The sequence below is a fragment of the Limanda limanda genome, chromosome 2 (genome assembly GCF_963576545.1).
Source record: "Limanda limanda chromosome 2, fLimLim1.1, whole genome shotgun sequence".
Classification (NCBI taxonomy): domain Eukaryota; kingdom Metazoa; phylum Chordata; class Actinopteri; order Pleuronectiformes; family Pleuronectidae; genus Limanda; species Limanda limanda.
This window is the reverse complement of record NC_083637.1, coordinates 9,816,431-9,960,609: the sequence shown is the minus strand read 5'-3', so window position 1 is coordinate 9,960,609 and position 144,179 is coordinate 9,816,431. Positions and strand designations below refer to the sequence as shown.

The 144,179-nt window shown below is 42.9% G+C and overlaps 1 protein-coding gene across 1 annotated transcript; it reads right to left on the bottom strand.

Annotated features, from left to right (window-relative positions):
- Window positions 1–58,526: 58,526 nt before the first annotated feature.
- Window positions 58,527–143,841, bottom strand: fbxw7 (F-box and WD repeat domain containing 7). Its single transcript, XM_061083490.1, has 15 exons — window positions 143,836–143,841; window positions 142,918–142,980; window positions 140,520–140,597; window positions 126,537–126,785; window positions 125,853–126,383; window positions 78,777–78,859; window positions 76,967–77,108; window positions 72,871–73,005; window positions 71,069–71,192; window positions 70,780–70,916; window positions 69,953–70,066; window positions 63,965–64,146; window positions 61,965–62,190; window positions 61,333–61,543; window positions 58,527–59,066 (listed from the first exon to the last, which is right to left on the bottom strand). Exons 1-15 carry the CDS (start codon window positions 143,839–143,841, stop codon window positions 58,798–58,800), a joined length of 2,550 nt encoding a protein of 849 aa, XP_060939473.1. The 3' UTR covers window positions 58,527–58,797.
- Between the last annotated feature and the right edge of the window lie 338 nt (window positions 143,842–144,179).

The window sequence follows — 144,179 nt, the reverse complement described above, 5'->3', positions numbered from 1 at the left end:
AAAGGGGGGATTTGGGTGCTTGTTCTTGAGATAACAACTGGAAGCATTTTTCATTGTAAATCTTGTTTAGTTTAAGCTGCTGTCGCCACAGTTTTATTTCTTTTTCACTCACTTGCTCACTCCCTCTTCGCCTTTGTGTGTTTAGTCTGTGTGTTTACTTGTAAATTATGATATTCATGCATAATGAAATATTTGAGCGTCATAGACCGCTTCCATTTCTCTAACATAAACAAAACTTGCACAAAATTCCTTAAACGCCATATGATGGTGCAGACGCAGAAATGAGCAGGAAACTACAGATTTCTGCTTTAATTGAACAATCAGCCATTAATAGGGACTAGAACTGAATAATCATTACAATCAGATGATAATATCAATTAACTCTTGCTGTCTCCGCACAGCAAGAAGGTTCCCGGTTCGAATCTTGGTTCAGTTGGGGTCTTTCCGTGTGGAGTTTGCAAGTTCTCTCTGTGTCTGCATGGGTTTTCTACATGTGGTCCTATTTCCTCCTACAGTCCAAACACACGCTGACTGGAGTGGGCTTAATTGGAGGTGTGAATTATTTACCATCTGTACTTTGGCCCTGTGATACGGTCGTGACTCGTCCAGGGGGCACGCCACCTCTCAACCACCCGACAAAGACAAGCACTATAGATAATGGATGGATGAATACTTCCGCTTATCTCTTAACCAGGCTTTACCGCAAACGTTAGAGATGTTTGAGAAAACAGTTTGACCCTGTGTCACCCAAGCCTTTTAATGTAAATACTATAAATGTAGAGTATTTGCTGAAAGCAAGCTGAGTGCTGCACACGGTGATGGGAAAGTGAGATGATTTGTCCAGATGATTTGTCAACAGCAGAATTAAAGATCATTACGTTGTTCCTATTTATGCAAAAAGTGAATGTCCCCCTGTTTTAATGCAGACGCTATATTCACATTGACCTTCAGTGTCCTTTAGTCAGACAGGCCGCTCTGTTAGATAACACACACACACACACACACACACACACACACACACACACACACATGCACTCAGCGTGTGTCACTGATCTTCTGCATGAGCGGAGGTGGTTATGCAACGGGCCTCACCCCAGCAGGTGCGACACTCTGACAGCGGCGCCTTGTGAGAGGTGGACAGCTCCGGCTATTTTTGAAAGCAGCTACCGGAGCCCCCGTCGGTGATGTGGGCCTCGGATGCAGCTTTGCTCCGCCGGCCTCAGGAAGGTGAAGCTGGCTCCGCTGCAGTTTGAACAAGAAAAGACGATGAAAATCAAACACATATAGATGAATATTTTGAGGGTAAAAAACACGAGCTTACTGTGATTTAAAGGGACGTGCGGAGCCGGAGCTGTCAGGGATGAGAAGTTTCAATTGGTGCACTGAAGAGCAGGACAAGATTATACTGACTATATTACACTGCTGCTGACTTTTTCATTTTTTTTTTTTGAAGATTCCATATAATAAAAACTCAGGGACTATTTGTTTCAGTCTCTCCACCAGGTTCATTCTGTGTATTAAGCCGCTCAAGCATCTGTACGTGCTGCATCTATCCATCCTGCCTCCGTGTCGCCAACAGCAAATCAAGCATCTCACTGACTTATTAGAATCCAAGTTTTCCTTTTGTGCCACAGAGCAGCTGATTTGCTCCTCTATCTGCCGGAGAGCCGAAAGCGACTCTGAGCTTCCAGCACCGAACACCACGATCAGTTACCCAGCGGGTGCGTCTCTGCATCGTTGTCTCTCCTCTATCTGAGCCCAGCTTTTGGTTAATCTATCCTCGCTCGGCAAACAGGCACCTGTGGCTGAGGACGCTCTACTTTACACCCAGCGCCGAATTCAATTAACCGCCCAACTGGAAAATGAGTGTTTGGGGAAATAAAGCGCAGAACAAAGGAGATGGGGACATTACTGGAGATGATGTGGTCGAGCACATTTGTTATGATGTGCAGGAGCAAAGCCACCGCCTGAGTAAATGTTTTGCAGCATGAAGGGGGGGGGGCATTTTTGATAATAATAAGAAAAAGCCAGAGAACAACATAATAGAGTTCAGTAAGAGAATGAAAGTACCTGCTCCGTATGTGGCTGAAGTCCACACAACAAACTGAGCGAATACAGATTCAAACAAAGGGAGGTTGTGAGGAGTCGAGGCCTCCAGGCAACAATATGTTCAGTTCGATAAGATTGTTGTTTCTCATTAAGATATTATGCATCCAGGAACGTTCCCAAACAAAAGAAAAACACACAAATGAACACAGAACCGCTTCCTGGATATGATGTCGGATATCTAGAGACTAGAGATGTAACACCATGCTATCTGGGATCAAACATAATTTTTATTTGAACAACACTAACAATCAGGTTTATACTGAGTTAAAATACAAAGTGAGGCTGTCAGAGGTACAGATGGAAAAATAAGTTTTAAGAGAGGTAATAAGACTCAGCATACTTCCCTTACATGTAATCCAGCTGCACCAAAGTACACATATAATATTATAAAGTAATTATTCAAATACATCTTTTATTTTATATAGAATATTTCAAATAATCTTAAAATAATAACAGGATTTTTTAAAGATATTTCTTTTAAGCAATATTAATATCAAGTTGGACTAATGTTACTACAATCAAAAAATGATACTAACCGTTAAGGTATGTTAAATAATTTAATAAAATATTAAGCGTGTGGTTGTCGAATGTTTTAGATCAAAATATTACAGTTTTGAATGTTTTATTTAAGAAGAATACGAAATTTTGCTTGCGACAGAAATTTCAAAAAACAGTCTTGGGACATTTTTAATTCAGTGTCAAGTTGTTATTTATCCTTCACCCAATACATCTGTTAAAAACTGATTAAAATTAGAAATGGTGCTTTGACTCTTATCCGCGTTTACCGGAAAAATATCAAGCGTTATCTTTCTATTATCTTTATAATGTATCTGTTTTTCCTTTGAGCCCTGGAGCTGACCATTATTTTTAATCTAATTCTTATTTTCTTGTTAACTCAATTTTTGTGTATTTAATTAAACAGATAAGTGAAACATATCGTACCTTTTACAATTGTCTATAGGTCCAAGCTTGGACTATGTAATATAGCCTTATCAACCACTCAAAGTACAAGTCACATTCACATTCCCGCAGCGCTTCTGTACGCAGCACTTTTTCTATCCCACATCATTCTTACACTGTTGGCACAACCGTCAGGGGCGATCTGCAGTTCAGTTTATCTGACGCAGACTGCAGGAGCTGGTGATCGAACTTGTGATTCTTCAGGTAATCCTCTTTACCTCCTGCGCCACGGCCACACCAGGTGAACTAATCACATCAGAAAACGTCACATATTCAGTTCACTTCCACCTCAGACGAAGGCAGAAGCAAACGACTTGTCGATTTGTGTTTCCCTCCGATCAGCTCATCCATTCATTGACTTCCTGTTTTAGCCGTAACCTGCTCACATCCTCTCTGCAGGGGGGGGGGGAGAGAGTCTCCTCCACTGATCCACTCTTATAAACTCACCCCCCACCGCTGCAGACAGCTGAACACACAGCCCTGGAGCTATTAATTAAATGACACACCTCAGAGACAGTAAACAAGCTCTGTCTTGGCAGTGCAAGTGCAACAACATCAGTGGCTGCAGGTGCTCCGCTCTCTGCTCCTGCATCGTACGGAGGCGCCGGAACGAAACAGGAGCGAAAGCCTTTCACAGAGAGAAGCTGGTGATGACAACACGGAGACTCGATTCCTGGGAGAGCTGAGCGACGCTCGCCACAAGCCGAGGGCGAGCGGCTGCAAGAGATGCTCAGGAAACCTTTCTTACCTATAGTTGATTTTTCTCTCCTCAACCTCCAAGTTTCGGAAAAGCCAACCAACTGTGGGCTTTTCATTGTGACCTCATGGGACGACAATGCCTCTATTTCGTCCAAACACTTTAGAGAAATCTGAAAATCTTCATCCTTCTTTCCCTCTATCTCTCTCTCTCTCTCTCTCTCCCTTTTTCCTCTTATCTGTCTTATTGCTCTCATGGTTGACCAAAGGAAAATCTACTTCTGCCAGAGGAAACCATCGTAGCTTGTCCCAAAGCAATTATAAGCCTGGCTATTTCTTACCCTCAGCTAAACATATTGCAGACTTATATTGCATGACTTCCTTCTCCCGCCTCCTCCTCCACCTAAAGATAACAGTGAAAGTGCAGCTCACACCGCAGTGGAATCCTCGGGGGGAACTTTTCAAAGACTCCGTGCTCTGAAGTTAAGCTTGTGGAAAACCTCGCGCTGATTGCAGTTTCAAATTAAGAGCACTAACTGGGCAATAAGAGGAAAAACCAGACTGCGCTATTAATGGGGGTGGGGGGAGTTAATCTACACTTTATAACATCTCTGTAGCAGCTCAGCAAGTCTGGAGTCAATGTGGTCACATTAGAGCAATTCGATATGTTGATATTGGCAGTGGATCAATATTGGGTAAGTACTCACTCACAGAGAATTACCATCAGCTCCCTGAGGTCTTATTCGTTTTAGCATCTTCCAGCTGATTGTTTTGGTTTTACAGGCCACACATTCTCTATTTACCGACATTATATCAACCAACTGGTGAGACCATAAAAGGCCAAATAACAGTTGAGAGCCAGACGTCCGTCCACAGCTGTTGGTGGAGAGCTTAAAGAGGGAATGTTGGATTTTGGCTTTCATCGCGAAGCCATCGATTTCAGAGCCCATCGGCTATCGGCTGACAAATCAGCCTCTGGGGGCAACAGCCAATATTTTGAGTGGATATCCAGGGCCAAGACACCATCCTCCATTCGATGCATACGGTTTAAGTCTAAGGTTTAAGTTTAAAGTCTGAGTCAAATGTTTCTCCACACAAAAAAAAATAGCAATACCTTTGTACCTGTTTTAGCTCCAGACGACATTTTGGCTAATTAAGAGTTTATTCAATTTAAAAGCTGATAGCTTATGCAAATCGATCAATGCTTTCACCTCTTCTGGACTTTTTACCTGCAGGACACAAAGGTTTTAATAAGTTATTTGAATATATTTACTCAGGCTCTTAATGAATTCAAAATTGCAGCGATATTTAGGATGTTTTCCGCTTCATTTTTCTCCAGCAGGAGGAAGTGGAGAGGTGCTGTCCCTCTTCATATGAGGTCTATGTGCTGCCCAGTAGCGCTCTAGGTAAATGCTGACATCAGCAAATACTGATGCGATGACATTCCAACATGCTGAGGTGTAGCGGCTATAATAAGAAAATCCTGTATTAGTTCCTCAGCACATTTCAACTATTAATGTTAAGCCTGCCAAATTAGCTCCTACAACCAAGAACTAAGGCTCTCTCTCTCTCTCTCTCTCTCTCTCTCTCTCTCTCTCTCTCTCTCTCTCTCTCTCTCTCTCTCTCTCTCTCTCTCTCTCTCTCTCACATCATTTGCTTTTTTCGACGTAGGTGTATATTTGCATATAGATAGAGAGGTGAGATCCAATCACAAGGGGTCGTTCTACTCGCCTCTGGAGATCCTCGCTATGAACTGTCCAACCTGGATCTGTCCACTGGGATCAGATCACCGGAGACAGATGTTAAACCAGGTCTGACCAGAGCCGATGGGTCTCACGGAGACACTTGACTAAAAAAACAAATCATATGAAGTGCTTCAGTCAGCAGACGTCATCCTCTGGAGACAGTGAATGTCTCTGTTATGGCAACAGTTGAGACAGATATCAGTCTGGAACCATCTTCTCCTGTGTACAGACCGATATTACCACTCCTACAGCCAAGCTGTCGGCATGGGGACATTTGTCTTTCCCTCACAGTTCACGGCAGAGGAGCAAAAACAGTTAAATCTGCAGTAATATATCATCAGTCGTCCTAATTCTTCAATACTCATGCACGCTCACACCTGATAACCAGCAGGATGTAAATACAGTTTAAACCCTAATAGCTGTTTGAATGGATAAACCAGGAAGTAGACGAGTGAGCAGCAGGAGTGAGTGTCCCTTGTTTCTACCTGTGACTCTTCCTCCTTCATTTCACTCCATCCTGTGCCAAACATGCGATGAAGCTCTATCTACAATCATCCTGTCACATTTTAATATTGAACTGCTACAGATTATACAAAAACTTCAAAGTCCTCACAGAAACATGAAACCAGAAAAGTTACATATTCCATTTTGTGAAATATTACACAAACAGGCACACGCACTTTTGTCTGCGCTGCTCTTCATCACATACAAATTCACAGGAAGGTCAGCAGACGCAGCGTTTTCCACAGTTTCTCTGCTACTAAACAAAAAGCAATCTTTCACTAGTAGGTGCGGGCTCATTGTTCAGGAAGACAGTTTTCCTCCCAGGGGGGAACTGGGTCAGCTGCAGTGCCGAGCCTGAAAGTATGAAAACGGAGGCGACAGGATGTTGATGAGGAGGCCGGGAGCGTCACCGCCCAACCGCCGTGCCCTGGAGTGCCTCACTTCACCATCCAGTAATGAACCTGTAAGGCTGCGCTCACCTGTCACACAGTCACCCAGTCACTCTTCACTAACCGCACTTCACCCCGACACACACACATACACACACACACACACACACATGGAGTGTTCAGTATTCAGTGATACCAATCAGTCGTGCAGTTAGTTTGCAGGCAAGCGACAACACATTTCTTATTTCATCCACAGTCTCCCCAGCTGATTACATGAAGTACATGAATTTAAAATAACAGGGGGGAAGTTCAGAGTCGGGAAAGAGTAAGAAACACTTGAGTGAGTGAGAAGTGAAGGGAAGTGAAGTGAGAAAGAAGTGGACGGATACTGAGGAAAAGTCGTACACGCGCCAATATGCATCTGCAGGTGTGGGTTAAGTTGCAAAGTAGATGCGGTTTTGTGTGTTTTTGTGTGAGCGTGTGTGTGTGTGTGTGTGTGTGTGTGTGTGTGTGTGTGTGTTTGTGTGTACTCTTCCACGCCCCCCCTCTGAGCTCCTGTGCCCAGCAGACTGGATCTCTCCCTCCTTTTCCTCAATCCCTCAAACCCACTGATGGAGAACACAACCTCGATATGTAAGCTGACAGTGGATTTTCACTCTCACTCCATCCCTCCTCCTCTATATTCTCTCTCTTACTCTCTCTCTCTCTCTCTCTCTCTCTCTCTCTCTCTCTCTCTCTCTCTCTCTCTCTCTCTCTCATTGCACTCTTTGGTGAGCCATGAAAACCTTAAATAATTCCCACAGAGTAGCAGAGAGGGGCGGAGTCATTTTGAGTGCTCAAGGTTCTGGAAGAAAAAGCTCAGTTTATTCCTTTGCATAGATAATGTTTGGTGACTTGTAGTTGGAACTGTTCCAAGAGCTGGACGGACATGAAACTCCAGCGGTTGAATTATCAGCTCTAATAAAACTGCAACTGTCACAGATATACTGGTTCTTGGCTCTATATATAATATCTATATTTAGGTATAAGCCTGTATAGATGTCGCTATGACTTCCAAGCAACATTTCTTTCCCCGTTGAAACGAAACGGCACAATATGTTGGTCATCATTACCTCCATTTTTCGGATCCTGTGCACGAATCGCCAGGACAACACGTTAGCTGGTGCCTTCCAAAAAGAATCCAACTTATATATGAATGGTTCCTGTGACACATGACAAAATCATTTTAACTCAAGGTCCACTTTATTAGCAATTTATAAAACTCTGGTCATAAGGAAATAGACTAAATCTGTGAATATATATCAATTTAAAGACAATCTAAAAATCTTAATATGTGATTTCATATATGCGTATATATATAAATATATATAAATACATATAAAACTAAAATGTTTTTGACTTTAAAATGTCTGCAACTGTAACTGGTTATCTCAAATAAACAAAGGTAATAAATTCCACTGAGCTGCCCTGTGTTGAACTCCTTTCAATAAAACATTAGCTCTAGGTTGAAGAAGAACTACCATTACCATAGTTTAATGCACACGAGCCAACAAACTCTGAGCAAGGTTCCTAGAGGTCAGTCTAGGTGAAACGTAAACATAGTTCAGCAATTATCCACCCTGTTGTGTTTTGTTTGCAATTTTAATGTCAGGACATTGAATATTTCTGCTGCTGCTCCGATCCTCACCTCTGACTTCCTTCCTGCAGCTGAGCCTCGTGGGTATCACAGTGTTTAAAGCCATCTGTCTCACTAAACTGCTGCTAAAAGAGGACTTCATTCATATGGTTGAAATATACTGAGGATCTTTAAAAGAATCTGTCAAGTATAATTTCATTCTCCTTCCGCTCAGCAGCTCTTTTCTTTTCTCACCGTGTCCTTTTAACCTCTCCGCCTGCACACATGCTCCCATCAGGTTTTTCATCCTTTTTCTGTTTTGACACCTCACTCTGATATTTGCTGTTTTAGCATCGAGGTCTGCTTGAAGCCACATTACCTTGTCAGCACGGCTCCTTCTGGCAGCACCTCCACACACCGGGCAGCCATTGATGGAGGGCCGCGCTCGGGAAGCAACTTTTGGCTGCGGTGGAAATGTTTGCCTCTCCATAAAGCATGTTGTTCACGATGAAATGGAAAATAAATTAACAGACGCTCGGAGAGGCCAAATTTGATTTGGAGGTGATTTAGTTTCATCTCAAGAACAGTCCAGTTTCCTGTCTGAGTGATTTACCTCGACACTACATCTGTAATTCATCGAATAGAATAATTGAAACATATTCTAGATGCAAACCTCCCCAGTGTGTTATGTTGGTGTCTCTCACAGAGGTCGCGGGTCGTAAATAACTTTATAATTCCTGAAATGATTTGCCAAAAAAATGAAATTCAAATCAAAGTACACCCTCTCTGCTTCGTCGACATTCACGCGGGCCCCTGACTCAACAACTCAAAGCTGTCGTATTATTTATTGCGATCCTCTTTATTCGCTGCAGCATCTCTATCACTGACCCGGGGGTTTCAGTTCAGGGCCGCGGCGTCTCCCCGTGGCAGCAGCGTATCGAGCGCCGCCGGGCAGAGGGCTCCGTGGAACCAAAGGTCGTTGTCTTTCAATAAATCAGTGGCGGCAGTAGCAGGGATGACCGTAAAGGCCGGCGGACATAGTGGAGCTATTACTTATACCCCCCCCTGTCGGTGTTCTGGGTCCAGTCACGGTGCTTGGGACAGCAGAGGTTCTCACAGTCCAGCAGGAAGAGCTCAGAAACACAGAATATCAAAGCTGTGCGCTCATGTGCAAATCGCATGCTTGTACAATTGGCTATTACCACTGTGGATAATTGCTGGGCTCAGTGTGTGTGTGTGTGTGTGTGTGTGTGTGTGTGTGTGTGTGTGTGTGTGTGTGTGTGTGTGTGTGCGTGTGTGTGTGTGTGTGTGCGTGTGTGTGTGTGTGTGTGTGTGTGTGTGTGTGTGTGTGTGTGTGTGTGTGTGTGTGTGTGTGCAGGAGTCCTGCCAGTTTGCTGCAGCTCCTCCTGACCTTATAAGGCCGCAGCTGATCCGTACACTGTAGTGTCGTTATTCCCGTCGTCCCAGCAGCTCATACCTTCACATATTCATCAATGACAATGGCGCAGATCATTTGCAATCATAATGCAATTACCAGGCTGTACTGGTGTGATTAGAATTCAATGTTTCCCTGCCGGACGAGCCTGCAAGTGGCTGCATCAACAGCGGCGGCAGCAGACAAATCCCGTGGAGGACGTGGTCGCACCTTTCGACTCGAGGGACGGGAAACCGAGATCACGAGAGCCGGGAAGTTAATAGAGGGGCAGATGTAGAGATGAGGGGGGGGAATTAACCTACAAGTAGAGCAGTTGTTGTCAGATATGCCGGCCCCCTGCGAGCCCGCCCTCTACGCGCCCCCCCGTCCTTCACGGGGATCTGCAGCACAAGGCCGCGGAGTCAAGGTCGCTCCGGCTACATCCGAGTGATTCAGGAACCAATAAAACCAAACACCTGAGAGCCCGGGCACTGAGGTGAACTCAGAGGCAGATGATGATTTGTTTTTCACTCTGCGATTTTCAAGACCCTTCAAAGCTCACTGCGCCGTAACGCTACCAACAATATACAGCCCTCGAATCACACAGGATCTATATCTGCAACCCTCCACTCACTTTTCTTTTTGCCGTGTTACTGCTCAGGGATTTGACTGCTGAAGCTCAGGTGCCTTGTGCCGAACATCAACAGCTCATCGGGCTGTTTTTCTTTAAATATTAATTGTGAAGGATTTTTTTTGACAATCGCTCATGTCAACTTTGATGTATTGTTCCACTTTCTGGTCTCCTCCATGCATCAGGTCCACATTAGACTCTTCTGCGGAAGACATCAGCTGCTTCGGGAGTTCTCATTTCACCAGCTTCCAGAAAACCTCCATCATATTGACGACATGAGAAGTTTATATGAATACTGTAGAATCCCATTACTTACATTTCTGTCCAACTAATGTAGATATTTGGGGGTCAATGCCAAAACAGACCTGGAGAGCAACAAAATTGTTAAAACGATGTCTTTATCCACCCAATATAACAAAGAGATATATTTAATGCTTCATTTTTACAATTCAACCATCAAGTTAATAGTAAATCACTATAAGTAAAAAGAAAAAACAAAAACAACTAAATATAAAGAGCTTCAATTAAGGAAATAAACATTTTTATTTAAAATATAAACATCAATTCACATCTTTTCTGCATTATTCACTGATTAATTTGCTTATTCAAAACAAAAAGTTGTCTAATTGGTGCATAACAGCAAATAAACACTGATGCAATTTGTCTGTGAAAGGTTCATATTGGCTGGTTCCTAATTGGCTAACTGATAAATCATGTGTGTTGAAAAGATCAGTCAGACAATCGATTCGTTGTTTGACAGAAAGGCCGGACGGGCGATTGGGGTCGTTTCCATGGTGACAAAATTAATTGACACCGATGATGCTCCTCCCTGAATAATTTATTTGAAAGACAGGAATCTGAGAATCCTAAACTTGGCACAATACTGTTTATAAAATATTTCAGCATGATTAAAGTGCCAGTTTACGTTCGTGGAAACTTCTGTCACTGATACCATATTTGGATTCTGATGCTTAAATCTAAAAATCTTAATATAACAGAGTCAACAAGGCCAAAAGCAATATTTATACTTACAGCTATGTATTTTATATCCATAATCACTATCTACTCTGTATGTATATCTCATATCAGTAAACTATGACTCATCTCATCTGCACATATACTCACGTTGAGTTTGATCTGCTGCAGGCGTCTGGATTTAAAACTTAATGTTTTCAGCCGCAGATTCTCTAACTCGTTTGGAAACTTTTAACATCCATCCATCACCCGGCTCAGTTCAACTCTGTCAGTTTGAGGCACAAGTAAAACACAATAAAACATGTTTTCAGTGTCTTCAGTGGCACCTTTCTGTTTTACGACAACACCTCTTAAAAATAGATGCTGTCATTGCATTTTACCACATCCATCAAAACATAACACCTCTACAATACAGTACATTTCAAACAATTCATTTTCAGATTCAAAACACATTGGGACAAAACTATCTTTGTCTCCGTTTCAATGCACATCTATAAAAAGATATTTACGACCGGTCTGATCATAAAAATCTTCCAGATTGAGGTCAACGTGTTCCGACATTTATTTATTTTGGTTTCGCCGCTTTCGGAAAGAACACCTGTTAACTCGCCCTGAATGTCAAGTGTCTGTCTCTGTTCCTTGTCACCGCTTTATAGTTATTTTACGACAACAGACTAAAATACAATATATCACATGAGAAACACACATTTTTCTTAGTATTGCCAAAGTCGTATTCGTATTTGGTAGAAGTCAAAGTAATATGACGCAATGACAAGCCAGCCGAAATGAAATGTCCCTCTGCCTTGATTAAATTGTGTATTTCTCTGGGTTTGAAAATGTTTACATAATGTAAGTATACAAGTCGACAAAGTATATAATGTAGTCATTTGTTATATAGTTTAATGAAGTTTAAAGGGCTGTTTATAGAGTCGAGGTAGAGGAAGATGCAGACCATGAACAGTTAAAGTCTCTCACTTCCTCTCATCTCTTTCTGTTATGTTGAACTAATATAGTTCTACAGAAAAATGTCCCTGAAGAAATTCAAGGTAATATAAGAGCCTGATGTGTATTGAATGTCTCACAATGAATCTGTACATTCTGGACAAACACAACATAAGAACATAATCATTAGAAATAATATCATGTAATTCCACCATGGACACGTCTACAAATACTATAATAAATCAATCAGTTATGAGTCATAGAGAGTTGGCAGGTGTAATGATGGAAGAGCAAATATACACACAGGATATATAGAGCTACAGTTTCCATTGGCAACAGCATACAGTCATTCACACTAACTCATTGTCCCTGGTAGTTGAGGAAGAATGTCATTTATTTAATTATGACATTAGAAACCAACACTGAACTCTGATCCTGTGCATGCAGCAAACTCCGGCTTGATGAAGTGCCGTTTTTAGAAATTAAAATTCAGCGAGTGTTGAATAGAAATAAAGAACCAGGGACAGAGTGACTTCTGCAGTTTTCAATGACAAACTCACGTCGCCCGGTTTCCTCTGCAGCTATTGGGCCAATCCCTTCTACCTCTGTCAGCGCCCTCAGGGGAGGCCGGATTGAAGTGAGAGGCAGGCAGGCGCTTTTACCTCTGCTGTCGGAGGCTGTTGCAAGATGCAGGCGCTGTGACGTGCGTTGCGTTTCTCCACCGACAAACATACACCTTACTCACCTTGACTTTTACAGGGGACACGACAGCAGCAGCAGCAGTGACAGCAGACGGTCCACAGCCCTCAGGATGACAGATCAATGATGAGGCTAATGGTGCCGTGCGTTCACTGACTCTTTAAATGGGTGGGGGGCCAGTAAAAGTGGATATATAGTGGATATATTCTGTGATCACCCTGGTTTTGCCTGGATTGTGTCGTAAAGCTACAGCATACAATCATATTTCAGAGAAAACACTGTAACTGTGTGCAAACAGGTTCCTTGACTGTTTTCATGCGACAGTGCACAAAGCCCGGATCCACACAGAAATTGTTGCCAGGAAAATAAATTGGCTGACATGCACGGAGCCCTGAGTTCGACCCCATCAAACATTTTTTTGGGTGAGGAACCAGAATCAGGGCCTCATCTTCCAACATCAGCGCCTGACCTGTGTGATGCTCCCGTGGCCGAGTGGGAGAGGATCCCTGCAGCCTGCGGGCGCCACAGTCTGGTGAAAACTGTCCTTTGAGAGGGTCTGGTGGATTGTTACGAGGAGCAAAGGAGGAAGTAAGGTGACGTTGTTGAAGTCTGTGTGGGGAGGAGATCGAGGTGGAAACATGGATCTACAAAATATGAGACTTCAGCCTCGGAGAGAACTCTTCATGTCTCTTCTTAAACCAATCGTGACAGTTGTGTCTTTGTTTAAAATGTACTAACTTGTTCTGGGTGATGCTCCCCTAACCCTTAATGCTCATTCAGGCTCTATGACTTGTTGCCCGGAACATACATGAACATAAGGAACATGTGCAAGAGGAAGAAAGGTAATTTTAAATGTCATAGAAATACAAATTCAGAATGCACACTTATCTGATCTGTTGTTAATATAAAATATTCATTATAGCAGGTTTAAGGAAAAAAGTATGATTAATCTGCTAATAAATCATGAGTTCAGACAGACTGTAATAATATTTTCGGAGGAAAACAAGACCAGACATCTGCTCTTTTAATGAAATAACTCTTGTACTGATGACTTGATATCGCTCCATGCAAGCAGCTCGAGAATGAGGAGGTGAGGACTGACACTTATTTATATAGATGCAGCCACACACACACACACACACACACACACACACACACACACACACAGACACGTACTCATAGACAGACAGGTGAGATCAAAGCCTGAGTAGCTGGTGGTTTCCCTCCTCCAGAGACAGACAGATGGTGCGTCATTAATTAAGCAGAAACCACAGTGGACTCAGCCCACCTGAGATTAACTGTCTCCCTGCCGCCCTTAAATATAGACTTCCATGAGGAAGCTGTCAGGATCACACACACGCACACACACACACTCACACACACACACAGAAACACACACACACACACACACACAAAGTATTTTGGGCATTAAAGACAGTAACCGTCTTATCCAGTGAAAATCACATCACCCACTTTTCAAATATCCGCCAGCATAACTGAAAACACAGCAAAAGATGTTTTAATAGAATTGGATGAAGTGATATCTGAATGAGTGAAAATTATTTTATACCATTCCTCAGTTTAAGTGTGAAATATTGAATATACCTGAATGTTATTGAGGCCTCGAAATACTGATAATTCTTGTCTGCAGAGGAACATTTTAATATTCATCTTTGAAATGATGTGCACTAAAACTTTTATAGTCGTCCACTGCACTGCCTGATCATCTGTTGCAGCCGATGAGTTGTGATGAGTGGTAAATTGCTGCATTGTGTTTGGTGAATTTGTTCCCAGTTGCTTGTGGGAGTAAAATATATCTATACATCTGGTAAATATACAAAAAAATAAACCTTTTTAGCAGAGTCAGCATAAACACAGTGTGAAAGTTTGAAACTGAGCTGGCACCTCAGTTTACTTGGTGATTTATCTTTTATTGTAATAATGGAGAAATTAAAAATTCCATTAGGCAACTGCATGAGAGTATTTGTATTACACTTAAGAATTTTGACTGACATGACAATGTGATATACAGCAAATCAATAGCAACTACGTTGAGGTGAATGATGCCTTTTTACTGTCGCTGCAGCAGTTTGATATTAAGCTTTTTTCAAAAATGCAGATAAAAAAAAAAAAGAAAATCAATCATGAATATCAAGTGAAACCTGTCAGCTACAGAACAAAGTACAGGCACACAACCAGAGGTGCAAGGCTGACTCATACGGTAATATACAACACAACAAGGCTCTGATATACTATTGTATTACTACTCATAAGTTAATAGGCAGTGTTATTACTTGAAAAGGTTTAGATTCTCTAATAGAAAACATATAACTTAACTTAAACGGCTGCAGCTCCTCTTTTCAGCCTCTGTCTGAAACACTTGATTTTAACTCCTGTCTCTTTAAGCCCGCCCCTCCTGAGAAAGCCCAGTCTGCTCTGATTGGCCAGCTGGCCCACTGGGTTGTGATTGGTCAACCACTTCCAGCACGTGAAGGAAATGCCGGCCGCTGCTCTCACTTTACACCAGGGGGCGCTAAAAACTATTCCAGATAATTGGCCAACTATAAGAAAGTTGATGAGACCAAACTTGAACAGAGCATCGGCAAACATATCAAAACAAACACATTCAGGATTCACCTACATGTATGTGTAGCAATTAGGGTTGCAAAGGGGTGGAAAGTTTCTGGAAACTTTCCATGGGAAGTTTAGCTCGGGAATTTTGGGAATTTTGAAAAAAAAAAAAAATACGCAAATTAAACGCTGAGCAATAAAAACATCATTCAAAACTCTATTTTAAAGATGTATGGAATGCAGCACACACTGCACGTTGATTTTCAACCCTCCACTGTGCATTCTTCCATCACATGCACAGATAATTCCCAGCATCCTGCACACTACAGCAGGGCTGTTGAGGCCTGCTGTAGTGTGCAGGACTAGTCAGGTAAGTTTCGATGATATTACTGGAGAAAATATATTAGCATGCTGATTGAGGATTGTTCATCTGCTCATCTAGCCTATTTCCATACGTTTATCCATCAATTGTAAAATATGTTTACAGAAGATTCCAATTGTTTGGCTAACTATTTATATCTCTGGCATTGCATTAGTGTTTTTTTACAAACTTTTTTCTCATCTTATTCTACAGAACAATGCCACGTGCACTATCTCATGTGTGGAGGCATTTCACCTCATCCAATGTAGAAGGAAAGGCTGTGTATATTTGCAAATACTGTGCAAAGACCAATGTTAAGAATGACACAACGATGCAGAAGCATATAGTCAAGTGCCCAAAGTTTCCTCAGGGCTCAAATCAGCCTATGACAAAACAAAATGTTTATATTTATGTCTGTATATGACAAGGTAAATACAGTTAGTATAAATTACCCACAACATTTCCAGTTTATTCCCGTTTATTCCCGTTAATTCCCGTATATTCCCGTTTATTCCCGTTAATTCCCGTTAATTCCCGTATATTCCCGTTAATTCCCATGGAAAGTTTCCCACTTTGAATATTCCCGGAATTTTGCAACCCTAGTAGCATGTACTCGGTCTAAAAAGTTATTTCTCTAATAGACCCACGAAACACTTGGTGAACTTTACTGTGTTCATTTAGTTATTTCATAACAACGCCCAGCAGCCTCATTATTTATTGTCCCATTTCCTGTCTTGTCAAGGTCTTGCATTCACCTGTTGAGGGGGGACATTTATTATTCTCACCGTCCGATCTCTCTCTGTGCTCTACATGAAACAATATCGATATTCCACATGATGTAAATACAGCTACTTTACAAAATATAGGACGTTTCTGGGCGTCGTGGTGCAGTTCACTGTCGTCTCCCAGCTCCAAGCTTCTGGCTGGAGAACCAGTCGGCTGCCGGGAGCCTTTCTGTGGGAGTTTGCATGTTCTCCTAACGTCTGCGTGGGTTTTCTCCAGGTGCTCTGGTTTCCTCCCACGGCCGTAGACATGCAGCTTAGGTTAATTAGAGACTCTAAATGAGGCGTAGGTGTAAATGTGAGTGGTTATTCGTCTCCTGCGATTCGACGGTGACCTGTTCACTTGACTCCAGCCCCTCTACGACCCTCAGAGGAGAAGATGTGTGGAGAGAAACTTTTTTGTTGAGTAAAGATTCATCGTTGAAGCAATTATTCGTATATCTGGGTAGTATTTGTCACTGCTATATTTAGCATCCAGTGACGGGCACCGCTGGCTTGTGTCTTGGCACCGCATGCTACAGTCTATCAGCTGCCCTGCTGGGGGGGGCGCACTGCAGCGAGCCCCCCCATCTGCCCGAGATCTCCCGCTGTAGATTCCCCTCAGACGGAGCCAGTCGACGCCCCCTCGGTTCCCTGCAGCCTGTCTCCTCGCATCAGCTCCGAGCTGAGCAGCCCAGCTGGAAGGCTTCACCCCTGGATCCCCAATAAGAGGACGGTGATGTGTGTGTGTGTGTCTCTGTCTGTGTGTGTGTGTGTGTGTGTGTGTGTGTGTGTGTGTGTGTGTGTGTGTGTGTGTGTGTGTGTGTGTGTGTGTGTGTGTGTGTGTGTGTGTGTGTGTGTGTGTGTGTGTGTGTGTGTGTGTGTGTGTGTGTGCACATCTATCAGGCAGGTACACAGGCTCCTCTCAGGCAGTAAACAATTCATCAGGTGCTGCTGAGTCTGGACGATGATGGAGTTGACGTGAGAGAAAAGACGTTTTTTCACAAATTACACATAAGGATGATTTATATGATGTGAATTTACTCATCAAGCTGGGCAATAATGTCAAGCAATGAAATATGGTAATTAAGATTTGTAGTAATTTAATTAGCACTGTTGTTTGGCTGGGGTCTTTCTCAGTGGATGTTCCCCCCCGTGTCTGTGTAGGTTCTCCAGATTCCTTCCGCAGTCCAAAGACCTGCAGATTAGGTTAAATGGAAACTCTAAATTAATGAATCAGTGTGAATGTGAGTGTGAATGTTTGTTTTGGTTTGTGTTAGAAAAAATTTAAAAAACTTTTTCATGTTAACTGCCATCTCCATCAGTTTTTTGCCCTAAAATCCACATTTGGATCAGTTAAAGGGACAATATATAAATGTTTGCTATTACCACATATAAGCACTAACATCTGTTTACTTACCAATCCAGAAAATACTTTAAGCTGCCAAGTCTTAACAGTTTTTTGCATCTATTTCTATTACTTCTTTGCTTTTAATGAAATCGGTGTCATCACCACAATCTGGACCAACCAAAAAAAAACTACATCTGTTTTCTTACATGTATCCCCTTTCGTGAAACTCTTCAAAATAAAGGCGCCTCCTCAGAAGAAGCAATAAGGGATATAAAGACACAGGAGCAAACCAGGAACACATTAACTTTTAGAATGAACAGTAATTAGCTGGGCTGAACTGGGCTCCCTGTGGCCGTGACGGGTCCAGCCTCACGCGCATCGATTCAGAAGACGTGTGGCGACAGCTCCAACAGGCAGCGTGGCTCCCGACACTGCTGTTCCCGTCATCGCCATCCCATGACAAGTGTTCCCTCAGTCCCAGTTCAATTAGATGCCACCGCGGACCAGAGCCGTGAGCGATGTCGCAGAACGTGTGGCTGGAGAAGGTGGAGGAGAAAGTGTTGGGGTGGAGAACAAGTTTACAATAAGCTGTTTTATAGAGGGAGTGCCCAGAGAGACCGAGCAGCAATAAGGATCCTACAGTAATAATGAATATCGCTTTAATAAACAAATACATGCATATTTAATCTTTGATAAGGAATTCTCAAATTACTTGCTTTGTCCAAAGAACTCTCTTAACTCTAAAGCATTTATTATCAAATAAGACAAAGTAAAAGCTCTTTTTTTGAGAAGCAGAAACAGTTGTTGATTATTGTTCGCTCTTTAATTTCCGCTCAGGTCAGCGTCTGTGCGCCAAAACTCGTTTTTACTTTTATGCCCTATAATTAGTTTCTCAGAGTGAACAATGTAATTTGGCATCAATTGCAGGGGAAAGAGAATTCTCTGATATATGATACCACTATTTGAGTTTCTGACAGTTTCCTGTCTGGGAGAGGAAAAGTACAGTTTATTAATGTTTTTTGGGGAAAGGAACATCTGTCAAACACTTCCTGAAGTGACTGAACAAAACTGAAACGGATCCACTTACACCCAAGTGAATATAATATACGATCTGACTAAACTGGCTACAGAAGGTTATAGTACCATAAAATGTGAAGTACACTAATTTGTCATTGTCTCTATTCCTCTATTATTAGCTCCTAATTACTCAATCCTCTCTAGAAACCTTCTTCTATATAGAATATTACAATCAGACTTCAGATCCTATAGAGGGAATTATTCATGAAACTGCCTCATCTTTTAAAAACAACCCAACACCACAGCAGCTCAAAGGGCAAAAATCAATCACACATTGCAGGTTCGACTTCAAAGTAATCCAGCGGTTGTGGACATTCCGTGCACAAACAGAGGGATGTCAACGTATGTCAAAATCTGCCGTGCAAACTCTGTTGCATGGTGTGACCTTTCATGTTAAAACCCGACCGTTCACATTCCGGTTGCTAAATGTCACCAAATGTCACATCAAGGCCTCGGTAGTCCGGCTCGTCAAAGTCACAGGCGGAGATGTGAAATACGATTAAAAACACAAAGAGGCCCCGGTATGATGTCACTGCACGGTTTCCTCTGCGATCTTCTCTCTCTGCTGTGGACGACATTAAGTGCAAAACTGTCACGTTGCTTGAAACTAAAACGGCGCCTCGGCCAATTAGGCTCCTGCAATGCTGAGATCTGTGGGGGGGTGTTTGGGGAATCAATAGCCGGCTAATTTCATGCAGGGCACCGAGCACTGAAGAAAAGCCTGGTGATTATGTTTGGGAACACTGAGGTAAATAAGAGCGTTTATCCGTGTATTTATACATCTCAAAAAACCAAATTCCTGGCTGGGAACACGGTGCATTATACACTCTAATTGAAAGACTTGACAAATAGGCTGTCCACATTCAAAAGCTTAGCATTAATTCAAGGGAGTGGGAACAGGGGGGGGGTGCAGCTTCCCTGCAAAACAGCGTTTTATAGAGACGATTCTCCAGAAGAAAGTGGTAAGTGGAGAGCGGGTTTCACGGCCTATTTACAGTCGAGTCAGGTTTGCGGTGCAGCCTCTCGATGAGACTCGGCCTCAGATGTTTTCACACTCCAGGACCAGCCGGGAATCTCAAGTGGTCATGAAACACGTTTTGATTGACAGTGTTTTGTCACTCCATCACTTTGCATCTACGCCTCCAAACAAGGAGGAGAAACGCGTCTGAAAGGAACCCGGGTGCTGGAATGTAGGACAAGAGCATTTAGAGGGTACACTTGGTTTTATAGGCCGATGGGAAGAGAAGGTAGGAGGTCATTTCTTCTTTGTCCGCAGTTTAGTTGTATACTCATACTTGTCATGTGCCGTAGTACGTAACACTCATACTCAAAAGTAAAACACTGTTCGTTAAAACAGTTGATTATTCAGAGGTAATAACTTTGCTCCTTGTTGTTATGGTCGAAATAAAAGTCCCTCCGAACGCCGCTCCCCCCAGAAAGTCATCAGGAAAGTTTCCCTGTCTGGAAATCAAGTTTAATATGTTTTTATGTTCCCAAAGAAACTAACACAGCCCCACCGGGACCAAATATGTGCTGTCTGAACTGCCAGAACACACATTTCCACGTCCTTCATCCATCAAGGAACACAGAGTTGCAAAGTTGAAATATAGTTTTTCTGGCAGGAAACGGCTCAGGAGTTTTATACGTCCTCCAGGAGCAGTTTGACGGTGTCTATACTGTGTGTAGTGTCGAGATTTGTCGTTATTTTGTGGCACCAGAACAATACACCTATGAGGGTTTTTTTGACAACACTACAGTATTTCTGACAGGTCATATAACTCAAACACGTGTATTTCTTGGATGATAAAATCTGCCAACTGTTAAAGGTGTAGTACAAAATTTGATTTCTGTGTCTTTTTGAGTATAAAGGTCATGATGTTATATTAACACTCAGAGAATTAAAATATACAAATACTGTTACAGTATCTAAGTTCTTAATCTACATTGAAATTCAGAAAGTGTGTATTTGTATATATATCAAGACCTTGTGATCTTTATAACTTTGTGATGTCACATAGAGCGTGGTTTGTGATTTGGTTTGTTATTGTTTTCTTGCAATCGTCTATATTTTATTCAGTTTCTATTAATGACTATTTAAGGTTTTTTACAGCATCAACAACAAACTTTCAAGCTTCTAATCTTTTCATCTCTTAAAATAAAACCAGACATTATTATGATTGCGAGTATGGATTTGCAAAACAAGAAATCCACCAACTGGAGTCGAAGCCCCTAAAAAGCATAATTTTACCATAGTTTGTATCCATGTATCGTCCCACCTTCTGTGTACATGCCTTAATGTCGCCACCAGTTTTGTTTGCTTTGTTTCCCAGTTGACCCCATTTGAAACCCCTCAAGGTCTGGTGGTGAAAGGTACTCTTCCTTGGAATCCATTTGGCATATCCCTGTTCTTGCTGTCCCAGCTGGCTGATCACCTAGATGGTCTCAGACTCTGCAGCCACGCTCGCTCCCCTGGCGTGCATCGGAAAACACTGGCACTGTATCCGGCTGTCCAGAGGGAGAGGGAGCTGCAGGCAGCGGCAGCCGACTCCAGCATCGGACCTTTCAGTGCTAACCGTCGCCATGAAACCAGATCGATTCCCCTGAGAGGACCGAGATGTCAATAGCTCAGCACATCTAGTCAGTGAGACTCGAAGCTTAGAAACATTAAAAGCTGCCGTAACACTGTTCAGGAAAGTCCTTCCATTAGATTCTGTGGCTTTACAGCAGGGACTTGCCCCCAGTCAACCTACAAGAGTCTTGGTGAATTCAGTAATTACGTTGCTTGGTGAGGCCTGGCCTGCAGACGCCATTTGAGTTAATCCCAGAGATGTTTGACGAGGTTGAGGTTCGGGCTCTGTGAAGACCAGTCAAGTCCATTTGCCATATTTATACTGGAGCTTTTTCAGTCAAATCAACCACTAAAAGTGCTTTAAACCACTAAGTCGCATTCACCCATTCCCACACATTCATACAGCTCTTCTATACACAGCCATTTTTCTACATGCATACACTGGTGGCAGGGGCGATTTGGGGATCAAACCACCAACCCTCTCTACCCCCTGAGCCACAGCCACACTCGAACCTAGTTTTGTGCATGTTTCCACTGTCATGTTAATCAAGATTAAAAAACATGTACAGGTGAATACACTGATCAATTGTATCTTCAATAAAATGATTGTAAAGTTTTGTATGGAGGCATATTAGTGAGTCTGAAAACTTTCCGGCCTCATATCTTAATTCACAGCTTTAAACATGGCTGGCCTCACCATGTTTTGCAGTTGGGAGTCCAATAAGGGTGTTCTAATTTAATAATGTTGTCCATTCTCTCTGGTTCTGCTGCTTCTAATGACGGTCTGTGTGTGTGTCTGTCTCTGTGTGTGTGTGTGTGTGTGTGTGTGTGTGTGTGTGGTGTTTCAAAATGTCAACCAGGAGGCTGCATGAAAATCACATCTGGCTGTAATTATGAAAAATGGCCCCGGTGTTCATCCTGAAGTGAAGCGTCATTACAGGCTCGAGCCGGGGAGACGGAGCGAGGGATGAGAGAATGAGCAGGAAAGAGGGCAGAGAGATAAAGAGCGAGGTGAGAGATGGTGGCAAATGCGCATCCATTATATGAAGAGCGTGGCGTGTGCAGGCCATTATGGGTCCAGCTACTTGGAAAACATTGAGTTTAATTCTGGAGAGCGATAGGAAAATTGTATCAGATGCTACGGTGGTTACCACCCTGAATGAATGAATGAATGAATGACAAAAGGTGTTTTATTCTTAGATCTGGTGATGTCAGGTAGAAAAGAGATGAGAGGTGGGTTTGGTGATGAAAGGAACAGCTACTGTTTCAACATGGCCGTCTGTCATGAGGGGACGATGGGACGGCTCTCTCTGAATTAAGGAAAGCCTTTGGATTTTCCGTTTTTTTTCAAATCTGACTTTGATCACAAGAAGTCTGACTTTGATCCCCTGGGTCGGCTCTCACCCATGAGACAGAGATCTAAATTGTGAATATGACAGCTCATCATTTCGACCAATCACAAGTCACTCATGACGTTGCACCCTGACGTTACAGCTTCAAACAACTAATTCAAACCTTCTAGAACAATTGGCACTTCAGAGAAATAAGACCTACTTAAAATGATGGAAACCATCTTTAAGAACAATATGTTTTAAACGCACACTTTGACTTTTTGTTTGGGCCGATGACTAATCCACTAACATGGAGGAGGCAGGGTTTGTCACCTTAAACTGCAGCCAGCCACCAGGGGGCAATCAAGTCTCTTTGGCTTCATATTTAAGGAGCAGTCACATTGTCCATCTTTATATGCTCTCAAGCTCTTTGTTTAGCCTCTAGAACGCGTGCTGATCAGAATCACACTTGGCTGCAGCGTCCTTAAAGTAAAGGAAGTGTAATGGAAGGTTTCCTCAAAAGCAAGAGGACAGGATCTCGGTTTAAAATGGATTTTAGAAACGATTATCACAAGGTCATTTGCCAGCCGTCAGAGGAAATTGCTTTTTATATTATTAGCACATCATCACTTTCTGTATTTGGAAAATTCTTCATAATGTATTAATGATCATATTTCAAATCGCTCATTATTTTCATAAAACCAAATGAGATTTCATAACATGTCATTAGCTGCGGTGAATAAATTATTCTTGAGAGAAGTGTTCTCATCAAAGAAATTTGTCAGGTTGGGAAACGTTCCAGAAGAAGAAAAAAAGAAAACCCCAAATATTCCTCTGAAACTTTCAGATGAGATTCCATCTGGGCCCTTGTGGATCTGTTTGAATCACAAATAACATCATAAATTTGCCGAGCACCGGGAAGCCAGGGACACACAATGAACCACAGACTGGAGCCGAATTCCCTGAGACAACATTTGCATCTCAATAAAAAAAGCCTGACATGGCAGGTTAGGGCCTCTGTCTATCTCGGCATTCAAAACATCAAAAGATAACAAATGGTTGACAAATAATTTGTTGACTGGGGCAATTATAGAGACACATGCTGGTAGTGAGCAGCACGTGTACGACATCACGGCTTTTATTTATTTTCTATAGACTTGTCTACAGGCTCAGTTTGAACAGACAAGGTCACAATAAATCTGAAGCATGAAGGAAACAGCCAGAGATACTGAATCTTTCCAGGAATATCAACAAGGGTGAATAGAAGATTCCAAATTCTATTCTGAACGTGACCAAAAAATATTTTTGTTTGACTGTTCTGTCTTCTGCTCTTTTCAAGGTCAAGAGGTCAAATAAAGTCTGGCTTAAAGGATATATGTTCTCTTCAGATTAGATCCCATTAAATGTATAAAGGAATTTATCACATATGTAAAATTATGTAGAAGACAATTTCAAATAAAGAAATTTCACTGATAGAGACATTAGTTTGTGATTTAATATTCAATATGAGGTGTTCAATGTTATTATTACATGCTATTTGTTTAAATTTAATTACCCTCAACATTTTACATGTGGAAAACAAGATATCGTACACCATGAATTTCACATTTACTTCAAATACAATGTATCAGGCTACTTATACAAACTTATTATACAGCTTCAAATTGCAAATGAAATAGATGAAAGTAAAGGTAATCTAATCAAAAAATAGATGTTGTCTCAAATTAAACAATAAGTCTATTTATTGGAGGACGATTATGATCCCACTGGAAGAAAAAAAATCCCATTAAATCCCATTAGATGTAAAACAACAGTAAATTGGTCCCTGCTCTATCTCTCACCGCGTCCTATAAGTCAAAGTCAGATTTTATCGATCGTGAGGAAACTGTCCCGGATTTGATCATAATTTTTTACTCATAGCAACAACATTTTCTCTCAGGAATGAGTGAGTGTGTGTGGTAATGATAAAATATTAATGCGTGTGCAGAGGTATGGCCGCCTGCCTCACCTCTCTCCGAGGGAACTGAGCTCCTGCTGCAGGCGCTTCGTCTCCACGCCTGCCACAACGCCATTGATTTAGAGCCCGGTGTCAGCAGAAGCCTCATTTAGGAAAGTCATCTGTCTCGCCTGCCTGGGCCTGCTAAAAGGTTATTTAGCTGCCCAGTGCTTAGGAGCAATAGATAGAGGCTACAGAGAAATACTGCTGTTATGTGTTTGTGTTGACTATTGATCGCTGGGGCTTGTTTATGCAGAGCTGTTTTCCCGATGTAGCCACCTCTTTGTGTCAGAAGGCGGGGGAATGATTGGATGATCGGCAGGAAAAGGTAAACACGGGGATGACGCTGCTTATTTCCAGGGGCTCGGTTCAGTGACGGCAGCGCAGCTTTCGGATCTCATTACCATCGTAATCCACACCTGGGCTTTAGGATGACTTAAAATGCAAGAAAGGCGTCGCTGGCCGCAGAGAGGATCGAGCTAAGTTATGCAGGAAGAAATGCAGAACATCCAGAGCCGCAGCAGGAAGGATTTAATGTGATATCATTCTCGTCCCCCAATAAAGAAATGTATGCCGGTTGTCATAATAGAGCTGATGGATTACAGTTTTAAAAGTATAATTTCTCAGGACATTCACCTCGATCCAGGAGCTTTAACAGTTTACACAGGAAACAGGAACCATGAGAAAATATGAGTTTCAGCCAGAATCTGTGCGACGTCTCCTTTCTTCCCAAGATGAGACGATTCACATCACTCTCATGTCTGTGTGTTACTCTAACTATGGAGCTAGAATCAAAGTGTTTTTTTTCACGTGTCTGCAGATTAAAGATGATAAAATGTCTTAATTAGTGAGCGTCAGAGTTGAGGGAATGTGTTTTTTTTTTAATTTTGCACAGAGACAGTTTCTTCCTTTCATGCAAAAGTGAAATCAAACAAATTCTCAACCCACAGACATGACATTGACATTAATCATTTCGTGGAACAAAAGGAAATGAGTGTATTTCCCCAAATCTGTTCTTTTAAAGGCACGTTTTTTGGGGTTTTATATCAAAATGTAAAAAACCCATCCATCGCCTCACAGCAAGAACATTCTCTGTTCAAATCTTTCTTTGTGAAGTTTGTTCTCCATGAGTCTGCATGTTTGTATTTTTGGCTTCCTCCCACAGTCCAAACACATGCAGATTGGGGTTAATTGACTTTAAACTGATGTCCTGGGTGTCAGCTGGAAAAAAAGAGAGATGCATCAACACTTTCCACTGGGATTGGCTCCAGCTCCCCCCCCCATCCCCGAGGTAAAGCTAATGGGAGGATTGATGGAATTTAAAAATCAGTCCACTAGCCAAGGTAATACGCTTGGATTTATCTGCCTGTGGCTTCACACTGGTACTTTTAGGAGTTTTATTTTGATTTAGTTCAAAGTGAGTGCTGCTCTGGAGGATTATCAGCCCGGGTGTGGATCCGATTCAGACCCACCGACGCTGATCTGAACAGATTATCTAATGGATTCTGCCGTGTGAGGCGTTTACTGACATAATCCTAATGTCACAGACTGAATCAGAATGTCACAGATTTTGATTTGTATATATTTAGGGCCAGCGATGAGCAGAAATAGCCGGGTGTTGTGTACTTGTGTTTAGAAGCAGGCTTTAGTTTCCCTGCCAGGTGGAGCAGAGAAGAAGGAAGAACTGGTGGAAGTGCTTTGATAAACGTGTGCTGTTGTTTTTGCAACCAGCTGAAAACGCTGTCTGCCTCCTGAAGGCACGTGTGTTGTTGCTGTTAGTTCTCTGGAATGGCCACTTAGGAAAATGTTTGTTTGGACCACATCTGTCGTGATGCCTGTAGTCTCCAGCGTTATTTAAAAATCCTCCAGTGTGCAACAGGACAGTCGTTCACATGCATCCAGGTGCTTTGCAAGAATGAAACATTGCTTCTCAGACTGATTGTACTTGAATCATATCTGCCCCTGACATGTTTTTGAAGCCTCCCCCTGTTATTTGATCTTCTGCACAGTAGTAAGAGAACAAGCCGAGCCCCTCAGGAGCTGGAGAGGGTTGAGGTTCAGGCAGCTTGTTGTAATGACCCTCTTTGCTTTGCCCCAACACTCATAGAATCCAATCAAATACTAATCCAGGCCCGACGTCCTGAAGGAGCAGGTGTACATGAATCTGTTAGTGAAATTAAGCCTCTTGTTAAAAGCCCTGCTGTGTTTATCTTTTAATTAAAAGCCGAGAGATGGTTCACCACATTAATATCACTCGTACAGTGCACGCCCGGGCAGCTTCCTGAACCCGTGTGTCCGTGTTCAGCAGGAGGAAGACGTGTCCACACACACTTCCTGTAAAACAAGGATTTAACAAGCATTTCTGATTTCACCGGCTTGTGTCGGCACATGCTCGGTGTTGTGATGAGGCATTTTCTTTGTGTTGCATTTTGGTAAACAAGTCCGTCAGTGTTGCATATACACAATGGTAATATCCTGATGAATAATGTGCCTCTCTGAAGAAGGGAAAACAAGGCTGAATCTCTCTAAGCTCACTTTGCTAATCATCCGGCTCAAATATTCTATTGATAGTTTCATTTCATCTTTGTATTTATAAGGACAACACACAGGCGTCGACCCTCCTGTAAATGGGCCAGTGTCAGCCAGATGTTTGGATGAAACAGGAAGTCCTTCAGCCAGATGTTTTTGAGCCATTTGGGTGATTAAATCTAACAAAGACAAAAACACAGCACGGAACAATACAAAACCACTGGACATTGATACACTGATAAAGCGACAACAAATACCAACACAAACAACTACGCACTCTCCTGGCAACAGTGAGAAGAGATGAGAGGAATTAACAGCAGGTAGAAAATATTACTGTCATGTGTTTGATCATTTTCACACAGACGAAGGATAATTGAGAAACTCCGACGGAGTGTAACTGACTGAGTCTGTCAGAGTGAAACTTTGAGTTTCTGCTGCTTGAATTCTTCTGCCTGATATAAATACTAAGTGGTGGTGGAGCCTTAAAGGATCTTAAAATATTATACAAGTAAATAATTTCACTTGCTTTTCCCATCGGAAGACGTCATATTCACCAAGAGCACTGCAGTGATGTTTGAACACTTTGAATTAAGCTTTCTTTTCAGATTTTTAAATCCATATTTTATTTTCAAATTATTCTACATAGCCTAGTTTGTATTACAATCTTCTAAAATGAGTTATCTTGGAATTGTATTATTATATTTATTATATAGACATTATTGTTTCACAGAAGTCAGTAGGTGTGCGTTAAAAGCTGAAGTTGGGTAAATGGTAATGTAATAAATATAAAGTAAAGGGAAACAGACTTTATCATAACAGCTGCATGTTCTATCTTTGTACAGTTATACTTATTGCTACAAATTACTCCTGACTGCCACTTTCTAAAGACCGTTTCACTCTGGGGTTGACAGCAGAAACTCTGTAGATTGTTGGGAGGACGTTTGCATTCACACATACGGCCCCACGGGATAATTTCAGGAGATTATCTGGAGTTCAGTGCATGTCAGAAAGCAGCTTTAGTTATTGTGGGTGTGTTTGAAAAAAATAAGCTTAAAATACACAATCTGTTGAGGTACAGCAAAGAGTCTGTCAGCAGAACTATTTCGATTTCTGCTCTCGGCTCCAAAACCACAACACTCTTATTTATAAAAACCCTCCATACCTGTCATCGTTTTCTATTTTCTGTCAATCAACTTCTTATTAAAAGCAAAACTGGCCCCGAAATAAGCACAAAATGATGATAACAATCTGTATTCCCCATGATTCATGACCTCAAATGCTCCGTGTGCGAGCTGCCGTTTCCAGAGGATGAACAACTCTTTTTTTTTATCCCAGTTGAAACACAATCGTCGCTTAGATTTCAAAAAACCTCGTCAGTGGCAGAGTTCCGGTCTTGTGGCATCGCTCTTTTATTTTACAGCTCTGCGCTCCACAAAAGAGCTAAATCTTTACTTCCATCCCAGCGAAAACAGAAGTTGCTTTGTATTTACACTCCACCGCCGCTTTCATGTGGACGCCAGCGCTGCAGATAGAGGCTGACTGGCGGCTCTGTTCCAGGGTCGGATGTGGCCTCGTGGTGGACGAGCCCGCGACTTCCACCAGTGCATCATGGGATAATATGTTGAGTGTGGAGCAAAGTGGCAGTTATGGGGTTAGGATGAGAGGAAAGGGGGATGTGACGGCTCTGGGCTGTGATTGGTCGACGGAGGAAAGGTTTGCAGCTTTTGCTCATGTTGTGAAATCTGAATTTCAAATTATGTCGTATCATAAAACACTGAAAGGGATGTTTAGCTCATTGGATTCACAGAGAACGAGACAAACTGACAGAGACATAAGTCAAGTGAAGGCTCATTACTTCATGAGGACTCAGTGTTTTATAGTTCCAGCCTCTTCTTCAGTAGGAAAAAAGTATAAATTGAACAGCTGTACAGTAATTGAGGGTATGGAATAAAGTCCTCACCGAGCAGGAAGTTGGAGAAACTCGACTTGAAGAATCCGAACCAAAACGCTAACGATATTAGATGGTGCAAAATTTACAGTGGATCTGGAAATAGCTCACAATTAAAGTAGCGGGGGAATAAATGAATTGGGCATGAAATTGTTCTGCAGTGTATCAAAAGAATCACTTTGAACTAGTAAGAAAGCCCTGGGAGCCTTTTTTATTTTTTTATTTTTTTAAGATACACTCATAGATATGTGAAGTGGTGGCATTTCTCATTTTCTGCTGCTGCACAGAGGGAAGTACAAAACGAGCGAGGGAGGAGAAGTCGGGAAAGAAAGAAAAAGGAATCGGGGAGAAGACACATATCTGCGTCTGAGGAGGAGGAGGAGGAGGGAGAGGAGGAGGAGGAGGGAGAGGAGAGGGGAGATGCTTTGCTCATTAAAAAATGGATGTAAATCTGTATTAGACACGGCTGCCTCTTATGAATCATGGAGCATTTTGTGTTGCTCAGTCTCTCTGATGGCAAATGTTCAGCTTTGACTATAGCCCCAGTTTGTGGCTCTGGTGTGTTGTGATATTTGAGTGGCAGGAACAGAAATAAAAACCCTGTTAAACACCACTTGCTGCTGTTCTCATGGTATTTCAAGAATCCTAAAAAATATTCATTTTTTCCACCAGAGGAGTAATAAAAAACGAAATTATACATCTGCTTATTTTTCGCTGCACAAAGAATATATTTATAGTTATTCTGTATTAAAATGTTTGATCAATAGTTGCTGGCTGGGTGCAGTAAAGTTCATAAACCTCCATGTTAACAGATGGGACATGGACCAAATTGAAAAGTCAACGTTAAATGCATTTTCCTCAAAGAGGTTTTCGTGTCACTTAAGCTTGTTTTCATCACACTGATGTTTAAGTGTTAATTTTTCCGGTTTGTTTAGTCTGAATTAGTTATTTGATGCGTTAGGAATAAAATAAAACGTCATGATTGGTCAAACGGGTTTGTCATCAGCAGCTCCACCACATGATCACTACTCGGGCTCCTGATGATGTCATTGGTGCCATATGGCATCGTTTGTACCCGCAATATTTTGGCTTCATTTGTGGACGGTGGGAATAAGTGAGGACGCATAATCCATCTTTATTTACAGTCTGTAATTTGTACCGAACACACAGAACCACTGCAGCTCAGGGTGAGGTCACTAGTTTAGCAGGTATTTGGTCATAAATAATAAATAGGTTCAATTTTGACCTGATGATGGCGCCAGGTCAAAGGTCAACAGATCAATGCTTGTATTACAATTTATCATTTGCAGCGTAATGATTTGTAACCTTTATCAGTCCAGCAGTTATTGAAATATGTCAAGAAAACTAAAAATTATAAACCTGGTGCTGGATCAAGAAAGAGAAGTCGGAGATCACCAAAGTAATGATGATGATAAATGATTATTGAAGTCAGAGTATAGAGTCAATTACCTTCAGCTGTAATCCATCCAAAGATGTTCACAGAATAAATGAAAACATTGACCTTCTCGTGGCATTAGAGGAAAGGTCGTGCAAACTTATTCTCTGGGGAACTTGGAAATCCACAGGAAATTGGAATTGCCATCGGTAGCTGTCGAGATGTTTCACTTTCAACACGTCAACCTCACGGTGGTGCAAGATGTGAGCAGCATGAATCCTCAGGGGACAACGCATGTTAAAAAGCGTTTTCATTGTGAATTTTTTTTTGATTCCGCTGTTTGAGGATGTTAAAAGCATTTTGTCAAATTACATTCTTGGTTTTCCCAGAGACCTCCAGGTATTTATTCCAGGTGTTTTCCGTCATAACCCATCCTCCGCCGGGTGACTTGAGTATAACTGCCAAACAAGAGAGACACAAATTCCAGCTAAGCTTCGACCATCTGCTGCCAGGACGCAGAAACACTTTCTCCTCCTGCAGATGTCAGAGCGCTCGTGCAGACACTTTGCACGTTTAATGGAATCCGCCACACCGGACCTCGGCCTCGGGTCTTTCTGCGGCGGCTGTGGAAGCGGGTTCCAGTCAACAGCTGGCCGGAGCAGCGGTTCAGACAGATTCATTTGTTCCCTAAACAGAGTTGTCGCCATCGACTGCCGGACTGCAGACACAAAACCCCCATTAGTGGAGTGTAGTGGTCCGAGCGGGAGCCCGAACGTGAACTGACGCAGCAAAAACAAGCGAAAGCAAGATCCCATCTGTTCGCCCCCCCCCCCACCTCTCTCCCCTTATTCTCCACAGTGAGCGCCTCCATCCATCCTCTCATCCGTCCACCCTGCCCTCCATTATTTATGAGACATTAGCTCTGTATGTAATTAATCGGGGCTGTTAATAGCGAATGCATCAAGTTAATGATTTTTCATTAAGGAGATGTTTTGGTGTTGTTGATTAGCGCACAGGGCGCATATCTGCTGTGGTCTATGTAAACTGTCACAGCCTCTTTTGTCTCCGGGTAATGAGCGAAGTCACAGCTCAGGCCGATCTACAGTCGGTGACGTCTCCTCTGTCGGCAGCGGTTTACTGGACGAGGACAAAGGAGATAATCTGCCGTCATTTGTCCTCGGGATGAGTGGAACAAACCGTGATGTCTTTCTCCGCTCGCCGCCCCACGTGTACGTCTCAATCTCTCTGCTAACCCGAGCTCAGCATGCAACGCCGTGACCTTTAGCAGCAGACAACCAAATAAGAGCCTGCACACTAACACCTTAACGACTGTATTTCTCCATCTTGCACCTCCAGGGGCTGAATCCTCATCCTCATGTCACATATCAAATGCTGCCGTCAAATACAATCCGTTTTTTAACCTTTTGAGGTCTCGTGTTACCTATAAAACACAGATGGGCTTGTAGTGACGTGTCAGTTTTGTCAGGTTACACGAGATGAACGTTTTCTCATGTGCAGGTCGGTTTAATCTAGAGAGCGGCTCTCTTCTGTTTTCCCGGGGACTCAACCAGAGGAGCCAGATCAGAGAATGAGCTGTGGGCTTTTCACTCTGCGCCTCTGAGCTGCAGCTCTGTGCTCGCCTCCTCCGGTGCAGCAGCAGCAGTCGAGGTAGCAGCCTATATGAGGACGGCTGGTGCATATCAATCAGGAGGAGGAGGGCTGCTTCCCGATGAAGACCACGTCCTTATTCCTCCTGCTGTTGTTGATCCATGCAGATGCAGCCAGGGAGAGAGAGAGAGAGAGAGAGAGAGAGAGAGAGAGAGAGTGGAGGCTGGAGCTGCCAGTTGTTTTCACTCATCGAGCGAAGGGAGCGGGACGAGTACTGTAATTTTGAGATGATAATAGCGCTGTCAGCATGTGTGGGAGTAAGTATTAGGGTTGAGCTGGTGCAGGAGTCACCATCTTGTTGGTAAATGACGGCTCTGCATGGCAGCGTGGTTGCGGTCGGGGGGGGGGGGGGGGGGGGGGGACAAGTCAGTCAGCAGTTTCCAGAATGTTCTGTGGTGTTGGTCTGTGGAAGCCTGGACTCCCACCACACCCTCCTGTGTGTCTGCAGGACTCCTCGGCTCCTCAGCATCAATGTTTAACTCTGGGAGAGATTTTTTTATTCTTCATAACCGAGCGAGAGAACATTTCTCTGAGCTGTGCTTTCATGCTTGACTGCTCGATTCTTGAATTATGCACCCAGGAATCTAAAATGAGAGCTTACTTGGATTTTAAGTGAAGGCGCCCGACGTCATACCCGAGGTTGTCGGTGACTCAGCCATGTTGCCGGCACGCTGGCGGCTGTTTATCCCCGAAGTGGCGGCCGCGGTGGGAAACCTTTCCGCCGCTTTTGTGTCTACGTGCGTCATCCGGGGCCGTGCATCATTTACACTGCACCTCAAATGAGAGCCTTCTCTGGCTAAATAAAGGCCACTGGCTCTTATGTAACTGAGGTCCAAGTGTGCAATAACAGTGTGCCAAGAAAAGGGGAAGAGACACCACTTGTCCATGTTGTTCTGAAAATATCCCGGCGGCGTCCCTGTGTCAGGCGCTGTGGCTTCACTCTGATTGGTGGTGACTTCACTTCTACCCCGGGAGGTTCTTCTCAGCGGATGATGCACTGGTTCAGTCTGTGCAGAAGTTTATACAAAGTTTAATGTTCGGTCGACCAGTTTGAGGTAAGTGTGTTACTTTGGTCCCAGATCCTGAAAAGCTGGATTCCTGCACAGAACGGGAAATTGTGTAGAATCATCCAAAAACGTCCGATTCCATTTGTCCCCAGCAACAACACTTATATGATCGGCTGAAGTACAGAAGCCTGCAACAACACTATGGTCATAAATATCCTAACGAGGCCCCAATCCAAAAATAATCGTAATTTTAAAGGTTTGGTTGCAGACTAGATTGTTTAAATCCATGTCTGTGATGAGACTGGGATTCTGTGATGGTGTTGGGGGTTTGAGTCCATTCGGCCGCCCTCCAGCCCAACGTCCCTTGAAACGCACATTAAAAGTTTAAATCCCCGTTTCTCTCTCCCTTCCTTCCTCGCCTTTGTTCCTCTGTGTAACCATTAGTGCCGGGAAGCTAACGCTAAGTGAGCGGCTAATGGTGCTTTGAACAGCGAACGTAGCTGCAGGATGCTTTTCTAATGTGTTAATTCTGTGAAGGGGATGAATGAGGGGTGGCAGCCTGCAGGAACCTGACCGGATCACACAGACAACAATTACAGGCACTTAGCAACACACTTCAGACAGGAAGCTGCAGAGAAGGAGAAACTTCTCATATCATATTATGAATAGAAAAGTTATTAAAGCACAATCACTGCGTAGATGGAAAGTTGAAGTTTAAAGGCAAAACAAGATTGTGTCGGCTTGTTTTTGCAACATTTTTAGTTTTAATGTCTCTTAACAATTAAATTACAGTGAAATGATTATTCCCTTACACTTGTGTTGCAGCCTGTGCCACAAGAAACATTGGACATTGGACTTTTCATCAGAAAATTGCAAATGTCCCGATTGTGGGACCAATAAAAGGATTATTTATCTTGTCTTATATTAATTTTGAATGCAAATATTGAGCAGAAAGAAAGGAAAATATCCCCCAAAAAATCTATAAAATGTCATGTTACGAGGTTCACTTTAATGCAAACAAGCGATATATCGAGGAAACTAATGTGAAACACTGAAAACCGATCGCTCTCTTGCAGAACAAGTGGCCGAGTTGTGTCCATTTTGATGCTTATTTGAAAAAAGCCGGTCAATTTGGCAGCAAAGGCACTAAGTTGGTTTCATTGCCTCTAACATGATCCCTGATGATAGAATAGAAACGGCACCGATTAATTTGAACTATAAGGAAAGTCCAGCACTCGGCCAGCAGCCCGATGGTGTAACTCCATCACTCAGTCAACACTCATGTCAACAGGTCTGGTCCCGTTGTTGTGGTCCGACCCAAAGCCAGATCCTCGGAGTCTCTTTATACCCGTCAGTGTCCAGCTCGCCCACTTTTCACCCCCCCCCCCCTCCCTGTGCTGTTCACTTCACTGTGACTTTTAACGCTCTCACCTCTTCCTCTTGTTTTGCTTTTCGCTCATCTTCTTCACACTTGGTTCTCTCTGTTTTTCCCCCCTAGCCTCGCATTGTGCTCGAATCGGAGCAATTACTCTCCCGTCCACCGGCGTAATAACAGTGGTTAAGACGGGGAAAAAAACAAGCCCTCTCCCCCCCCACGCCGCCCGCCTCTCCGTCACATGGTCACAGACGGCGTCGGAGGATGTGGACGGGAGCAGCACTGACATCACCACACACACACAACCACTCAGCTAACAGCCCTGTGCTGTCACTGCCTGTCGCCGCCTCACAGGGAGAATCCGGCTGGGAGAACTTCAGCAGGTCCAGGAAAACTCTGGGAAAAAAAAAAAACACCTTGATGACCTCTCAACTCTTGGAATAGGCTGCTGTCACCTGGCTGGTAATTACCTGCCACTCAGGGGCCCTGGACAGACCTGCGAGGGGAGGGGGGAAAGAGGGGGTGGGCAGTCACAGGGATAGAGAGGAAGAGGGGGAGAAAATATGAGGAAGAGATAGAGGGTGAGGCGCAGAGGAAAGAGAGAGCCGAGACAGAGTGGCTCGTAATGAGGCCTGTGGAACGCACACAGCTGTCCGGGGCAGCGGAGGGAGACCGAGACCCCCCCCCCCGACCACCCCCCACCCCCCCTTGTTCTCCAGCCTGGAAGCCAATTTAGGGGCTTTCGTCTCGGGACGGCATTCGGCTCCATTTTAGTTCCTCTGATACTGTACACTTGTTTTTGTGCGAGACAGGGACACGGCCGCCGCTGAGCAGATGATGAGACAGGAAAAGCAAAGGGAATACAGAAAGAAGAAGAAGAGGAGAGAACTGGGCGGCGTCTTGAAACAGAGTTTTGCCACCAGACAGATGGAGTTTTAGGGAATGTGAGGGAAACACGTGAAGGGTTAATTGACGACACGGCGTTTTTTCTTATTACCGCGTCGCCAGAGAAGACGTTTCCCTGCGTCGCCGCTCTGGTGATGCAGCCGCTCTGTATCGTCTTCGTCTGTCAGATTCCATTATTTAGCTCCGGACCATCAATATTGCATCAGTCAGTTCCTGGAGGGTTCTGCACATCAACTTTGACTTTCAGGCTCTGTCATTGGCTCAAAGAGGAAAGAGCTGTGCAGTGTGTTTTAGAGGTTGTTTTTTTTTTTTTTTTTATGGCTGCAGGAGGTGAATTTTAATGTCGATATTTTGCTGAACACAACAATGTGAACTTTTGCAAAAACACACACACAAAAAAAAAAATACAAACAGCCTGTTTTACCTCAGAAGCTGCAGGCGGAGATGAAATACAGGAAATACAGGAAATACAGGAAAGCCAGAAATGGATCCATGAATCTGAAGGTTAATCAGCGAGCGTTTCAAACGTCATCAGGGCGCCGACTGACTCGCTGTGAATTTTCCTGCTTTATTCTGACATGAGCTTGTTTGGATATTCTATAAGAGGGATAAGATATGGGAGAGGCGGTGGACTAGTGGCAGAAACTTGGACTATGGGCAGAAAAGGTCTCTGGTTCGACTCCACGGAGAAACAACAAAAAGACGAACCTGGATTGATCTGTCCAAAAATCCAAGAGGATTCTCCCTACCCTGTCTAGTGCCCCTGAGCAAGGCACCTTACTCCCCCAACATCTGCTCCCCGGGCCCACTGCTCTGTGTGTCCTGCACCAGATGGGTTAAAAGCAGAGGTTAAATTTCCCTCCTTGTATTTGGGACAAATAAATGTATCTTAATCTTAGAAAAGTTGTCCAGAGATCCTGACGCAGACATTTCCATTCTCACACACAGCCCCTCTGGGAAAGTTCAGGATTCTTCAGTGCATGTCTAGAAGCAGTTGATCAGCTCTGTTCTGGTTGAACCCGGTTCCTCTTCTTTCCTCGGCAGCCCTCACTGTGTTTTCTGGTTGACTTAAAGAAGTGAGTGGGCTGCAGCCATGCAGGCTCAGGGCTGTCACAGGGTAAAACACACAAGTGGTCGGCTCTTCAGCGCTCTTGACATTTACGGTACACAAACCATTTCTGCTCATCACGGTCCTCGAGGAGCCGCTCTTCATCTCGGGCTCTGGGTCCTTTGAGCCACGCTCTTCACCCACCACTCTGACTTGTATTGATGAGTCGAACCTCTTCTAGAAACATCGAGACTTAAGTGGCACTAAAAAAAAACCATCACTCCGGGCCCCACTTACCACTGAAGGACAGAATCAGATTTTAAAATCTCTGAGGTTTCTTCATTCTTCTGCGTCTGTCCACACAAATATGTTTTGATCTTTTATCGTTAGTTTCACCCAGTTTCTGCTAAATCATTGACTTTGATTTCATCCTCTTATCACATTAATCCACTACTTTTAATTGTTTAGCAGGATTATTGGCAAACTATTGGATGGATTACCACAAAACATAGGGCAGGGATGAGGTGTAGAACTGGGAAGAATGCATTGAACATTTTCTTACTCCTCTTTGAGAGTGTTTTTTTAACATTTTCCTTGTTTCCTTTAGAGAATTATTCATGGATCTTGGAGTCAGACATATTCAGTGGACTGATATTTGTGACTGTGAGCAACTTGGTGCAGATCCAAATAAAAAAATCCAGATTTAGTGACTTGAGATGTGGTTTCATGAGGGGACTGTTGGGCCTTGGCGCAGGTCTGGAGGTTGGTTTATTATTTACTTGAGCTGATTATGCAGGCGGCATTTTAAAAGTCTGCAAAAGTTCAGTCGCTGACACTCGACCTGGACGACACTCTTTGCTCTGGCTGCTTCCTGTTTGTGGAAGCTTGAAGGCCGCCAGACAGGCAGCAGGTGGACGGAGCGAGGAGCGGTGACCTGTGGCGGACGGAGGCTCCACCTGCTGCAGGCGACTCGCTGAGAGGTTCAGAGCGTCTGAGCCCAGGAGAGCAGGCATGAAGAGACAGAGAACCCACTGGAACAGGGAGGCAGCCAGAGAATAGAAGGGAACTGAATAATTCCAGCCCGAGGCAATAACACTCCGGAGAGAATTAACAGCGGCGAGGTTCATTCCACCTCCCAGTTAATCACTCATCGCATCAAACCATCCTCCACCCGCGATCTGAATCGGATAACACGTGAAAACAAGTGTCGGCGATGTTTCTGAACTTCGTCCCATCTCCACCAGTGTGTGGAGAGTGGCCATGTTTAATTCATAGCTCCCTCTAAATCAGGGGTTTTCAACCGGGGGTCCGCGGCCCCCTGGTGGTCCGTGACGGCATTGCAGGGGGTCCGCAAAATTCACTTTGATATTTCAACACATTTCCAGATTACTCTTGAATATCGTGAAAAATATCTAAAATAATAAAAATATGTCTAAAATAATATAAAGGTGCTGGTGATCATGAGGTTAAACTTAAGTAGGCCTCAATTGTTTGTGTGATATTGTATGATATTCATTTGTGACATATTCTGCAATACTTTGTCATCTTCCCTCTTCAGTTGTAGCCCCAGTTTATGTTGATTGTTATTGATCACCGTTACTTTAACGTTCTCTCAACATGTCAGCTACATGTCTGTACATTGAAGTCATGAACGTTATCTATTGATGTGCATATGGTTCAGAGATGCAGTACAACTACAAACTGAAAACTACAAAATTTTAATTTTGTTTTCAATTCTTAAGGACTGAAAATCAACCGTTTTTGTTGCTTTTTCACAGATTTTTCTAGATTTGTTTGAGGTTTTTAAATAAAATCAACATGGAAAACCAAATGTTAAAACTTCCTTAGGCACGCGCGTGCGTAGGCACATCAGTGGGCCGCGGATTACTTTCTAGTCAGAATGGTGGTCCCTGGGACAAAACCAGTTGAAAACCCCTGCTCTAAATGATGTAGAGGGCAGCGTTCAGCATCGCTCCGGACAACGACAGGAAAATACTCGAAAAGATGAGAAACACTCTAATTGTCTATTCCTCCGTTAAACGCTGCCGATTCTCTGGTCACGATCCCGGAGCGTGAGAGAGAAGACGGTTTGTTTCAGGCCGTTTGGATCTCCTCACTCCATCACTGCCATGTCTCCGTCCTCTGCTCCTTATCGTCTCCCTCATTACGACCGCTGTTCTCTCCCTTCCTGGTTCTGCTCGGCTCGCCGGCTGACAAGTGTAATGGAGACGGGTTGGGGAGGCTGCGAGCGTCGAGCAGAGATATGGAAAGACTGAATAGCTGTGAGAATTATGGTAATAGATTCATTTGGACTTATGATGGTTTGAATTTGCTGCTTCCTCTTGCTCGTTTTCTGATTTTTTTTCTTTCCTTTCCGTCCTCTGCAGCCAGACGCCAACCCAATGCTGGAGATGATTTGCTCTGGAAATCATCAGATCTCCACTCTGTCATTTGGAAGATGAGCGAGAATACGGAATGACTTCATTTTGCTTTTGTTCAGGATCTGTGTGTTCGATCCTATTGGGACAAACGGCACTCCAGTACAAAACTGTCACTGTGCATCTAAGTCTGAGTGAGTTTACGTTATGTTGGTTCACACAGAAGAGGAGAGGGATGCTGAGAGTGTTGATCATTGGTTTAACTTTCTCAAGATCAACTAGTGCATCTTATTAGCTTTTAACATTTTGACTTCTGCTATGAGGTCGACTTGTTGTCAACCTCTGTCTCTACACACACACACAAACACACAAACACACACACACACACAAACACACACACACACAAACACACACACACGCACACACACACAAACACACACACACACAAACACTCATCATCTCTCTTCCTGTTTTTTCTCTCCCTCAGCGCTCAGGGGCGATCATTTTTCAACAAGCAATAGTTTTCTCGACTGGAGTGTGCATCTCTCTCTCTCTCACACACACACACACACACACACACACACACACACACACACACACACACACACACACACACACACACACACACACACACACACACAGACACACACACCTGCTGTCTTCGCAGAGTGTTTGCATTATAGATCTACTGAGGGGAAAACAGAAGTGGTTGATACCTGCAGGTGATCATTGGGAAATTAATTTGAGGCGCTACGGGCCGCTGGCGAGGGATCGTCTGTCTCCTGTGTCGCTGTGATGTCACAGGAAGGAGGCCGGCGTTCGTCTCCAGCCCCTCGACAGCGAGAAACATCAAAAATATACATTCTCATTCATACATGCACACATATATGTCTATCTATATATAGCTGTCATATACGTACATATCTTGAAGCCTTAGCTTTTTTATAGAAATATATATATATGCATATCAAAGCCCAGGCTCTCCGACGTGCTGTATGAGGAATACTAACAGATCCCCCCCCCCCCCCCCCCCCCGAGGTGAAAATAAAAGCGTGCGAGCTGATACTACTCATCACATCAGGGATTGAAGAATTCATGCTTCAAATAAGCAGAGGGAAAAGGTGTTAGCTCCACTAGCCTCCTTTTTTCTCCCACCGGCTAATTCATAATTTAACACGTGTTTTGGCTTCGCCTCTTTCTCCACTTTGTAGAAATGCTTTGCGGGAACGCGTTGCTCATTACAAGTGTCCGCAGCTTTGAAGAGAAGCACTGGATTAACATTATGAGCCGTGTTTATGGATCTTTGATTAATGATGCTCCTCCCCGGCCGTCTGCTCCCTAATGCAATATGTATGCATTGTTTTTCCTCCATTTCCTCTGTGACTCCTCTGGACTGCAACTAATTACCCACGCAGCCAAAAATGAAAAGTACAAACTGCTCGCGTGCATTCGATTTGCATCCAATCAGGATGTGATGTCACTACAGCTGAAGTTTGATGTAATATCACAATGATCAGGTTTTTTCCGGGGTTGTGTTTGTGTGAGAATTCAAACGGCCGCGTGTTCGCTTTGTTTTCCGGGAGACGAACCCGACGTGGAGTCGGAGTCGAGCTCGGCTCTTGCTCATTATAACTTTTCAATTAGAGGCTGATTGAAGTCCGGGGCCGACTGCAGAACCAGAAACTCTCCAGCCAATCAGGGCCTTGTTAATCATTCCCTTTGGTTCAAGGGGGAACGATGGATGAGAGAGGGTAATGAACGGCAGCAGTACTGAAAAGTGTCTGGACTTCAAGGTGGGGAAGAGGATTCTGGGGAGTGACTGTTGATATATGAGACCCCCCCCCCACCTTTCACACACAGATGTCTGTCAGGGGACATCGGAGGACATGTTGTGTTTTCATCTGTGTTCGTTTGTTCGTCAGCAGGATTACACAAAAAACATCCAACTAATTTCCAAGAAAAGAAGAAATTGTTTCCCCTTTCGTTAAATTGTGGAATAGGGATTTTTCTTCTTTTTTTTTTTTTTTTTACATTTTCCTTTACATTATATATACGGAATACATCATGAATATGGATGAAAAAACAGGCATGTTTAAGGGGCTGATGTTTATGTGTGTGTACGGTGCCGTGGATGTAAATGTGGTTTCATTAGGGGACTGCTGGGCCCCGGTGGAGGTTTGTGTTCGACTGAGCGTTGGCTTTGCTCCACGGCCAGAGTGTGTGTGTGTGTGTGTGGGGGGGGGGGGGGGGACAGACCCACAACAGCCCTGGTAGAGGTACATGGGGCAAGTTGGCTCGTTAGCAAAAGAACTCAGGTAAGAAGGGTTGGGAAGTGAAACAAGCGTAATAAGATACAAAAACATAAATATGGAGACGGCAAGGATACAAATAACGAAACATTGACTCAGAACAACCACAAAATGCAAAACAGGCACAAAAATACACAATCTTAAAGAGGCACATATCTACCAAGTAAAGCAAAGAATAAACAATGTGTCTGGGTCACTTGTTCCTACAGAGAAGGGACGTTTGCAGAAATGAATCAAATATACCGAACGATAATATCAGTGGATGTGAGCCGTTTACACACATATTGGTGTCTGTGTTTATTTCTATCAATGTGTCAATATGAAAAAACATTTATTTAGCAGCATAAACAAAAGTCTTCATATTCAAGTGCTTTATATTTGTTTTAAATTGTAGTTATGTATAATAAGGTTTATGGTAAAGCTGTACATATCCACTTACAATTACATTTGTTTGTCATAAGCGTTTATACATTTATCAGTGTCATCATCAGCCCCCAAGTATCCATATTGGCTGAGCTCTACTATTCATCTAAGTATATTCCATTTCAAATATTTAAGGAGGTGTATGTGTATTTTATCGTATTTATTTTTTACCCCCTTCTATGAATCTCAGCCTCCATTCTAAAGTTGTTTTTAATCTGCACCTTCCGACTTCCCGCTGACAACAGATTAAAGTTGGGTTTGTCTGTGTTTGAGAAACAGCAGAAACCAGGGCAGGGCTCCGCCTCCTCTCTGATCCCGACAGGATCCAGTTTGTTCAGTGCTGTCGACTCCTCTCCTCTGTTGGCTCGTCCTCTCATCCCACTCACGTCTCCCTGACTGACGCTTCCTGTCTCTTCTGGTGGGAGCCGGGCCTCATGGGGGAATCAGCGTGTTTCTGGAGGCGAAGGTTTTCTTGTCGTGAGACGTGGGTGGGTTTTTTTTTGTCCTTTCTTCCTTTCCCACAATCGCCTGGAAGAGTCGTCCTCCGGTGTCGTTGGCGTACGAGCCCGGCTCAGACGACAGGATCCTGCCAACCGTCTGCTGCAGATTCCTCCAATCCCTCTTCACAGGCGTCTCATCCCAGGCCTCATTATCCCCCGGCCCTGGCAGTCGTCCTCTGAATGGACTCTGACCCGGCCCAGAGCATCTCCCAGTCCAACAGGCCGGTCCCATACAGCTGGGTGGGGGGGGGGGGGCCGTGGGCACGCTTTACTTCAGCTGGGCCTTCGAAGGAGGCTCTATTTCTGTAAAACGCCTGATATACATTCATTTGCTCGTTTACTGTTCCTGTGGTGAAGCCAGACTCGTTTCTCCAGGATGCATCTCTCTCTCTCTCTCTCTCTCTCTCTCTCTCTCTCTCTCTCTCTCTCTCTCTCTCTCTCTCTCTCTCTCTCTCTCTCTCGTTCTCATTTCAAAACACTAATCTTCACGTTTAATATGTTGCTGCTTTGATCACTTGTGCGTGGTGCACATCATCATCATGCAGGTTGTTTCAAACAGCCGGGGGGGGGCCACTGTCATTATTATCAATCAGAGTACAGTGGGGGGGGGCCTGTTGCAAACAGAATGTTGGACAGGTCCGTGTACAGTGTTGATCGCCCAGGTGTTTACGAAGCGACACTGTCTCAGGGTGTTTGTCTCCAGTTTGAATCCCGGTCCTCTCTATTCTGCTCTCTGCTCCGACATGTTTGCCGTCTCTCTCTCTCTCTCTCTGTGTCTCTCTCTCTCTCTCTCTCTCTCTCTCTCTCTCTCTCTCTCTCTCTCTCTCTCTGTGTGTCTCTCTCTCTCTCTCTCTCTCTCTCTCTCTCTCCTCTCTCTCTCTCCTCCTTCGCCTCTTTGAAGTCGGGTTTTCTCGACAGCCTGAGCTCTCCTACACTTGTCATTAAGTGCAGCTCTCCCCTCCCTCTCCCCCCTGCACGTCTCATCTCACCCAAAGGGGGAGGGGAGGGAGGGAGGGGGGCGGGGGGGGGTGGTAAGCCTCACCCAGAGACGGGCTGATCATCTCCCCGGGGGGGGGTTTGAAAAGCAAGTGAAATGATGTGACGTAAGCCTGTAGTATCACTGTGGAGGAATGAAGGCAGCACAGTCTTCTTCATTAGTGTCTAATTACATTTCCTGTTTATAGACTGAGACGGTTTCTTTGAAGTAACAGTAATTAATTTTAGATTGAACAGAAATGAAAGAAAAAAGAAGATTTTTTTTTTTTTTTGCAGTAGCTGTAGAGAAGGATTAGCAGAAGCATTGCGGTTATTACGGTTGTGATTATCTGCTCTCTAAAAGAATATTTCAGCAATTAAGGTGATTAGACAAAACAAGAACAAAGGGAATCAATGATGATTACACCACGTTTCAGGGTGAGTCACTCGTCTGAGGAGCTTCGTGATACAGTCGGGAAAAATCTCTCCTGAAGACTGACAGAAGGCGTTTGATAGGAGGACTGATGCATCAGGTGGCTCCAGGTCACGAGAGGGTCCAGATCGTTTACTGTTCCACTGATTAAATGGACGAGTGTTTAGGCACAATACAAATATCCTTTTGACGTTTGAAATTAAAGTTGAAATGTTAACAATAAAGTTGAAATAAAGGACTTTTTTTTTTTTTTGCATTTCAAAAATAAAGCTGAACTGTTGAGAGTAAAGTTCAGATGTCCAGAATAAAGTCAAAATGTTGAAAACAAAACTTAAAAAGAAGACGTTTTTTTGCATCCCGAGGATAAAGTTTGAATGTTGAGAATTTAGTTTAAATGTCAATAACAAAATGGAAATAAAATCAGAGGAAGATTTTTTTGAGGCATTTTCAGAATGAAGTGTAAATGTTTAGAAACCAGAATTAAAATGTTGATGAAATGAAGTCAAAATGTCGAGAATAAAGTTTAAATGATGAGAAAAGAGGTGAAATGTTGTGAATTGCATTGAAATGCGAATAAATAAGACACGTCAGGATTTAAGTCCAAATGTCGGAGTAAAGTTAAAAGGTCTAGATTGTAAAAAATCTAAAAAAGTCCAAATGTGGAGGATAAAGTTAAAGAGATACTGGAAAGTGGATCTCTGGGAAAAGCAACTCTGTCTTTTTTTTCTCTGCTTTTTTTTAGCTAAGCTTACCCAGCATATATACTCCTGTTGCATCACCTCCATACTGAGACAGAAGTGAGGGATATTCTCTTTAAACTCTCAGCAAGAAAGTTCAATTTCTGTAAAGATCTATTTGTATCATGTTTTCTTTATTAAAACCCATTAAAATCCTCCTGATTCCATCGTCTCCAGTTGCTGCTCCTGGTTTACGAAGCTGGTCCGGCTCCTGATTACATGTCTGTCATGCTTCCAGTTTATCAAGCTGACAGATTTCATAGGTCACAAGACAGATGTCTCCTTCCGATTCCCAGAGCTCCTTCCAAACCCGGCGCTGGAGGAATCCGTGTTTACGCACCCAGAGCCCAGAGCCGCCTGCCTGCTCATTTGAGGTTTGCAGAAACACAATCTTCTTCCACGTTGCCAAATGTGTGAGTTTTTGTGTGTACATGTGTTGTTCGTCTCCACGTTTGAACCTGTTTTATGATTTTATCGCCGTGTAAATCCCTCTTCAATTAGTTTTGCTTTCAATCGTGTTCTTCAGACGACTTGAAACACGTGTACAGAACTAATTCCATGCTGCTGTGACCTCTAACGAGATAACACTCTCACCGTTACACACCCACACCCGCAGACTTGTGTTGGTCCCAGGTTGGACGGAAGCGTTTCCTCCCGAGGAAAAGTGTGATCATGATGAAAGCGTAACAACACGGCCGTCCTGGGAGTTGCCGCTTCGCGATATTTTGCAGATGGTGAGTATAATTAGTGTCCTGGTATTAAAGACCCTTCCAGTAATTGCTGTATTACCTCCTCGCTGTCTCTGGGTAATATTTAACCCAGAAAAGTGAAGCGATTCTTCAATTATTTCACTTACACTAACCATCTTCTTCAATTTTGCTCCATCTTGCTCCATTGTTACCTTTTGACCCCCAATAACACCCAGTTGCATGTTATTTACCAGATAGTTCCTATCAGCATCAACAACAGTGTTCTCTCTATGTTGATGCTGGGATCTGGAAAAGTCAATCAATCAATAAATCAAGTTTTATTTGTATAGCCCACATTCACAAATAACAATTCGTCTCATGGGGCTTTAACATTGTGTGACATCCTCTGTCCTTAACCCTCAACAAGAGTAAGGAAAAACTACTAAAAACCCTTTTCACAGGTAAAAATATGTAGAAACCTCAGAGAGAGCCACATGTGAGGGATCCCTCTCTGTGGCAGCAACACAAGAAAAGGGGAAGAAAGGGAAACACTGGAACTAACTCTTGGATTAGATTGTAAATTCCTGGGTTCGCCCTTTTCTCCAGCTCCAAAATTGAATGGGTTCCTTCTGGGCTCATGTCTCATCCAGTCATCAAGTTTCATGAAGATCCATTCAGTAGGTTTATTGTGTAATCCAATCAAGACCGGAGAACATTCCCTTTAACTTCAATCCAGCTCTTTTCTGTGTGTCTTCATCATTTAACACCTGCACTGTCTATAAATATGTTTTTTAAAGATCTGCTGCTTGGTCCAGATCCTCAGTTTACTTTAATCTGTTATTCCCTGACCCACAATGCATCCTTCCACCAACTTTCAGGGAAATCTATCCAGTAGTTTTTGTGTAATGCTGCTGACAAACCAACCGAGCGAAGAACAAGCGGACAGGGAGAAAACCTTCTCTGAGGATTAGTCAGCAATCTGCAGAAGGCCGGTTCTCCTCCTGATGTGTTGAAGTGTCTGTGTGTAAAACATGCAGGTGTGCGTGTGTGTGTGTGTGTGTGTGTGTGTCTCAGGCCCTGGAAGGAGCTTAACCCTCTTTAGCACAATGACTTTGAATGAATGATGAATCTCCTCCACAGTGTTTGACACATGTGGACTGGTTTCACCATGGGGGGGGGGGGGGGAGTTGACAGGTGGAGTTCTTCCTGTAGACAACTATCACTGAGTCCGAGGATCAATATGTGATTTAAACAGACCCCAGGTTAGTCCGATGTGTTTGTATGAAGGAGGAAAAGGTGAAGAGCAACAGCCTAACCCAGACGGTCAGTTGTAAACATCACAGGGAACAGGAAAGTACTTCTCAGTTCAGTTTCTATAACTGCTCTGTGTTTTCTGATGCACTGAGGGAGGAGCCAGCATCTCGCCTATTGACCATTTGTCTGATTTACCAGCTTCTTCTTGTCTGATCGCTTTTTGACTTAATGTCCAGACATCAGAAGCATCTACTATGGTCATTGGCTTTTCAGGTGTTTAACAGCATGAGCCCCCTTCAAATCCAAATCAAATTTAAAGATTTATTCAGACCATGTGTTTCCTTCACTCAGCCTGTTACTGGTCTAACTGGTCCGGTGGGTTCAGTCGATACCAGCTCTGCACAAAGGGTTGATATCTCTGCAGCTTATGATCATTTCTGTGCCGTTCGCTGTCTTTTAATTTGCTTTTAACGCCAGCGTCAACCAGGGAGGAGCTAAAAGCTGCTGATTTGACCAATGACAACAGATGGTTTGAGGGTTAAGCAGGAGGTCAGGGGTCAGGGATCAAGGCCTCAGGGACTGGAGCTGTTTTTGGATCTGGTGTCATGAGCCGGCTCCGGAGGGCTTCGTCACGACCGCTCTGCTCTGCATGCGGCACTCTGCTGCTCGGGGGGGCTGTCAGCGGCAGCGTCCCCCTGCCAAGCCCCAGTGGGCAGCGGCAGGAACAACCTCCACAAACACAAACACAAGCACACGACCGATTAAACCAGACAAACGAGCAGAAGCAACAGCATCTCCCTCTGACACCAGATGGGTTAAATTGAGATTTCTCCTCCATATTCATGTGAACATAATAAATCTGTCTGGGACACGTTCACACACTCTGTCCTCTGTTGCAGAAAATTGACCGCGTAATTAGCACTTGAGGACAACACCACAGGTGAATGTGCTTACTCATCTCCTCTGCAGATGAATGAGAGCACACGCCGCCGCCCAGCTCGCGCTCATCAGTTACCCGAGTGAGACAGGTGGTGCTGGGGAGTCGGTGTGTGTGTCCTCCTCCCAGCAGCGTGTGCTGGCGTTCCTTCCCCGGCCAGACTCTCGCCGCCCACGCACACCAGGGCTGCAGATGGGCTCCGGTGCTTTACCTTCCTCCTCAGCAGGAAACTCTCTCTCTCACCTTTAAATCCGCAGACCTCAGGTCAGTGGAAAAGGGAGGTCACTGGTTGATGGATTGATCGGCTGATGAACAGGAAATCAACCATCTTTAATTGATTAGTCATTTAGGTCATCTGTAAAATGAAGGTGGAGGTTCCAGCTTCTCACGTGTGAGGATTCACGGCTTCTGGGTTTTAAGGAGAGTCGGTGGACTAGTGGCAGAAACTTGGACTATGGGCAGAAAAGGTCTCTGGTTCGTCTCTGGTTCGTCTCCACGGAGAAACAACAAAAAGACGAACCTGGATTGATCTGTCCAAAAATCCAAGAGGATTCTCCCTACCCTGTCTAGTGCCCCTGAGCAAGGCACCTTACTCCCCCAACATCTGCTCCCCGGGCGCCGTACATGACTGCTCACTGCTCTGTGTGTGCATGTGTGTGGGATAATAAAAATGTATATTAATGTCTCTGTATCTTATCTTAATTTCACCAGATTAACCTTTTATACGTTTGGGTTTTTAAGTGTTGGTCGGATAGAACAAGCAATTTGAAGACGTCACTTTGATTCTTTGAGAAGGACAATTTTTATCTTAAGAGTTTCTCTAAAGATTAATTTGGAGAAATTATCAACAGATTAATTGAAAGTGACGGCAACTTTCAATTTCAGCTCTACTTTGTCCTGACACATCATTTTAAAGTGAATCCACAGTCTCCTTCAATTTAATCAAGCTGCACCAATGTGCACATGCTCATAGAAATCAATCCCCTAAATATACGGAAAAAAATTCACCTTGCAACATTAAACAAAGTTAAAAAAGTGACTGAATCTGCCACTTTATCAAATCCACTTTAAGACTGCATCCACACAGCCGACCCAAGGGGCTAGATGTTTTATGTACTGTCTTTAAAGGTTCAGTGTGTAGAATTTAGTGACGCCTAGTGGTGAAGTGTCATGTTGCAGCTGAATACCCCACAACGCTCAGTGGTCATAAAAACTCCATCAAAACACGTTGTTCTGTATCTCGGACAAATATTGTCCAATCGAGTCCAAACTAGACATGTAAGACTAGAGTCCCGGCCTGATGACATCTACACAGAAATTATGACTTGAAATCACAGCGCCCCCTGGTGGCAACAGGAAGTGAAGCGTTTATCCTTGCCACAAAGAGGAAAACGCAACCAACGCGGAGAAGTGTGCTTGGTCATTGTTCGCTCTCTCCCCCGACCGCAACAGACTTCAACGTGCAGGTGCTCGGGCCCGCTAGTGCTACAACGTACCTAGTTCTAACTTTTACCCATTGAGGCTCTGATTCCTCACACAAGTGTCATGTGACCTGATGACTCACATGACTTTCAGGACCCTCGGTATAGGGGGGGGGGGGGCAAATACTCTTTTTACTTAAATTGAAACAGAAATACCTTCATTTAAAAGTACTCTGTTGTAACCAAAAGCAAATTGTAATTTTTAATTGTAAAGATAGAAAATATAAAAATTAATAATATATAAACAATGCATAAATAAAAAATCCTACCAGTAAACTGTCCTTTAAGTATTTAAAAGTCTATATATATATATATATATGTACTTTATATTCTGGATCTTGCTGAGTGGAGCGAATTTTATTATAATCACCTGATCCTTAATTTTATTATAATCCTGCAAACCTCTGGTCTGTCACTGTGTTTTTTTCCAGTTTTTCCCGTTTGTTATTGTTATTATAATGAACCTGCTGTTTCTTTTATTAGGAGTTTATTTTCAAACACATTATCACAACCTCACTGAGCTGAGAGGTCTAATTACTCAAAACACTTAAAACCCAAACACTTGATTTCACATTGATAAACATTATTTGAACAAAGATGAAGCAGATATCGATGGAGCCCAGTTGGTCCATAGAGTCTTACAGAAGGTTTTAATCACAAGGAAATCATTCACATTACTACACAGACTTTAAATCCCTGCACGTCTTTGCAGAACTGCATCAGCCAAACTGATACTGAGGCTTTTAATCTGTAATGAAGCATCATATCATTCTGTACAATCTTGTTTTTATGTGTATAAGTGGATCAGCATTAAAATGATCATCTGGAAGTGTAGAGAGGGGGGGAAAGTGGGGAACAGCAGCAAAACACTCGGAGCCTTTTCCTCCTGTGAGTAAAACACATTGACTTTGACCTGTGACCTTGGCCCTGTTGAGGAGCTCAGCGAGGTGGAAACGACACTTCACGCGTTCCTCTGACCCTCCGCTGTTAAAGACGTGTTTAATCGTGTGTGTGAGGAGCTTCTTTTAATTCTCAGGCACTCAGGGAGGTGTTTTCGGCACAGTGTCGGAGGGGGACACTCCAGAAGCCTCTTCACCTTTGACCCCCCCCCCCCCCACACACACACACACTAACCAGCAACTACACACTCATCTCCACACGGCCATTTTGAAGTTAACATTTAGAAACGCGGGCGAACATTTAATCGATCAGCATTATTAACTCAGACACACACAGAGAAGTAATGAATCCCATCAGGATACATGTAAAGTGTTGTTACTGCTGCTTTTCATAATGAATATTTTTAATTATAAAATACTTTGACCTGCAGTAACTAATGTTTGAAAGGTCCCATTCAAATCTACATACACAAGCAATTCAGTCAGGACCACTTTAGACTAAATACATTGGATTTCAGTCATTTCAATAAGTTGTATGTGGTGGTGGTGCCTGATAAATGTAATGGTTAATCCCCAAAAAATAACTAGAATATAATCAATAAAGAAAACTGGAATGTGTTGCATTCAATCAAGCTGCACCAAATTGCACACGCTCATAAATCAGTGCAAATGTCTCTGATTAATCTACTGGAAGATTTAGTGGGTTCCGTCTCGGCTCAGGTTCCATCCTGTCACCACATTTTTTAAAAACAGTTCTGTAGTTTTTGCGTAATCCGGCTGTCAAACAAACAAACAAACACACAAACAAACAAACAAACATCAAACAAACAGCGTGTGAAAACATCCATTTCAGAGAAAATTATTGTTAGTTTCTGCCTTATTTTTATCTATAAAGTAATGTCTGTTTATTTAAAAATATATATATTTTCCTCTAAACTAAAGAAGAGTAAAAACAGTAAGTCGCACAAAATAAAGTAAAGTAGAAGATGTTCACATGGAATAGAAACATAAATTCTTCATAATCCAGTCTGACCTGATTATTGAGACACAGAGAACTGACACTTATATAAATGTATATTGTGTATAAAGGTGTGTCGGCTCCTCAGTGATGTGAATGTTTGACCTCTGCAGTTTGACCTCCTGCTGTCAGCGTCCCGACACTGAGGAAGAGACAGTCGACATGAATCCCATCAGAACAATCAGAGCTGCAGCGGACTCCGCCTCACGTTCACCTGGCTGTTATCGACCCGGCCTGATTTAAAAAAGAGAGAATACGTGAATGGATATTTCCGGATTATTGAGCAGCTCGTTCAAAAACACGAGCTGCGATCAAACTCACCGATCTTTCCCGTTTGCCAGACTTTTAGCCGACGACAAACCCTGCCTTTCAATTTGAGGGTTTTTAAGAAGTGGAGATTTTTTTTATTTCTCCGGTGCAAGACGAGTGCAAATGGAGGAGAAGGTCAGACTTGTCAAATTCCCACATTGAGCCACCTGGGAGGAGCAGCATGAACCTGCTGACCTCACAGGCCTGAGCTTATCCGAAGGGCCGAGGGGAAGATTAATGGCCGACATCAACATCAGCTTCCTGAAGGAAACAAAGGCAGTTTGAATCCACCTGTGTGTTTGTTTGTGTGTGTGTGGGTCTGTACCGATCAATGGCGAGGTCCTCTACTGTATCGCCATTCAACGTCAACCACTGACACCAGGCTATGGCGATTAAACTCCTTTATCAGTTCTCCGGCTACAACAAAGCACCAGAATGGGATTAAGCGGAGACGTGAAACGCTAGCACAGCTAACGCCGCGGCCCTTTGAGAATGTGCCGGCGTTGAGCGGAGCCTGGACGCTGCAGGGCAGGATTACCGCACAAAGAGATGGAGGGATATGAAGTGAGGTGTTAGGAGTCCCCCCCCCCCCACTCCATCTTTTCTTTATCTTGACATCCAAACCCCCTTTAAATGCTTCCCATGCCTTCAGAAATGAGCTCGGGCGGAGAAGCATCCTCCACACACACATGACGGAGGCGTGTTGGTTTGTCGCTGGAGGAGTTAGAGCTGAGTTCATCTGATCTGAGGGAGACGTTCATTCATCAAGAGGAAGGAGCACGGTGAGATGACCGGTTAATAACCTGAAGGAATGAGATGATTCATCACCTCCTGGGATTGAGTTCATTAGAAGAAGAGTTGAAGAGATACATCAGTGTTTCCTCATCCTCGTCCCCTTTTTTGTCACGATGTAGGAACTCTCTCCGAGAAAATGAGGATTTATTCATGTTGTTTGTCCTCATATTAAAAAATCTCAATTATAAAAGAGCTGCAGCCAATTATTATTTTCATTATGGATTCTTTGGTGGTTGTATTCTCGCAGTGTTAGAAAGTAGCTAAGCACATTTAGTCATTTACTTCATTCAGGAACAAATTTAAATTATCTTACTTTTCAGATTATAATTGTTCAGATTTAATATATTGTTTTAATTAAACCAGAGCTTCTTCAAGTTTTTGTCTCGTCAACTCTGACTGAATAAAGTTGTGTTTAGTTGTGTGTCCTTTTCACGTCTCAGTTGTTGTTTCAAAGAGACATTTCCTCGCTAATATTCTCACATTATTCTGCTGTGTTATTAGTGGCTCATGTGGCCTCAGGCAGAGATGAGGAGCAGATTACAGTCGTCTGCTAATCTCACTTCTTTCTCACTCTCCACACACACACAGTTTTTTTTGTTTTTGCATATTTTAACTTTTAATCTCCAGCCTCCAGCGACACTGAGTCACATGACCTGGAGGTATCACCCTCCATTAGCTCCACCACTTCTCCTTTGAGGGTCTTTGTGTTGAGTCGAGTACGAACGTGAGAGCCTCCTCCACTGATCCTGAAGTACTGGAAAGAATTCTTATCATGTTTTCCCAGAATTCATGATGAAATATCACTTTTCAAGTGTAGTGTTTTGTAGGAAAACAGAAATACTAAAGTACTCATGATAGAAATCTGATAAAAGTGGCTAATCTTGTATGAAGCTGTAACTAAAGAGTATTTGAAGAGTAATCCACAGCCATGTTAGCAGGTTTGTCCCAAAAGTGAAGCCCTTGCTCATAAATCCCACCTCCTTCATGTTAGTGGATGGGGCATGAATAGGGTTGCAAAATTCCGGGAATATTCAAAGTTGGAAACTTTCCATGGGAATTAACGGGAATTAATGGGAATTAACGGGAATTAACGGGAATAAACTGGAAATGTTGTTGGTAATTTATGCTTACTGTATTTACCTTGTCATATTCAGACATAAATATAAACATTTTGTTTTGTCATAGGCTGATTTGAGCCCTGAGGAAACTTTGAGCACTTGACTATATGCTTCTGCATCTTTGTGTCACTCTTAACATAGGTCTTTGCACAGTATTTGCAAATGTACACAGCCTTTCCTTCTACATTGGATGGGGTGAAATGTCTCCACACATGAGATAGTGCACGTGGCATTGTTCTGTAGAATAAGATGAGAAAAAAGTTTGTAAAAAAACACTAATGCAATGCCAGAGATATAAATAGTTCCAATTCCATATTTTTCAATTGATGGATAAATAAATGGAAATAGGCTAGATGAACAGAGGAACAATCCTCAATCAGCATGCTAATATATTTTCCCCAGTAATATAATCGAAACTTACCTGACGAGTCCTGCACACTACAGCAGGCCTCAATAGCCCTGCTGTAGAGTGAAGGATGCTGGGAATTATCTGTGCATGTGATGGAAGAATGCACAGAATTCCCAAAATTCCCAAGCCTAACTTCCCATGTAAAGTTTCCGGAAAGTTTCCGGAAATTTACCGGAAACTTTCCGCCCCTTTGCAACCCTAGGCATGAACCAAACTAAAAAAACTCAAAGGACAAGGAGATGGTTTCTGATATTTTAGGCCGTTGTCATCGCACTGATGTTTGCTTCAAGTGAGTTGTGTGATGCTATAAAGATTTGGTGAAATGCCATGATTGACAGTTGATAGTGACTTGAAGTTGCTGGAGTGTGTGTATCGGTGGGACCTCGATACTGAAGCTCCACCCTCCAGACTCTGGCTCCAAATATAAATGTAAAGCGCAAGATGACGGCACTGGGACATCCTGGTTTAATTTGTGTACAACAGCGGGAAGTGGAGACGCGTCTTCCATCTTTATTTAGTCCACGGTTCATGCTCTGATGCACAGCTGTGTTTTAATTTCATGGTAATCCATTCGATAGCGATAAAGATATTTGAGTCTGGAGTAAAGTGTTGGAGCACTGACTCCCTGACGGAGCCGTTCACCGAGTCGCACTGATGCTGCAGCGAAGAATAATGAATTCAATTAACAACATACTCGAAGATCAAGTCACACGTTTCCATATCTGAAGTCACATTTCCAAACCCTTTGAGTTGGGAGAGTGGACGCCTGTCGCCCAGGACCAGTCAGTGGTGCAGAACTGCTGCTTACACAACTCATGAGAAGCCTGGGAACAAACAGGCGCACACAGTAACCTTGCCAACCAAAGTGGAAACTCCCCCACGCGTCCATTCATGTGAGGATGTACAGCCCTCACTGCTTCCTCACAATATCGCTCACACTGAGCTCTGAGGCCGGGCCAGAGACGAGCTATCGCTAGGCAACAGGCAGGAGGGAATCCGCAGCACGGACTCTGCTGCTGCTGCTGCTGCTCTGAGCTGTTTGGGCTAATGACAGATAACTGTTAGGATATAATTGACACTGGCTGTAAAAAAAAAAAAAGACGAAACATAACACAAAGGGTCGCATTCAGATTGTTTCCCGGTCGCCTTCGAGCTTTAGATGGAGCTGAGGGCTCCGAGGGAATCAACACGTTCCAGCTTCAGTGAGGCTGAAAGCGCATAAATTATCAAAGTAGGTTGAAAAACAAGAATTAAATTAAGCACTAAATAGAAGGGAAAAAAACAACCCCCACCTCATTATCGTTTTCTACAGGGGAGATTAATCTCGTTTAATAAGATTACACTTAATAATAAACACTGGAATTTAAAATATATGATTCCTAATGGGACCAAATCTCACATCTGCCTCTTCAGGGTACCTATTTAAGATGTGTGTTTTTTGTAGCGTCATGCTGAGCATTAAAAAGCGTTTAGCGGCTCTGAAAACAACACAACAACAAAAGCAGGGAAAGACTGGAGAGAACAAACAGAAGATCTGAGGCGGGCACAGTCTTTTTAAAAACCTGCTATTGAAGAATAAAAAAAACATCTTTATAAATGTTTAATCTGCTGCTGGATGAGAGTCGGAAAGAAATCTGGCTCCTGTTGACCCCCGTAGTGAACACTCTGATGTCGTCTATCACGAGGACCGTTTGTCTGATCGTCTTCACACTCGGCGTGTGTGTTGCTAAGGACCCAGGGTCGTGATTTGCTGTGGCTCAATTACTGCAGGTCACTTCTTTGGTTTCAGGAAGAGAAGCTGCAGCCAGCATCACCCACAGGCCAAGAAATCGGAAATTCCAAACAGGTGGGTTTAAGAAAAAGAGAAATCAGTGATAATAAAATCAAATTTAGATTTTTGGCCCATTACCTAACTCAAGGGTTGAAGCCATTGATTATTTCCCCAATTAGATGATCATGAAAAGTGTCCGAAGACATCAAGACCATCACAAATTCCTTGATTCCAGAATAACATCTTCACCGTCAATAACCTTTTAGTTTGAAATATTTAAGAATTTCTCGGGACGTCCTGACAAGCTGTGCTGCTGTTGAACTTTACACAGGCTTCATTGTTTGATATGTCGAGCTTTTGCAAGAACAGAGCCGCTGAAACTTGTCAACAAATCCCCGCCAAAGAGCTAATTCCTCGGTGCTGTTGAGCTCCTTTGTTCCTTCGTGAACAAGAGCACTGTGGTTTATTTTGGGTCAATTTCATGTAACACACTCTTGCTGCTATAAATACTCACTGGAGAGGAAATCGTCCCCAAAACACGCTCCATTTACTTGTTTTTTGAAAAGGTTTAGGGAAGTTTGTTGGGAAACAATTGAGCCTGAAAATAACTTTAAGCTTTTCAACGTCTTTGGGAAAAAATAGTTGTGGTTCTGAGTGACAAAGGCAAACTTTTGTGATTTGGATTACAAGAATATTGGGAAAAGGAAACGCAAACCGGACCATACCATCTCGAGAGCCTGAAGATAAACAGCAGCTGGCGTCAGGTCCCATCAAACCACCACAGAAGAAGAGACGTGTGAATTAATAGGAGAACTTTCATTTTTGCTGCAGTTTCCAGGTTGAACGACATGTGAGCAGCGAACAGGCGTTTCCTCTGGTTTGGTGGGTGTGTCAGAGGTGTCGGCCAATCAGCAGCGACGTGTGTATGAACTCACCGTATTAAAAAGGAAGTGCAACAGGCTCGTTTACGTTTAAATACACATTTTGCCAGATTACGTCCAGGCTGATCTCAGCTCTGTTGTTTTCCTCTGCTGCCGTCAGTGGAAGTCAAACGATTTAGGGACAATTTATGTCACAAATATATTTTCTTAATTTTTTTTAATCAATTGATCCACTTTTTAAAATAGGTTACGTGTATTGCCTTTGTGTGATATTTCATTTGTGGCTTTTCTGAAAGCACTGAGGCAGAATAACTGTTGTGTTAGTCATTTGTTACTATGAAAAAAAACTTAAGAACAATATTTAGAGCTGCCCTTGTTCATTCTTTCCCATAATCAAGATCTGAGAAAATAACTGAAAGGAAAACAGTCTTTTATATGAGATTAAAAACCTTTTAGTTTCTTTCCTTCATCTGGATCCAGTCGAGCTGCCACAGAAGAAAACTCCCTTGTTTACAAAAGGTTGATCAATTAAACCTGCTCTGATATTTGAATTACTCCCTCGTGGATATAATTAACCAAATAATTTGCTTTATTGAACATATAAGATGCCTTCACACAGGAAACAAAAACAGACCACTGATATGCTTGAAATGAAAAAAGAAAAACCCACATTTTATTGCACTTAAGTTATAAGAAAATAAAATTCTAAGTGAATCAAACAAATACACAATCCCTTTAAGGTTTTTTCTGTCTGTTTTTCTTTTTTGCCAGGCAGTTTACATGAACTGAAAAAATAAAACACCTGCAACAAATCTGATTTCTCAAACCAGATCATAAATTAAAACAGAGGGAGAAAACAACGAGAAGAGATAGAGCAAGATTGTTTTCTTTTTTCTTTTTTAATATACAGTGTTATACCACTTTCACAGTTCAGCTCGAGTCGTGACTCTTAGAGATTGAGACGATTTTTCATTTGGCTACAATGCTTCAGTTCACGTTTGTTGCCTTTTTGTGTGTTTTATTTTTCCCGCTGACGAACCGCGAGGCTGCGGCCGCGGTGGTTGAACGGCGACACGTGTAGCTCCGCCCGTCAGATGATGCTTGTGATGGTCTCCTCTGTTGCTTCGGACATCTTTGAGTGGAACCGACAATCGCACATGGAAACGGACACTTCTTTCATTCACGTGGTAAGGTTGATACGTCTGCTAGTTTTTTTTGTTTTTTTTCTTTGCCAGTCCACACAGCACATTTGTACATTTCTCCAAAGAACAGGCTGAAAGAGCTTTGTCCCAAGGAATGTGTTTACAAGTTGCCCATTAACACGCTGAACACACGTACTCATGCACACGCCGCACACACAGACACACGCACGCCAACAGTGTACATCCGCTTGTTTCCTCTCTGCAGGCGATCCCGTCAGTATCTGTCGGACACGCTCCCTCCTCTCAGCCTCCTAGAGGCACGTTTGGCTCAAGTTTCAGTGGCAAAAACAAACAAAAACAAAAAATGTTGGATGTTCATCTTTTGTCATCGTCTCTTTAAGTCCAAACACACAGAGTTTGTTTTGGAATTTCGCCTGGGACTAAAACGTCACAGCAAGTAAGAGTTCCATCGCTCTCTTCTTTCCCATTCATCTAGCAGCATAAATACAGTTTGGCCACTGGGGAGAACAGTAGAGGGGGAGGGGCCAAGGGGAGGGGGGGGTGTCAGGGGCGTTAAGCCGCGGCGCTCTGAGCAGAGAGACGTTCGCCTCTCGTCACGGCGCCGCCTTCCAGGAACCCACCCCAGCTAGACTGAAAAATTCTGGACAGCACTGATGTTGATGTGGAGACGCAGCTCCGAACCCAGGTATGTAGAAAACAGAAAGGAAGAACAAACAAGTCAAACAACCCCCTCCCCCCCCTCAAAACAAACTTGTGACATAACGACAGCAAACCTAAACCGAGCTGGTTTCTAATACTGGGATTTGTTGCTGTTGGCAACGGCAAGGAAAGAGGGGAAAAAAAACAAAACAACCCACAACAATACAGAAACCCCCTTTCATGTGACAAACCAAAAAGGAACTGAGATTCACAGTTGTGATTGTGTGCGATAATGTAAAAAAACAAAACAAAAAAAAAACACGACAGAAACCGAGTGGAAAACGATAAGAACGGAAACGGAGTGAGAAGAAACAACGAAACCTCTGAATCCTCTCGTTTACATTGAGCAGCTCTTTACATGTAACTGTGGAAATTCACCTTTAAAACATCTCCCACCTTCCTCCAGCTTTTTCCTTTCCGGTTTGAGAGAGTGTGTTTGTGTGTGTGTGTGTGTGTGTGTGTGTGTGTGTGTGTGTGTGTGTGTGTTTTTGAGGGCGCACGCTGATGAGGGGGAAGGGGTGCATGTGCGGGTGGGGCTTTAAAAAATAATATATCTCTATACATCTCAAAATCTGTCAGGCTTGAAGTGAAACCAAGTCTCTGTGCGAAGCTGACCCCGAACCGAAAGGGCGGAGAGTCACTTCAAAAGAAGTTCAGTCGTTGTCAGTCGTTCCTTCTCCTTCTTCTTCTCGTCTTTTCTCCCGGCTCATCCAGGGACAGACCGCTCATGCCCCACCCCCACCCCCCCCCCCCCCCGCCCCCTTCTCCAGCCCAATCCCCTACGACTCCACCTCAGTGTGGCGCTCGGGGTCAGAAGCAGGGGGCGAAACACATGTGAGGGTCTGTGGCTTTGTCAGTAACGTTTACCCAGGAGGCGGACGAGGGAGATAATGGTGGAGGACTGGACAGCCCACTGGTGGTGGTGGTGGTGGTGGTAGAATTGGTTTGGGTGAAGAGTTGTCGGCTTCGGGGCCCTCCGGTCTCCAGGCGCCTCGTCTCCCACTCTATTCGTTTGCGCTCTTCGTCCTTACCCACCACGCCCCCCCTCACTTCATGTCCACGTCAAAGTCCAGCACCAGCAGCTTGGTCTCCTCCGTCCCGTTGCGGCTGCCGACCGCGCACACCAGCTTGGTGTTGGACGCCCGGATGCGCCACACCACGCCGCCGCTGCCGCCGCTCTCCAGCGTCACCAGGTTGCGGATGAACTCGCCCGTCTTCAGGTCCCAGAGTTTAACCGTGCCGTCGTCCGAGCTGGTGATGACAAAGTTCTTGTTGAACTGGAGACACGTCACGGCGCTCTGGTGCTTGTGTGGACCTGAACACACAGAAGGGAACTGAGGATTAGTGGGATGAAGTGTGACACACAGAGACACGCTTTTCTTTTTCACTGCAGAGAGTTTGTGTTCCGCAGCGAAAGGAACCACGATCTAGATCTAGATCCTCATCCATATTTGCCGCCCATCAAAACCTCCTGGGATTAGATGTAGATCCTGAGACGAGAGGCAAACCGCCCGGATTAGTTTAATTTACTAAACCACACATTGTATTTAAAGATGGACGACAAGGCAGCGACACAGAAGTGAAGCCAAATAACCTTGATCACCACCTGGTGGCTGGCTGCAGTATAGCTCATAAGCTCCGCCCCCCTGCATGTTAACAGACGGGACATGGACCCAACTAAAAAAGTCAAAATACGCGTTACGTTTTTCTCAAATATGGTTTCTGTCACTTGAGGCAGTTCTTTGTGGGGTTAGGGTTAAGATTTTGAACAACAGGAGGAAGTGGAGACGCCCCGTCCATCTTTGAGGTATTTTGAGGAAACCCTGACCTGGGGAGCTACATCTCCCTCTGCAGCTCCTCTAGTCATGTCCAATAACTCCAGTAGTGCAGTGAGCGGTACAGTGGCAGACGGGTGACTTTAAAAAACGACAGATTTGTTGCATAAGAACTCAGCTACAGAGAAAAGCACTCAGAAACTCTGGTCTCTTCTTCCTGAGGTGACGGAGCCGGGAGGTCTTCCTGCTGTCGCTGGGCTTCAGGACGCGGGTGCAGTGAGATGTTCAGGACTGTCACGGAGGCTGCACCGCTCGGGCTACAACATCTCCGTCTGCTGTGTGTGTGTTTGTGTGTGTGTGCTGGCAGGAGGCCACGTTCAAAGTGAAGATGGCGGCTGTTAACGCCTTCGTTGAGGTGACTTTATTTGAGACTGTGCGTGTGCGGTGACTTTAAGATTTCCCTCGAGGGGCTTGGAAATGATATCTTAATTAAATCAATTAGGGGCGACACAAAACACAAACACGCTCAGAATCAAACGATGGTAAATGAGCTGATTTTCTCTTCTTTACCGGCGTCGCCATAGCAGCAATTTCACCGAGACGAGTTTAATTTGTTTTTTCCTTTTTTTTCTGCGGCGATAACGTGTTGAAATCTCAACGTCAACAAGCTTTCTTCAAGCATCCTTTTCATCTCTGTCTCGGGTGAGCTCAAAGGATGCGTTTTTTTACCCATGTGTACACCACTGCTCCGCACCAACCCCCCCCCCACAACGTCCCCTTCTCCCCCTCCTCTGCCTCCCTCATCTCCCCATTACCACAACAAAGCCGGCTGCTCCATCACTATACCTTTCCTCCCTCCAGCTGACAGAGGCTGCCTTGTTATTGCCCTTTTGTCTTATCAAAACACACGAATGAATGACACAAATTGTCTACTGACCTAATTATATGACCTACAAAGTTCTCTGACCCTCTTCCGCTCACTGTAGTCACCCCCTCTTCACAAAGCACACACACACCCTCCCCCTGGTCTGATCCCACCCTCTCTTCAGACTCTCACAGGGGCATCCTTTTGTTCAGTCTGTGTGTGTGTGTGTGTGTGTGTGTTGTTTAGAGGACCAGCTCACAGCGATGTGGTTTCTTAATGAGGGCATTTAGGGGTAGGGCACCGGTGGTGGTGGTGGTGGCCGCTGCTTTTCAGCAAAGGATTTCCAGCTCTCTGTGCGGCCCCAGTGCTGCTAATGGAGTTAGGGCCATTCAAGCAGACAAAGGGTGTAAGAGTGTAATCAGGACCAGCAGACCCACAAGGTGTCGGCCCCATGAGAGCCACACACGCACAAACAGGTCATTCAGTCTGGGTTTTAATTGGACTGTCAGTTTGAAGCCCAGACATGTGCTCATTCATTTGGGTGAAGACGACTGTATTACACTCACTGTGGATACCTTGTCGTGAATAACTCAATAAAAAACAAAAGGTGCCGGGCTACAGTTACATTCTACTCCACTGTTCTAGAATCAACAATCGTGTAAAGTACAAGCAGGGATGTGTTTTCTTGGACCAAGGTGACGAGGTGGAGCTGTTACTGACTCAGTGTGAGAAACATCTCGTCTTCACTGCTGGTAGCTAGCGAACATCTCCATTTCTGCCCGTCCACACTACAACGCAGCCGCGGAGTTTTCAAACTAAGACCGGACCGGCAGCGTTTTCAAACTTCTCCATTTTAGTTGCTCGAAAAAACACTGGAGAAGTGGCGTGTCTGTAGTCTAAGCTAGAATGTGCACAGCAGCCTGCTGGGACGTTCATCTCACCTTGCAGTGTTTGTAGGCACTGTCCCGTCTTGATGTCCCAGATCTTGACAGTGGAGTCTGCGTTGCCGGAGACCAGGATGTTGTCTTTGAGCTCCATGCCGCTGGTGAGGGACTGGTGACCCGTGAGCGTGTGGATGCAGTTGCCCGTCTCCACGTCCCAGACCCTGATGGACGTGTCCAACGAGCCGCTCACCACGTGGATCCCGTCAAACTGCAGAAGGGTAAAGATCGATTTAAAGTGGTTGAAAGCCAAGCTGCCAGTTCAGGGTAACTACAGATGTCACCTTAACTTGCAGATGATGGCACGGACGCCTACGCAGCATAATTTGGTCCCATTAACAAACCCCAGATTGGACTCATTGAAATGAATGAATTTTATTGATCGGTGGAGCAGCAACGCTTAAACAGCAGCGTGGTAGAAAAACCAATCTATAAGTGAAGTGAACGGCCTCCTGCTCTGGCAATGATGACACCAGCTTAAGTGCGGTGTCATCACGCAGAGTGGGTGAGAGGACATTTTAGAGGACATGCAGGGATTCACATTTTCAGAACCACAACACATCTGAGGAGGAGACACTTGAAATGTACCGAAATATGAAGCAAATGTAAAATCCATTGACTTGTCTGCTCACCTGTAATGAATACACTCTGTTGGTGTGGCCCTGCAGCGTGTGGAGGCAGGTCTCCGTCTCGGGGTCCCACACCTTCACCATGAAGTCGTAGGCACCGCTGACCACCCGCCGGCCGTCGTACTGGACGCAGCGCACCGCCGCCACGTGGCCCATGAGGACGTGTAAACACTGACCCGTCTCGATGTCCCAGACGCGCAGTGTGGCGTCGCGAGAGCCACTGACCACCCTGAGAGGAAAGAGGACACAGAGAGAGAGAGACACCGAGTCAGAGGACAAATAGCAACAGGATGAATGCTTGCGTCTCTGGGTGCAAAACAAACACTGCAAAACAATTGTGAATTCAACGCAAGTCTTTGTATTGAACCAGATTTTCCCAGAGAATGAATTTATTCCTACACGGCCTTTCTGTGAGATGACTTTCACCGCTCTTCATTCATGCTGCGGCTGCCCACTGACAGGCTAATGAAGCAGGTATTGAACGTTTTCTTTTGCTCCCGTGACAGCGAGTAACCCTCCGAGTCAAATTCATGTTCGTACTTGAATGTACAAAACACCTCGTTGACTCTTAACAGCCGCCTCGTCGCTCCGGATGGAAAAGAAAACACGTGTCATAGGTGATAGGAAGGAAAACTCCCCCGCAGGGAGGAATGCTTGTGAAAGTTTCACTCACGAGTTTGCACCACGGGTGTGATTTACATCTATTAAAAAATTCGAAGTATAATAAAAAATATTGAATTCTTTCACCGATTGACGCCGCTTGATATAACTTCCACTACAGCTTCGAGAGACACTTTGACGTTTCTCCGTATTGTGAACTTCTCTTTTTCTCCTTCTCTCTTTCAAAGGATATTTACATAGAAATAAAAACACACTATAGATACACGCGGCGCATTCTCTTTATAAAAAATGGCTCACGGTGCTACAAAGATGGAAATCACCAACATGTTTTTCACTGTCTGCCGGCAGCTCACAGCGTTTCCACTGGGTGAGTAATCAAATGCTACGCACACACAAAACCTTGCTGGGCCCTCAGGCGAAAAGAGCACTTTGAGTCTGGAGTGTAATACTGAGTGAATAAGTGAGCAGCCGTTCACTTAAGACGCTTTACAGGGTCTATTTAATCTCCATGTGACCCAACGCTCTCTGTGGGTACTGTCCTCTTCCACGGCTGCAGAGCTGCTCTTTTAGCTCGGTGGGAGGGGGGGTATATGATTCATACATTGTGGAAGTTATGCTTATTCACGCTTGATGAGAAGTTGTTGTTTTCACACTAAAGTTTTTATAAATATGGATTCAACACTAGGTTATAGGGTGTTAATTACAGAGCTTGTTAATTACACACCATGTCTTGGTATAACTATTAATTTGTACAATTATATCAAAATATAATTCATTATTAATTTATGATCATCACATATAATACAACAAAATGTACAGGATGCACTATTTAAAGCAATTGCTGACATTTTCTAGAAGTGATAATTAAGTGAAGACAGCTTTTCCACCGAGCAGTTTAAATAAGTGTGTATCATAAACACATGAAATGTAAATTAAGCTAAATCTACACTTAGATCTGTAAAGCTTTTCACTCCTTCAGGTCATGGAGTTGTGTAAATATGCAACTGGACTTGTGAGTTTCTTGAAGACCTTTCACCTCTGATCCAAGACGCTTCTCCAGGACAACTACACTCAACTAGATTAACTGCATTGGGTTCAGGTTAGTTTTCCTTCGGGGTCGGACGAGCTCGGACAGAAAAATGCAGCCACACAATTCACCAACATATTTTCATAACGCTTTGGGTGACGTCTTAAAAATGTCCTATAGAGAATTTCTGTTTAAATCCATACCAAGTTGCTAAAATGGCTAAAATCATCATCTATTAAGAAACCACTTTCCTGACAGGTTTAATCAAGCAACATTTTAATCATGACAGATCTCTTTACTGTTACACAAGGCCTAATAAGGCGTACAGGAGTTTACCCGTGAGATTTCAACATACCTTTTCTCATGTAGGTGCATGCAGCGCACTGTTGAGGTATGCCCATAGAGGGTGTGGATACATTCTCCTGTCTCTGCGTTCCAGACCTTGAGTGTGCGATCAGTGGAGCCGCTGATAATAATGTTGTCTCGCATCTGGGATGACCACACGCCCCCAGTGTGGCCCACCAGCGTCCGCAGACACTGAAAACAGAAGAAGAAGAAGAAGGAAAGTCTTGATGAGTAAAGTTCTTCACTCCTGCTGTAAGTTTCAAAGACACTCATTTCATTCATACATCTTATAAATTAGTTTATTAAAAATCACATTTGGGATTCGTCTTCCTTCAGAGGGAAAAAAGACAAGTTAGATTAAACTGGTGTGACCTTTAATGTGAAGGAAGAGCTCAGTTCCTTCTACCTGCTGCTGCTGCTGCACTGGGACACAAACTCTCCGCTGCCTCTTATAATTGCTTTTACTTATCTGCTGCAGAAGCCGCAGATGTATTCTCTTTGCAGAGGAGGTTGACAACTGTCTTCAATGAAGAAATACGCACATCGGTCTGCATTGGGGATGGTAGATTAGCTATTGATCACAGCAGTTATGGAAATCTTCCAGATCAATTGAATTTGGGCTCCCGCGGTTTGTCTCATTTGTCCCTGGATTTGATAATAATAATAAATGCATTAAATTAAAAGCCCATTGGGGAGGGGAGAGAACTGTGCCGGTGGTTGGCCGGCGGTGAGCGCGGTGTCAGGCTCAGCAGTGAACAACATGTGACCCCCTGACTGCAGCTGATAAGCCGCTGTGCAGGGAATGGCGATGCAGGGCGAGAGGTTTTATTGCAGCGAGGGGAGGAGGAGGAGGAGGAGGAAGATGGCACTGCAGCAGCAGCCACCCCCCACCCCACCCCCTCCTGTGATAAAGAGAATCCCTTCATTAAGTGCGGGTCAATGTGGCATGACCTCACAGTCCACCTCACCACAGTGTTTTAACTCCTCTTGTTTTATCACCACGGCTCTTTCTCTTAGGTGAAGTGGAAAAAACTAGAGCAGGCAACTAGATGACATGACACAGCACATTTCAAACATGGCAGAAACATGTGGGATATTATCCAGATTATCCCATTCAGACCCAGATCCATCCATCCATCGTGACAGATCCTTGCTTCTGCGTTGTAATATTCAACTGCAGGTCAGCAGTTTTTTAATTATTTTTTATAATCACTCGAAAGGATGCAGGATTTTTTTCCTCATAATTCGTCTGCCAGTTATCGAGGTTCCAAGAAAAAAGACTAGCAGTGTGTGATTAGAGCCCACTGAAACAGTGCGTGGGATGAGAGAGAGCCTCTGAAATGAAGGGCTTAGGCATCTTTGTCTGTGTGTGAAACAAACATTAAATAAACCCGTCTGCGACAGTGAAAGAAAAATATTCCTTTTTTATTCTTTTATATACTCTAAATATTTTCCTCTCCATTGAAAGAACAAGGTCAAAACCTAGTGTGTAGCCGAGCCGCGTACGTCAATGTGTGAAATTGACTAAACAATTCATGTGAGACGTCAGTGTGGGATGCTGCGGATGTTCATGGTGTCGATGCAACGCACTTCCACTCTGTGTCGGTTGGCTTCATTTACGTATTTGCACAAAGACTCAGTCTGACGTAACATGGACTTGTTAATGGGAAGCTGGGAAAATATTGTCTGTTGATCAACTGGGGGAAAATCTCCCAAAACTATACTGAGAGACCGACGGTATAACTTCAGTAATAATCAAGAATTCAACTAAACACACCCAGTCACACACATTCATCAATGTAGCACTTGGTTTCCAGGTTTGCAGCATCAGATCATCCAAGTTCTGATATTTTCCCTTTGCGATGAAAAATCCATTTTCCTGCATAAAGGTGAATTGATTAAAAGCTCAGCAAAGGCGAAAATAAACTACCATAGGTTAAGGTGACATTATTATAGATTTACACACGATAGTCAGTGGAAATCTAATGTTTGAGCCTGGTTGGCAGGAGTCGATTAAACAATCAACACTTTCTACGTAGTAAACATTTCACATATCTATCCACTACTTTGGACAAATTTCTGCTTTCCTCTTTTGCTGCCTGGACCATAAAGTATGCAAAACGCTTCCAAGTTGTCCTGATCTGCAACGTAAGGATGTTGGCTGAGGGAGAATCTTTGCTGCTGCCGCCGCCTTCGCTGTTTTCTGCTGGGACACTTTTGGCCAACCGAGCCACCACAGTGATGCGTGATATGAAAGTGCACTAACTTGGCAAGATTATTCCCGAAACAGCAAAAACGGACCATGCTTTCAGCTTGAGCACAAAATCGCAGGATGGAATAAAGGAGAGAAATTAAACTGGCGAGGTCTTAAGGCTTCCTAAGAGTTTTATTGGGATGTCAACACATTCGCTCTTTTCCAGTACTTGTACAACTGGTTTGACGAGATGGGTTTGATTTACCGATTGACTTGACAGGCTGATGACATGTTCCGTACGCACAGATAATTACACTGTGCTTTCCTTCATTCATAAACGCTATGAAAACACAACACCTCCTCTGCTGTGCCAGATTCCCTTCAAAATTCAACAAGATAAATAGTAATCTCCACACGTCTGATGAACTTAATACCCCCCGGGTAGTTTCCCATCTCCAACAGCAACCCCTGACGTGTGTTACTTTAAAAAGGAGGTGAAGGTACACCGGGTGTCCGACACGTCTCCCTGGATACGACAGCGGTCCACGGGTCTGCCATCTTAGATCCGCCTGACAGCTGAGGTTGCTGCTGACAGGCGCCACCAAGGACATGCGCTGCTCTGTTAAGCAGCAGACAGCCAGCTTTGAAGCAATGATATGTGCTGCTGCTGTTGGGCGCTCGGATGGAAGATTGACGCCTCTCACTGAAGATGGAGGACAACCCAAAGACAAAAGGTCTCCTCTGGAGTGTTGTCTCAGCAAAGGAAAACAAGCTTTTTAAAAAAGAATGTCTTGAAGCGCATATTGAAACTTAAAGTCAAATTCTTCTGTGACTTTGAAACTCCAGAGCTTGCTCAATCTCACGCAACCGTTTCACCACAATCAAATCCCCATTGTCTTTACCTGATCACTAAGCAACGACCCACTTCTTTCAGAGGTGTGGGAGTGTTTCCATATGATGTGCTCATAGAATAACTCCCTGATTGCCTCACAGCAAGAGCTAAATACACGGTGTGCTTTTATATAACAGGATATATCAAGGGCAAGACAAAACCTGCTGAACACAAGCAGACATCTGTGTTAATGTTGGTGGAATTACATTGAAATATAGCTAGTTTACATAACTAGAAAAAAATACTGTCTCAATTTCCAGGCTCTCCCAGGTGCGTGGGAGCCGTACATCAATGACCCACGAGTTTGATAACTACACAACTCTCAAACAAATCTTTAAGAGAAAAAAATAAAGATATTGGACAGATTCCATCGTCTGCATCGTATCTGATGCAGTATTTAGAGCTGGGTTGGGGAAACTGAGTGGAAAATAACATTCTGAAGTGATGCAATATTGCTTGACTGGTCCAACACTGTGTGTTGCACAGGGGAATCTTTGTGATCGCTCTAAATTGAACACAAAGTTCCTGAGTAAAAGAAGCACACACACGTATCGGAGAGGAAGTGTGAACACTCTCTTCCTCTGGCACAGTTTGTCCACAGTGTGACCAATTTCTTTTTCCATCCTATCAAGATAAATTCTCTGCCTGCAGCGAACACCGCCAGAACGGCAGCTGCAATGAAATCAATGAAAAAAAGAAAGAAAGAAAGAAAGAAATACATCCATCCATCTTTATCCATCTACCTACCTGTATATATCCATCCATTGATCCATCTATGTATGAATTAATCTAGCTATCCATCCATATATGCATCTGTCCATCAATCATCCATCTATGAATCTATATTCATTCTTCTCTGCATCTATACATCCATCCATCAATCTATCAATATATCTACCCATTCATTCGTCCATCCATCCATTCATCTATCTACGTATCCATCCATTCCAACAGTCAAGCTGTTGTGTATCTATCCATTCAACTCCCATTCACTGATCCATCCTTAAGAAGAAAAGCACAGCGTTAACCACTGATCTCTGAGTGTATGAGCTAGTTTTCTCTTCTAATCTTGAATAATCCACCAAACTCATCGTACTGATTTGCAGCGAGCACTTTTGTCTGTTGAATGAAAAACGACCCAGATTCAAACCCAGGTGATGGTGGAGAGAAAAGAAAAAGCAAGTCTTCACTCTAATGGCGTCAGACTTCAGAAGGAGGATGTTTAAAGACTGAAATAGGAGTTTCTCATCTCGGCTTATCATCGTGTTTCTACCTCGTATCGATCGAGTCCTGAGTAAAGCTTAAGTTCTGGTATTAGCTGCTGAGCTGTGGAAGGCTGGTCTGAGATTTTCTTGAAGTTGGGGGATTTATGTAAGAGGTAAAAAGGCGCAGCAAGGTCAAACAAATCACTCTTTACCTGACAGTTATGGGGGAGAGGCTTTCCTAACATCTCGGTCATTTGCGATATGAAGGAGGAGAAGAAGATATGAAGGATGGATATTGTCGGGTGGACTGGCAGCCACGAGACGCATTCATCACAATCCGTGTAACATTGTGCAATCTCTGATAGCCACTTAACGGCCTGCGTCTTCACAAGGCCGAGCCGACCGCCAGAAAAACTTAGCAATCAAGTCCTCAAATAAGCTGGCAAAGACAATAAAGGATGTTGACAGCAAAGCAGAAAAACAAATGCAGGTTCTGGGAATCCCATTGTATTTTTACTTTACAGTTTTACCGGCATCGACAGCCACTTCATGCGAAATGGTCGACTAGGCTTAATTGGCCATTCCTCTCCAGCGAAGGATTCTCCCTCTGGTGTTAAGAGCTAAATAAGCAAAGAGATGAGATCCACTGAGGGGATGTGCTCTGAATACACCACCCAAACAGAGATGGATTAAGGCTCATCTCCTCCTCATGACTAATGTAAGCAAACAATTCGGAGGCGCATTTGCATTGTAGAAGCCACGGACACAATGAACTGTGCGTGTCTGTGACGTCTGCGCGCACGGTGGTTTCATAAAAAGCCACCGGTAATGTGACTCATCGCACACTTCCACCACCAGTGTGGAGCCGCTGCGGCTGTAACTCAACAACTTGTCATCTGGATCCCTGTTTGGGTGAAGGAGAGCCAATTTGTGCTGCATGCCTATCTGATGACCTTGGTGAAATCTGTTCCGATCAGCAAACGCTGTGACTATTATGCGTGTAATCACCAGTGGGCTGAATGCCAAGTTCACTATCTGTTAGGCCGAGACTTTGCAGGAATGAAAAACAAGCTCTCTGGTTTATTGAACAGAAAGAGAAACCTGCTGCAGTGTGATCTTGCGGGATATCAATTTATTTAACGGCTTTTTTTAATGAAATAGCAAATTCTCAGCCCGACCTTATCTTCTTGATTTAAAAAAGGTCAGAAGGTGAAAGGACCAGGGATGGAAGGAGAAACCGGCAATAATGGTCCGACGGTGCAATGAGGATTTTTTTTGTAAAAAGGCCAGCAAGGAGGCATGAAAGTGTTGTGATTTACAACAACCTGTGAACCTCTCTTCAACACAACAGTGCAACAAACTGCCTTTCTGTTAAACACAGAGCATAAAGTTGAAGCATAGAGCCTGTGGCTGCAACAGCTATGAATACTAACACTGTTCACAGACACGCTGTGTAACAATTCGGCAAAATGGCTCAATGTGAGACGAGAGAATAGAGTCTTGCCCATGTTTTATGAATGGCTGTGTATATATGACGTGCTACATATGCGGCAATCCTTCATTTCTAATCAATAAGTCTGAAAAATTCATGAGGTTTAACTTGAACTTTGTGTCTCAAATCCATTATCGTCGGACAGCGCAGAAGGAAAAGGAAGCCGGTGAGACGAAAGCACGGGAACAGGAAACACGGGAGCAGTTGACTCTTACCTTTCCTGTGATAGCCGACCAGACTTTCAGCGTGTTGTCGTCGGAGCCGCTGACGATGCGGTTGCCACAGAACTGGAGGCAGGTGATCACGTGGTCATCGTGACCTTTCAGCACCTGTGAGAGAAAGAGACGGGATGAGGAGGACAGCAGGAGGAGGCTGGACGTGGACTGACAACGCAAATGGGCGAGAGCTGAGGGCGACAACCGCACAACGCCGTGTCTCTGTTGCTTTATACATCAAAGTGAGGTGGAGATAAAAAAGGAAAATGTCATCAAGTGCTGCAGGTGCACGCCAATCTTTAATCGGAGATGTGTGTTTGTGTGTGTGTGTGTGTGTGTGTGTGTGTGTGTGTGTGTGTGTGTGTGTGTGTGTGTGTGTGTGGTCTCTGTTTGCTACCACTGGGTTACAGGATTGCTCGCTCAGCAAAAGACAGAGCACACTGTACTGTATATGCAAAGGAGTATGAAGAGCACAGTAACCACATTTACATCAGCGCCGTCCTAAAATGACCTGCGGACGTTTCTATAGCAGCAAAGGCCGATTAAGGATCAACTCTCGCATGCTGGTCAGGCTTAATCAAAAACTCCTGAATGGGCAAAAGACAAATGGAGTCTATAGATTGAAGGAGAAAAAGTTCGCCTGCTGCTCTGGTCCACTTATCATTCCACACGAATACCTGACCCATCACTAACTTTCCCTCGGCTCCGCACTTCACACCCGTATTGAACCATCTTTCTGTGACTCAGAGCCATTTGATGTCAGATCTATAAGATCAGCTCAGGTGGAGGCGAGCCTCTGGGGATTTCAGGTTTGAAGGAAAAGCTACCTTGGGTGATTTGAGGTCGCCTCTCCTCCAGTTAGTGTCTATTCTGTGCTGCCTGATGTAGGCACTCTTCCAGGGGCTGTGAGTAAAGCCAGGCTTGACGATTTTCCTCTTCTTGAGGGGCAGAGGCTCATCGATGCCTGTTAGAAGACAGATGGAGACTGATTAGACTTACAAACATATGTTTTTCAGGTTAGAAGTTTATTTTAAAAACCCGGACCACAGCGGTCGCTCAGGACTGCTTCCTATGGGCGACTGCATGTCGTCTCCCTTCCTGAATCTTAAAACTCACCTTCCTCCCTGCATTTCTCCCTCCACAGCAGGTTGTCTTCTGCCAGGATGCGCCAGTAGCGACACGTCTGGGCCGCCTGGAGGAGGTCTTTCGGTTCCAGGAATGACAGGACGTACAAAGCCAGCTGTTGAGAGACATGATTAGGGAATGTCAGGGGTGTGAATAGAACAGGAGACACAAAGAAGGAGCTGTTATTTACCTAGAGCAGGTGTGTACGACACCTCATAGAAGAGAACTTTCAATTTGAAGTAACTAGACCATGATAACAAAAAGGAAAGCGCAAAGTAAAAACTATAAGCTCAACATAAACAGCACGGGTCCAACTGGCAAGGATACGCAATTGTATTTAGCATTTGACTGAATCCACATTTCTATGAAAGCCCAACAAAAAAAACATACAATAGGAGCTTCACAGAGCAGGTAATGATGCCAGCAATACAGGTGGTTAAGCCAGTAAATAAAGACACAAAACCTGCTGCAATGAGCTTAAAACTGGACCCTGGAGCAACAGGAATATAAATACTGTAGTCCGCTGCCTTTCCTGTGTTTTGACAGGTAAACATTCGGACAAATCTCTCAACACAACATCCATTTCAGCTGTTAAACAATGCAGTGAAACCGCAATTATGTCAAGTGACTGCTGTGTATCACCTGTGTATGATTATAGGTTCATTTTACAGATTGATTGAGGTGAAGCCTATTGAGAAACTAATGTTCTTTCATTATGTTCCACTAATCTGAGGTGACACTGACCTGAACAAATTCAAGGACATTGTTTTCCTGATTTATTAGTGTATAAAATAATAGCACGATATTGGGTATTATTTGACAAGATGTTCTTTAGAGGACTGTGATGCTGACAGGAGGGATTAGGTTGGATGTTTATTTATTTTCGCTTGAAAACTTATTTGCAGATTAACTTCCTGTTGACCGTTTCCTCAAGTAACTCACTAATTGTTGAGGCTCCAGTCTAATCCGAGTTTAGACAAAACTCTTGAGCCTGTTTTCAAGTAATAATTTCAGGTGTATTACAAATGGCTTGGCCAAAACTCAACTCTACCCCCCCCATCTATCATTAAAAAATGATATTTTAGCAATTCCAAGACTGGACCTCTAGTCAAGTGATTGCTTATAATGTGCAGCCTTCTGCAGACTTTCGATTCCAGCTTGATGAATAGTGTGACCACAGGGATTGTCCTGTTAAATTTGGCGGCGCCACCTGATGCATTTCCAGCACAAGAGATAGAATTGTGAAAATGATTCAAAGGGGACAAGATTAAATAGAAAAGGTAAGGAGGGACAAAAAGAGTATTAATGTCCTGGTGTAAACACGCATGACGCTGTTTGCATTTGGCTTTGGAGCCTGTGGCCCTGACACCATGAAATCTTGCATCCTATTGCCTTGCTCACTAGGCGACCAACCCCTGCTTCATCCCAACATCTGCCACACAGAGACAGGATGTTAAGTATTTGATCAACTCCGCAAGATACCGTGGATTGAGGCTGTTTTGTAAGAATCCCTCATGTGATCTTATCGTCGCTGTGGCACTTCAGATCGTTTTGGTTGCAGAGCAAAATACAAGATACCCACTATGGGTGCAGTTAGATGATGGGAGGGAAGACGGCGATGGGATTAGAGCTGGAGGGGAAGCCGCATCCCTCCCATTCAGAAATAACGTCTACCACAAAGGATTCCCGTGGGAGTTCGGGTCAGAAGGAATAGGCAGGAAGAGGATAAGCGTTAGAGAGGTAGCAGCAAGTGATAAGAGAGAAGGCGGGCGGGGGGGGATGCAGGAACTCACCTCTTTGGGAAGCAGGGAGATAAAGTCTCGCTGAAACTGCGGCTCGATCACCTGCATCATATGCTTGACTTGTGTGGGCTCACAGCTGTCAATCAACTCATCCAGCGCCAGCAGCTTCTCCGGGCCAGTCCAGCTCTGCAACACGAGAGAGAGGACGGTTTAAACATTTAACATTTGCTGCGTTCAAACTCAATATCAAAGACAAAAACTGTATTTTATTAAAAACTGGAAGTGAATATAAACAATAGTAACATTTAGTATGATTGTTTGGAATCCCGACCCTCCAGATGTTTAGGCGCAGCCTCTTTTTTACTTTATTAATTGGTGAGCTGGCGTGCCACTAACGTGAAGACTGAGGCTTTTTTCCTTAATTTCCCTCGGGATCAGTAATGTATCGAATCACTCTCTGATATCTCTACATGCACACAAAGCCATACTGTTCTTTATAATCCCCACAGCAAATCTTTTTATATATTCTTTCATATACCTCGTGACTCACTGTGAAAATGTGCTACTGAATAAAAGACGAGCACTGCTCAAATCGCTCTGTTTACATTGATTCATTCAGAGCAGTTATGACGTCTGTACAGGGAGACTTACAACAGTCTTTTATTTAAACTTCCCTACTTTTGTCTTAGCCCTGAACAAACTTCTCTACCATCGGAAACTTGTTGGTGTTAAACAAAAGCAGCCCAACGGTTTTTTTGTTATTCCATACATGGTATTTCCATCGCCATGACAACAAGACGTGTAGTGACATGTTTGGGGAGGTGTTAGCCTGCAATAACCTACACATGCTACTACTGTCTGAATGGTGGAGCTCTGTAAAGCAAAAGGTTTCATCTAGTTTGACATGCTTCCATTGTACAAGGCCCTGCCTGCATGTGGAAAGCTTTTCTCCATAACCCTTCATCCTATACGCTTATTTTCCACGAGTATATTTAAAGGAAGCGCATTGTTACTTGCCACAGCTCAATTACTGCAGGTCACTTTTACAGTTTTACAAAGAAATCTGCAGCCATCATCACCACAGGCCGAGCAAACAGACCCATTTAGAATGTGCACCAGTATTTTTAGCATCCCAAACAATTGTGGATGGGATGTGCTGGTGTCAGTGAACGAAAACGTGTAGCCTGTTTGTAAGAGTGCTTCAGACCTTTGTCACAGCTAAATGCAGGGTTATTTATCTCATCACTTCATTTCTAGCTCGGCATTGACATCAACGAGCAGCTACAGAATGTGCGGTTTTGTATTTTACAGGCGAGAACAAATGAAAATAAATATAAATCATTTTCTCTTTTTACTTCAGCGCAGTTTGCACTTGTTTCTCTCTTCTCTCCTCTCCAGAGGTTCTTAAAATAAACTTTGCAAGTTGGCCATCACAGGTGTTAATGCCCGAGCTCGAGCACTGTCAGCACATACCTAGCTGCACGGTGACATCTGGACGGCCACACCCATCACAGCTGTAACCGCCCAGCGTTAACTGAAAACAGCGCTGGGGGGCGTTACAGGCTGATTGTCTTAGTTTCTCACCATCCATCTTAATGCTCCGGTGAGCTTATGCAAGTCCGACACCCTGATTAGAGCTTCATGGAAAGAAGTGGCTTGGTGTAACGTGTCTGTAACTTGTTAATGTTCCCTACGTGTCCTGCACGGCAGCAGGGAGCAGCTCCAGGCGCCTCCCTGGTGCTCGCAGCCGACACGTTAGTGGAACATTTCTACATCAAGAACCAGATCATCAGCAGCATTATTAGAGCTTGGTGGGCTTTTGGTTCTCCTGCGTGAACATTCAGTTTTTAAAATGCCGGCTGCTGAATTGCGCCGCATTGTGTGTTGCACAAAACAGCCACGGTTGTTTGTTCCCTCTGAAATCCAACAATGATTACAGGGTGGGCAGGATGGAGAGCCAGGCACAAGCATACCACCTGTCATTTGGCAGCTAAAAGCTTGAGGCGGAGGTGTTGGTTGCGGAGGTAATCAGGGGGTTTAGAAACGTCCCCCCCGAACACAGGGAGGACCACGTATTAGTTACTCAGGAGTTACACCATTTTCTCCCATAGATTCTGAGACCTTTTGTTCCAACACCACAGTTTCACAGTTCCCAAACCTGAGAGGGGATTATGCGTTTCACCTGCTTTAGCATTGGAAAGTATTTAATGCCGTTATGTTTGTTTTCCAAGCAAACACGCAAAAATGTTTTTTAACAAGCAAGTTCATTTATAGTTCAAGACTGTTCATTAATCCCTATGAGGCTGTAAACACGGCAGGAGAACGTCCCTGAATATTCACTTCAAGAGGTTAATTGCAGTGTGTTGTTGTGGGTAAACACATATTTCCTGTCCACATGTCAGACCCACTTCCTTAAATGTCCCAAAGCTTCTTTCACAAGTCAACATCTGTGATCACAGAGCTGAGATTTGAACAGGCAGGAAAGTCAGAATTGCTCCAGGCTTCAGATTACTCTTTGGATCAAAATATCATCACGATAATTGGCTACTGATAAAATACATTGGATCAGCCATTCAGGGAAACAATGGCGTATCTGCAGAGAAAGTCCTACTAAGTTCAATAAAGATCAAGCACTCAAAAAGACTGCAACCTCAAGGTTTACTGAAGTTTGAGCTCCAAAGACGCTGAGGGGGAAATTATTTCATCTGTTGTGTCAGTCATGGTGACGAGCTCTGCTTTAATGTTTTATTTAAATGTATTCAAGCCATGTGAAGTCAAGCTAGATGTTCCTGTATGTGTGTTCCTTATACGCCATAGTCCAGCATTTTGGGAAACATGCATTTTTGCTGTATTATCAAAAAAAAAGCCCCAAACATTAATCTCCATAAAATCACAACTTGTCTTTGTTATTTAAAAACAGGCTTTGGAAGAGATTAAACTAACTAGATTTAACAGGATAATCAGTGACCTTACAGTGGCTGGCAGGCAGATTATGCTCGTTTTTGTTTATAAGAAAAGACATTTGGCTGCTGGCTGTAGATTCATATTTAATGGACACACTAGGAATGCTTTCAATCTATCTCCCCATCTTCTTCACAAACTAATCCTTTAATGTAAAAATGTGACTTTGCCATGACCGTGTGTGGTTTTTTTTTCTAAGTGCAATGTCGAAAAATACCAGAAGTCTGAGTTTTTGTCCCTGCAGAAAAACACTGTTTTGTACTTGTTCTTTCATATTTAATAGCAGCTACAGGCAAGGACTGGACCGGGGAATGTACAGATTGTAAATAGAGTTTTTAACTGCTGGTTGTCTGACCGGCAGGTCGGAGCTGGGTTGTGTCGATCAAAACCCACGTCTGACCTAATGATGTGGCAGGATTTCTCCCGGTGCTCATAATGGCCGGTCCGATGGGGATGATGCTAAAATAGTTAAAATGATTTTCTCCTTCATGACTCTACACATAATACCTCCAATATCAGAAAGAGAAAATAGTACTTCTGCGAGTTTCTCCCATCTCTTTCGGGGCGAACCCCCTAAATTTTTGTTTTTGCTTTTTGTTTGGCTTTGTCAATATGAGGTGTTGAGTATAGACTAATATTTTTTTTTGTTTTTTACTTTAGCATATAGCTGCAACACTATAAAATATGGAAAAGTAAAAGGGTCTAAATGCTTTCTGAATGTCTCCGTGTGCTCACAGCCTCTACAGACACAAACAATAATTCCCTGAATTGGTTGAAAATAAGATCAAGTTAACAAGCGTCTTTTCACATTTTGCCTATGATGGACAAACTGACTTCATAAGGAACCTGAAGTCTGCCTTTCTGTCCTTGGATGATGCAGTAAAAGACAAATGAAGCTTGGATCCTCCTGCAGTACGACAACATCTGTTCAACTTTTAACACCGACTATAAGTCCACAGAAGACACATTAGTCTTAGAACTCTTTTTACTATGAACAGGTACGGCTAATTCCAATTCCACGCAACAGTGCCTGTGGTAATGTGATGGGCCAGAACAACACGGCGGCAATTATCTCGGGGACTAAGTGAACATTGATTGGGCACATCATCTGCTTTTTGATGAGCTTTTGCTCCAGGGTTCAGATTCACCTGGGAGGGAAGAAGGAGAAGAGGGGAATAAGTCTCACCTGAAATGTTCGGAGCCATTCTTGGAGACCCGTAGGTGGCTGGATTGAGGTGATACGCCGTCTTTGTTGCCCCTGACTGTTGGCTGTTCTGATTTGGCCAAATGTGGTGGGTGTGGATGGACATGGAACAAGTCCCGTCGGGCTGAATTTCACAGGGAAAAAGAAAACTTAGTTGAAGTATTACAAACAAGAGAAGAGATAGTACATACATTGAAGATAAACAACAGACATTAAGGAGTCACCATTAATGAGCTCTATTAAAAAACAAATTATGACTATGGCTTTTTTAATATTTCCACTATGAATTATTTTTGACAACAGCGCCTACACTCAAGATGGCCTGCGGGTAAATGGGACGGCTTACATTGTTAAGTTAAATATTTAAAGATGTTCTTTAAAAGCATTTTTGCCCATTCACTTGTTTGATTTAGCAATAAAAAAAACACACACAAGTGGAAAGCAGCTGTTCTGTCGGTGGAACCACATAAACCTTGTTTTCTTTCTCTGTTTATGGCAATTTCTTTCAATTAACCACCCATTCTTTATTATGTATGAGATATGAGCAAATAATCAGTTGTGTTTTTAAAGTATCTTGAATTTACAAAGCCAAGTCGTCATTTATTGTCTTCAAACAGCAACTAGGATAGTTATAGAGTAATAGTCAAAAGAACTCTGCATTAACGAACGCCAATGAAATACAAACTAAACATCAAAACAGTGTGGCTTCAGAACAATAAAGGTATTTTATGTTCCTATTCACACATTTCTTAGTTTCAAAGAATATTACAACTCTTTATTATTTGCCAAATTACTGTTTAATACTGGCAGGTGTTTCTTCTGTTTTATCCTCTTCATTTGAGGGCAGGTTAAATAACAAAACTACCAATCTGTATACGGCAATAAATAACATACCTAGATATTACCACAAGGTTTGATCAACAAATCTGAACAAAATCTGAAAATCCTGACATAGGTAGATCTCGATTCTAATTATTAAATTATAAATAACACAAACTTAACCCCCGAAAAATAGGAAAAGTTAAGAAAAGTATCTTTTTTAATGAAAAACGCAAACATAAATCATTCTTCCACATAAAGGCTGATATGGATATGTCTGTGAATTACGATATTTATCAGCCAACTTATGAATTAGTCAGGCTATACAATAAGTGAGGGTATGTTGCAGAACTACATTACTTTTAGCCTAGTATACATACTTAACTGGCAGCTGTATAAGTGTATAATTCTAATTCAGAGACTTGAAAAGAGTGAACAACAGAACCGAGATGTGAAAACCAGCGTGCATCTTCAAAGGGCAGCCGTGCTCCATTGTAATGCAAGGGGCAGCAGGAGAGACCGGCCAGTGGACTCCCGCAATACTTCAGATTGTGCTTGCTGACAGCAAAATGGGAATCTGGGGGTCTATTTCATTACTGATTCATTTTTAATGGGAGAGGAAGCTGAGCCGGAGCCAGTTACATGGCATTTACAGTTAAGTGGCTGTGTTCAGTCTGAATTTTAATGTGGCTACATGTGAACACGTGCATTAAATATTCAGGGTTAGAGAAACATGTGGGACTGCATGCTGGAGATACAGCGAGATGTGAAGCATCCCTCTGTTTCAAAACAAAAGGCCCCTTTGTTCGTACCTTGTGATATATACTTATCATTAATTTTCCAGCTAGGCTCATTTTGTATGTATATAGCATGAAAATAAGGAGATAACATTTAATTATTTTCATTCTAGGAGGGGAAACAAAAGCAGTATGTTGCAGTACAGGTCTAATTTGTGAAATGCAGGTTTCTTTACCTGGGATACTCTGGGCCTTTGCAGGGCTTTTTTCCTGAAGGGAAAGATCGGACCTCGGGGCCATGGTCCAACTTCCTTTTCATCTAAAAGAGAAAATATAGAAGAAAGACATTAGAAAGCAGCACAAAAGCACAGGAGGAGACCGTGTTGAAACACAAATAGAATCATTACACTGCATCCTTCTAAGAGATAAATAAACACAAGGGTACTTCTGAAATGGTCTGAATATAAGTTTTTTCTTCCTCTCCGATAACTTTCCAAGTCACTTTACTTTTAAAAGAGAGAGGCCAGCTCTTGAAAAAGAAAAAATGTAAGAACAGACCCAGTTCATGGGATATTTAAAAACAGTGGTGGAAGCAGAAAATTGCTTTTGCAAGTTACAGACTTTGTTAACATTGTGTCTGAAATTCAGCATAATAAAATACAGACACCAGAGTCTTGCAACAGCTTTATGCAAATGGGAAATTAATCTTTAATGGACGGGCGAGAGATTCGGTTTATTAACATGGCCCGTAACAAAGCAGAGAGGTGCTGGAGCCACCAATAGATGAAGCTGCTCAACCTGAGATGAGGCGGCAGGAGACAAAGCAGGTGCTTGTTTTACACTGCTCTGCTTCACTTTGATTATTCTCCATGTTGGGAGGCACATTACTAGTGAACAGTGACCCTTGGGCAACAGAAGACACCCTGTAACGTCCAGAGGAAACCACACAGTACACAGAACTCCACGGGAACAGTGTGTTCATGTACACACCTTCTTCAGGGAGGGTAAAATGTGCGTTCTTTGGCACTGACATTCTTTGCATACTGATACGAGAAAGAACAAAAACAGAGCAACCGTGCTCTTCGTCATTCTCCATCACCTGCATGAACACACACACACACACACACACAAGCACAGACACACACCACCCAGTCCCTGTTCTACCACCTACCCTACAGCACAAACAAAGGAGTCTGTGTAAAAGGACTGGGCAAGCCAATTTACTTCATCCCATGCCTGCCACTCTCTCTGGCACCGCTTCTCACCACACATGCAAGTGATCACCATCGCATCGCAGAGTCTCTCATGAATAAACAAGCAAACAGAGGAACCCAGCGCGGATTTTTAAGTGTCTCGCCAAAAGAAGATATACAATGTGACAGACCGCCCTTGTTCTGTGATTAATTAGATGTGTTTCATGTTTAGGTCGATGACTTGACCGCTGTCCTGTTGTTTCAGCCTCACATAGAGACGCAGATTGAACAAAGTGCCAAAAACGTCTTTTAAATTAAAAAAAGGATGTCTCTCTGGGTTTCAGTACAAAACTGCAATATTGTAAAAATAAAACAGCCACAGCTACAAGGGTCTATTTTGACCATCAAAACATTTCATCATGTACAAGGGTGATTTATCCCTGAACTGCAGCATGTGGGTTTTGTATTCCACAATATTTTTTTTTCCTTGTGGCACCACAATTTGTACTTTCTTTTAGGATGAAAATATTTGGCGACAGTTTCTCTACAATTACACTTCAGCCTGTGCAGCAGGATGCAACCTGTACCGAATCTGTGACAGAATCCCCATCTGTTCCCCTGCTATTGCTGCAAGAAACCACATTTAAAATGCAACTTTATTTTTGTCTCCAAGGCAAACAATGCTCTCACGATGTGTTTATGCGATTGCACAGTTGCAGGAAAAGCCTCGGGCATTTGACTCCACACTGTATGAATTCACAGTGGGATGATTATCATCTCTCCTCAAGCTGCATTTTTGTTCATCACTATAATTTGGTAAGTGTGTGTTTGCTCTCCCTGTGTTTTCAGTCTCCGGGGCAAGTTGTCGAGAGCAGCACGCAATGTATCGAAGGAACGCGGAAAATAATGTTTAGAATCTCTGACGTGCTCATGGGTAATTAGATTAGCAGCAACTGTATCCATGCATTGGGTGTAAATGCAGCTTGGAGTCAATGCACCAAAGCAACTGATAAGACCTTCCTGACTTTACAGAGGAATGTGTACATGACCAACGCACTCAAACATGCTCAGCAGGTTTGTCGCCCTTTGGACATTAGACGGATCTGACCAATGATGATCTCCTCACATGTCAGCTCATGTGTGGCCCGAGGGAGGAGCCGTGGAAAGAAGGCTCCTGTAATTCAAGGTGGAAATGTGTAGAAAAGGGACGGCCGAGTTAATCAGAGTGGCAACAACCATGTAAACGTGTCTTCAAAAGCACCACAGGTATGTAGCTTGTGCTCCACTTGTCTATATTGAACGTATCTGGCTCACGGAGCTTGTTTGATTGCTACAGAACACAAAGGGGGGGGGGTTTATAAGATATTCCCTCTTGTTACGTTCTGGCGCTCAAACCCAACTGCCTTGTTCTTTGAGCAGTGATCTCACTGCAATGGCAGTTCAGTAGCCAGGGAGAGCCTGGGTGTGTGTATGCATGCGTTGGGTGTGTTTTGTGTGTGTGTCTCAGAGTGTGAGAGCCTGAAAGGGAAAAGGGGGGAGTGCTCAGTGGCTTTGAGCGCGTGTGTGTGTGTGTGTGTTTGTGTGTCTGCACATGTAAAAAGAAAAACCTCAAACTAAACACTGGCATGAAGAAGAGGAGGAAAAAAAGAAAACGCTGCATGTATCCAGCCTCTTCTTGTGTTACAGTCTGGGAGAAGGTAACCAGAGAGTGCAGTGTTTGTAAATCACTACTAATCAGTCCTCCCTCCTCCTCCCCCTATCTGGTCAAAAAGCACGACAGATGGATACGCAGAGAGTTAATGATATTTTAAAGACAGCCATCGCTCTTGCATAACGTGTTGGTTCATTTCAACGGAGGCTACATCCTGCAGCATCAGTCACTTGAAACGTCTCTCCCTCGTTATTCCTGACAGGGTTCCCAGCCGACATGAAAGAGTTCCATCATGTCAATCAGCACCGCGAGAGACGCAGAGACACTTGCATCTGATAACTGGCCATTTTGGAGAGAGACAGAGCAATCAGGCGGTAGGAGCGGGCGATAACCGAAACCGCGATCGCTGTGTATGTCTTGTGACTAATAAGTCCGTTTCTGTTGGTGCAGGCAAGAGGGACACACAGCGTATTTGCTCTAGGGGCTGAGTTCCCGATCCTGACATCTCGGAACGAGTGAATCAGAAAAACATGGAGAATACAAACAAGCAAACATTCAAAACTATGAACCGGTCATTCGTTAAAGATGACATTTTCATGTAATTATCAGCATTAATCGAGTACAAATCACCACCACAGCATCTCTGACCGCGAGGGATTTTCAGAGTCAGATTCTGAGTGATTAACATTTTTTTTTTCCTCCGTTACACACCCTTTGCGTAATGGATTCCCTTTAAATGTCTCCCGTTTGTACTCTGCATCACCCCCCCGACCGAGCAACTATCACTTTACGGCTGCCATTCAGCATAAAACAACACCCCGGCATCCTTAAGGATATTCCACCTCACGCAGTCTGACACAGTGACCTATTATCTGCACCGGGAGCCTGAGGGGGGGTGCACAATGTCAGGGAATGGGTTTACTGCAACAGGCAAGCGGCGGACTGATCACATGCATGCATCTCACGCAGTCACTCCGGTCAGTGCAAGAGAACCACTGCTGCATAATGTAAGGAACCAGGGAAACAGGGGAGGACTGCAGGGGGAACTGGCTGCTCGTGAGCCCTCCGAAACTGACCAATCCTCCCCCCCATATTCCCCCCTGTATTAAAAAACACAGGCAGAGGTGATACCAGCCATCTGCACGTAGCACGCTTCATGCAGCATGTTGTAGTTACCAGGTTGTGCACGAAAAAGGGAGGACCACAGTTCAGGTGCAGAGAGCATCGAGCCAAAAAAAATGGAATCATGTCAGCCCCAAACACGTAATTCAGTAGTGGACAACGCAGAAATAACACACACATTTACATGCAATGTGCCACAACCCTTATGCAAATACACTGAATCACTCCGTTTTCTGTACGTGACTGAAGTTACAAGCAAGGGAAGGGGGGGGTGACAACATGACAACATTTTTTACGCAGAGCTAAGCCAACACAACACGGAGGCCCGGGCACCTCTCAGCAGCGTCCCTGGGGCTCTGCTGTATACCCGGGCCGCCGAGGCTCATCCTCCGCAGTGGCCACGCACGATCTGCCGCTAGAGAGGCGGGTCGTCCGGCATCGAACCCGCGACACACAAGGTGACACACGATATGCTACTCACTTTGTAGAAAATCATCTTTAAAGTGCCGTAGAACCCCATCCTTGTAATCCGGTGTGTTCGCCTCCTCTTCTTCGGTGACAGCGGAGTGAAGTGCGGAGGAGGAGGAGGAGGAGGAGGAGGAGGAGGAGGAGAAAGAGGAGGAGGACGGGAGGAGGACGGGAGCAGGACAGTGCTAGGACACGGGAGTCTCAGGTAAATCCGCCTCTGGTGTGGACATGCCCAGCTGGTTCCCCCGGTAAAGACATCGGAGGACGGGAGAGAGAAAGAAGCGAGCGAGCGAGGGGTGGATGGAAGTACGAGCTCCGGACTGGGCGAGACTGGGTGAGAGACTGGGAGCGACTGGGGGAGACTGGGGGAGACGGTCGCTGGGTGAACAATGCGATGCGACGATTCCCGGAGGTTGGAGCGATGCGCCGCCGACCAGCCTCGCCGAGCAGGGAGTGAGCAGAGAGGGAGAGAGAGGGAGGGTGACACCCGGCAGAGAAGGGGGAGGAGTGCCGGGGGAGCGCGTCAGAGAGAGGAGCAGTGCCCTCCTCCTCCTCCTCCTCCTCTTCCTCCTCCTCCTCACAGGCTGCACGACGGCTCCTCCGACCGGGATCGGATTACAGCCCCCCCCCCCCGGTGGAATGGTGCAGTCCGACATTCAACACGGTGCGCACCGAGAGCAGGGGCGTGATAATGGGGGGACAGGGGCCCTCTCGTCCACGCACCGCACCCACGTTTACTATTCATTATCTCGAAGTACAAGCTGTCTACCTGCTTTGAGTGAACAAAAAGGAATGCAGTACTTTTACTGGCAATGGAGCAGTGGCGGAGCTAGGATTTTTCTAACTCGGGGGCCATGAGGGGCCAATTATATGCCCAACATCCACACACTTTTCCAGATTCATTAAGGTGCACATGTTAGGCATTCCTTGTTTCCCATGAATCATCTAGACTGTCATATTCTAATTTGTCCCCATCACAGTTTTTTGATATTTGCATGCTCGCTTGCGCTATCGTCTCCACAAAGTTTTTCACATCCACGCAGTCAGGACTCAGTTTCGGCTGAAGAGCTCATCCGCCTGCCACTGGGAATATGATGCAGGTGAGAGTGACCTCTGTGTACGTGCACCCTCATTACCACCATAGATTCATGTGGGAAATACTGAGTCATCCCTTGTTTACTCATAGCTTTGAGCAAAGCCACACATCACTGACTATATTTTTGAAAATGGTTCCTTATCTAAAGCACACTGTGTACTTTAAAGAAGCTTAGAAAATAAAAAAACATCCTAACAAATATTTGTTATTATAGTTAGTAAGTGACTCGACTATCGACAGGCCAGGGGCACTTCAGGGGTCGGTCATATTTCAGCTGGGAGCATTAATCGTTACTACTTTTACTCAGTGAGTAAATAATCTGAATACATCCGTCACACCACAGCACAGCACACACACACACTGACTGTAATGCACCGTGCTGCATTAGAGACTGTCAACCTGCAGCCGGCAGATCACATAGCACAAAGTACTCAGCCATTACAACCTATCAGGCGACAGAGTGAATGGATCACGTCTGCTGCACCTGCTTATTTGCACACGCACACAGAACAAGGCAATATTTGCATTTTCAGTATGGACGGTAATGGTTGATTGCTGCTTCCCAGTTTACAGCACCACAGGCACAGCCGCACAACAGCTACTACAGCTTCGGTTTAAAAATAAATGCACATTTAGTGCAGGTGAAAGTAAACTGTCACAACTCGCGCTGCCTTTTTCCAGGAGACAAATAGTCATCAGGTAAACAAACCAAGCAACGGCTGCGCTGCTCCTTTGCGTAGCGATACCAGACAAACACACCGGAAGCTTTTTGTTTGATTAATTTGGACAAATTGAGAACAAGGTATATGAACCATTGCCTCTGGTCAACTGTGTTATGCCAATGTGCTGCAGAGAGCAACCTGAAGCCCATTGCTCCATTAAACGGACCAGTTGCCATTTATTAACACTGACATTTGTGTGCGTCTTAAATTAAACGTCATGGGTTTACTAGCTTCGGGGCATAGAACAGCATTATTTTCTCGCACAGAAATGTTTCAGATATCCAGATGGACTAAGCCATTATTTTCAGTGGGTCTTGGGCATTTGCTACCGTTGACCTCACAAGACACCGGCATTTGATCACGGAAACAGCGAACACAATGAGGGATCGTGGGAAGGGACCTATTCCGCAGGTGACGGAGCATAAAGTTCAGCCACTCCCGGCTGACACCTGTAATCACTGAGTGACCTCGCAGAGAAAGGAAAGTTTATAGGGCAAACATTTGGCACGAGAGGGTCCGGTTAAAATCTCTCACAATTTGAGACTTGATATGGAGGAGAACCAGACAAAGAAACCACCGTGACATGACCTTCTGCATGGTAATTTAGACAAAACAAAAAAAATAATGGAATCACTAATCATGAATGGTGAAAGATATATATCATGATTATCTGAGACATTGTACGGCAGGTGGCTAATCCGTGCATTTTAGTCACACTTTCTCCCCAAACTAGCAAAGCACCGAGGTGCAGTAAGCGGACACCAGAGTGCTACAGACAGCCCGTTTCAAGGTTTTGGTCTGTGTGTGTTTAAGGTGGCCCTCATGAGAAAGGCCCTCTGGTTGCTCCCGGCCGGCCCAACCTTTACACAGCTCATTGGAATGCTCGGCATGCGAGAGGGGTTGCGCTGGGGCCTTTGAATGGGCCGTGGCCTCCTTTGTCGCTCTCCTTCTGCCAGTTGGTAAAGCATTAACAGGCCTCCCCCCCACCACCCCCCCGTTACTGACCTCCTGCTTATCAAAGCCGAGATCCCGCTGGCCAGATGTAAAGCTGCACAGCTAACGGATATCTCTCAGAGCAAACTCAGTTTTGGTCTTCCATATCTTAACGGTGAACGGTGTGTACGATCTCGTGCATCACATCGCAGTGCGGTAACTAGCTTGTGTGGAAATGAAACTCGTGTCTCGTTTGACTGCAGAAATAACCGACGTCAGTGCCAAGGTTACAGCAAATACTGGAGAAAGTTAATGAACAGATTCAAAAAGTTAGTTTTTTATTAATACAAATATCATTACATCTATAAAATCTTTATTTATAATTTGATACTTTAAAATGCAGTCAACCAGAGAAAAGCAGTTGACATTTTGGATGCAACTGTTTAATATTCTAACCTGATTTAAAAACTAAAGGATTAATAAAATATTAAACAAATACGTCTGCTGCTATTTTGATAGTCATTTACTCGTCATTTTAAGCAGGTGTAATTAAGCTGTGGCTTCTCAAATGTGAAGATGTTCTTGTGATATTAGTCTTTCATAAAAGTAGTTTTTGATCTTTTGATTTCAATATGTAAACCGGCTTCGAGGATTAAAGAGAAAATAATAATAAAAAGTGAGTCTAAGTAGTTTCAGTGTTGAATTGATTATATCTCAGGATTAGTTTTTTGTTATACTTCCAATCTAGTGAGATTAGAGGAATGTGACTGGTCAGCTATTCTAAAATCAGCAAATCCCTGAGGGGGCGGGGGGGGGGCTTCGCGACGTGAGAAAAAGGGCTTTGTTGAGCAAATGTTTAATGTGAGGAGGTGAACTTGAAGGAGGCAAATACTTCCTGGGCAGTGATGCATCACTAAACGGGAGCTGTGTCATTGTGCGATTGTCCTCCCCGAGGGAAAAAACGAGGACTAGGGGGTCCCCTCTTAATAGATTTTTCTGAAAAGGTGAAGTGTGAGCCCCATTCCACGCTGGACAGATGCGATGCGTGTGGGGGGAGGTTTGATGAATAAGGAAACCATGGATCATGGCATTCGGCGAGGATAATAGCGGCAACATCTGCATGGAGTTGGATTAACATATCCTACAGCCACCCACGCGACTGAATCATTCAAGTTTGAAGAGGTCCTGTCAAAAAACGACATTAAAGCAGGATGCCAGTGGTATCTCTTGACATCAATAGGGTTCATGGAAAATAAATGGAGAACAGGGGTCAGCACTTGCAATTATTGGCGGTTATTCAGCAACTGGAGATTCAAGCAAATGCTGCATTTTTCACAAACAAGTGGCAACATGAGGATGAAAATAAATGTACAAAAGATCAAACGCATGTATGCAATGAAAGGCTGATGCAAATATCTGTCAAGTCTACTTCTAGTACAGCCTCCGACGCTGAATGTGGGTGGGGGTAGAAAAGAAGGCATGTGTTTAAAGTGTAAAGCTTTGCCCTGTAATCCTACAAAAGCAACACCACAATATCAAGATAAACTGGCCATTCAAAATAAAGATGGAATTGGTTTTTTTCAAGAACAACGCTGCAGTGATCATTACAATCGTCCCTGGCCCAGCCCATACACATCTCTAGTGGACGGAAACACTGTGCATGTCCCCTGGAAGATGTCCAATCTTGACCCAACATCTTCCGAGGCGGAGATGGCCTTGTCTAATCTCTGTGGCCAAGATCCATTAAAACAACATTGTGCATTGCAGCTTCATTATACTCCTTTTGTCTTGATAAGGGACAACTTCTAACGGTTCACAAAAGACCTTTCAACATCTGACTGCTTAAAGGTAATGGATAAAGATGGATGCTGCATTACAAATTGTTCTCAAGGTGTTGACTTTGTAGCTGTGGACGTAATGTAGTGCAGATAATCAATGAATAAATGTGTGTCGCCGCATCTTTAAAGCCTGGAATGATGCTTGGAATCGTTATGTTGTTCAATCATAAGCATCATACTCAAAAGGCCATTAGCATAGAGTCCAAAGTGTACGGCAGCTCAGTCGTAGGATACTGGGAACTGAGAAAGCTTAAGACAAATGTGTGACCCCCTCAGAGTCATAGCACCCCTGATATCTCCATTACCTTTTACTTATACATAAGATTCAGTGAGTAACTTCTATACTGTATCATCCACCTCATGTAAAGGGAATGTCTGAAATCAACTTTATTTACCAAGCCCCAAATCTCAAGCTCTATCCCCTCGAAACTTAGATCCTTAATACAGAGAAGGGACTAAGATTCTTTCAAAGAAAAAATTTAAGGGGAACGTGACTTAAATATTACATGAAATAAGTTAAGTGTCTCTGGCAAAGACCTCAGGCTAGATGTGACGTTCTGAAATTAGCGAAAAGCAACATTTAGTCAGGACTGACTCCAAATTCTACAGCAGCATTTGGCCCCATTTGAAAGTAGTAATGAAACTTTTAATATTTGGAGTTTAAAGTTATATTACTTGCAGAGGACCCAATATATGAATATGATAAGTACCTCAGACGGAAATCACACACTATACCTTCTAATGGCAAATTGTACAGGACCATGGAGGTATTAACATTTCCCTCCATTTCTAATCCCTTTTCCCATGACAGACCTATCCGCTTTTGCATTTGGATGCTGCCTGAGCTGTCATATCTCATTCAGAAATGAAAGTGGGGTTATGGAAATGTGTGTGTGATGAGCCAGGCGAAACTTGGCTGGGGCTAGCATGAACATTTACACAGAAACGAATAAACCTCTTTAATCATCCAGAATTACCAGTCTGCATCCCAGATGAAGCGGAGGGGAGCCAAACTGTGCCTGCTGGGTGTTTCCTGTCATCTTTCGATCCCTAAATATGCTCGAGACGGTGGTGGGAGACTACGTTGGGACATTCCAACGCTGTCTCGGTCACATGCCTTGACCCGAGCTCACGAGAGAAACTTGTGCATCGCGCTGCCTTTAATATTTCAGCCCGTCTGTGATCTCATCTGGAACATCATCTATAACCGCACTATCCTTTATCTCTCCAACAAAGAGGTCATCTGCATGTTTGCTGTTCCAAATACAGGCTTTCAAAGGGAAAATATGGCCTCTGAACTGAGATTTCACCTTAATCTAAGTGGATTAGGGATCACAGGCTGCCATTTAACACAGGCTGCTATAAGCAATGATGCAAGCAAATACATTGATCATTCACCCTTCACAAGAGCATTAACCTCAGGTTTTACAGGGGATAACAGCCTCTGTTGGTTGATCCACTGCTTGAGTTCAGACTCAAATATCTCAACAGGGAATAGATTGTACTAAAGTGCATACCATCGGAATGACAAACATGCATGGAGGCAAGAAGATGAATCCTGCAAATCTGATGTTCCACTGATACACATGTATGATTTTATATGTGATATCATGACAACTATTGGAGGGATTGCCATGTTATTTGGTACAGACAGTAATGTCCCCTAAGGAAGAATTGTTCCTTTTGAGTATGAATTGGGATTTTGAGTTTTGAGTTTTCATCAAGTTGCATCATCAGGCCAAAATGTCAGTGCGTCATTTAATGACCAAATAGATGCAAAACTAAAGACACTCCCTTCAGCCTGACAAATATGGTGAATATGATATTGTGCCACTTGAAAAGGTCCAGAGAAGCCTAAGAAGGCCACTTTGTGTCAAGGATGAGGTACTTCAAGTGTTGTTCTTTCCTTTTCTGAAGATTAAACTAAGGTAGATCCCTCTGACAGGTGAGCCTGACTGATAAGACGATCTGGGATGAAGGTGGGTGAGCATGTCTTAAGATTGCTCAGCTGAAAGTTGAAAACTAGGCTCTTATATCGTCAGTCTTATTTTTTTTATGGTCGGGTTGAGTGGAGAAATGGCACAAATGGACAGCGACCGAAGAAACGAACATTGGATAAGCGTGAAATCGTGACTTCCATGATGATACACAATCCAATTTCCAGAAAGTGAAGGGCACATTTGATCTTGTTTAGATGTGTCTGCTTGGACATGCTTTGAAAGCCAAGGCTCTTGTCTAAAGTGTCTGTTTGTCCGTATTATCTCGGCTGGACCACCAACAGAGTGGGTGATAGCACAACCTTTATAGTGCTTTACTTGACTGCTATCGACGTCCATGTCTGATGGCACAAAGCGAGACTCACAATAATGGATATATTCTGAAGGAGATCAAAAAGGCAGCACATGAAAGTATATAAATCTTTGGTTTGGACGTTTGTAGGGGAAGATGAGTGATGCAACGTAACAGCAATTTAACTCGCATGCAGACTGGAGTGGACATGACCAGACTTTATGCAAGTAACTTAACACCAGTGATCCAACTTAACACCAGTGAACATCCAGGGATTGGACATAGAGGTGGTGGAGAACTACAAATTCCTGGGTGTTCACCTCAACAACAAACTGGACTGGTCTGATAACTCACATGCCCTCTATAAGAAGGGCCAGAGCCGCCTCCACCTGCTGAGGAGGCTGAGGTCCTTCGGAGTGTGCAGGGCTCTCCTCAGGACTTTTTATGACTCTGTGGTGGCTTCAGCAATCTTCTACGCTGTGGTCTGCTGGAGGGGGGGTAGCACGGACAGAGACAGGAGCAGGCTCAACAGACTGATAAGAAGAGCGAGCTCTGTCCTGGACTGTCCTCTGGACTCCATTGAGGAAGTGGGGGACAGAAGGATGTTAGCCAAGCTGGCGTCCATCATGGGCAACACCTCTCACCCCCTACATGACAATGTGGGGTCCCTGAGCAGCTCCTTCAGCAGCAGACTGTTACACCCACGGTGTAAGAAGGAGAGGTTCCGCAGGTCCTTCATCCCGGCTGCAGTCAGGCTCTACAACACCAGCACCACCTGATAATGTTGTAGTCCCTGTCTATTATTTATCTCCACTCAACCTCTCACCATAGCTGTATTTGTATTTTTATTTTTCTTATTTATTTTTTATTTTTTTACTCAGATCACTACTATGCACAATAATATTCAACACTTTACATCTATATTTATATCATGGTCACTTATAATGGTTACATTGCAATATTTATATTTTCCTTTATACTATCTTGTAGTATTATTTATATTATGGTCACTTACTTTTTAATTATTTTTTCTGTATCATGGTCACTACTGTTGCAATATTACTTATAATACTTTTGTTTTCATTACAATAACACTTACATCACTCCACTTTCTCCCCAGTACCTGCTTTTGCACAGTGTCTGTTTTGCAGGTTGTTTTTTGTTTTTGTTTTCTGTATATTTTTACTCTCATTATGTGTAGTTTAGTAGTGTATATATTTTGATCTTTCTTTTTTATTGTTGCTTCGGCACTGTTATTTAAATTCTGTTTTTCTCTTTTTTGCTGTAACAAGTGAATTTCCCCGTTGTGTGGATAAATAAAGAAATCTAATCTAAGTACATGTAAACTAAAGCAAAGAACAGGATACTGTGATTGAGAATGTAATTTAAAAGGCTACATATTTAAAATGTATTTAAGTGCATGTTGAATATTTAAAGGATGAAGCAACCACCCTGAACATATATGAAGTGTGTATGAATGAAAGAAAATCGATTAAAGTGGGGGAAAAAACACGAACCGGTAAATTAACTGGGCAGAAAATGTAAAAGTTCAAATAATGAAACGGGTTAATTAACTTGCACGTTCAATGATAACTTTACTTGGTTCAAATACTTAATACATTTCATAATAAACTACTTAAATTAAGAAGTTTATTAAATATGGCTTCCATTAATGTAGCAAATATCCAGGTCAGGTTGCAGAGAAATAAAATCTTCCCTCTTCATTTTATAGGAATATACATAGTATAGTCGGAGATAGGCAGCTTCCACACAAATGGGATTAACATCTCTTTTCTTTTTGATCATGGGGACTACCACAGACACACAAATGAAGCAAAAGGTGTTTTTGTCTATTTAAAAAAAATACAGAATCAAACAGACGCTGGGGCAGATGGACAAGTTATAAAATCGGTATGTGCCTCAACACTGTACTTTACTAACGGCGACCCTAGTGTTACCTTGTCATATTTATCAAATTCAGCCAATGGTGAAATAAAACTATGAAATGGATGACAATTGTTTTCGTATATACATGTCTACTAGGGGTGCAACGATTAGTCGACGTCGTCGACAAAAATCGATGACAAGAATAGTCGCCGACGAATTTACTTGTCGATGATTCGTTGGTTACGTCATAGCACGTGTTTTTCGTGCCGTGCAGTTGAACTAAACGTTTTACCGGAGGTGCTTATGAAAGCAGCTGAGGAGTGAGCCATCTCGCTCCCTTCCTATCTCTGAAAGTCGCGCATGTGCAATAGCGTCAAAACACGGAGCAATGCCGGCCTCCGCTGCAGCAGCATCGCGCACCAGAAAGTAAAAAGTTCGGGAGAACTTCACCCGTAACAGCCCGAAAAAAACTACCTTCAGTATTTGTTGCAGCGGACCTTCTCTCCATGGAAGCAGGACACGCACATGTGAGGAGGAGTAGTCACGTGTGACATCGTAACGGAGACAATGCGGACTCGCCTCTGTCAGATGTTATATATACACGTATATACCTGTGCGCAGGATTCTAGCATCCATTACAAAAATATGGTTTAAACTTTTTATTAACGAGTTTAAAAGCGAAATGTTATCCTATTGCCTGACAAACGCCTTTTATTAATCATAATTATTTAGTCAGAAGAAGACTGTAGTTTCGTTTGTTGATGTTTTTATTAATGTTACTTTCCCTGTCATTTTTGTTAACAGGAAAAATGAATACTTGATTTTTAATTTATTAGTTTTATTAGCACTTTGCCTGTCCTTGCTTTTAAATGGACAAAAACTTGATTTTTCGTTGCTTTTGTGTCAGCAGTACCCTTATTACCTTAATCTTTTGTGCCTTTATTTTCAGTCATCACATGCCTCGAACAACCTCAAGCTAAATTTAAAAGCTGTTTGCTAAATAAGAGCAATTGAGAATTTGTGTCATTCATAATCCGATTAGTCGATTTATCGTTTCAATAATCGGTGACTAATCGACTATCAGAATAGTCGTTAGTTGCAGCCCTAATGTCTACATATTCACAAATAAAGGCATCTTAAAGTGGTGTGTACTGGACACAAAGGACATGGGACTCTTACTTAACAAAACAGCCTGAGGGGAAAATGAATATTACTCGTGGAGAAAGAATGCACCAGAGGATGATCATAAGTAAGATGATTCAGAGAGTGTTTTTTGCCATTGAATACTATTCCTACGCAGTGAAACTTGCCTTCCTGGTATGGCTGAGGATCAAGTAGCTATTTTGGGCCGAGGCAAACAAGTTAATGAAAGGAGGAGTGTTTTTATGTATAAAGGAAGAAAAGAGTGGAATGTGTTGTTCAGGGGAAGGACACAGGACAGTATTGTCAGGCATACTTCTGTAGGGGAAATAGTTGGAGGGCTGATAGTGATGCTGATAGAGACGTGTCTCCCAGGATTTAAAAGGCTACAGGGAGTGACAAAAGGTCAGGGGTCATAAATGTTTCATTTCAAGAAGGGCAGAGGAGCAGTGAACCTTGGATAGCTTGAAAGCATGTTTGTTTCACCCCCTGCAACCCCACCTTACACACAGACACAGAGATACTTGATTCTACTGCAGTGGCTGTAGACAGAAGAAACAGACTGCATGTATTTAATGAGCGGTGGAAGACATCTGCATATTGCTGTACTCTTCTGCATATGATGTTCAACCATATAAGCACCACACACGCAGGGACAACAGACAACCCACGTAGAATCAGGAGAGAAGCACGGAACTGGTTAAATCCGGCAAATGTACTGATCAGATGTGGAGGAATAATTGGTGAGGCCGATGTTGTAGGTGGTTGCCATATGCCCATTGAATCCTGAGGTGGGGATGTGTCTGGCTGTGAGGGTAGGCAGCGAGGGGCCCCTGAGGAGTTGCATCCCATGCTGGGCAACATGGAGACAGACGGAGGACAGAGGAAGGAGAAACCAGCTGCTGCTGAAAGTAAATCCTGAATGGCTGGAAAATATATTTGGTGCGAAGAAGGAAGAGGGTGGCATTTGTGGTCAAATAAAAAAAAGTCAGCAAAAGAACTTTAGCCTGGCATTGTTCACCCATCTGCTACAAGAATTTGCATTGAAGATAAACTGGCATTGTTTCGTTAGGATAAACAGTTTGAGGCCAACGTTCAGCGGTGTTTTAGAAAGCATTCCAAAGTTGCTGGTGGTGGATTATACACTGGAAACATTGGTTATGTCTCACTGATTCGATTCAGCTTTTGCTGCAGTCTTCTCCTCCTCCCTGCCTCCGACTCATACAGCTTCTGACACATCCTCCTAGAGGCCTCCTACACACCAACTACACAGACAACACCACTCTCCCACTTCCCATCTTGCAGAGAACGGATACGAGGAGAGGTGTGCATCGGGTCATTTAGAAAAAACACTTCTAGGTGCCGGTGTTTGTTGATTTGTTTGCTCATGTGTAGTGTTTTATGCCATGCATAATGGATACGGCAATTCCCAGGGAGCCCTGCAAGAGGGAAACACGATGCACTGTCATAGATCTAGAGTCCTACAGCACAGAACAAGCCCTGGGGACAGGCGGATGTTGATACACCAGAGAGTGACTAAGTGACTTTCAACTTCCAGCTACACTAACTAATTCCCTGCAATAATTAAATAATCTGTTAAACTGTTTTGCTGGTTTGAACACGCATGCACTTTGTACATGTTAACAGGAGTGGCAGAGGGAATTAGAAATATGCATTAGTCAGAAACTGTGAGTGAATATTAATATGTTTAGTAGTTCAAAACATTAGACCCATATTGTTCGACATCAGAGATGATATTAAAGAACCTATAAACATTATAAAAAATTAACCCTTAAAGCGTTTTGCTCCGGGCTGTTGCTATGGCGTCTGTTGAGTAGCAGGACTCCTCTATAAACGTCTTTGTTCACACTCTCTCTTCAAACAGGTAATTCTGTCTCAAGTTCAGTAAATATTCTGTCAGATCTGCATGTGTCTTTCAACAAACCTTTGAAAAAGCTCCGTCCTTTGTCTTCAAACAAACAAAAAAAACTATAAAGTTACACATTGAATGGTCTCAGCATTACGTTAAAACAATATGTGAAATTTTTTTCAAACAACACTGGTGTTGAGCTAATTTTTCTCTCTGCTCTGAAAGGGATGAATGGACCTTGTTATGATTTTCAAAGTAGACGACAGAATGCCGGACAAAACAATCCTCGTCAATCCCGTCAGTATCTTCACTTTAAGGGTCAAGGGTGTTGCACTCACTTGAAAACACCCACATCCATTTAACACGCAGGTCAAGCGATAACACGCTTCAACATTCAAATTTTCACCTTGCGGCAGGAAGTGCTATTTGTTATTTCACGCTGTCAAATGACTCCCTCCATTCTCTGAAGCTTGTCAGTTATATCTTGATGAGCGGACTAGCTTGACGACACGCAGCCTGAGGGCGAGCGGAGCGGCATCTGTAGAGCCACTGCCGGCGTCGGAGCGGCAGATGGCGAGAGGAAAGTAAACATGACTATTCTAATGGCGCTCGTTCTCCTGGGGCCAACCGATAAGCGTGAACACTTAAAGGTTCAGTTGAGGATATGGGCCTTTAAAGTTTGTTGTACAAAGTTTGCTGGAATTGTTAAATGTCTCATACGTTATGAGAATGACTGAGAAATGTCGATGTTTTAGCGATGATCAGAAGGATTTCCTTGTATAAGAAAGAAAATCTTTACCCAGACGGGTTATTAGGTTTCCCATGTGTATAAAGATACTCCATGTGATGGGTTGTCACTTCTTTTTTATGCAGAGCCAGTTGACATGTCGTGCTGTCGTCTTCTTTTCCTTCACTTTTCCCAACAAGGAAGTTACGCAGCCAACAGGCAAGTCAATGAAATGAGCACAAGACTGGAAAATGGAGATGAGGTTGGAACGACCTCGCCAGAAATAGACTTCCGTCAGCACACACACTCTCACCATACTCTCACAACGCAGCAGCATGGAAGGTCTCCGTGTTTCTGCTGAGAAAACCACGCCATCTTTTTTCTGGGTGATTTTGGCCTGTATTTCAAAAACAGTGGAACACAACTCGGGGGTTAATTCTGCTCGGGGAGAGGAAAAGTAGAGTGAACCAAACTGAACAAGCTATCAAAGTAGGGTTAGGGTAAGCAAATGTCTCCACGTACCTTAACTCGACTTTCACTTATTCAAATTCATAGTAGCTGAAATGAATACTTGGTTAAATTTAAGATTGATAAAGTGATATATTATTTGGATTAAACTAACTGTGTACGGACCCTGAGTTTTTAAGTTAAAAGGGTCTCATCGATTTCAGTCACTTTCTATTTCCTCTGCGATGTTTCATGACATTAACGCCACGTGTCGGAATTCAAGATCGATTTAGGGACGGATATATTCAATATCTTCTGAGACCAAAAGATCAAATCTGCCTCTAAATGTATTTCTTAATAAATCTGGGCATTACAGTAATTAAATAAAAGAATAATCCTCTGTTAATAAACAACTTTAACGGAAACAATGCAGATCCTTTCACACAGTGTTTCTGCGTATCACATGTTCTGTGACGCCGGCGTCTCTCTTAGCATGTGGCCTATTGATCAATATTCCTGACACGCCAGAACGCGATCATTAGCCAAAACCTTCAGCGACACGGTTCATGCATGGTAGGCGGAGCTCGCCACACCATTTCAGCCTTGACCCTATAAATGACCTTTCAATTTCACAATAGGCAGCCCACAATAGCTGCCATGTGCCAAGTGGTTTAATCTACACAGCCCATCTGCTGCGGCTGCTGCCTGTGAGATGAATCTGCGGGAGGAGAGAGAGAGGGAGTGCCCAGCTTCCCTCTGAAGCTCCTGGGTGTCTGTCTCACTACATCCTGTGGGACAGCTGTATGGTAATGTGCACAAGAGGCCGGGGACAGCAGCAGTGACTGGGATTGCCAGGCAGACACTGAACAAGGACCCCCTTCTCAGTGGGAAGCCAAAGGCATGAACTTGGCCGATTAGACATTCAGGAAACAAATGAGGCTCCATCACAGACGGGCAACCCGAACCAACCACCGCCCAACACACACACACACGGCTGTAGAGCAATTCCAAAAAAGGAAGAGGAAAAAACTCTTAAACTGTTAAAGTGAGGAGTGAATAACTCTTCTGGTTTTTCGGTCTTGTAGAAATTTAATACATGCTATAATTGCGAGAGACAACATCACGTACAGGCATCTCTGAACATTATCTACGCTCAGGAATCCTTACAAAGAAAAAGAAAGAGCAGAATTGAGATTGTCAGTTTTTATGGCTACAATCGAGAGGAATTAATTTTACTTCAGTGCCACGGAAGAGTCGTTTTTTTCCCTCCTGCGTCTCAGCAGAGAGGCAATCAGTGACAGGTAGGACCGGCACAGGAAAATGATAATGCTTTGGGAAAATCAAATCAATAATTCAAGGCCAGGCAAGTTGCAGATCCACTCCTGACGTGATGATGACGAAGGACAGGCAGGGGCGTGGGCAGCAGCGGAGGACCCCGCAACAACCCTCCTCTCCCTCCCTCTATCTGTAAACTGTTGCCTGGCAACAGGATTCATGCTCGCTGGCCTCCAGGCTGCAGTGTGCTGCCTCTGGCCTCATCCAGGGATAAGGCTCTTGTTTGCTATTAGAGTCGACCAATTCTGGCAACGGATGCAGGGTTTGCCATTCACTAATGAATTCTGCAGAGGCTGCTAATGAAGCCCTCAATTTTCAGGAAAATGGGGCCAATTTTATCTCAGAATGTGACACTGGCCATAAATCAGGGCTGGGTATGTACTGTCAAGTTCTCACCATGTGTATTATTGCAATTTGTCACTCACCTCAATCCTAACAATGCCATGGACATCAGGCCACAGCCCTAGCAGGATGGAAACTATCATATTTAAAAGGAAACTGACAAGACAGGAGAGTTTCCCTTTTTGGCCCACGCCATCTGTCTCTGATGCACTCTGTGACAGTGTCACCTCATTATTATGCAAGGGAGAGGTGCTTAGAACAAATGCATTGTTCCCAAGCAAAGAGCGAGTGTCTAAAATCACTGTATTATCTGCGTTTCCTCTGCATTGTGCTCACAAACTAAGTGTGTAAGGAGGAAGAAGACGGGCGCGTCGTCAAATAGTGACCTGACTATTTATTCGCTGGAAGATAAACCAGACGTAACATTGAGGGATTACAAGGGAAGACGTCTTCCACTTTGGGGCTGAGAGGAAAAAGCTGACAGAGATTCAACTTTAAGGATTACAGGCTTTGCCTCACCATACAGGCCGCGATTTACCTCACATAAAAATACTCTCAAGCACAAGCTGTCCTGATGAAACACTTGTTTCTCATTAGAGGAAGTGCTGAGCCAACCAAATGCAAACACACATGGCATCATGTTGAGCAAATCAACCAGACAGAGTTACTTGTGACAGAATCCGTTCAGAGCTAATAGTCTCCTTTGTTGGGTACTAATTAGATTAAGCAGGGAGGTTTGTGAGTGCTTTGTCTTCAAAAGCAAAGTCAAATATTTACATTTAAAACATCTTTGAAGATGTCTGACAGACAAACTGTAGATGGGAAGTTAAGTTTTAGTCAAAACTGCTGTCGGACTTCTCAAGCTGCTTTCAGACCTGCAGTCGGGACATTTCCATGAAACTTTTCAAAGGGGCTTAACGTGAAAACACAGATGTCTGCTGTCAGATGCTCCAGGGGTTTTCCCACACTTTGTTGTTGTTGTGAACGCGTCTGACCCGGACGATCTCCTGCGGCCTTCTTCAGATGTGAAAGGCAAACACTGACAAATGTCCGGACCCCATTTTCCAGGGTTCATGTCCAAAAACAGCTTTGGTCGTCAAGGTTCAAACTAGTGAGCGTCTGTTTCAGGGACCACAATAAAGAACCAGTGAGTAAAAGATATTGAATATTTGAGACGTCAAATGACCGATGTACGAGCACATCAAGCATCAGACATCTTCCCCCATAGACTAAAAGGCCCACACTACACCTCTTGCATTTGCGAGATCTAATTGTTGAACACGGGTAACGCTCAAGGCTGTATCAGCTAGCTTTGTGATTTAGTCTAACATTTTCGACAGCACTGAATATAACCATCTTCCTGCTTTTTAATATGTCTTGTAAATGTATTTGTGATGTATTTAAGCTTTAAATAGCTTTTTTTAAATGTTTGAACAGCCCCTGGGGAAATAGACAACATTTTCGCATTTGCATAAATTAGACAAAGTATATATCTAAAAGAAAAAGTAAGGCAGACAATTGCCACAGGGCAGCGCGTCTTCCATGTGAATCTAAATCTCAGCAGCTCTTTCAAATGCACAGATATGTGACCATGAACATAAAGTGACTTACTTCTTAACCCTACTCTTTAAATATGATGGTCTGGTAGAATAAATATTTAATTTATTTGTATAAGCTCTATTATAAACACAGACTGGGAAATTTACTGTCTTGTATGTTACCTACCTTGAAAAATAGCTTAACAACATAGTTTCATGTTTAACAGTTTTAAGTATCCATAAATGATCTAAATGCTATAAAGGCTGGCAGCTCAGGAGGTACTAAAATATCAAAAAACTCAAGTATTAAACATGAATTTGTAAACTGGTAAAAGATGGGACAGAAAATAATTCTGAAAACCACAGTAAACAAAGTCAGAGCCCGGGTGAAAGGTTTGATAATGAATAAAAAAAAAAAGTAAATGTCAAATTACTCAACGAAGTAAAAGTCGTGACCAAAGGGTCACTTTTAATAGTTCCTGGAAAAAAGGTCTTTACATCTCTATGGATATAAGAAAAGGTCAAATCTACATTTACAAACTCTCCCCTTGCTTTAAGCGGTGGTAAGAAAAAGAAAGTGCACTGGATAGAGGCTGGTGCTGACTTGGCAGGTGCATCTACAGCTGGCTTGGGGGACGGAGCAGAAGCACAACCTGGCCACAACGCTCTCCGGCGGCGCTGCAGGGTCCCACCCTCCCATGCTCATCACAAATTAAAGAGACCGGTCGGATCAGATCAGCACTTTTCTCTTATCCACTGTAGCGTGCTGATGTTTTAAGGAGGTGTCAGGGAGGCCCTGAGAAGATCAGGGGAGGTGAAGCATGAAGTGCACACGTGGGCACTGCCGGCCCTGAACAACTTCACCACATCCAGAGAAACTTCATCTCCACAGACTCTGGGGAAACAAATATGCAGGAGAACTTCTCCAAAGGATCTGATGAAGAGTTTGGGTTGAAAGTCTGGATACAGAGGCACATATTGGGATTAATGGATAAATTATGTAAAGTAGAAATATTTAGAAATGGTTTGAAGGTCTAACATACACATGTTCAAGAGTGACCCTGCGAAATACAACATTAAACAACAAAGTAATCACTTTAAAGATATTGAGTAAACTTTACTTCTATTTATGTAAAAATATAATCTATGAAATTACAATATGGATTTTAAAATAATTATTCACGGTTTAGCAAATGTTTTATAGGGAATCGGGTGTATTCAGCATATGTATTGGACCTCGACAATATATATGGTGTGTTTAATAATAAGAAGGTTGTATAGAGAGTTGGGGTTTACTGAATTTGGTTTGTTTACTAGCGAACTACAGAGGAAAGCTTTGATAGAAAAGACTCCACCGAATCACAGGGCACCGGTGGCTAAGAGCAGATCAGATAGGTAATGGTCTGATTTCCAGCTCCTCCAATCAAAGTGTCCTTGGGCTAAACACTGAACCCTATATTGCCACAGATGATGTACCATCTGTGAGTCAGAGGTGAGCTATGTATAGAACAAGCTCTGAATGAGAGTGAATTGTCGGGTTAAGCATAGAAAAGCTCTGGATAAATGACGCCCATTTGCTCACTTATAGCATTACCCGACTCTGAAAGGACAGTTACCGTGAGATCAATATCTATAAAGCAAGATATGAGATGATATAGATATGATAAGATAATGCCTTTTTCATTCCTCCCCGTTGAAAAAAAATGCGTCATCCACTACACACAGATCAGTTGGAGGATGTCCTTGTAGCAATATAGTTTTTGGCCGCTAGCATCGAGCAGCGATGATGAGTTCCCATTTTAATGCCATTTAAGACTGGACGGCGCCGATAAAGGGAAACCAAAGTACATCTCAAGTACTATAATGCTTGTATTTTACCAGGAGTAGTAACTAACTTCATTTTGTTACAGTATCCTTTATAAGAGATGTAACACAGAAAATACCCCAAATTGAAAAGCCTCTGAAAGTCACCTTTACTGTAACACAGAAGAAACTCTCATTGGACTAAACCTTAAACCTTAACCCCCCCAACATTGCTTGTGTTTTTCCACTGAACTAATGGTAAACAAGTGGGAGGGGTATGAAGTGGAGTAATGAGGCAGTGCTAATTACATCAGGGCTCTGTTTGAATGAAAAGGCTTTGGATGCTGCTGCCCTGTCAGGAGACGGAGCTGGGAAATCTAATGTAGCCATGGAATCCCTTTCATTGTCATCCATCACAGTAACTCAACACACTAATGACACACTGCAGCCGAGATGTATAAAAAAAAAAAAAAAAAAAAACCTGAGCTCAAATCCCATCCAGCTGCTCTGTGTTACTGTATCTGAGCATCTTGTGCATTCACGTGAGGTGCCTCGCATTGATTTTCCATTTTATATTAATAAATCAATCCCTTCGACATGCCACCCCCCCATCCTCATCGCAGGAGGACATATTGATTGTTTTGTTATTCTGCCTTAAGGAGGCCCATGAATTGCTAATGAAAATCCACATTCTGCAGGGAACTGCGTCAGGATAAATATTCAATTCCTGGCCATGCAAAACAAACAGAGCTAAACTGTTGAGGGACCTGGGGGGGGGGGGGATTCAGCGGGGTCACAAATTGTGACCTTGTATAATCTGTTTTTGTTGAATCCAGGGATTGCAACAGGTTTTTCCAAAGGCTTCATATCAACTTTGAGAGAAATGTCAACACTTCAAACATCATAAAAAACATTCCCTGGTCATGACTGCTTGCCAAACAGTTTCAACACAAACTTCCTTAATGCTGGATTCCTATTAGAATAATTTTCAAGATTTACTGGACACTTGAAACCCTGAAGCTGTTTAATCTACAACTAGAATGACTCAGTAGAGAGGATACCTCCACCAAGGCCCAACAGTCCCATTGAATTCAATCAAGCTGCACCAAGCTGCACACACTCAGATATCAGTCCACTTAATATTCTGGATTCCTCTCATCAAGAGCCATGGACTTTTTCCTGGGAAAAGGATGAAAATGTCCGATTCCACTATTAAAGCTTCTTTCTTGGCCAATGTTCTATTTTTCCACCAAGTTTTGTGGAAATCTGTTCAGTAGTTTCTGTGTAATCTTGCTGTCAAACACACAAACCAACAACCAGAGATAAAAAAAAAAAACTCCTTGAAGGAGGTAATGATACGAGACAAAGAAAATCTGCAAATCCTAAAAGAGAAGCCAAAACTCTGGAGCCAATAGTCTTTAATAGCTTAGTAATTGCCATTTCTGATGGAACCACATCACAACCCCGTGCTCGTACACAACGAAGCGAGGCCAGGAATCCAAACCCAGATCACACAATTTGAATGTTAGTTTGGAAACAAAACGCTTTCCAAGAAAATAAAAATTACTGGTCTGGTTCTTAAAGGCTGCCTCTGTCTAATGCTAGAGTGCTGGGAGATGGTGATAACACCCTGGAGAACACTGGAGGGGTTGAAGTACAGCTTTTACACACACCTCTTTTCAAATGGTACTCCACGATTATTATCCCTCCGCAGCAAAATAATTCCCCTTCACACCAACATAAAGTGTGTACACTTTGACATGTGCACTCAGGCAGTTCACTGAACAGCGGAATCAATATGAGAAGCTGAAATTAGATTCTCACTCTTGTCTACATGGACAATGCTTTTATTCACCGTGAGGTCAGAGTCGTCCTGAGGAATGAGAATACATATGGAGATAGATGCGTTCAAGGGGGAAAAGGAGCTGCACTTTTCTTCCAGTGGACATTGGGACAGATGACAGATCAACAGGCCCGGCTCTGGTTTGTGCTTCCTGCGTAGCCTGATGTGACCTCAACATGGATCCAGATGTCCTGCTGAGGAACTTGTTGTTATGCGTCTAAGCTGGTCGACACATGGGAGGAAAAAGAACTTCAAAAAGACACTTTGATGGATCTGCAGGAAACGTTTTTTGTATGAATGTGGTGTTAGATCTGGATGGTTTCGGTTTATATCAAAGGAGATTAGGCTTAAATATAAAACATGCAATAGCCTAACAGAGCTGAAATCCAGCACCGGGCGTCCCTGAGGAAACACATCGACAGCTGCAGGTGCAGCAACTGGTGACAGGTACTTTTCCAAAAAACACAACTAAACCACAAAAACAGGAGGACATGGAGGACATAATCCATTTGATGTGTGTCTATTCCCGGGTGAAGGGTTAGGTCACATGTTAACGGGACCGGGCGAGTGGTTATTTGACCAGGTGATAACCTGTTGGGTCCAGTATTGTTTACAAAAATTGACCCATGGACTTCAGGGTAGAGTGAGCTGGCAATGTGTCTGTGCAAACTATGAGCTAAGTAGTGATAGGACTTTCTGAAATTTGAGAGGCCATTCAATTCAGGAAGGAAATAAATTTGCAGCTCAAGGCAATCAGATTTTAAAGTATGAGATTTTAAAAAGGAGGAGACTTGATTTACATCCAGATTATATTTCCGCCCATTATCCCAAAACAAGTTATGATGCTTGCAACATAAATTGGATTTTCTAAATATGATCATCACCCTGAGTTTCATACAGTGGATATTCATCTCTGCTTTCAGCGTAATAAACAACTGAAGGATTCTTCAGTTTCTTTACAAATAAGCACAAATAAAAAGCCTTGAATAAGATGCATGAAATCTGGACAGATAACCTGTCCCCGTCACAAGACAAATTAGCCACAGAAAACAAGCAGCAAATGTCGGTGAAAACTTTGTCGGTGCACAGGAATCATTTTGATCTTTGATAACAAGTGACAACGCGGTAGTTTAAGCTGATATAACAAAAGCATGAAACAAGCTCGGCAGGTTCCACAGAAATTAGCTGGGTGAACCAACGCTGTGTGTAAAAGACTGGAGTTGTGCAACAGAGCAGAGCTGTAACGCACCGGCAGCCTTTCTAATGCAGGCAGCCTGCAGTGAGTCAGAGGCACTGAAACAACAGAGACGCAGCGTTTGACCCGGCGCTGGCACGAAGGAGACAGGGTGCTCCGACGCTTCGCCAGGTCCTCAATTATCCCTGTGCCACCACATGCCGTGCCCTGCTGCGATACTGACAGCCACTTTACATCCGGTGACTCATCAAAGTCTAGTGCGCCCAAGGCTGATCGCTCAGTAATTTCACTTCCTGATGGCAGCCTTGGCGTTTGCTGAGAGGCAAACAATACAGCAACATATTGATAATCAAATCATATTGTGGCTCAGCTACCCAGGTTGAACCGGGATTTTGATTTAACATCATTAAACATCATGACATGTAATATTGTAATCATTAAAAGTAGATTTGCCTACATGTGTTTGTCAGACAAGTCACAAAAAAATAATCAGAGACTTTCTAATAGGTGCCAGAGCATCAATTAAAATCCTATATACAAATAGAAGGCTGGCATTTCATTGTTTTGTTACTTGCTTCTCGAACCAAAGCTGGAAACAAAAGAACCTCTAAAGGATCCTTTAGAACTGACCTTCTCAGGATTCTCCAAGGATTTTTTTAGTACAATTACAATTTCATCAAACATGTGGAGGTGTGCAACAGCGCGAGAGCTCCTTCAGACTCTTAATGTAGTACTGAGTGCTGCACTCATTGTCGTCATAACAACCTGAACATTTGTTGAGGCTCTCAGCGAGGAGTGTCTGCATGTGGAAAATGAAAAGAGGGAGTTGGTGCTTGAAACACAGCGGATGTGTGGACTGCTTATCAACACTAATGTCGGCAAAATGAAGAGACAGGAATAGAAATGGTGGAAATGGCACAAAGAGGACTGCAGCAGCAGCAACGTGGAGGATCCTGATCAGACTGGGCAGTGAAAATGTCCACAATTCTCTCAATATCAGTGTCCAACAATAAGGATCCTGATCAGCCTGGGTGTAAACACGTAGGGTGAAGCTGTAAGTCACAACCACTCCTAACAGTGTTTTGACATGGGGACGGTCGCACTTAGCGTTCCACTGCCTCAGTGATCATTTAAATTTGAGTTCATGCTGCCCCCTGGAGGTAACAGAGCAGCATGTTGGAGTTGTTGCAGACCAGCACAGTGGGATTGTGTTCAGTTGTGTTGTGCGTGGCATGATGGGACTAAGAAAACCAACACACAAGACGAGGAAACAGATGCAAGTGCAACAAAGTGAAAAGAGTATTTTTCTTACCTGTGCGTTGATGTTGTCAGGGAGCAGGACATAGGGGAGAGGAGAAAAAGAGAGAAACATTCCTGTAAGCAAAAGACTCATCAGAGGTAACCAGCAGGAGCTAATTAGTGCATTATAGGCAGGTTCAATGGGCTGCAAAGTGCTACAACCATTCCCACCCTAAAACAGCACGATGTCATTATTGGTTAAATCAGACAGTTGCACAGTGGAAGGTTGGGGACCTGAGCAGGGCGTGGAGCCAGTCTCCTGGTGGGAGCTGGGATGGTCTCCAGCCTCCTCTGACCCTCAACAGGAGAACGGGTATCAACAAGTGGGAAATTAACGGGTGTTTAGATGACGTGTGATTGTGGCCAAATTAATCGATGTTGGAAGACCTCGTTAGTTCAAGTTTTCCAACAAGAATCCCACCATACACCGAATGTTAACTGTTCTGTGTATTATTCTGACTAACACACAGTGAATCTGGGAACAATCTTCTTATAAAAAGGTCACCATTTGCATTGCAATATAACATTTTTTGTATTTTCTTGCTTTGTTGGGATGAACCAACCGTTTTTATTGTATCGTTGCCACAGTTAATCATTATTTTTCAGACTGCAGCCGCGGTAATGAGGATTTAAAACAGCAGCTTGACACTTCTAAATATCTGGCAAGCTCTTCTGAGGGTTGTCTGTGATCCACTTGGCAAATTCACACGGAAAAAAGCTAAATGTGCTCATTGACCCAGTACAGTGAACTCGAAACAGCCCATTTACTCTGGAAGAAAAACACAGACAATAAAGACAGATTGCAACATTAGTTTAAGAAGTTCACACCTAAGGAACTGGTATGAACCTACACAAATGTCTAAATGGTGAAAGGAACCGTTTGGACGTCTGTGAGGACTAGAGGAGGGTCAGATTCACAGCTCGGTAATGAAGGTGTTTGTTGTGGGCGTCTGATGTAACATTGTGTGGGTGCTGAAGCAATTCTCTTTTGGCTTCACAGAAATTGATTTCGGTTTCTCGACCAATTGTACGCACCAGCATCGGCTGAAATGGTATCAGCACCGAGGCTCAGACGGCACAAACAGCTGAAAGGTAAAAGCAATTTCAGTACTCGGCTTTACTGCACACTATCATTGTTCCTGACTGTTTCAGCTCTGGTTTGTTCCTTTTGTTAGTCGGAAAGCAACATGTGAAAACTACTACTCCCACACACAAGACACAGAGGTCCACTTTCTGAGAAAAGACAGAGGCATCTGGTCACAGCGAAGAAAATGAATGTGTTTTTCACTTCTCTGCCACTTCTGTTTTTCTTGTTTGTCCACTTACTCATTGTAAACTGAGACAGACTTGAAACCTGCTCAAATCATAAATTTCTAAATAACTGTTAACTGACTAAAATGATTTCCAAACAATATCTTCCCTGTCAGCTCAGGACTTCACATCCCACCGCTCTTTGTCACCAAAATGGTGTATTTTAAAAGATGCCAATAAGCAGATGGAAATACCCAACGCTCCCATGCCTCGCAAACTTTAAGTAACACAAAACAATAAAAACTAGTTTGTTTCATGTACAGCTGCATAAAGACAAAGTCGATTAGAATGCATCATTAAGCATTAATATTATGCCACTTGTCATTAAATATATTCATTAATATGGGTTCAGAAGTGGATTTTATGCTTCAGAGGCACAAGCTGCTCTGGGAAATTAGATCCTGCACATAAAGATGCAAAGTAAAAGAGAAACGAGCTGCATCCAGTGGACATTATGATGGGATAATAATTCTAAAAGTACAATAGTTTAATCTGCAATGCTTTCAACTATTGCATCTGAAGATCAAAGCATACAAAGACTTGAGTCCTAGTACAGCCGCGTGTTCGATGTCGAACTGGACATTTTCAGTTGCTTTTCCACACAAAATATCTTTAGAAAAAAAGAAATGTTTAGTACAATATCAAAATTGAAATCACACTGATACAGTGTCTTTATCAATTATTAACATTGCCAGAAGATGTATTATGGAGAAGCGGCACGGTGGAGGAGTTATTTCAGGCGTCTATGGTCTCAGAAGTGAAAAAGCCCCATTCATAGGACACCTTAACAGCTTGAATAGGCATAAAAATCTCCTGGTTCAATCATCCGGACCAAAAGATCAATCGCAACTTTAAAAACTTTAAGTAGGTTTGTACTTTATAAATAATTAATTCCTAGTTTTTTGCCATGGCTCAAAGTTAAAGTTTCAAAATCAATCACAATCTGTGTTGGAGGAACTGATTCACTCCGACTCGAGACTGAATGACTCAATTCAGTCGGGACAATAAGCAGCGTGGGTACGGACGGCTTCCATTCTGCACTGAGGAGAAACTGAATAAATGAATGAGAGAAGGAAAAAGGCTGCGGTGGAAGAGGAAGAGAATAACAAAACTGACATAAGGTAGTCAGAGCAAGTATTAATGTTTCATGAAGAGTGAGTCAGTCGTGTGCCAGCAGTCCTTCCTCTGCTCCGTGCCCAGAGAGAGCAGCGGAACGAGGGTGGATGTAATTTCCACTTTGCTCTGCTGTTAATGACACAAAGGGGAAGTGTGTCCTTGAAAGAGAATAAAAGACATATTTTCATATAAACAGACAGGATGATGTTTTATTCTCATTTATCACAGATGCAAAAAATTAAACTCTTGAATTAAAAAGAATGAAGGACATTCCACAAGGATTTCTGAGCTCCTGCAGCAAAGAAACTTCAAATTCAAACTATTACCACCAGTCCATTTATCAGTTAGTTAATTAAAAAAAAGTTATTCTGAAACCCTTGTTAATAATCAATTAAATATTTTGTGTCACAGATTTGAACTTCTTGGTTTCTTATAATAACTAAACCAACAAAACAAGACGACTTTACAATTTGAAGTGTTGATCAGACAAAGCGAGCTGAAGGAAATTTTAATATAAAGAAAATTGGTTAATTCACTGATAGCAAAAACATAAATCACTCGTAGCCTTTCTTCTTCAGGCATCTGAATTAAAATTATTTTGTACTTTCTCTTTTGCCAGTTTTAGGCTGAACACATAATGTGCATGACACCATAATAAAATCAATCCATGTTAGTGTTATAGGATAAGACAACATTCTGGTCTCCGTCATCTTTGGCCATGATACATTCTGATAAACTAAGTAAAAAAGGAGCTTATTGTATGATATTTCAGCCCAGAGATCTACAGGAGATGGTCAAGACTATTTATAGTCTTCTGATTCACCGCATTTACATAAGTAGGAGCCAGTTTTAAACGAATACAGCAGCTCCTGTCCACACAATGCCTTGATGCTTTTGAAAGACAAAATGCAGATAGTCAGAGAGGTATCAGAGGACTTACCTAATTGAATGAATAAGTAGCCATTTTGTTTGCAGACGGTAAAAAGAAAAGAACGAAATCGGAGGTTACGTGTGCGGCTGGAGCACAAACAGAGCTATAAGGAAAGAAATGTCTGGTCATCCTGGGAATATGCAATGTCACATTAATCGGCAAAAAACTGCTGTTTCATTTCAGATTTGGCAAGCGTTTATATTCAATGCTTGAGTGTTAGTTCTGCTGTCATTTGTGGGAACGTTGTGGCCAAAGATACAATTACTAGCACTGGAATAACTCCTAAGAGTTGCATGATCCTTCCTCATATTTTTATGAAGTACTATGCAGTGTTCAGGGACGTGATAATCCTGCACTCTGGGGTGTGCTCCTCAAACTAAACCTCCTGGATCAGATTTCATTTTCTCACCAATACCTGCAGCAACGCAGCCTCTTGGTGTTTTGTTTTTTTCCAACCGTGCTATTTTTGGTCTAAACACAGGCATACTTGTCAGACCTGGGGAGGTGCAGTTCACCACAGCCAAGGTCATTTTTAAATTGTGCGAATAATAAATATGGACGTCACGGCCTGAACCTGGCGGTCTTCCATCATCTCTCACAATGAACGCGCTGTTAATCGATGTCAGATGATGAATCGGCTCAACACGACTGAATATAATCACCTGGCCGCTGACGGGCAAAGGAGCAGTGAGTGTGCATCTCTGAGAGGAAAAGATGTTCAGTCATCAGAGCTCTGAGGCTTCAAAGTTACATCAGATACGTTTAGATATGTTTTATATTACATAGTGTCCCTGTCTGAAGAAAACCATATTTGAATATTTTAGAAAATTCTCTGCTTATGCAAGGGCTACGACTAATAATCTATTATTAATATGATTAATGATTCTGTCAGTAAAACATCAGTAAAATAGACATTTCCATCAGGGCTTTAAGAGAGCCACTTGACATCAACTTCAAAATGTCATGTTGCGTTTGACCAACAACCCAAAATCTATAAAAGACTGTAGAGACAAGCAAAAAAAATTTGTTTAAAAGCCACAACTACAGATTTGAACATATTTCCTTTTAAAATATTACTATAATGATTTATTAATCATTGAAGGCTTGTTGGACAATTTGGCCTGCAAGGATTTTGTACAACTTCATTTTTCTTTTTCAGTCTTTTGAGAACTTTTAATAGTGTTTGTCTGATGAACTATTTGAAATAAGACACCTATAGAGGAAGATTCCAAACATTAATATAATAATAAATTGCCCTGCATCAGAACAACATTATCTTTCTCCCTCTGGTCTCTGCTCACCTTTCCTTTTTTTTTGCCTCAGCCTGTTCGAGACCTTTCATTCGTCAGAAGGTGTAATCCTCTTGTTGCTGAGCAAGTTTTTTAAATTTCTGCTTAACCTCTGAAATAACAGAGCTCTGTGACATCCCCTAAGGCCTGCATATGCATCCACTCACCAACAAAACCCTGTCTTACCGCTGTGAAAGTGATGAAGAGGCACTTGATACTAAAGTAACTGCAGGTGAATACTAAGAGGAGACAAGCTCAAGGCTTTTGTCTTTACAAATAGTCACCGTGAAGAGCTTCAGGGTGAACAGGGCGTTTCAACAGAGCACAGCTGCCGGTGAAACAGACCTGCAGCAGGCGGCCAGGCGGCACTGCAGTCCATCAAAAGAAGAGGGACCACACACTGCAGGGACTCGTCCGACAGCAGGGTTCATACACAGATTAGACAAACTATGCAGACGGACACATCCGCTGAGGCCTGTGGGATATCCATTCACAGGTCATCTTCACTGATGGACCAGATTACGGCGAGCAGGACACTGTGAAAGGCACCGGGGCGGCTTGTTGAAGGTCAGCGGCGAGGAATGTCGATACCAAGACCAGACCAGACACAGTGAGGCCCAGCTCACATTTCTACAGACTAATCACGGTGAACTTTGAAGACATATGTAGCTTTTCTCTGCAAAAACTAAAAAAATATATATCGGTTAGGAGGCAATGCAGATCTGAATATTGTATCCCCAGTACTGGCGCTTGGTCTCTATTTTAAACCAAGCTTTGGTTCTCAACCCTTTTGTGAGGACAAAAATTTTAGCAATTATTTCTGCCAAAAAATACTGTCACCATGGTGACATCCATTAACTGAAAAGGCAACTGAGCAGCGTGAAGACTTTAGTGTATGTCAGAACTTTCTCTACTTAAGTCACCTGAATAATTACAGGGAGTTTAACAAACGGAGTTTTTCAGATGTATTCAAAGCACCAGAAAACTAATTTATCAATAATATGCAACCAATTTAACAGCTGGACCAAGAAAACGAACCACTTACCAGGACAAAAACACAAATAATTTGCTTCAACTGGAATCGTTGGGTTTGCTTTGATCACATTTAGGTGGTTTAGTGGTCTGGCATAAAAACAACCCACTAGATTTGACATTTCATCGATTGCAAAGAGTGGCTACATCTAGATCTGCACAAAGACGTATAGCACATGATAGACCCCCAATTGAATCACAGCGAAGTGCTATTCAAACTAGAAGAGCCAGACAAAATCAACGCTACAGCTGTAGAACAAGTGTAAAGCCCCCAATCTCTCGCAGTTCAAATACAGGTTGTCAGAGCCTTTGAAAAAGAAAGTATTCTCTATTTTCTGTAGCAAAAACCCTGTAGACATCATTTCCTTTCAAACAGCTACAAGCAGCAGGTGACTCAATGTGCAAGTCACTCTGCCTGTCGCAAAACAAGTTGCATTCATTAAATTTCATATGAGAGACACTGTTGTAGAGCCTATGTCCTTCGTCACCGTATTTTTTAGACAATCTCCCACGTAGATGGATGCAATGTGTGTCCTGAGAATCCTCAGGGAACAAACACAAACGCATTGATCAAATTTAAGGTTTTCATAAATTCATATGGGGGGGAACTGTTCCTTGAATCATGCATTTTGATGTGTGAGGGAAAGAAATTATGGGCAGCTTAAAGACTCCATTAAAAAGGATCTGTGTGTGTGTGGTCTCTGACTCAGGTGGGCTGCACTTTTCAATCTGAATAAAAAAAAAGAAAGGTTTTACAAAGCAATCAGATGCATTTGAGCCTCAGGAACTGGTGTAAACCACTGATGGGTTAAAGTCTATTAATGTGTCCAACAGTGTTGAATGATGTGGGCCACGCAGAACAACTTGGATGAATTATTAAATTCGATGATTAAAATTAGGTATTTGTATGTGTGACAGATTCTGTTTGGGAGGTTCGGTATAGCTTCATGTCTTCAGTCAAATAACAATGTTTAGGAGCTGTGACACTTATCCAGATGGAAGACTGCATCTGTTCTTGGCTACAATCTCACAGTGTGGGAAATGTCAGTGCCTCCAGGCAGCCCCTGCAGCAGGTGGAGGCACATCGCTATCCAGTATGTTTTGTATGTGAAGCACCACAACAGTTTAACACTATACAACCACCAGTCTGTTGAAAAGATGAAAATACAAAGACCACCCGGTCATTAAATGAGGATCTAGCTAAAAAAAGATGCACTTTATGAGCATCACGTGAAATAAAGTGATCCTTAAATTTGTGAAGCGATCCCATTTTTACAAAATATATCAAAAAGGTCCGAATGGATGGATTGAAGTGGCACCATATTAGGTATTTCCCCTCAAAATGCTCAGTTACGGCTCTGTTTGCATCCGCAGTAAACAGAACTGATCTCGGAGCCGAGCAGCCAGCCCGAGTGGATCCGTGCGCTCCCTGGAATGGGACCGCTTCTCAGAATAGCCAATGGCAGATGCCTTCCTCCCCTCTGTGTTATTTGGAGCCCAAGGGCAGTGGAATCAAGCCTCCTGCCGTGCACCGTGGTGTGGTCCTTACTGCAGGACAGAGAGAGAACGGCTGGAAGCTGCGAGTGAATCACTGACTCACGCAGGCAGTCACGTGCTCGACAACAGGGGTCATGTGCATCAAGGTAACACCATCGGATGAGAAGGAGACTTTTATAGCATCAAGGCACAGACTGCCAGTAAAGCTGGACGCAGACTCCAGGTTGACCAGCAGAGGGCAACACCACTGTTTGCAAAAAATAAAGGGCAGTTTGTATAAAAGTAAATTGTCAATACTGCATTATGTTCATTTAGTAATTTATGGTCCCACTTAGAGTAAAATAGGCGATAAAGCATTGTAAACATTGGGGTTCAGATACCATAAGATTGATGGCTAGTACAAGCCAATGGGTGCAGGGTCCAAAAGTCAGCACTGCCCCAAAAAAACCTCCAATATCATTAATTCTGATTTTTAAAAAAACAAGATGCCACTGGATAAAAAGGCAAAACTATTCAAAACAGTATTCAAAACAGCAGGTCACTTGTATCTCTGGTCTATAAAATAACAAATCGAAATCTCTCAATCACTAATTGGTAAAAGGTGAAATCCTCAGATCTCTTTGCTTTGATCCGTTTTTTGACAGTAACAAGCCCAGTCTGCCCTTCTAGGTTTTTAGGGGCAACACCGAGAAACAAACAGAAAACTCAAACATTTCTACAGAGCAAACACTTCAGTCAGATATGGAAACCAAATAGAGAAAAGGAATCTCTCTTCGTCTTCATACCAACTCCACTTCAGTGTGTTACAACGTGTTGCATCAGCAATCGCGGAAGAAGAAGAAGAATAAGTAGAAAAAAGAAAGAGCAACTTCAAAAGATTCATTAGTTTCTTGTACTGTCAGACACAATATTCTGCATTTGGCTAACAACAAACAGGAGGAAGAACATGGTTGAAAAGGCCTGAGGGAATGTGTTGGTGCAGCAGAGTAACACTGCCAGGAGAGTCTCACTCTCTTCACAACACTTATCTACAGAAAGCAACATTAGGAAAAGGCAGCTGCTCCTCCAGGGCATCCAGCTTATCTAAAGTGATTCTCTGAACAATGAGCATTTGGGCAGCACATAGAAAACTTTCAAAAAAAAAAATCGACTGTATCCGTACTGGAGACGGATTTAATTCAGGCGACCTTCATTTAAAGGTGCGCAATAAAGAGTGCATAAAAATCTCCATAGCTGATTCTGCTAAGAGACTTTTAGTATTTTAAATCAGGTGCTTGTTCGGTGGCACAAATATAGTTCTTTTCTGACGGCTGCTGTAAGTGCTCCCGCTGAGTCTGCTTCTCATTATAAACACTGAGAATTGCTTTTGCTTCCCCCATTACACCTCAATGTAAAATGTGTGTTGCTTGTTAAATTGTTCCTTCCAGGTTACTTGGTTTACTGATAAGGAGAAACTTCTGTTCCTCCATAACTCTGTCTGGTTATGCAAGTGAATTTAGTCTACAAATAATCGTATAATAATTTTGCTAATCCCAAAAAATGAAGATGAGAAAGTGCTGCTAAAACGAAAATACTCACTAGAATCTAACATTTAACTGAGGTGAACTCTGAAATACAGACCAATAGCATTCCAGTCGCTATCAGATCATCTGACACGCAGCATGATCTGGAGCGCTATCATGTCACGCTGGTTGTCACGTAAAAGTCAAATCGAAGATGTGAGCGTAGCTTCACAGTGTATCCAGTCGCACGTTTTCAAAAATAGACAGTGAGGGAAAAAAACTGTGTATTCAGATAAGAGGTAGGATTTCTGATTTCTCTCTGTGTGACAATCTGACAACTCACTGCTCTCAGCTCCACACGTTATATTAGGATCTCTTTAAAAAGGCCTCTTTCTTCTCAAACAAACTTATAATAGAAAACAATTAACGGGGTGACGACATGAGACAAGAATCCCTGGATACATGTGTCTTAGACTGATTGTCCGGCAGGATCAACACAGCTCGTAGTCTTGAATTTATAAGACCTGCAAAGGCCACCAAATGTTGCTAGTAAAATGTAAATAGAGGGGGGGGGGCAAAGTGCAGTAAATGTGTCTTCACCGTTAACAGGCCCGCAGATTAAACCACAGGAAGCTCCACGGCTCAAGGGAAACTCGCTAGAGAAAGTCGCCACACACCCACAGCACCTGCTCAGACAGAAAATGCATCTTGCTGATAGTTGTTTAGACAGACATAGCTGCTCTGGGCAAGTCCAGATCACCTTACTCCACAGGCCTGCAGCCCCGGGTGTGGCTGCTGAGGAAAGTGATACGGCAACGAAAAATGTCCCGCTGTCAATGTTCTATATCTTGATCACTATCCCCTGTAACAGCTGGATGCCCATTCTGGCCGCCGGAAATACAGTGGGGATTCTGGTGGTCACGTTTTGATTGGAAATTTAAACCGGGACATTATTTTTAAACAGTGCAGTGAGAGAAGTGTTACGGCCTGACAAATTTAACGAGACATTATAGATAAGAGACCCTATGCCTGTTCCTATTTGAACAATTGTGCCGGAACTGAAAATGAGGGATGATAAAGCGAGTAATTCATTTCCTTCAAATCTTTCTTTAAAAAAACAGTGATGGCAGACGAAAATATGCAATTTTCATCATCTTTATATTGCTGTTCCAAAGAACTCTAGCTGTAAATACATTAAAGCTAGGGTTGGTAGTCCTGAAGAAACTAGAACGAGCAGGCTACACTTATGTTCCACTCCCTCCCATTAGCCTCCTCATCAAAGCTACGGATCAAAAAACCCATGAACGATAATCGCACAATTGGGACGAACAGAGGAGTTCCAATGGGGATCTTATAGTTATCATGGATTTATACCCTGATGATGAGAATGTTCCCATCAACGACAATAGAATATATAATTCAGGGCACAAGCAGATGTAAAACTTTCTCAGAAACCAATCCAATAGTAGTACAAAATGTCGACAAAATGCTCCTGCTTAGACTGTCGATCAAGCTGAAACGCCTCAGCCACTGTGACATCCACCCTCATTCCTATTTAGGTCTTTGCTCAATACTTTCTCCTTGCTACAAAATCTACATCCAGATATTTTCTGACAGATTAGTGGGCGACATTTTTAAAAGCCTACCTTTCAAATCTAATTACACTGTAGAAACTTTAATTCAAAGGTTAAATGCTGTCTTTCATAAAGATGTCGAAGATTTAAGGTTTGATTCTATTTGAATTAACTTGTCAGGACTGTAAAAATATAAAGAAAACACATGCCAGAGAAATACTGTGCTTATGACGGAAAAGGTCGGAGGAACATTCAGATACCGAGTGAAGAGACTTTGCTCTTTAAATGGAAACAGTGGTCTAGGTTTAATGTTGCATCTCCTCCCGTCTCCGAGCGTTCCTGAGCCTCAGGTCTCAATAACCAGCAGATATTTGTTATACTGATTGGATTACCTGCTTTATAATTATTAATTTGCCAAACGTAAAAAATAAAATCTTATTTATTTATTGTAAAATGGAAACATGTAATCACATACTAAAAAATGCACTACACTACACACAACGTACACACGATCAATTAACTAAATCTAAATAACTCATGTAGCACTGCCCCCAAGCGATTAGTTGTTCTGTCTTAAATATCAAAATTATAAAAAATCCAGTGACTACATGTGAAAATGTGTCAAGCCATCAAATGTCTTGTTCCAAAATTAAAAAGTAATCCGTTTTTTACAACATAAGCTAAGGGGCCTGTTCTCCTGTCAAATGTCTAACATGATAATATTGTAATGAATATAAATTGTGAACAACTTTGTGAAAACCACACAAACCACTTGAATAAGTTGATTTTCCATGACAGCCAGTGACAATACACGCAGAGATTAAGAGGGTTAATCTAGCAGCTAAATAAAAATATATCTCAAAAACTGCCCTGGGTTCATTTGGGAGTCCGCTTACTCGAGTCTTATTTCATTAATTTTCAAGTCACATTACATATTATGCTGAATTAATTTAGCAGGAATGTCAAAGGGGAATTTTAATTCAAGCAGCATTGCTCTTGCGGCCGTATCATGCAAACTAATGTGCTCTCAAAGAGGAAGGATTTTCAAGTGTCTCATTTACAGAGTGCTGAGGTTTTAGAAACACTTCTACATTACAAAAAACAGGAAATGTTAATTCTAATGAAAACATCCTTCTCAATAATTGACACTAAAACACAAAGTAAACATTAAAGAGGGCAAAAACTATTGATTTGAGCTAAATCACTGCATTAATATACCAGTAGATGAAATCAAAATAAAATGTTTAGAAATCCTCCTTATTTAATTTACATATACTTAAGTTGAATGCGAATAAAAATCCTATAAAGCCAACTTTTTATTAATTTGCACATTTAAAACTTAAACTCAATTTAGATGCATTTTTCTTAATTTCTCTTGCGCAACTTTATTTATATTTTCACTTAACTTAACCTAAAAATAGGCTCATTGACCGATGGGCTTTTTAAGGTTATATGCTGGTGTCCACCGGCTCTAATGGGTGGAGCCGCAGAAAACCAACCTTGTGTCCACGAGCGTGATGGATACAAATGATGGAAATATAATAATAAATCCATTGTTTGTCACTGTCTGAATTTATTCTTCTCTTAAGAATACCACTTCAGCATCGGGAAATGACAAAGCTATTAAGCATAGTTCATCAACAAGGGTCAACTGTAATTACTTTTAAATGTTTTGTGGGGGTGTTATGTTACTTTCCTGAGAGGCGCATTCATCAGAGGTGGAAAAGAAGGTCAACTTGTATAATGTATAATTGTGCTGATAAAAGCAATTTCTTTTTAATAATTTGCAGATGACAAATAAATAGTTGCCCTTTTATACCAACAGTTGCTGAAGTGAAAAGGGGGTTAGACAGTTGGATGACCTTTGACATTTGCAGGTTCACAGGATCTACCAAACCCAAACCCTATGACCAAGCTATTACGTACAATACTCACTCGTCTGCGGCAGAAAGGCAGCCCCTGGGCAATGATGTTGATGCTAAATATCTTGAGCACTTTCTGAGTGGGTAAAGGCTCCGTGGCAACATCCTTGGGCTCCGGCAAGTCAAGTGCCTGGCTCTTCAGCGGGACGTGCACGGTCTTCTCTTTCCCACAGGCAGCGTTTGGCATCTTTCTCCGAGCAGAAGACGACGAGAAACGGGGAATAGGGCAATGCCGCAGCATTGCAAAAAAAAAAGACGGCAGCTTAAAAGATCATATCCTAAAGGGAGCTCCGGAAGATGGCCGACCAACGTCTCGACCACGTAGCTTTTGATCAAACGAAAGCAGAGTGTTCCTTGCACCTCACAGCCATTGGGCGAACGTATCAATACTGCGCTCGCTCAGCCTCTGGTACTACCTACTCGAAACTCATCTCCCTGTTGACTGGTACCCTTTAAAATATCTCTGGGGTGTGAGGTCACTGCTGTGCCCAAGCCAGGCAGAGCAGCTGTTGTCGGGGCCTGAAAAGAGGATGGACCGACACAGGCTCCCGCCCCCCCTTCAAAAAGACCCTGTGGAATTCGCTCTCATGACCCCCGGATGGTGGAATGTGTACCAACAGTCGTCCGACGCAGTCCACGTGTCCAGGGAGCTTCCTCATTGTGGTCATTCTCTGACCCCTTTTCTGGTCCTCCTAACTTACTGGCCTGTATCATCACCAAACCGGGATCACTTTACCCCATGAAAACTGTCACCATACAACTACACAAATGGCAGATCACAACATCCTTGATCACGTCACCGATTTCTTCTCTTTCACGTACCTAGGTGTCGCTTAATGTCAGTAATTCTGGGTCAGCAAAGAGACGCAGGGTATTTCGGGAGACGATCACTATGTCATACACACACTGTCCAACATTGGTATGTGTGACACATGCCCTTAAATAAGGATTCACTTCACCACATGAGTGGCACAAATGAGAAAGGTGTGAGGTGAAGAAAGTGTATCAGCACAAAGGAATGGTGCAAAAGTGGAGAGCCGAGAAAATTTAAATTTCTCAGCATTTAGGCTTTTTCCCCGCAGAACATTAATATGCAACAGCTCCGACAATCACTGCTGAATATGTATAAGTGTACAGATTGAGTGTGCGGTAAAAGACAGCCTTCACTGTGCACAGTTAAATGTCTGAACACATGGTAACAAAAAGGACCTGAGGGGCTTAACCTCTCTTCTATTCTCACATCCACCATTGTTTGAGGAGGATTACGGAGCCAGAACATCGAACGGCGTGCACTGAGGGCCCCGACGCATCGGGCCGCCAGTCAGCCGGTGGACGCCATTGAGTTTTTGTGGCCAGCCAACGCCCATAGTTATTACAGTATGTTCAGCACAAATGGAAGAGGTTGGCGCCTTATCGGCAGCTGTTCAGCTCACTGGCCATGTTAAACCAACAGCTCTCTGACCGGGACACTCTTTATTTTTGCTTTCTGGCTCTTCATAAGAACTACAAAACATTAACAAATAAGAAAAATGTAGTTGGTTGGTGTTTCAGTGATATTTTTGGATTCTAACACCAGTAAGGAATGTACACTGATGACACAGTCAGCTGTGAGCGTCACCATCAGCTGCATGTTGAAGTAGGGGACTTTTAAACAGACCCCATGAGGCAATGCTACTCGGTACAATCATTGGCCTTTGTTGTCACAACGTGTGAGGCTGCTTTAAGACTGGCACTGAAGTCCGGACAGTTTTTCCAGAGGGCCTGTATGTGAGAATGGGAATGTCCAAGTCAGTAGTTTTGCAGAACTTGCCCTACCAGCCCCAAGGGGGAAATATCGAGAAGATGCCGACAGGATTAAAGAGAGGTGCCATACAGACTCAAGATGATGTCAACTTTAAAAGAAAATGAAATTGGAGAGCTTTTTGCACACAAGCCCAACACAGGTATCTATCTGAAGTAAACAAAAACACTGCTGTCCGGGGCAGGATTTAAACACGTCATGCCCTGCCTCCTATAAACTATTTCCTGTTGCGTTCTTCATGTGTGAAAAGCAAAAGCAATACCTGACAGCAGACATTATCCAGTGTCCTACAATTATGCAGTTCTAATTTTATCCACTCGAATTATTGGCCATTATCATAATTTACCATTTTACCCTTTTAAACCATGAGTGACAATAGACCCCATGCAGTGTATAATAGCTGACAAGGCACCGGTGACCGACTGCTCGTTTCTGACACCCCCCAGGCCTTGTGGACGTTACTTGAGCTTTCAGACTAATCTTAGGCCATCAAGCTATGTGACAGACTCTCCAGTCGGCTACAACATGATCAGCCCAAAGTCGTTAAAATAGCGAGCCACGAAAACATATTTAACCTTGTGTCCTCTGCCACGCTCGTCCTCTATGGCTGATACAATGTTTTCTTAACCAATATCTATTATGCCACTTCCCACCGAGTGATCCAGGAAGGAGCGACCCACGGCCAAGAATCTCAAAGACAAAGCCAAAGGAGATTCCTGTGGAAAAAGTTCTTGAACAGGCTCCAACAATCATTCATTCCTGACTTCGTGCAGATGAAAGGAGGTTAGTGTTATGTCCTCCAACACACAGAAGATGTGGTGTGAGATTTTTTATAGAAATCTATGAATGCAGGTAGATATTATTGAGCAAAATACTTTATTAAATCAGGGGCGAATTATTTTGTCTGGTTTCTTTTAATGCCGTGTCGCAGTATTGCTGACTGGTCATTGAGTTTGCGAACCCTGATGAGGCATCAAGACTGGTGGAGTGTCAGAGGGTCAAGAATGTTTGGCTTCTAGTAACTCAGTCCTCTTACAAATCACTCCCAGCTTTTCAGAACAGCTGAGATGACAGGGCATGGCTGCAGAAATAGGCCCCTGTGAAAGTAGGAAAGTGTCGCCCAGGCCTCTGCAGTATGAGGCACTGGAGGACTTTCAAAAGGTTCAATCAGATACCAGGTAAATGTTTGTCGTCCAATCGTTAATGAATTTAGATCTGATTATTAGTTGTACTGAAATTCATCTGGGCGGCACAGTGTTATAGTGGTTGGTTCTGTCGCCTAACAAGAACGTTTCCAGTTTGAATCCTAGTCTGTGTGGGCTTTCTCCGGGTACTCCAGCGAAATCTGCAGAACAATAACATGTAGGTTTGAGTTAAGTTGATAAGACTCTAAATTGTCCGTATAGGTGTAAATACGAGTTTGAATGGATGTTTGTCTCTGTATGTTGGCCCTGGGATGTACTGGTGACATGTCCAGGGTGTATCCCACCTTTTGCCCAATGTTAGATGAGGGATGGATGGATGAAATGTATCTCTACTATTCCCATCAGCTCTGAGCCAGTTTCTCAAACCCCATCACTGCAGCTCTGCAGCATGAGGTGACTGCATAAAAAAGTATTTTATGGACTTAATGAGATACAATAGCTTACTACAACTACTTCTACTGCGCCATCTAGTGAGGGATCGTAAGGGATCATGCAGAGGCAACGTGGCCCCTGACACGGAGGAGCGGCAGGTCAATTTCATTTCTATATGTGAATATAAGTAATGTGAACGTTCCAAGTGGAAGAATTGAAGTATTAGTATAGTAAAAATATACATATACACACATATATACATTTCATTACACTATTGTCATTCTATTCACCCCCCGACTGTCAACATCCACCTGCAATGAAGCGCCAACCTTTTCCAAAGCCTCTGGCACATGAAAGCAAACAGCCTGATTCATACAGCTGGACAGGATCCATGTGAGACAAGCAGCTGTTCCCGACCAGGTAAAACCTGTGCTTCAGTCTGGGCACTGCTGCAACAAGCACCCACAACCTGTGGGCCATGGATTAGTGTATGAACATGACTTTCAGACCACTGACTCCATCTGCTGTCAGAGACTGGGACAACAATGCTGCATTCACTGCAAAATCCCCCCATGCACCATCAACCTGTCAAAGGCAGGTTTATAGAGAAGAGACTCTAAGAGCATAACAATAACTGATTTCTTTCCTTCAGTCTGTGATGCAAAGAGCTTAATAATGAAATATACTAAAAGCCTCTATTGACATTCAAGTCTAATTGGCCGTACTGGTGATTATGAGGGTTCTTATTGTCAGTTAGTTGGAAGAATAACAATCCACCCGTCTTCTTCAAACTTGCAACTTTGCACCATCCTACTTTGTTTGACTTCAACAAAATCCTCAAAATAACAATGTGAAGACATGGCCTTCTGATTGAGTAAAAACTGAAACAAAACCTAATTTGCTGAGTAACTAACAATACATATAGCGTTGAATCAGAATATGATGAAGTCTACTGTAAAACACAAACTGTCGTTGGTAGTGACTCAGCCAGTAGCTTTCATGTGGGAGGATGAGAACACTGATCCTTTGTGGCTCATCTCTGCCTGTGTGACAAGGCCAGTGTGTGGGAGAAACATCCTACAATAAGCAGGCTGCCTTTTCTTTGGGAAAATATTTAATTAGTGGCGATGAACAGTAATGTGTATTTGAAGAAGTCTAAATCCAAATCGTCCGAGTTTGCTTCAGTGAAAACTATTGGGCAGACGAGTTGGTGCACATCCCAATCTCAACTTTCATCATAGAGTTAAATATATTTTTATGTTGGCATTCATAAAGATGTGTAAGAACATTTGATAAGAAATGAAAATAGATAAGTTCCAGATAACATGGAAATATGGATGATACAAACCGATTTAAAGAAAAACTTTCATTTCATTAATGCTTGAATGTAGATGTCTGCTTAACAGATGGTGGCGGAGGCTGACAGGGAACAATGATTTGTGTATTGAAGCCAAACTAAATGTATTTACTATATCAAGACACCCACCTCATGGTCTAAATATATTTTTTCAAATCTCCTTTTAATCCATATTTATCAAAGTTTTATTAAGCGTGTGTAAATTTAACACCATCTCTGCCCTCTGCCCTCATCGTACCCTCCTCCTCCCAAAGGTCCCTGATGAGTCATTATGAGACATTTAATACTGCAAGACCACATAGTGTCTTGGTCATTGGCTATAAGTGATATGCTAAAATAAATTCTAGGATGGGCAGGGAGCAGTGCACTGCAGGGAGCCTAAAATGGGCATAATGTGTTACTGTTTATTCTTACAAGAGCACACATAAAAATCTGTGACAGTTTAATAAAACAGTGTTTTGAATGCATCCAACTCTCTCTACTCTGTAATAAAACAGTTATTCTTAATTTTAATGATTTACTTACTGTTAAAATAGAATAATACGGCATTTATTTTATATTTGGACAAAAGAACTGCATATTGAAAAGAACATTTCTTATTTTGCATCATGGAGAGTAACAGAAATGGAGCACTGAAAACTTAAAAAATTAAACTTATCTTAAATATGAGTATTAAGCTTGCCCACTATTTTGTTTTTAAAGCAAAAATTAAAAAGGTTTTTCCAATATATGTAGCCTCTGCAGTAGTAACTGTGCATTCACAGCTCCTGGGAGTCCCATGTTTTAATGGTCTACACATATATCACAGTGTGAGGCATTTTAATATAGACTTTGCTTCTCACGTATCAAATCTCTGAGGAATTTAAGTAGTTTCCATTAGCAGTTGTGCCATTAACAGCTTTCTTTGTAATGTTTTTTTAACAACCGTAAACATATTTTCCATCTGCCCAAGTCAATTAATCTGCCAGCCCAGGCTAATATATATGACACAATATACAGATATCAACACCTGCTCTCGCCCAACAGCTAAAAGCCTCACGTCAACCCATCAGCATATACTCTGAAAATATCATGTGACACAAACGCCCTTTTCAGTACCTTCGAATAGACGGGCAACTGCTTAGGATGTAAACCTGTGTGACGTTTTGACTCCAATCCAGAATATAAAAAACCCAAATTATGCCTGAGAGGATGCTGAAGCGTGGCTTAAATACGGTCTCATGAATGTGAAATGATCGCCCGCGGGAAGACGAGGGGGGGGGGAGGGATAAAGCATCTTATTCTGGTAGAGTGAGTCCACAACTCACCTGAAGCCTGGGAACACAATCTGTCCTCATCTGAAACATGCAAAGACATGTACAGAAAGACGAACACTACATTTTAGTTCCTTTTTTTTGCAGTTCAGCTTTCTACATCGGGTTCTTAATTTGTTTAATCCGTCACACACACAGAACGATGTATGCCTATCATACTTAATCACATGAACATACCAAACATGGGTCCTCTACTAAACTGTTGCATCTTGTGTGACACATGCATTGCTGCAGCTGTCGAATCACAGTTCATGACACAGTATGTACTCTCCAGGAACATACACAGGACCTTTATACGTGTAACTTATCTGGTGATATACTATCACCTACCATTGATTTCACATTCGGATTTTTGGAATGCTCTCACTCCAAAACCCTGCGGCCTCTCTCAGACACACCCTGTTCCTGCACAGATTCCCTGTACTCCAGTTTCAGATCGGTTCATCACGCTCACACTGCTTCTGTGCGTGTGAAACATCTGCTCTCAGATTTCTCCTCTGGTCTCAGGCTTTTTTTTTCTTTTCCTCTAGGATTTCTCAGAAGTCTGTCACAATTCCCCCGAACCAATGAAACCCGAGGTGAAGTGATGAGTAATGGAACTGCTCCTCGACAGTCCCCTTATGAAACCACACTGACATTTTTATCAAGATGTATTCCATGTATTATGAATAGATCTTCTCCCATTGTTAGGGGAAAGAGATTAAAAAAAAAAAAGAAATACATCCTGGATTCACCCCTTTTGTCTTGTTCCGTACCACATTTTAATTGGTTCTTTCTTGGCCCATGTGTCATCCTTCCAGAGAGTTTCATGGGAATCTATCTGATGTCATCAGGATTACGCAAAAGCAACCAAGCAAACCAATAGACCTTGGCAGACATAATAAATGTCAATCAACTGTTTCAGCACCACGCCTAATTCCAAGCATTCAGGATCTACAGCTGAACAAGATGTTTACGTTCCACATCAAAGCCAGCTGGCCCGCGGACCAAGACCCTGACCAACCTATCTGACAGCTGTGTCAGATGGTGACAGACACGCAGGAGCAAATTCACACTACCTGCTATATTTAGGACAATAAAACCAAGGCCGATAGCTGAATCAAAGGCTCCGACACGCATAACATCACAGGTATGGCACATAATACAGGAAACAACTGTGACGGTTACGAGGGACGTGCTCATCAACAGCAATAATAAGACTTCCACAGTGGACAGTTTGCTGTCAGAGGGAATAAAGGGGGCAGTTTACAACAGTAACAAATCTGTGACAGCTTTAGTCATTACTATATATAACTGCAAGGTCTGCACGTTTGAGTTACATTGGGAAGTTTTAACATTGAAAAGGTTATTTCCAACGTCCTAAAAGTGCCAAAGAACATTCTCGTCACCATGTAGATAACAAAAAGATTCCATCGCTGCAGGGTCAAGAGAATAAAGTCTTACTGTAATAATGTGATTCATGTAATTGTCATATCAAATCAATCAGAACAACTGTGGACTAATTGACGCATTTTGGTGCAGAGATGCCTTCAGGTGAAGGAGTTCCCATCACGACCTGACTCACACACACAAAGAGTTAGAAGCTTAAAATTAATTAAGTAAAAGGCTTGTTTAACACGAGCTAATGCACATAATGTCCATCTGTGACTAAGAAACACTTTGAACATGACAACTGTGTTTAGTTGGAATCAAACAGTTGCCCTAAGGAGTTGAGAATTGAAACCTTCACCTGATGAAGTCAGTTTCATGCTTCCAGCGAAACAATTAATAGAGTCCGCATTTTCAAACACTAATGAAATATTTAAACAAATATATATATACACTGCAGCCAACTTACTAATGAACAGATAGACCTTTGTTACCTGGCTGTCTTGCATTTCCTGCCAAAGTGAATAGACTGAGATACACAATCAGAAATGTGCGTTGTTTACAGAGGTCTGCCGTTTTAAGAACTTCAAATCCATCTTTTCTGAACCCATGACACAGTGGAAATGTGACAAGCGTTTGTTGAAGACGTGTGTTTGAAGATAATGATCCTGATTCTTCCTTTTGAAGACGTAGTCGCAGCTTGTTGTGGACACTGCATGATTGTGCGGTGCAGTAACACATGTAAGCCAAGAGGGGGAGCTATTGTTTTAAATATGTACGCCTACCTGCCAGTGCAGTGAAGGGAAGTTTCCACATGAGGTGATAATTATCAGTTCATCCACAGAGCTGATTTCCCCCTGATTTTAGATGGCATCTAACAATGAAATCATTTTTGGCAACAGACACATGATCCCTGCCACACTGGATAATGCACAGATTGGGTATACTTGTGTTATTTCTATGAAAAAAAACACTGCTTCTTACCTTCTTGTTGGAAGAGCTTTGGTGTGTACAACCAGAGTCCAGGTTGTTATTGGGGGTAGACACATTGTTCCTGAGAGAGGGAGACCGGAGCCCTTCCACCCCTTCTCCTTCCTCCTCCTCTTCTCTCCCGCTCTCTGCTGAATGTTCAAAGTCATCACTGTCTTGGTCCATCTCTTCCTCGTCCTCATCCTCGTCCTCTTCCTCCTCGCCCTCTTCCCTCTCCTCTTCCTCCCCTCCCTGCTGCTGCTCCCCTCCCTCTGTCCTCTCCTCCTCCTCCTCCTCCTCTTGGTGGCTGCCGCTGTTGTTGTTCTCCTCCTCTTCCTCCTCCTCCTCCTCCTCTTCGCCAAGCGGCTGCCCTCGTAGCCGCCTCTGCTCCGACTCCCACATCCATCGGGCGCCTTTCTCCCTACCGTTCACTTCGTTTGGCGGGCCGTCCTCGCCGTCCTCGTCTCCGCGAGGGCCGTTGCTGGCTCCTGACTCGCTGGGCGCCCATGGTTGTTCTCTTCCGCCGTCAACCTGTGATGCATCAGGCTGTATTTTGATAACAGAGTAAAAATCTTTCAGAACATTTCCACAATCAAATGACTTATTTACGACTTAATAATCCTCTTTTACTTAAGTTTATATTTCATATGCCTCTAAATCATGATCATATGTAACTTCTTGGATATCAGTTGTACTTACCCTCTGCTGCAGCTGCTCTTCCTCCTCTACTACCCGGTTCATGTGATCATCCTCATCGCCCTCCTCTGCCGCCTGCTGGGGCGCCCGGGCTGTGGAGGGGGCGTTACCTCGCACTGCCGGACCCCCCGGCCCCCGACTCCGCCTGCTGCTGCTGCCCCCCGACAGCAGATCCTGGTTCATTTCCAAAAGCCAGCTTGCTACCTCCTGGACCTTCGCTAGGCTGTCTGAGGAGGAGAAGGGCTTGGCATTCTGCAACACAACAAACAGACAGAAGACAAATGATTAAAATGTGATTGCTTTTAGGCTCTGAAGACATCTAACTTCTGTATAAAAGTGTAAATAAGCCTCATTCTGTTCTTTCCTTCAAATTAAAAATAATGGACATTCAACATTTGCTGTTGGAGACATGTGTGCTGCTCAGTAGCAAACAGATAAGACAGTTGGAGTGATTGCTTTGGGCTTCCGGTCACACAGCAGCACTGGATCCGACTCACATCCGGATGGAGGGACAGAGTAGCCTTGAGAGCTGATATCCCAACTAAAAACAAAGCCAATAAATAAAGTCCAGTCCGTCAAATACAAAATAATTCTTAGTTTGAATGTACAAGAATATTGTCCAACTTATATTCCTTAAGGTTTGTGGAGTTTACAAAGGTTTTGAAAGTGAAAGATATTTTGTTCATCTTCTAAATCTGCTGTGTTGCTGAAATGCATTTAAATATTTTTTTTAAATGGAAAACCAACTGCATTAACAGTTTGCTTCAGTGATATGTTTCGTAATATGTGGAACTGGAAAAGAAAGGCACCAGAGCTTAATCTACTATGAGACAGCTTCACCTTCTAATGCACCAGTCACAGACGCGGCAACGCAGACAAGAATCCTGCTCCAGCGACAAGGGCTGTGCAATTAAAACATGTATTATCAAAACCTCAATAGGGACAGGTGCAAATTTCCGAAATGCAAGTACAGCCATTTCAAATAAAAAATGTCCAACAACAAATTATAAATAAATTATTATAAATGAAGAATTGTGATGCTACAGAGCTGCAGTTACATCTAGATCATATTCTCTAGATGTAAGAGAGTGTAGTTGTCTGGTACAAGCCCCAGCAGAAATCTGGCAAATGTAGGAGTCGCTGGGATGAACCAGACAGTATAGCTCCTCATTTTGGCCGCACACCTCTGTGGCCATTCAATAACAACTCACCACAGACAAAATGGCATCGTCGCAACATCCATGTCATCACCTCAAGGCGACGCCATTACCAATGTCACACCACAACTACTTAAAGGCGCAAGAGCAAAGCCACATAATAACGAGAGAGTCCCATAACCTCACAACATGCTGGACCAATCCAAACAAGCTTTGGTGAATCATGACCTTTCATTGTCTGCTACACTATCATCATTTTTCCCCCATCTAAACAAAGATGTGTTTTGATCGAATTTCTATCAAATCTATCACAACATGATTTGTTTTGCATATCGCTCAGCAAGCAAGATAACTAATCTGTAACCATCAACTCTCTTGAGCTGAAGTTTGTAGATAAGCTATTAGACATCACACACACACGACTAATAGTGTGAGAGTGTGTGTCTAATGTGGCTTTAAAAAGATTCCTACGGGTCTTCTCATTGCCCAAATGAGGTCTCCAGTTAATCTTAACGATAATAAATTACGAATCCGCCTAATCTCCAGTGTCCGACATATAATATTTTCCAAAAGCGTGCGTTTTTTGTCTGTTTCAGTAAAAAACCGATTGCTTTGACCTTGAGGAGAAAAAGTCAATGGTCCCTTTGTCAGGCTTCTCTCATCCTTTTTACAGCGTAGTCCCAGTGCTGCGGTGGGAAGCATTAGACCGATCTCAAATTGCACAGCCCCCCGTAGGGAGTGCCAGTTCATGAGCTGAGAAGAGGAAGGCTATGAATAGCTAGAGTTGTCCCTGCCTTTTACCGGAATGACTGAGGTTCCGTAATTAGTTTCCTTAATACAGCATGAAATTTGTTTGTTGTCATTGTAGCTCAAACAATTGCGAGCAGTGCAAAGAGAGAGAGAGAGATAGACGCACAATAAAACCATGACACTGATGAAAAGGGACAGACATTAAACTCACTTGTGCTTCTTTTTTTTAATGTGAGTGTTCTTTGTAAAAAAAATAGCAACAATAGCTGGAAATCAGCTGTTTTAACATTTGATTTCCCTATTTATTCCATTATCATCATTCACCTTTCAATCAAATATGTCCTCGGCTCAAACGGCCACTTTACTGGGGGGGGAAAAACCAAACACTTCACACCAGCAGCACGGTTAATTACACATAATGTTCTTTTCTAGAGTGGTTGAATTAGCAGTTAGGTGCAGCGGATATAAGGAAAGATGAAAGCAACAAAAAAAAAATCCAGTAACACTTGTGATGATCAAAGACTGTGTACATGCACACACAGGCTTCATTCATCAGCCTCTATTCTTAGTCCTGCAAGAGCAGGGAAGTGGACGGAAATAGCGATAGGAAGCTGGGGAGAGCAGGTGTGAATTTGTGGATCCTGGTGCAATCAGGTGACACAGGTGCCCGGGAGACGGAGGGAAGGAAGACATAATCTAGATGTGTTTTCCTTCAGATTATGGAATAAAGAACAAAGACACATGCAGTCACAAAAACAGCTAAATTCATCTTTTTTGAGTGCTAATTTGATAAACAAGAGCCAGCCTTTATTGCAGTGAATTAGCATTGTATAGTGGATTGTAAAACCGATAATTAAAGCTGCTCTAATGAATATTTGTACATTATCCTAGGATCTAATAACAAATGTCAAAGGATTCACTGGTATTGAAAAGACGGGGCCTGTCAGAGGGAATAAAACCAGTATGGTACAAGCTGGTGAACACAGGGAAGCAAAACAAAGCCAAGAGAACAAATATAGGACCTGACATCCAGTGGCAAGAAACTCCTCACGCATACTGATGTTGTTCTGCTTCTGCAACATGTGGACAAAGTCAACTTTCACTATTAAAATGAGCTGATTCTAAAGTATTTAACACCTTTTTCAGTAATTCCAGTGGCAAAAATGTGTTCCACTAAAAAGTTTTACTTCCTTTTATATGTATTGTGCCTCTGAATTAAATTAAAGCATGTCCTGCCTGTATTTACTGCCTTTATTAACCAGTCTGTGGCATTCCAAGTTAGACACCATCTCATTAATCGTGCCCTTAATCTGTTTACTTGCTTGTTTACTGGCCAAAGGATTTTTCCTTTTCTTGGAATAATAAGACGTGTTGTATATAGACCAGCATTGATGGTGTGTTCCCAGCAGTCTGGCAACGCAACATACATCCAGACGGTCCCTGGAGAGGCTGCTGATGGGGAGGGGATGGGATTTCTTCAGAGTGGCGTGCCAAGTTGGCACTTCACAGATAAAGCCACAGCTGTGGCACACACAGACTTTACTTTAGCCTTGTGCACAGACTCAACATGGGGCACTTCAGCCGGACTGGGCTTCTCTCGGGTGGACTTGGACAGAGTTCTCCCCGTGCTGTGATGCATCAGGTTGAGAAAGGCATTTTAAATGCACTGTGTACCCTCCTAGTTTTAAGTATCCTTGATTACTGTAGTTTTAATGCTGTTTATGTGATGTGCAGATCCAGTTATTGCATGTTAATCCGGTTTGAATAGAAGTGTGAATAAAGCCCAACTATTCGGTGGAAGCTTCAATTGAAATGCTCATCATTTACTTTGAACGGCGTGACATCATGTATTGTGGTTCTATTGCATCGTATTCCAGGAGCTGAGGCTGGTGAACCTTGTGTGTGTTGATCTAGTTGTGGATTTAATTTCCTGTGTACTTTCTTTCTAGCATTGCAATGATAACAAACACAATACATTAGCATGGAAGCCAGTATCAAGTGAGAAAAGGGGTGAAGAAGCCTCTCTCTCATTGCTCTTTCCAAGCTGGGTTAGCGTAGCTCTTATCCCAGCTCTCTTTCTTTTAAGTAAGTACTACACTGCAACCTACAGACTGTTTTGAAGGTGACTACACCACTAATGGCTCACACATTTCTGTGGTGTGCTTTTGCTTCTCTCACACACCAGCAGAGGATAATGTTCCTCAACAGACTAACTGCACCTATGCTAATGTGTAAAATTTACATAGGTGCAGTTGGACTGTTGTTACAGAGCAAAGCACTGGAGACAAAAGCTGCCACTGAAAAATAACTAACGGTTCTTCACTCTTGTAATTACTAATTATTTGTATACCTGCATATGCATAGATACAGAGGGAACATAGATAAAAGGCTCAGAGATGGTGCTCGGGGAAAAATAGATGAGGAAAGTGAAGGAGGAAAGGAGAGCAGAAGAGGGAAGGGCAGAGGAAAAGAGACAAAACAACTAAAACATCCAAAGATAAAAAGTCTGGGCAATTTTTCAGTTTGTCATCCATTGGCTAAAAGCACAATTTAAACCCCGAGCATATCCCATTAATCACGTGCTCCAGTGCCTTAAATACTAGTTACAAGATTGCTGAGAAGGTAATGTTTCATAAACACCGAGAAGAAAAACATCTGTCATCAAAGTTTGGGTTAATAGGGTGAGATGATTCTCTTATTATACCATTAACTGAGGTAATATTATACACTGAAATGATTCAGGCCAAAGCATTTACATAGCTTTCTACTGATGAATTCCTTAGTTGTTAATCACTGATGTGCAAGTCGAATATTTAAGTATCTATACCTCAGATTAAAAGGCTTCCAAGGAGATATTTGATGATAAATTGTGGAAACTAAGATTCTGGAGGGGGGGGGGGGGGGGCTAAAGCATGACAGGACTTTCCAGTTGTGAGAAGATGAAACCTGACTTTAAGGAGGATCAATCGTTTGGAGGCTACTGAAAACGGATATCACATAGACCTTGTTCAGAAGAAGGAGGGGACTGTAGAGGACTGAGCTGAAACCCCCAAATGGCAGCAATACATCACACCAATGTGACCTTAATAGAACAGTGGGAGAGCATGGACAAAATATAGGGTGGTCACATTGTAACAGATATAGATGGAGACGCGGATGTATAGTCGCTCCACTTAGATTCTCAAATATTAACAAAGGGATGTGAGGGAAGACTGAGGACAGCAATTATAGTGTTCCCTTCCCAAGCTAAATAACACTATCTTCCTGGTCTGCCTTCTTAGTAAAAACAAAAGCAAATAGACTTATGAGGATTTTCTACTTTCTCACTCCGAGAAAATGGAATTAGAGGAACCATTTCCTGGATTCCTAAAAATACGCCGCGTGTGTTGAAATCTTTGTGTATTCAGTCCGACGCTGGAGCCATTAATCGATGGCTCCGTTTCAAGCTGGTACCCTGTGATGCCTCAGAGGAGGAAAGTGAAACCTCAATTCCGGAGCTGCTCAAGAAAGGGGCATTCATTTCCACAGTCATTTCTGCAGTGAAGCACTTCATCCTGTGACAATGCCTTCTCTGGAAGACAATGACTTGCCAAATTATTGGGCTGTTGCCCAATATTACATTGTGTCATTCAAAATCCTTTTCCTTTGTGGATTTCTGACATTACTCATGAGAGCATAAATCTTTTTTGGAACCAGGAGGATCAATCTCCTCTGCTGTGAAAATGGGAAGCCGCCAGCAGGGACAGTCAGTGGAAGCAAACTATTAAAACAGTCATGTGCATAACAAGCACTGAAACAGAGGGAACCCTAGAAGCTAGAGCCCTGAGGCAGAAGCCTGTCTTACAGGAAAGCCACACTCTCATTCACACACACAGCTAGGCAAGTGCACACAAGCACTCACACAATCTTGTTTGGCTTTTATTTGTTCCATTAGAAAAGGCTTCTCCCACTGAGGAGGGGCAGCAATCACTGTAAACCACCGGCAGACTGAAGGCATCCATTTAAATGACTGCTAGCTGAAAGCAAGTCCACTGTTGTCAAGGCAGCCAGACATCCATTAAATCACCTTGTTCCATTAAAGAATCAATTACTGGGCTGCTCTCTCCCTGGTAGCACAGTTCTTATACATGAGAGACTGTTTCGGACAAAGATAAACAAGACTTCTGCACTCGGTTCTTTTATGCTGATATATTTGGGCCGATCTGTTTCCTGCATTTCACACACCGCTGTGGCTGTGTCAGTGGAAGCAGCCGCTCCGTTACCTTGGGTTGAGGTGGGCAGCCTGTGGCCAGTCGCTGCAGCTGCTCGGAAGTATGGCTGCAGGAGAGGAGATCTGAGCAGCAAGCCGTGCGGCCCAGCCTCTTCATCAGAGAGGAGATGAAGCTGCAGCCACAGCCACACATCGACTTGCTCATTAGTAGCCGGTCTACTGTCTGGGGTTACACACACGTGTTGTGGGGGGAAAAGCAAAAAAGAGGCTACGGCGTCAAAGCCACTTCCTCGGTCCCCGTCGAATTCCTCCAGTTGTCTTCACCGCTAACAGCTCTTCTGTGATGTCTTCCACATGGTGCAGCTGATCCACAGGTACTCCGTCGCCGAGAACAGGTCGGTCTTATCTACAGCCAACATAATACCGGTTCTGACGCTCACCTTAATCCACAGTGGGGGCACTCGACTTGGTAAGTACAGTTTGTCGGTGTGTTTCCCTCGAGATTGCTTCCCACTTACTCCACTCCCTCTGCTGTACTTCAGTCTCTGAGCAGACACGCGCCTCCTGCTGTAGCTCACTCCCCCGTCTGCCAAGCAGCTTTTCCTGATTCTGCAAATAATAATACACAGGATTCTGTGTCTGCCACCCGTCCCTTTCGTCTCGCTCGATTTCCATCCGTTTCTTTCCTCTCCCTCCACTGCCTTCGGCTGCTGTGCAATGAGGATGCTATCCCCCGTCAAAGCCACTGTCACCACTGTACACCCCCCTCCTCCTCCTTCTGCTCTTCCACCACCGCTGATGCTGCCGCCGCGACTCGCAGCTCCAATGGTAAACCACTCAGACTGAGCTTCTCCAACTTGCCGATAAAAGTGCTTCACTCATGTGAAATTCAAGCCCTCTAGATTTACCATTAATTGAGGAAGCAATAAATAGAATATCAAGAAATCGCTACATGCATCAGTAGGACAGATAAACAGGATGCAGCGGGGGAAGGCTTAAGGGAAAGCATTGAGGAGAAAAACTGAAGAAAGGATTATCATGGTAATCTAAGCTGCTGTAATGATCTTTGTTATAATCAGTTAAATAAAATGGACAATTATAATGTTACTTTTTCACTATGATCAAGAAAATACTAAATAAACACTGTTATTTGTAGTTATCAAGCTTTTTTAGATAAACTACATAGAGCACTTTATAACAGTGTGCATACAGCTTGCATGTCTGTGATTATTTACAGTTTAAACATCTGCAATCCAAGTGCATCCTTCCTAATTCCCTCGTGTGTCAACATCTGTCCCTGCTTCACTGGGACCACACACTGTCTGCACAGCTCTTTAACCTTATGAGCTCAGTGACGCGTGGGCACAAAGCGAACATCGTGTTGTGCAGAAGCTAATAGTTAGAGTTGATGAAGCCAGACGGCCAGCAGGGAGAGATAGCCACATAGCAAAGATAGGCTGACAAAGGCTGAGAATGAGCCCTCGGTTAAAGGGACGGCAGCAGCTTGCTATTAATAGCTCATACACAAAGTAGCATCAGGTGATTGTTCCGACATCATATTAACGAAAAAGGTGAAAATGCCAAAGGCTATGCAGATGCTGCAAAATAGTCAACTCAAGATGATTTCAGACATGCACTGAACTCCAGGCGTTTGTGAAATTGTCAGGTGGGAACATTATGTATGTCCGAGTCGGACGCTCCAGGCATTTCCATGTGAGAATCCAGCAGGAAAATGTCCTGAAATTTAACAGCATAGAACTTGAATGACAAAAACTAAATACCTGAAGTTGTGAGTTTTGGGGAATTATGAGATTATCTGATAAATCAATAGTTGTGAGCTGTGGTTAATTATTGCTTTTGTGACTGATTATTATGCAGGATTGTTATGAGTCGATACAGACAACAATAAATCAATCTGAATCTTGAGGGACACGGTAGATGAAGCAACTATTTTCTCTCTCATCATTTTCATCGTTATATTTTGATGTGAGATATGTTTACGTGAACCACGACGGCTGACATTGTGATGAGTATGTTTCTAAACAGCTTCATTCATCACTTGTCTTCTAAACATCATCAGTCTACATTTCAAATGTGCAACAAGTGAATCCATCTTGTGGGAAAAAGGAAAACACAAGAAGAGAACAGCCAAAAGTAAACAGACAACTTTTCCCATCACTCTATAGAGGTTATTATCTCACTTTAATAATAGACAACAATTTGTGGTATTCTGTCGTCCATACTGTACAAATACTAGCTGTAACTAGTCTGTTTGTGACTATTAAAAAAAAAAGTGATCTCGAGCAGATACGCCTCATCTGTTTTCAATGCTCTGAACAAACATGGGTCCATTAACCTCCAATAAGAGATTCACGCTGAGATCATATTCAAATTCATCACCTATAAATCCGGTTTCATGTTTGAATACACCCTTTAACAGGCCTATAAAGTGTGTATCCACAGAGAATAGTTAACCATCTCTGGACCGGGGCTCTCCACCATGTACCGTTATTCATTTAATGATACAAAGCGATTCGCTCTAAAAAAAGAAGTCATCTTCCATTACTCTCCTTTTAGGTGGTTATTACAAAACTGGCAAGAACCATTATTGTTCCATCAGATTACCCGGGTGAGGCCCATCGTGCTTCGGTGTGCAGCTGTGACCACCTGCCAAATGCGTTCAACATGAAAGGTGGAGGGAAGGATAATGATGAAGCACTTAAAGCTCCTCTGTGCGCTCACTCACCGGTGCGTCTTTGTGCTGTTGATGGGAGTGCTACTAAATGTGTCACCTCCCTGTGATTCATTGCAACAGAGATATCCTCAAATACCAGTCTGCTATCTCCCTGGAACAAACAGCACATCAGGAGGGAAAATTGAGCGAGTCGAACACAGAGACCCCTATCTGCGATCTCCAAAAACAATCTATAAAAGGAAACTGTAGCCCTATCAACCCAGGACAGGGACAGATAGTAGCTTTAATACTTAAAAAACAAGCACCAACCTTCACCTAATGCACACAGCAGTTTACATGAAAGCTAAACGGGACAGTTCTGCTTGATCTGAAATCACACATACACGCATCACATTTACAGATTTCTTCTTTTCTTTCCCGGGACCCATTAGACAGGGCAGGGTGAAAGGTTGCCCTGTTCATTATTTATGAATATTGCTTTTCACTGTGTCAGCTCACTGCTTCAGTATTGATCCAAAAAGAGGAGACTCACTGCACCATAACAGAAGGTTTCACATGAACGACAAGGTTTACACACAGAAGCTGTATCACACACACACACACAGGGGCGCCAGTTTCAATGGTACATGACCATATTTTAATTTTTTAAAGCACGAGTTAATAACTACACAATTCTCCAGAGCACACACAAAACTAATATTCAGCAATACATTAACTGAGAAAAGGCTTTACTGATCAATAATGTGTGTGTGTAATGTGTCTTTAATAATCTCTGCTGTTTCTCGGACTCAATGAGCAGAAGCATTGGATAAAACTATTGATTTGTTTACAGGGAGGGAAGTAGGTAAAGTCCATTTTACGTTAATACCATGTTTTTTTAAATCTATTACAGGTTTAAATGGATATGCAGGTGAGCTGTGGACATGGAAGCAGAGTTTTGAAAATAAAAATTCTTAATATAGGTCTCAATACAAAATAGAACAGCAGCCTTAAGGTGAATGCGACTTGAACCACAAACCACGTCAACCTATCCTCTGGATGATGATAACCGTGCTCATCACAGTCAATGACAGTGTGGCTGGGGAAAAAACAGCTGTGTCACAGTTTCATCTTCCCCATGGTGGAACTAAATGTTGCATTACTACACCACAGGCTCATCCCATCATGCTGTAGTCAAACTTAACATCTCATTTCTGTGATCAACACCTGTATAAACTACATGGTGTTTTCACCATAAAGCCCATTCACAGCATAGTGTCATTGACCAAATTATATATGATCTGTACTCGCAGCCATCATATCCATTTGAAATGGGGATTGTAGTAACTTGACTTTTACCTTCAAATCAAAAAGAAAAAAGATGCACAACGTTGACGTATTTTGCTTGTGTATTCAGGGTTTGTTTAACTTTTAAAATGTGTCTCAGTGTCAGAGCCGTGTTTACATCCTGACAAAAGACAGTGTTGAAAGGCTAGAGACAGATTGGCAGCCAATCTGGTATAGAATGAGAAAAGGAAGGTAATACGACACAAAGAATCTCATTTAATGAGGAACTAAACGGGCCTAACAGCACAATCTCTGTAATTGGAAGCAGAGCATGCTAAAAAGAGGGAAATACTAATCCCTCTTCAACATCCTCCTCTAAATCCATTTAAGACATTTCCACTTTTGTTTGTTTTTGTTTTTATAATATACTATAACTAACAAAAGCCAAATGTACATAACAAAAAAAGCAGATGGTTGAAAGTCAATATCCTGGGCACTACAGTTGAAGAATAGTTGTTTACACAAGAAAGATTTAGCACTACTTGTAACTTATTCTAGTACCAAAGGAGTTGATTAAGAATATAAATGCATGTTTCGTATAAACGATGAAAATCCTCAGCATGCCCACACTGTAGAACTGATCTTGCAGTTTCCCCTCCGACTAGGCTGCACTCTAGTGGGCAAAGGCAGAAACCTCATGCAGGATTGTAACCCACATCTGTCTCACAGGAGAAGGTCTGTTGGTGGAATAATTAATAATATTTTATCCATCAAATGCATCAGCATGTTCTGATAGTGATGAAAATCTTGTGAGCTGAGGATGTTTGGGGGCTTTAGCAGTAGTAGCTTAATTCATTCATGTAGTGAGTCTCATTGGGTGAATTTAGGGATGTGATCAAGCGTTACCTCTCCATGAGTAAACAATACACGTCACATGACTTGATAATGATCAGATCTCATCTCTCAACACAGAGTCGAAACATTAAGTTCCCCGAATGCGATTTTCTACTTAAGTTGTCAGTCGGTCATGGTTCATTTATAACTGCTAACACAACAATCTCGCATAGAGAACAACTGTTCTTCTTTAGTGTAGACAAGTTAATGATTTGTTTAAAGAAGACACAGACGCCACATTCACTACAGACTGTTTTCATCAGTAATTTATGATCGGACTTGAGATCATTTGACAAACACGTCGTTGATCCCGAGCTAAATGAATCTGAAATGAAAGTAAAGTTTTTCTAACTCACCGGACTTCTCAAATGTGCATCAGCAGCCATTTATTTCCCTTCCCTTCTTCCCCCCCCAGCTGTGCGTTGCTCATCTTTGGAGCAGGCAAAAGGCTGTTCTGAATTATTTACAAAGAAGGAGTGGGTGAGAGGTGTGGGACCGATTAGGGAGTGACACAGAGGATAGTTAAATCTCAGTCCCTTTCCCCGTCCTGCTTAGGAAGCAGTTTCCAATTCAAATTTCATAGGACCTTTTCAGGAAACGATAACCGTGCACTTCTCCCCGCATGAATCCAGCAGCACGTCAGTACTTCTTCATTAGACCCTATTCTTCTGTTCCTTTATATGTCGAACCCAAGGAGCTAAATCTCCTTCAAAAAACAGCACCAAGCCAGCAGCTTCTATGATGGCACATATACCAAAGTGCTTTGTTTTCTAGATTAAACACGGGAATCTCGTTATATTTATCTTTTCAGTCTCATGCTCGCAACAGGACAGTTTCCCATTGAGCAGACAATGTCATCATTCATAGACAAAGGTCACGTCTTGCTCGATTATGGCTGATTATACAGAGCAGTCATACAATCATTATTACTGAGGTAATGACCACATGTCTAGTGCCTCTTTAGCAGCAGCTTGTGTCGTTTGAAACTCACTGAGAGGCTGCGTGATGGAGACACACAACTCGCACAACTCATTTACGGGGTTTTTCATGTTTTTATACACGGGACAGTTTTGCCAGAGGACGCTCTATTCAGTATTCAAGTACCGAGTAAAAGGCGAGATGACACTGGGATACAAATAAGGAAGTTACACGTGATGAAAATTCCATCCTACAACAGTCATCTGAATTATTGAAACTCCATATCAAATGTACTTTATCCAGTTGCATGGACCGGGGTTTTAGGTGAGAGACAGTTTTAACATTTTGACATTCGAGTGCCCGTCCGCACTTTAAAAATGCAGCAGTGAGCTAAGCGCAGGTTCTGCTACGTGCTATCACTTTACCTTTAATTCAACGGCGCGTGCCTGGAATGAATTATTCAGGACTTGCGCCACACTCTTGGGCTTTGAGGAAGAACCCCCCCTCCGCACCTCCCCACTCACAGGACTGAGCACTGAATACACCACAAACACATTAGGGCAGTCGTTTGTAATAAACACACATTCATCACCCCCGACTGTGTGAAAATGTGGGTTACTGTGCCTACAGATGTCAACACACTTCACTACAAACGTGAAGCTATATGTCAGTCAACTTGTGCTGCAGCTATTCACACCACTTCTCGCTGTCCCACGATCTTCAGCAGATGACCCGGCACGCAACTTGGATGCCTCTTAGTAAATTCACCTCCTGTTTGCTCACAACAACTTGAACAACTTCCACTGTGTCTCGTGCGGAAGTGTGAACAGTCGGCTTCCTGCCCGAGATGCTGACAATGAAAACACAGGGTGGGGCCTTCCGTGCCTCGACCAGTGCGATAACTCTCTTGTCCTTGATCTCTGAGGCATTTTTTTTCCACTGTGTTGTTATATGACACGTGGTTTACACACATTTAAAACAGGAAGCTGAAGCAGATCAGGTTCTCTGATGTGCAACACGTCACAAGGGTTTTGTTTCGGCAAAGCTTTTTCAGCTGTTTTACTTTTGACCTTGTGCATCTCAATTATTTTCAGTAAAATAAAACAGCAGTATTTAAAACGAGAGCAAAACGTTGAGGACCAAACGATAAATCAAAAGGGATATTGCTTGATAAAGATTAGATCAATTTGTTTCTGTTATATCACTCCAAAATAAACATATTTGGGTTTTGCAGTTTTATTACTTTTTGTGTTATTTAATAGACTGTAGGATTTATCAGTTATTTGAGTAAATAGAGATCAAATTACTTATTGATTAAGATAAGTTGTAGGGGAGCAAAGGGCAACATAAGACTTTTGCAAAAAATGGTGGATTTCTAACAATAAACTTTTTTTTTAATCAAGAAGGAAAATGTCTTCACACCTGCTCCTAAGACATGAAAACCAAGACTTCACAAATCTTCCAAAAGGAATTTAGATGGGAGTAAAACCTCTGGATAACGGTCACATGGGAAATGTGTTGCTAGGAAACCACAAGCTTACATCCACTCAGCTGTTGACAACACCCAACAACCAACAGTCACCTGACAGATTATTTTGTCTGTCAATGAATGCAGAAGTATTGGTCAATGTGAGAAACAGTCCAAGGGCCTACATGTTGCTCTTCACCTTTAAATGGAGGAAACGCACACATTTGCATCCTCGCATAAACAGTGTCCTTGTTTGCTTTGTTCATTGTTTGTCTTTCAGGGTTTAACACAGCTTGTCAACACAACGCTGTTCACAAGCAGAAGTGATACTACATAACCTGTGCTTTGAACAATATACACGACTGGAGCAAAGGAGAACTGAGAAAGAAGCCTCGTAAAAGGCTGGTGTACATCTGCAGCCATCTGTTGAATATTTTGATCCCAACATGCAAACAAAGCTTCCTCCAGATACAACGTCTTCGTTGTTTGTTAACAATGCAGATGTACTCTCAACCATTCAAACGACCACAGACCTCATTGGTCTGTATGTAAACGTATGCGATAAGCATTCCGTGGAGCACAAGCCACATATACATACACAGTTCATACAGCTGCGGTGTTTACTTACAGTTCTCTCTGTCTGCCTTTTGTTCAAGCCACAACTGGTCTTCTTCACTCCAGGTCCTAGTCTATGGGTTGATTCTTTCTGTGGACAAAGAGCGAGAAGGAGCTGTCAGTGCAGTGATCTCAGAGGTCGTCCAAGAGTTAACCAGCCATGGGACCATCTGGAACACGAGAGGAGAAAGCTGGAGGGCCGGAGAAGTGAGATAAGAACACTGGGATTTTCGCAGTTTATCCTCCGAAACCAAGACCGAACACGCCAGTTCTTCCAAAGGTTTGCCAAAGAAACTATACAACGGAGCTATTCAACAACCTGGCACAACGTACGACACCTGCATCGGCATGCAGCAGTGAGTCAGTGCCGTACATGTGTCACTTCCTCCTGTCTCGTCTGATGGGAAGCGAACAGGAGGCAGCTGATGACAAACCAGTGCACAGCTAACAGCATTAACACTGTAATGCTCTTTTGAAAATTTTATTTGAATTTCTCACCTTTTTGGTAAAGAAATGTAAGTGTTGGATGGAGCTGGAGCAGCAGAGGCAATCTTCACAGGTGTGAACTCTACAGAGTGTCTGGACATAATGGCCTCTGTCAACTTCTGTGGTACAATAATGAATGGTAGACGTCATGTGTCTTTATAGCCTATAAACATTGGGCACAAGATATTTTCCCCCTCGTTTTCAACAAGTTCATTCTCTATCAATTGTTCTCACGTTTTATGAGATTTAAGCCGCTCTATGTGTTTCCTAGTCATGAATGATTAAAAGAGGCTGGTGTCTGCTACATTTCTGACTTAACTGTCCAATGGATGTGACACAGCATCAAAACTACAAACGACCAAAACCCCTGTATTCTCATCACTCTGTTACACCTGGATTCATAATGCACTGATATAAACTTTGAACAGAGGTGAGAAGTTAAACCTTTTGCCTGTTGAGCCTTGAGCAAGAAAAGTCGTCACCTAAGGATAAGATCAGTTTTTGAACATGAATGACTTTTCTAGAATAGATCCATGTGAAATATTAAAATCCCCCAAATTTACACAAAATACTTAAAATTGCCCTAAAGTGGTCAAGTAATTTCTGTACCTTAAGATCTAACTGGTTTATTAAGGTCATACAATGGTGTTTTCCTTTAAAAGTCTGAGCGGCTGGTTTTGAGCAGCTGCCTACAAACATAATTCGGCGCAATGGATTCCCCAGCAATGTCGAGGAATTGGCTTGTGCTGAGAGAATAGGATTTCTGAGTTGACGTAAACAAAACTGGATATGCACATCAAGCTCTGGGAAAAGGACAGATGCCCAGACAGGCAATCCAGCTGTTTGACATTTGATAATCGTGAGACAGAAAGATGCTGGACAGATAGCAAATGATAGAATTCAACTTTCAGAGATAGAGAGTATGTAAACTCGATTCTCAACAAAGTGGAGGATTAAAGTAGCGAAGAGTCAGTACGGTAAGGACGTTGGATAAAAGCTACTGGTGGAGGCTTCCAGATGTGAAGAAGAGGTTTGTTACTGTCGATAGCAAAGAGATGGTTCAAGACAAAAGTAGATGTTGGGCTTTTTAAGATGAGTGCAAACCAAATCAAAATTCAACACAGTGTGTGAAATATTTAATATCTTCAGACATTATGCAGTAAATTGAAGTGAGGTGGTCTCAGAGTTTTGGTTTGCCACTGCATATTAGCAAAATTAACACTAAATTAGGAAGACTAAAAGCTGAAAAGAAAAATTAAGTATTTTCACCACCTGTTTAACGTCCTGTAGCGTTAATAAGGCATTAACTTTGCACCTGACATAATGTACGGTTGTGGATATCTCATTTAAATGCATAACATTTTTCATTTAATATATTTTAGAGGTCGGTGGAGGGCTCATCAACTCATCGTTTCACCAACAATTCGTAAAAAAACGTTTTAAGACATGAGCTCTGGACAATGTCCATGAAATTGGGTCCGTATATTTTCTGGAGATTGCCTTTCACATATGAGGAACAGCAGGAGATGCAGGTGTTGACAGATCATGCCATAAAACCACAGTATCCCTAATTTGATTCCGGATGGGAACTTTGGACGTAAATCAACCCTCTCTACTTCTCATTACTATGTATTTAGTCATTATCTGATGAGAGCCCATTCCCAAAAGACAAATCAAAAATATCTGCATCCAAATTAAACAGGGGGGATTAAAGAATAGATACATATAGCCTGTGATATAGAGGACAACACTACTGAGTTTTCTTTCCAGGATCCAGTTCTTAACAAGGACACAGACATCTGCCACTTCTCTTTTGCCGTCTCTGCGAGCACCACTCCTGTGTTCAGAAACTAAATAAGCCGTCTCAAAACGTCAGTACCAGTACAACTGACCCCCAGCTTTCTAGGAAAGGTTGAGAATGTTACCCAGAGGCCTTTGTGTGACTGGAACACATCGATGCCTCCAACTTCAGACTGGGTCAGCTGTATCTGGATGTGCCAAATAAAACGAGTCCACGTGGAGGAATGCAACTGCTGGCTTTCCTGGCCTCAGTTCAGTTTGAGGAACTCGGGTTTAAGTATGAGGGCTAAGAACATCTTCAGGGAAAAAACTAATTGTCCTCAGTAAGAAACTGAAACTCTTTGAGAAGGGAAGACAAAAATATAAAAGAATGTAGGACTTTAATGATCCTCCATCACAGAATTTGAAAATATTTGGATTAATTGAAAGAGAAAGCAGTATGAGTAGGCTTTAACATAAATCAATTCTCTGATGGCTTGAAGCGAACCTAATTTATCAATACAATCATTATTTTATTGCACAGCCTAAACTGATGTTATTGTATCATTCAAATTAAAAGTCGCACAACAAAAATAACTGGGAGCTGCACCAAAATAGCATTCAAATACTTAACAGAAGCGTAATAGCACTATTATGAGAGAATTAAGGTCCTCTTAAGAAAAGTTCCTTTAGAAATATTGGAAGAATAGAACATTTTACCAGAAGATGATTAAAATGTAAAACTGCAGTTTGAGACATTTCCTGCATCATGTGATTGAAATAAGAGCCTGGACATATTTCATCCTGGACTTTCTTCTGAAATATTTGTGAGGCTGCACACTGAAACGTAATCAGGGATCACTGCTCCAGGTTAAACAGGATGCTGTGTGTAATCCACATGGGTCACATAATAGATGCAATACTTTCCACTGCGAGCTTAATGTGCCAAACATCTATACTGTGGCTTATAAACCGTTATTCACACAAAGTCAGACAACCCCAGGAGTGTCTCAAGAATGTTTCTTTATTCCGGTTGCAGGTGTGAACTTTGAGCCCGGTCTGACCGACATGTTCTCACACAGCAGAGCTGGAGCGTCTCACAGATTAATAATAAAACAGGCCGAGTCTCGTCACGTTGGACCTACTGCTAAGACGTGACTCATTCCGTAGTTTGTCAGCATCAAGCTTCAGTTTCCAGCTCTGTGGTTTAAGTGACAGCATCATTCAGGAAGTTTCTTTGATGAATGAAAACCACAGGCACAAAAAATATGGATGCCAAGGGTAGGCGAAGAATGTGTCCGCTTCAGAGTCAAACTATGCCGGGACGATGTGCTGGTGAAAAGCAATTCACTTAGCCGACCACACGGTATCAAATTTGCTCATATAGCCGGCTAATGACTTCCTTTTA

What these genes read in the sequence shown, in the direction of transcription:
- fbxw7 (XM_061083490.1), bottom strand. An exon ending in TCTCCCTGCTTCCCAAAGAG is followed by an intron (nt 71,193 to 72,870) that starts GTGAGTTCCTGC and finishes GTCTCTCAACAG; the next exon opens with CTGGCTTTGTACGTCCTGTC. An exon ending in GGTCGGCTATCACAGGAAAG is followed by an intron (nt 64,147 to 69,952) that starts GTAAGAGTCAAC and finishes TTCTGTTTTCAG; the next exon opens with TGTCTGCGGACGCTGGTGGG.